General features: G+C 34.9%; 1 protein-coding gene and 1 pseudogene across 2 annotated transcripts; one reads left to right on the forward strand and one right to left on the reverse strand.

Annotated features, from left to right (window-relative positions):
- Nucleotides 1-481: 481 nt before the first annotated feature.
- ATP7A (ATPase copper transporting alpha) lies at nt 482-107,709 on the forward strand. Of its 2 annotated transcripts, XM_016132642.2 has the most exons (23): nt 482-682; nt 44,201-44,341; nt 64,046-64,535; nt 65,321-66,046; nt 71,727-71,933; nt 74,518-74,681; nt 78,678-78,839; nt 81,730-81,806; nt 82,000-82,225; nt 83,605-83,838; nt 85,000-85,091; nt 86,093-86,220; nt 87,229-87,383; nt 87,630-87,764; nt 89,486-89,680; nt 91,228-91,410; nt 93,111-93,327; nt 97,798-97,944; nt 99,182-99,324; nt 100,728-100,931; nt 101,444-101,561; nt 103,092-103,194; nt 103,567-107,709. In XM_016132642.2, the coding sequence occupies exons 2-23, from the start codon at nt 44,222-44,224 to the stop codon at nt 103,841-103,843; spliced, it is 4,503 nt and encodes a 1,500-aa protein (XP_015988128.2). In that variant the 5' UTR covers nt 482-682; nt 44,201-44,221; the 3' UTR covers nt 103,844-107,709. The 2 variants fall into 2 exon arrangements, with proteins under 2 accessions (XP_015988128.2, XP_015988129.2); XM_016132643.2 differs by lacking the exon at nt 87,630-87,764.
- On the reverse strand, nt 22,037-22,298 carry LOC107503847 (annotated as a pseudogene).
- Nucleotides 107,710-142,897: the final 35,188 nt, after the last annotated feature.

A 142,897-nucleotide genomic window follows, 5' to 3' on the forward strand; every position in this document is an offset into this window, starting at 1 on the left:
TATATATCATTTATGAATTAAAAAACTTTCGCTATCACTTCAATGGAGGGATGAGAGCAAGTTCACAGTTCTGGCATTTACACCTGGAGTTAGGCTTACACAGTGTAACAAGTACATTTATTTCATGTTGTAAATGGCTGAACTATGGCGAAGATGATTTACAAGGAGATCTCTGTACTTTTTGGCAGGAGGTTAGGAAACTACAGATGACACAAGTTTGGAGGGAGTTTTTCTGTTTTGTTTCCGTTTTGGTGAGTGGGAGAAGGGGACGCTGCAGCGCCAAAGGAAAGACTTCCTCCCGAGGTTGCGTGTCAGCCAGGGGGCAGTAGGGAGCGGGAAAAGCTTGACTGCAGCCCTCGCGTTCCCTTTCCTGTGACGCGGCCCTCTCTCCGCCTCACCAACCCTGCTTCCGGCCGGGCCAGCACCCGGAAGTGGGGGGAGTGAAAGAGGGAGGAGTAAAGGCGGTCCGCTCAGCGGCGGGGGTGGAGGAAGGGAAGCAGCAGAGGGAGGGATCGCCGCAGCCAATACCGCCACCACTACTACCACCGCTGCAGCCACAGCCACCGCATCCGCCGCTACTATGACTTCTTTCCTTGAGTGAGATTGGAGCCTACGCGCGTGGATTTGTCGCTGCCACGGGCTGCGTAGCTCCGGAGGTTTAACCATAGGACAGAAAAACCAGGTAGGTCCTATATCGGCTTCCGGGTCGTCCCTTTCTTCTGGAGGGGTGTTCTGTATTGTCAGGCTGTACTACTGAGTGTGGCAGGAAGGTCATTTTAACTTGGGGCAGTCTTCGAACTCTCACTTCTTCACAACTCCGGTATTTACCACTCTCTTGTTTTACCTCCCCTTACAGGGAATAGAGATGGGGAGATTAGGTCCTGACCTGTGTTACTTTCTTGTACCCTTTTGGGGTGTCTCGATCATCCATGGCCTATGTTATTATCTAATTTATTGAAGGTGCAAGAAGGTCTGTGCCCCGTATTGGAAGTCATATAGACTGATCACCATTATTAATGAAATAATATTAAAAAATTATCTTGTTTCTTGTCTCGTAGTGGGAGCATAAGCTAAACTGAAACGCTCTTGTTTCCATTTCATTTGGTTTATTCTGCCCATTTCCCAGTAAAGTTACTCACCATCTTTGTCGCAACCTGTGGCATCTTTGTCGCAACCTGTGGCATCTTTGTCGCAACCTGTGGCATCTTTGTCATTTTTTGTTGTGGACAGTGAGGCTGTTTTAAGCACTGACAACTCATCGTTTCACAAGTCAATATTTTTCAACATCTGATCTTTGTTTTAATTACAGCCTCCTGTTCTACAGTAGTATGGCTTTGTATTGAAACTTAATGTGTGCAGAACATTGAATTAGGCGACATCGAGGTTTTGGGGGAGATAGGAGTATAGACAAGAAATAGGCCAGAAAGAGTGCACTCCAGTGAGTTCAGTTCGGTGAGTTCAGTTCGGTTGGTTATAAAGACAATGGGTTCTAGCAGCCCCACTGATTGAATAACTCCACTGCTTATTTCATCCTTTTTAAAGGATATTTTGAACTCAGATTTTATTTTTTATCGTGCAAACTTTCTTGTGTCTACAGTCATGAGATGAGAGGGTTTTGTTTTTGTTTTTGTTTTTGTTTTGGACTGCAGGGTCTCATAATGTAGTGGGTCTCATAATGTAGTAGGAAAGACTGATACACCCTTTTAATCTCAGTAACATTATGTGTTAGAAACAGAAAGTGTTATGAGAGTGCAGGGAAGCAAGCATTTGAGTTAGGTCTTGAAAAATTGATAGATTTTAGCTTTGTAGGGGAGGGAAGACCAGGCAGAAAAAATTAATGCGAACAAAGGTTTGGGACTAGAAAGGTGCAGGGCATCCAACAACAAAGTGTACATCAACATTCCTATTTCTAACAGCCACATCTTCCAAGATTTTACTGGTTAAAAGAAAAAATATATATAGAATATGAAACTGATAAGCTTACAACCATGCCCAACTACCCTCCAGCCAATATAAAAACATAGAGAAGAAATATCTTGAAATGACAAAAACAATGTATGATATTTAATTCTGATGTAAACTCCTCTAAAAGAAAAAAAACGTAAAGCTTGCTATAGGTACTTCTCATTGAGTGTTGTGTCAAAATATAATCTGGAATCATTTTTTTTTAATTCCTGGGAATGAATAACAACATTGTTTAAAGCCAGAAGCTGTTCTAGGTTTTCTCCAAGGAATCTCTGCATTTCATTTTTTCCCTAACCTGATTTCTGTGCTGGTCTTCTTAACCCAATAGAAACTATTTTTTTTTCCTAATCATAGTCTTAGAAAGATCTTGATTTGTGGCCTGTTGGTAGGGTTAGACTAAACACTGATCCCTCTGGAGGATAGGTTAACAGCTCTGATTTCTAGTGCAGAAGGTTGTTTTTCTTTGAAAAATGCATACAGAAGCAGTAAAATTTGTTTGCTGAGACAGTATGGCAGGAAACATTATCACAAGACCTTTAGAATGTGTTTCATTAAATTGCAAGAGCAGGATATTTCTGGTTTCATAAATATGTCCCTAGTTTCTCTAGCACTTAGAAAATTTAAGTGATTTACTTATCTTTGTGGGTTCAGATTTGTGGGATGTTGGTAGATTACATTAGTTTTCACAGATACTTCTTTCCTTGAAGGAAATGACTATAAAATATCCCCATTTTGAGCCAGTTAGTTGGACTTTGTTCCTTGTTTTCTGCTTACATTTAAAATTACACAGCTATGGCTCAAGGATTTAATTTTTTAACGGATTTTTACTTTATTATTCTGTAGTGTAGAAGTCCAGCTTTCCAGACCTATAATTGGAAGTGCATTTTAACCATTTAACGATTGATATAAATGAGTTATTTCACATCTTAGGGGAATTGTTTTAGCCTGGCCATTTATCTTTGTTGACTTTGTAAAACTTAGTGTTTCGTTTTATGCTGTTGTAACTGATGCTGATCCTGCTTGTGCATTTCCCAACCAAAGTAGAGAGGGAGAGAATACTAATGGAATTACTTCCCTTCCCTAGTCCCACCTGAGAGTTTGAGAGCCCTGTATACTTCTTGGAATTGTGAAGAAACTGGTTTCTGCTCTCTTGAAGCTACTACCTGCAACTTGGAGGAGAACATTAAGGAGGCTTCTGTTAAGACCTAAAAAACTGTCAACAGAGATATAAGAAAAGAGAACAAATTCCACAGTGGAAAGCTGTCTAAGAAAAATTCTCTGGTCTATTTAGGATAAATTTGTAGCTGACCTCTACTGTCATGAGGATACTTAAGAGTTGATCCTTGAGCTAATGAAAGCTTATAGAAAGCTTGGTTTTTAAAGAGTTTCAAGTATAATCTCCTTCACTGATCCTTGCACTTGCAATGGTAGGAAAAAAGGAAAGTAATCTTAATTTTTTTGCCGATGATAAAATTATACACTCTAAGAATTCTAATTCAGTTATTAAATTAATTATTATTGATTTAATAGTGTTAAATTAATAATATAAAGTATCATAGTGATTATTAATATTAATGACATTATTAAAACACTAATATTAATATTAAATTAATTGTATAAAAGGAGTTTCATTTCAGCCAATAAATGCTCTCTTATTTTACTGTACCATTTCACTGTTAATTCTAAATATAACTTTTTAGTTCAGATTTATAGCCACAATAACTTGGTATTAATTTCTAATCACAATTGTAAGTCAATTTCTTGTGTCTTAGCAATCAGGTTGGTGTCATATGACCTCAGGTATTGTTCATCTAAAGCAGTGTTTTATCTTTCTCATTTTTTTCTAGCTAGAATTAATTTTAGTCATGTAAACCATTGTAGTCTTCAGATAGTTTTAAAATCTTAAATTCATTGTGTGATGAGGGATAAAGGAATAATTTATTTAGTATAGTGTGTTATTTGACCTTGAATGTCAGGGTATGATTTGGATTGCCTAAGAGTATTCACTGCATTATTACAAAAATAACACAAATTCCTGTTTCTTAACTTCAGGGCAAGTGGTAAGTCATGGGATCCTGAATCATTTACTATTTTTTTTGTTATTGTTGCATATAAATGAAAGAGACCAGAACCATCCTCTGTCTGGTGTGAAAAAAAAAAACTAGTACTTTGTCTATTATTTGCACTTTGGTAAGAGTTGATATATTCTTTCATAGGACCAAATTTTAGTCCTGGACCTAGCAAGTGGCTAAACTGAGATTTAAAACTTGTCAGTCTGGTTTTAGAACCTATGCCATTACTTAACAAAAAAGAACTGTATTTTTTAAAGAACATAGACATTTGAACAAAATTATATCCATTGGAATTAAGTTCCTTGCTTGTCCTAAAGAGAAAAATACTCATTTATCTTCTTTGAAAGTCTGAATGGGCAGATTGACTTGAGGATTAAAAAAGAATTGGTAGCTCAAATTTTTTAAGATAGTTTCAAACTAAATTCAAAAGCAAAGACACATTCTTTTGTTTTTAGTTAATTATTTATGTATATGCTAAAAGACTTATAAAATAGCATTAGTATTATTTTATTTGTATTCTCAGAGTTTTCCTGGAAGAGAAAAGAAATTGTCCATGTGTGTTTTATCATCTTTACAGTAAGCACATCTTTGAACTTGGCTAGACTTTGATATTTATAATAATATGTTTAGAACTTAAACTATACTAAGAGAACATGCAGTGGAAGTTGATAAGCATAAATTAGAACATTGCTGTTACATTTTCAAGACTAATAGATACTATTCAGTTGATATCTTCAAAGCATCTTAACTTCATTGTATTGTGATGTGCTGTTCTAGGGAAGCAGTGTAACATAGGATTAGGAGTAGAGTCTGTGCCGGATAGATTTAGTAGATAGTTTCAGAGCATTTCACCCCAAAGCAGGAAAATATACATTCTTTTCAATTGCACATGAAACATTTTCCAGGATAGACCATATGTTACGACACAAAACAAATATCAATAAATTTAAGAATATTGAAATCATGTCAACCATCTTCTCCGACTACAATGGTATGAAACTAGAAATCAACTACAAGAAAAAAAACTGGAAAATACACAAACACATGGAGGCTAAATAACATGCTGCTAAACAGTGAATGAGTTAACAATGAGATCGAAGAAGAAATCAAAAGATACTTAGAGACAAATGAAAATGAAAACACAACTCAAAATCTATGGGGCACAATGAAAGCTGTTCTAAGAGGGAAATTTATAGCAAGACAGGCCTACCTCAAGACACAAGAAAAAGCTCAAATAAACAATCTAAACTTATGCTTAAGAGAACTAGAAAAAGAACAGCAAACAAAGCCCAAAGTGAGTAGAAGGAAGGAAATAATAAAGATCAGAGTGGAAATAAACAAAATAGAGGCTAGAAAAACAATACAAAAGATCAATGAAACCAAGACCTGGTTCTTTGAAAGGATAAACAAAATTGATAAACCCTTAACCAGACTCATCAAGGAAAAAAGAATGAGGAAAAAAAGAACGAGGACTTAAATAGAAATGAAAGAGAAATACAAAGAATGAGAAAATACTACGAGCAATTAATTACATGCCAACAAACTGGATAATCTGGAAGAAAAGGATACATTCTTAGAAATATACAATCTCCCAAGACTAAGTCAAGAAGAAACAAAATCTGAACTGATCTATTACCACCAATGAAATTGAAGCAATAATCAAAAAACTCCTGAAACACAAAAATCCTAGACCAATTGGCTTCATAGACAAGTTTTACTAAACATTCAAAGAAGAATTAACCCCTGTTCTCAAACTACTTCAAAAAAATTCAAGCAGAGGGAAGGCTCCCTAATTTCTTTTATGAAGCCACCATTACCTTGATTCCAAAACCAGACAAAGACATTACAAAAAAAGAAAACTATAGACCAGTATCTCTTATGAACATTGATGGAAAAATCCTTAACAAATTATTAGCAAGCCTAATTCAGCAGTACATTAAAAATATCATACACCACGATCAAGTTGGATTTATTCCTGGGATGCAAGGTTGGTACAATATCCATAAATCGATTAATGTGATACACCACATTAACAACCTGAAATATAAAAATTATACGATCATATCAATAGATGCAGTAAAAGTGTTCGACAAAATCCAGCATTCATTTATGATAAAAAGTCTCAGCAAAATGGGAACAGAGGGAACATACCTCAATATAATAAAGGCTATATAGACAGACCTACAGTTAACGTCATACTCAATGGGTAAAGGCTAAAAGTGTTTTCCTTAAGATCAGGAACAAGACGACAAGGATGCTCACTTTTACTACTCCTGTTCAGCATTGTATTGGAAGTCCTAGCCATAGCAATCAGAGAAGAGAAATAAAGTGTATCTGAATTGGAAAGGAGGAAGTAAAACTCTTGTTATTTGCTGATGACATGATACTGTACTTAGAGAACCCGAAAGAGTCCACCAAAAACACTGTTAGGACTGATCAATGAATTCAGCAAAGTAGCAGGATACAAAATTAATATTCAGAAGTTGGTGGCATTTTTATACACCAATGATGAACTTTCAGAAAGAGGAATTAAGAAAACCATCCAATTTACAATTGCATCAAAAACAGTAAAGTATCTGGGAATCAAATTAACCAAGGAGATAAAAGACCTGTTCTCAGAAAATTGTAAGTCATCAAAAAAAGACATTGAAGAAGATAAATGAAAGCATATACCATGCTCATGGACAGGAAGAATCAACATCATTAAAATGGCCATACTGCCCAAAGCAATCTATAGGGTCATTGCAATCCATATCAAAATGCCAATGACATTTCACAGAGAGCTAGAACAGATAATCCTAAAATTTACATTGAACCATAAAAGACCCCAAATAGCCATGGCAATCTTGATAAAGAAGATCAAAGTTGGAGGTATCACACTACCTGATGTCAAACCATACAACAAGGCTACAGTAATCAAAACAGCATGGTACTGGCATAAAAAGATACATTGATCAATGGAACAGAATAGAGAGCACAGAAATAAATCCACACCTATACGCTCACTTAATATTACAAGGGAGGTAAGAATACACAATGGGGTAAAGACAGTCTCTTTAATAAATGGTGTTGGGAAAATTGGACAGATATATGCAAAAAACTGAAACTGGACCACCTTCTTACACCATATACAAAAGTGGACTCAAAATGAATTAAAGACTTAAATGTGAGACCTGAAACCATAAAACATCTAGAAGAAAACATAGGCAGTTAACTCTCTCTGATATCTCGATTATAGTTTCTTTTAGGACATAGCTCCCTGGGCAACGGAAACAAAAGAAAAAATAAGTGGACTACATCAAACTAAAAAGCTTTTGTACAGCCAAAGGAACCATTGACAAAACAAAAAGACAACCAACTGAATGGGAGAAGCTATTTGCTTGTGATACCTCTGATAAGGGGTTAATATCCAACATTTATAAAGAACTCATACAACTCAACAACAAAAAAAATTTAAAAATGAGCAGAAGACCTGAACAGATACTTCTCCAAAGAGGAAATACAAATGGTCAACAGACATATGAAAAGATGCTCAAGGTTACTAATCATCAGAGAAATGCACATTGAAACACAATGAGCTATCACCTCACACCTGTCAGAATGGCTATCATCAATAAATCAAAGAACAACAAATGTTGGTGAGGATGCAGAGAAAAGAGAACCCTCATATATTGTTGGTAGAATTGCAAATTGTACAGTGTCTATGGAAAACAGTCTGGAGGCTCCTCAAAAAATTAAAAAGGGTATACCTTTTGACCCAGCAATTGCACTTCTGGGTATTTATCCAAGGAAAACTGAAACAATAACTCATTAAGATCTCTATTTCCCTATGTTCATGGCAGCACAATTCGCAGTAGCCAGGATATGGAAGCAACCTAAATGCCCATCAATGGATGATTGGATAAAGAAGTCATGAGTCATACATACAATGAAATATTACTCAGCCATTAATAAAATGAAATCCTACCATTTGCAATGACAAGGATGGACCTAGAGGTTATTATTCTGAGTGAAATATGTCAGACAGAGGAAGGTAAATACCATATGATTTCACTTATATGTGGAATCTAAGGAACAAAAAGAACAAGTTTATCAAAAAGAGACTCACAAATATAGAGGGCAATCTGATAATGGCCAGAGAGGAGAGGGGTTGGGGAACTTTCTCCCCAGGGGAGAAAGCACTGAGGGGTTAAAGAAATAGAAATTAGTAGTTGATAGATGGTCACGGGGATAGGGAGCATGGCACAGGGAATGTAGTCTGCAGTAATGTAATGGCGATGTGTAAAGCAAGAGGAGAGAAAGAGTAATGAGAGGAATCATTTCATAAACTATATAAATGTCTAAGTACTGTGTACTTGAACCTAATAATAAAATAGAATTAAAATTAAAGTAAAAAAGAGTGGAGTCTCTGGCACCAGACTGCCTGGGTTGGAATCTCACCCAGTTCCTCTGCTTATGACCGGGATGACTCTAGGCAGATTTTTTTCCCCCCTGTCTTTAATTCTCCCTCACCCCCACTTCTACCCCTGAGCCATGGATGTTGCCATTTACCCTTAGAACTGGATCTCCGAAGGCGGGGCGTCCATTCCCACATGCCCGTGGCATTCACCTGGCACCTGGCGCACCTGGGGCCTGGCGCACCCAGGGAGTCTAGGCAGTTTTCTTACTTCTGGTGCCTTAGTTACTTCCAATTTCTAAAATGGGAGCAATAATAGTACCTACCTCATAGGATTGTCAATGAGTTAATACATGTAAATCACTAAAAGCAGTGCCTGGCCGGTCGTAAACACACAATTTAGTTACTATTATTCTTTTAAACTATTATTTACTGTAAAAGTAGTTTGTTTTAACAACTGGTATAAAAATTTTTAAATTATAGCTTTGCTGTACTATAAACTTAGTAGAATACAGGAGCAATATATTAATTAATCAGTACCTGCAAGCAATATTTAATTTCTATATTACACCATAGAAAATGGAAAACTCAGATTGAGAAGGCACAGTAGCCTATAGTACACCTACAGTATGCTAACATGGTATCTCAAAACTCGTTATGATAGCCATCAAGTCATATCACCCTGATATACTCATTCCACTTCTCTACCAGTCTGGGTGTGTAATTTTTGAACCACAGACCCTGGGCCATTGAGATTTTCTAGATTATTTTTCTCATTACTAAATGCTGAACCATACTTCTACTAAATGATTTTTTTATTCCCTTCTTTTGTTTTAGTAAATCTAAATATATCTATAGCAAGAAATTGAGTTAGTGATTTTATTTTTTTTCCTTTTTTTAAAAAATTAAGTTCATTGGGGTAACATTAGTTAATACAATTACATGATTTTCAGGTGTACATTATCATTTGACATCTATATATTCTGTTGTGTGTTTACCACCCAAAGTTCAGTTTCCTTCAGCTACTATATATTTGATCCCCTTTACCCACTTTACCCTCCCCCCAAACCCTATATTTGACCCAGAATGATTTCTAAAATATAAAATCTAGGCAATGGAAAAGGCTTCATTCATGTCTAACTGACTCTACAAAATATTTACATTCTTACCAAGTTATGTAAATTAAATTTTATAATAAATTATATCAGCATTCCAATTAATAAATGTTTATTGTCTGCTTGTTGTAGATTTAGTATTTATGTAGGCCCTGTGTGATTTACAAAGACTCATAAGGCATATGCTCCAATGTCAAGCCAGATAAAGAAGTCTAATGCCAAATAATTACAGAGAAATTAGGTACTAAACTATGATGTTTATTCTAAGGATATTCAGAATTCAAAAAGATAGTAGGTGTTAGTATTTGACATGTTTTACAGAGGAGGTAGGAATTGGGTTCATTTACTCACTCAACAGTTGTTTGAGAGTGGCTACCATGTACAAATTACGGGGGATGTCATAGTGAACACAACAGGTATGGTCTTGCTTTTTTGGAGTTTAAAAATGAATGATGTGATGTGATTTAAATATGTGGAAGAGAGCATTCTCAGTGAGGGTATCAGTTTAAAATCAGAAAGAAATGGCAAGAATGGACTGTATGACAATGAGTGCAATAGCCTGATTGTAGTAGAGATTTTATGTTGGGGAGAAGTATTAAAAGTGATAGATGTGAGCCATCTTTTGAATGCTTCGAACACCTATTTAAGTCTGTGAGAAGTGAGGTGAACCAGTCTCGTGGGACTGAGTCCTTAATCTCTTGGTAGGTAGTGTCAAAATTGAGTTAAATTGTAGGACACTCAGCTGGTCACAGAGAATTGCTTGATGGGTGAAAATCCCCCAGATATGGGGTCAGAAAAGTTTTAAGTATGGTATTAGTATGAGAGTAAAGGAGAAGCACAGGAGGGAAGACTGGATTTTTCCAATACAGTTATCTTTTGAATGCTTTGAATAGCTATTTAATCTGTGCTAAATTCCTTTGGATACCCTATTTTGGAGAGGGTTAGGAGCATGGGCTTTGGAGTCTTACTGTCTCAATTTGATTCCATCTCCACTCTGATTTGTTTCCTGAATTTAGAATTTTGTATTAAGTTTTTTTTAGTGACACAACTATGTAGGCAATAAATGATATTCGCATGGAGCAGCTGGGGTCAGTAACCCTGGTAGTACCAGGTAACACTGGAGACCTATGAAGTGCCAGTAGGAATTCCAAGTAGAAGGAGGTTAGGCAAGGAAAGAAATACATTCTGTGATGGTTGGTAGAATGCCATCAGAAATGTCTTTAAGCAAAACAGAGTACATTTGTCTAACCTTTGTTTGCACTTTTGTTTTTGTAAGAATAGTGTGTTTCCTTTGTACAAAGATGAGGAAGAAAAACTTAACTGTAGATATTTGATTTGGCCATTTGTACACTGCCAGTGGTCATCGTTTTAGGTTCTGTTCTACGTTTGAAGCATCTGGTCAGTTTTAGATTATCTTCTATATTGGAAGCATCTGGCTAGACCATTTGTGTCCTAGTTTTGTGTGATATCTAAACACAATTTGGTCAGCAGCTTATGTAGTAAATTTTGTTTGTAATCTCTGTTAGTGTTCTCTCAACTTGGCTTAGGGCATGAGTGGATTGCCAAATGAATACCTGTTATGACCTGCATAATTCATAATTCTCTCTTGTTACCTTTGGACTTAATGTAAGTATGATCATACTCTAAGAAGGTTTAACAGTATTATCCTTGCACTTTCTCTACTTTTTTTTCCCCACCAGACAAGTAGAAATAATCACACAAGGCCATCTTTGTCTCTTCCCAATCCTTTTTATGGTGATCTCCAACCTTATATGGAGGAGCTTCTTTGTTTATATATATATATATATATATATATATATATATATATATATACACACACACACACACACACACACACACACACACGTATATATGTATATATACATATATACATATATACATGTGTATACACGTATATACATACATATATATACATATATACACACACACACATATCTGTACACATGTATATATATATGTATATATATACATATATATGTATATTTTATTTTTCAGTTACAATTGGCATACAATACTGGAGAAGCTTCTTTTAATCTGAGTTGGAATCAGGGCAGATACAGACATTGTAGTCCCTGAGAAGTAGTTGCTGTCTGTACTGTTCTCCCCTTCACTCTAGGAATGTTAGTTAAGACCCGTGGCAGAAAGGGGGTGTAGCAGAGAGGAGAAGACATTACTGGGAACCAGTTCAGAGCTCCCGAGGTGATGTTTCTAGATCTACCAGTATATCTTGATTTTCAAGTTGGAGACTCCCACTTTATTTCATCCAAGGCTGTTGTCTTACACAACTCAGGGGGCAATAGTCACATTATTAGTCTGTAAAAGTTAAGACATGAAGTTATGCAATATGGCTTCCCTGAAACCTTCCCAAACTACTTCTATTTTTAGCCCCAATTTTCCACTTAATACCTGCTGCGTATAGCAGTGTGGTAGCCCCAAGTTCATCACTTGAATCTCACTTCCCACCTCAAAGCTCTCCTGTAATCCAACAGAAGAAATTACAATCTTTGAGGATTTTAAGGAGTAACATCTATTTTCTTACTCTTAAGTATAATCATCGGTAAAATGATGATGATACCTGCCCTGTCTAACTCATAGGTTGCGATGAGTATCGAGTGAAATAATGTATGTGAAAGCACTTTGTAAATTATAGAGTACTATGTAAATGTATGATAATATTCTTTCTTGATGTGTTGTAATGGAAAAAGTACTGAATTTGAATCAGGAGCCTTGCATTTTAGTCTAATTCTACTATTAACTGTGACTTTGGACAAATCACTTTGTGTTTTGGGGCCTTTGTTTCCTTATCTATAAAAGGAAACTAATAATGCCACTCCTCTCTACCCAGAAACCCAAGAGTTTTTTTCCTCACCTTGCATTCAATCACTCACCAAATCTGTTTAGTTCTTGATATTTCTCAAATGTCTTCCCTCCTTTCTATCTCCATTCAGTCCCTAATCATTTCTCTTCTGGGCAGTGCCTTTTTTTTTAATTGTGGTTATACACACACACACACACACACACACCACACACACACACATATTTTTTTACCAGTTTAACCATTTTAAGTGTACAATTCAGTGACATTAAGTACATTCACAATTTCCAGAACTTTTTCATCATCCCAAGCAGAAACTCTGTAACCATTAAACAGTAGCTTCTCATTCTCCCTTCTCCTACCCCTGGTGACCTCTATTCTCTATGACTTTACCTCTTCTAGGTACTTCTTATAATTGGAATCATGCAATATTTCTCCTTTTGTATCTGGCAATTTCACCTCATTATAGCATAATGTCTTTAGGGTTCATCCATGATGAAGTATATGAGAATTTCATTACTTTTTATGGCTGAATAATGTTCAATTATTGGACAATAGACTTTTAGCTGGTCTTTTTGAATCTGGTCTTGCCCCTTTCAAATTTAACTTCGTGAAATGGCCTTACTTACCTTTCTAACCTCATTGTATTTTCCACTCATGCTGTATTCCCAGTCATACCAAAAGCACTCCTTTAAATGTGCCACACTGTTTGATACCTCTATAACTTCATGACCCATTTGTTTGGAATTTCTGTTTCTTCTGGAGAACTACACAACCTTCATGACCCAGTTTACCTAACAATAGTAGATTGGTTAAATTATGGTGTAGTCATGTAATGGACTTATATAGCCTTTTTAAATTACAGCATTTATATTAGTGGTTAAAAGCACAGATTCTAGAGTGGACTTAAGTGACTTAATATCTATTATGTCACTTACTAGCTGTGTGACCTTGGGAAATTTCCTTACCCTCTCTGTATCAATTTCATCATCTGTAAAATGGTTATGAAAGTTAAAATAGCAAAAAGTATTAGGTATTATTATATGTTACTATTTACTGACATAGAAGAATGTTCAGTATAGGGCTGAATAAAAAGTGAGCTATGAAACAATATCATTCCATTTTATTAAAAATTTTTATACACCATACACAATAACCTCTTAAACTTACACATACACACAGACATACATACACACACACACACACACACACACAAATACACACAAATATATATACCCCTACCTCAAAATTTTAACATCGGTTATCTCTTGGTGGTGGACATACTTGTTGTTTATTTTTATATGTGCTTATCTGTATTTTCTTCTTTTCTCCAGTTGATTTTTTTCTTTCATTTTAAAGGAAAAAAAAGACATGAAGTATCTCTTCTGTGAATTCTTGGCTGAATTCCCTTCATTTTTTAGTTCACCATAGTTTACCATGCATCCCTGAGCCCCTTGGAAGCAGAGCCTATGCCATATTAATTCACCTTTGTATCCCCAAGCAGGGTCTAGCACAGAACATAAAAGATAATAGGTACTTAGCCATATTAATAAGATGAAGAGGAGGTGGAATTATGTGCCAAGCACTTTACATATGATATCTCATGTATTCCTTTTAGCAGGCTCATGAATATTTTTCAGATGAGGAAACTGAGCATCAGAGTAATCAGACAATTTGCTGAAAGTCACACAGCTAGTAAGTGACAAAATTTGAATTCAAGTCTAACTTTGTCGGATGCCAAAAATGTTCTCTTTAATTAATGAATTGCCTAATGAGTATACCTGCTGTCTCCAATGAAATAATTTATGGAAGACTCCTTTGTAAACAGAAATGTGCTCTATGAATATAGGATATGTTACTGTTATTTCTTTGCTATATTCCTACCCACACCCTTGATTCTGATTGGGCAAACCTGCTTTTCTGCTCCCGTGCAGAACATTTTCTCTGTCTCAACTGGAATTTTAGTTCTTTTTATATTGCCCAGGTTCTACCCGCTCTTTAGGAACTTGGCTCATTCTTATGATATGAAGCTTTTCAGATTAAACCAGCCATTTCCATCAAACTCAGTATTATGTACACATGTTGAGGAGACTGATTTGCAAGTATCTGGCTAGGTATAATTTGTTTCACACAAAATTATGGCAATATTACCTTTGAACATAGATACTTACACTTTTCCTAATTTCACCTATTTACCTTTCTCTGTGCTATATCCCACTTTAACTCTGTACATAGTCATACCTGTTTCAAAAGGGAGTGTTGTCAGAATTAGTTTTTTGCTGGAAGATGTTAATGAGTTTAGTCTGTCTTGTTTGTGTGTGTGTGTGCGTGCATGCGTGTGGGTGTGTGTTCATGTGTATTCAAAAGTAGAGAAAAAAAGGTGTCTAAGGCAAGAGAAGAGGCACTTGAATAATTGATTTCAAAGACCCAACAGCGTATACTAAACCAAAATTTAAAATATAGCTTAACTCCGCACAGGTTTTTCAGAATTAAAAAGACGAACCCCTTTTAAAGTAAACTGATGGAAGGGAAACATCCACTTTGAAAATTGCACGTATCAAATGGGAGGAAAAACACATTTTTCACTCTACCAGAACCAATTTTTTAACTATTTCAGCCTATTTTAGAATCTTAGTTCTGTGAGATGACAAAGTTCGCCTTATTGCTTCCTAAGAAAGTATAGAGCCACAGAACTGAGGAATGAATTCTGAAAAAAAAAAATCTTCCTGCAAATCATAATGACTTTTCATTTTAAATTCCAATAGTAGTAAACATTATTGATAGCTCTTTGTCTTAATTTCTGTTCAACAAATGAGCACTGAATTTAAATTAATATTTTCCCCAGCAGTTCAAGATTTGATATAGCCATCAGTATTATGGCTTCTGCTTGCTTGTGATAACAAAGCACTTGAAACTTACCAGTTTAAAAATGCAGAATGATGTAGGCCTTCTCTGAATTCATTCTGTTTCATCCGTAGAAAAGGACCTGACTAAACAGTTGTCCTTGACAATTTTGAATTGCTAGTTCCTTTTAAATGAGCTCCCACACACTTCTAGTACATAATTTTTCATCCTTATCTGTCCTGATAGTGATTCAACTTTGAACGGGAGAGAATGGTATCAGATTTTTACCTTTATTAACCAAAGTCTATAAAACAGGACATTGAAGGAATTGAGGGGTTGGGTGTGGATGGGAGTATGGATCTGGACTATATTTATGGAATGTTTGCTTATTTCATTCTGAAATTTGCTTTTTGGACCTTGGTTTGATTAAAAAGAAAATTAATGAAAAATACAGATGTCAGGAAAAGTCAAAGTAGTCTGAAAAATAGATGTATATTAAGTTAAGTTTTAGGTTTCAGTCATACCATGTGAATATTTCAACTATAAAAATTAAGATGAAATAGTTTGTCTAATGTGTTAACTGCTTTTTTAAAATACTGGCAAGATTCATTATATTCTTACCTGATAGGGGCGATACCTTTGCATAATCAGCAAGATGAGTCACCAAGATATTTCCTCCAACACAAGTCACATGGTAGTGTGATAGGGTTGGTGGTATAAATCTACCTGATACCTTTTGGTTTGACTGATTAAATAGTGTCAATGAATCAAAAATTATAGACTTCATCACTGTAGGAGGTACTTGATCCCTTGAATCATTAGCTATACCCCTAGCACTCCATGATTTTCTCAATGCAGTCGTTAATTAAGAGAAAGGATAATCCAGAAAAGATAGCTCAGCAAACCTTTATCAATACTCAATACCTTTGTCCTCCTGATAGGAGGGTCTGTAATATCCAGGCTTTCAAACACATCATACATATTTTCATTATACCACTTATCAATGGAGGCTGCACTTGGAAACCTACTCCTTTGGACATTTGTAATATTCTGTTCATAAAGTGTCTCTGTGGTTTCAACTCTAGATCCCTTTTTGCCTTTATTTTATCTCTAGACTCTTTTGTCTCAAAATTTTATGGTGTTGGAGAACCAAGAAAAGCCTTGACTCACTCTATACATTTGTAGAAAATAATAGGGGTCTTTTTTCCATCTCCATAAAGTGATCTCAACAAATGCCTCTAGAGTTACAGATATACAATCTAGACTGTTTGGAGTTTAATAGGCTCGTCAATATTGAGTAGAGAAGTTTTAGGTGAACTCCTGGGAACCCCATGAAATTGAGCTTACAGTGTGGCCCATGGTCTTTTGTGATCTGTAGTACCTTTTATTGAGCATCATTGAAGAATGTGGTATTTTGCAGAAGTACATTTTGCAAATAACTGATATCTTCTCTTTCAATTTTAGTCATTCAGAGATCTTAAAGGTAACCTGGAACAATCTTATCGAATGCATGAATCCTCTGAAAGTATCCTTGAAATACACTTACTTTTTCTAAAATAAAAATACTTTTTCTTATTAGAAAATTAGTAAATGGTCAATGTAAAAACAAAATCCAGGCAATATTTAGATATCTCTCCTTACTGGGCTTTGTTTCATCTTTGTAATATTTATCACTACTTGAATTTATACATTTATTTGTTTGTTTATTTTCTATCTCTCTCATGAGAATGTAAGCCCTGTGAGAGTAGGGACTGTGTCTACATTCTTCACTGCTGTATTGCCAACAGCTGAAATAGTACTTGAAACATAGTAGGACTTTAACAAATATTTGTAAAAATTATCCTAAATGCTACCATCCAGGGATTAGCTACTGTTAAGATTATGGTATAAATTTTTCCAAAAATTTTTCTCTTATAAATACATTGTGTATAATGTATGATATATAAAATGTTTTTATAAAAACAGGATTATAGTCAACAGTTAGGCTTTCTAGCTTCTCTCTCCCCCCCCCTTTTTACTTAACTCATCATTGACATTTTTTGGTGTCATTAAGTATACAACTATTTGTTTTTAATATATGATAATTTATTCGGCCAATTCTATATTGATGTTTAGGTTGGTTCTAGTTTTTTAGTCATATAAACAATGTTGTGATAAGTATCCTTAGCCATTTATCTTAGCATAGTTGTTGGTGCTTTTCCCCTGTTCGGATATATTCTTAGAAGTGAAATTTCTGAGTTAAAGGGCATACATGTTTTAGGCTTATGATAAATATTGCCAAATTGTGTTTTAGAAACCCTGTAGGGTTGGTTTCAGTTTATACTCCTTATTAGCACTGGATCAGAATTCATTCATGCAAAACTATATTTTTATTAATGACATTTTAGAAAAGATCTGGTAAAATGCATCATTCCATTCAGTACTTTATTGCTTTCCTAAGCAGAATACCAGTACCTGATTTGATTATAACTCATATGAAAGACCTGCCTGTCCTAGAATTGAGGACAGGGAACACTTACCTCTACCACTGCCTCCATGGGGCAGGGAAGTCTTTTCCAGAGCTGGGAATGTGAACAGAAGATATGTGTCCCTTGGCATCTTGATTTCCTATTCCAAATTCACTCTACATTTCCCCGTAAGAGATGGTGCTAAAGTACTATTAATATATCGTCAAGCTGCATTATTGTCTAAATAAACTTCTGAAGGCCAGTCTGTGAACCCAGCCATCATGTATAATGTTCTTTCTATGAGAAAACATGTTTCATCTTCAAAATCTACCAGGAAACAGCTGTTCAAGGAACCCATTTTTATTTTTATTTTTTAATTTTTTGTCTTTACTGAAATATAATAGACAATTAGTTGCTTGTATTTACATCGTACAATTCAATGAGTTTTTTTTCAATTATAGATGGCATACAATAATATACTAGTTTCAGCTGTATAGCTTAGTGATCAGAGATCCACTCCACGTAGCTTGCAAAGTGATCACCCCTTTTCCCCCTTACATATTTATGACAACATTATTCACTATCTTCCCCATGGTACAGTCTACATCTCCATGTTTGTTGGGCAGCTATCCATTTGTACCTCTTAATCCCTTTGCCTTTTTTGTCCCCCTAATCTCCTTCCCATCTAGTATCCCTCTAAATATTCTCTGTATTTATGAGTTTATTTCCACTTTTTTTGTTGTTGTTGTTGATTTTCTTTAGATTCCACATGTACGTGAAATCATTTCTTATTAAGTCTATTACTGAGTATTTAAAGTAATTTTTTTCAGAGAGTTGTGGAGGTGCTATATGAATGGGCCTTTTTACCATTATGTTTTCTAGATGATGATTGTTAATGTTTAAGCAATTGATTTTCATATATTTAACTGCCAACCTTATTAAACTCTCTAATACCTCTATAGTAATTCAACCTTAATAAACTCTGTTCTTAGAGTAGATATTTAAGAAAAACAAGTATATCATTTAATACACATAAATTTTCTGTAAATTATGTAAATTAATAAAAACATCTGCTTAATTTACTTGCTTTTTTCATTAGATCCATATAACAACCCTATGAATGTAGGTAAAGTAGCTATTCATTCCCATGTTATTTAGGACTATGTCAAAGTACTGTTTCTATCTTTCCTGCATTAGACTCCTCAGATGTATTTGTTAAAAATGCAGATTTCTGGACATCACTTTTCTCCTAATTAATCTCTTTGGGTGTAGGGCCTGGGAATCTGGAGTTTTAAAATTCTTCCCTAGATAATTCTTAAGTACATTGACATTTGGAAACCATTGGAGTGAAAACTGAGGCCCTGAGAGCAATTAACTTTTCCAAATTCATATAGGCGATTCATTCTTGACCCCAGGTTTCCTGACTCCAGGTCTAGTGCTCACCACAGATCTGTCTCTTATGTTTCTCTCCGTATGATTCCTAAAATAATAATAACATTTTCATTTCTATCTCTAGAATATAATTCAGGAATAAATTCTTCTCACTTTTTTTCTGGTTGCCTTTGAGTTGATAGAAGAACTAACATCACATGCTACATAATCTCAGTAAAATATCTTTATGTTACACACCTTAAAGGTTACATGAATAAATTACTATGTTACTTGGACTAAAGTAACAATGTATGAATTGATCATCTTTCCAGGTGATATAAAGAAGTCTCAGCTGGTAGACTTCAGCGTGTATTAGCCCAAGTGTCTCTTTCTTAAGCTGCTCTCTCACCTGTTGTCTACCTAAACAGGCCACTGCTCAAGTCTTCCAGTGGAAGGACTTAGCTTTGTGGACAGTCATGTCATTCCTGATAGTGGGCCAATTATTTTTTACTTCATAAATCTTTTTTCACCTTTATTTTAGATGACTGATTTATCTCACTACTGTTTAATATCAACTTACCATGAGAACTCTTTATTTATTTTATGTTTATATGCCAGAGTCCCTGTAGGTATATGCACAAAATCGACCAGAATTACAAAATAAAATCATAGAGCTAAATGGTAGCACAAATGTAATTTGCCACATTATTTCAGTAGGTCAACGCCGAAATGATAAGTTATCAGTCACAAGGATATGTTATTTTCAGTGCAACTTCAAAAACTGGGAAGATTTTTTGTCCAGTGGTTATGGCACAACACTGCCTTCATATGAGAGATTTATTTGCTGATCTTTATTAAGACCAGTATTCATATTCTATATTGTTATATTTTAAGGCTACCATTTATATTTTTTCAAAAGTACAGATATAGATTTAATTCTGACTTTTACTGTTCATCAAAAGGTATAATTTAAAATAAATTTATTGGTATAGTAAAATAGACTGGAGTTACAAGTGTTTTTCTTTTAGTTTTATGAGATATAATTGACATATAGCACTGTATAAGTTTAAGGTATACAGTATAATGACTTGACTTACATATATTGTGAAATGATTACCACACTGTTTAGTTAACATCTATCACTATATATGTGTGTATATATATATACACACACACATACAAAAAATATATATCTATACAAAAAACATACATATACACATGTATGTGTGTATACACACACACACACAGTTTTCCTTGTGATAAAAACTTTAAGGATTTACTTACTATCTTAGCAACTTTCAAATATAACACACAGCAGTGTTAACTATTGTCATCATGTTGTAAATTATATCCCCAGTAGTTATTTATCTTATAGGTAGAAGTTTGTACTTTTTGAACATCTTCATCCAATTCCTCCATCTTCCCCAACACTCTTCCTCTGGTAACCACAACTCTGATCTTTTTTTCTATGAGTTTTATTTTAAAAAATGCGTATACAATTTTTGTCTTTTTCTGTCTAACATTTCATTTAGCATAATACCCTCAATATTCATCCACTGTTGTCACAAATGGCAGAATTTACTTCCTTTTTATGGCTGAATAGTATTACATCATGTATGTATAAATATCTAAATACGTATTATATATATATATATATTTTTTTCCCCCATTTATCTGTTGATGGGCACTTAGGTTGTTTCTGTGTCTTGGCTATTGTAACTAATGCTGCAGTGAACATGGTAGTGCAGATATCTCTTCAACACAGTTATTTCATTTTCTTTGGTTACATACCCAGAAGTTGATTTGCTAGATCATATGGTAGTTCTAATTTTATCTTTTTGGGAAACCTCCATGCTATTTCCAGAGTTACTTCCTAGTTTACATTTCCACCAGTAGTGCACAAGGGTTCCTTTTCTTTCACATCTTCATCAGCACATTTATTATCTTGTCTTTTTGATATGGGTTACAGTCTTTTAACCTCAATATCTGTTGACGGATAGTTCTAACCCATAAGATCATTATATATGTTCATATATGTTAAAACTTGTTTCCATTAGATTTTCCACTTAAATCATAGACATATTTGTCAAAAAAGATGAGGTAATCAAACTTATATTTGCCCGTATTGATAAGAAAATACTTTTAATTTGTAGATCCCTTGAAGACATGGCCTGTTTCTTCCCACATCCTCCAATTTAACACTTGTATAGAGTAAAAAGTAAATGCTGACTGAATCAGCTTTATTATAAAAGCATAAATATTAGCTATTAAATTTGTCAGCATCCAGGAGCCTTCAAAATGGTTGTCATTTAGAGTATCCTCTCATTACCCCCTACAGAAAAATGGATTAGTATGCAAGAGAAGAAAAGTCAGTGGTTAAGAAACATATGAAAAGATCATTAACCTCATTAATAATCTAAGAAACATATAAAGAATTGATTTTTTTACCTGCCATATTGCTAAACATTAAAAAGAATACTTGGGTCTACAAATATCTGATTGAGTCCTTGCTTTCAATTATTTTAGATATATACCTGGAAGTAGAATTGCTGGATCATATAGTAATTATATGTTTAATTTTTTGAGCAACTGCCTTTCTTTTTCACAGTGAGTGCAACATTTTACATTTCCACCACCAATGCACAAAGGTTCCCGTTTCTCCACATCCTCACCAACATTTGGTATTTTCTACTTTTTAAAAATTATAGTTGTCCTATTAGGTGTGAGGTGGTGTCACCTTGTGGTTTCGATTTACATTTCCTTAATAGCTGGTGATGTTGAATATCTTCCCATGTATTTGTTGGCCCTTTATATATCTTCTTTGCCCATTTCTTTTTCTTTTCTTTTTCTTTTTCTTTTTTACACTTTTCCAACAAGTATTTATTATTAGTTAAGCCATGATTCAGGATCCCAGGGCTGGATGTACCCAGGTCTCCCTTCAACTCCTTGGGGGAAGGATGGCGGACAGAGGAGAGGTGGGTGGAGCCAGTTCAGATTTTCCCAGGAAATGTGCCTTCTTCCCAGTGGTTGTCCTATGCTGACATTCAGGATATGGGGCAGAGGGACTTATACACATGCCAATACCATTCACGTATGGAGATACCTTCCTTTTACCAGTTTTTGCCTTCTCACAGTGGTGGAAGTCCAGGTAGTTCTGCCAGTAGTTGCTGGTCTGGTTCTGGAGTTGGGGAAGCAGCTGTCAAAAGGGGCAGTCTGGTAGGTCTTCATTTTGATTTCGATGTCTTCTGCCATTTTTCTGACTCTTAAAGATGCCCCTGAAGCAGCTTACAGCTCAGTGTGACCTTCAGCCATCCTTTGCCCATTTTTCTTTATATATAGATTTTTAAATTTTATATTAGTTTCAGATATACAGTACAATTGTTAGACATTTATATAGTTTATGAAGAGATGCCCCTGATTACTCTAGCACCCATCTGGCTCTACGCATACTTTGCCAATTTTTCAACTGTATTTTTTGTTGGTGAGTTATATGATTTTTTTCTATATTCTGTATATCAATCCCTTATTAGATAAGTGCTTTGCAAATAATTCTCCCATCCTTTGCTTTGTCTTTTCACTCTCTTGTGTTCTTTGATGCACAAAAGTTTTCATTTTGAAAAAGTCTAATTTATCTATTTTTGTTGTTACTTGTACTTTTGATATTATATCCAAGAAATCATTACCAAATCCAATGTCATGAAACATTTACCTTTGTTTTCACTCTTAAATTTAGATCTTTAATTCATTTTGAGTTCCCTCTTCTATTTTTTGGGAAGAGTTTGTGAAAGATGTGTGTTAGTTCTTCTTTAAGTGTTTGATAGAATTTATAATGAAGCTGTGTGTAATTCTGTTCAAAACACTTTCTAAATTCCTTTTTTATTTCTTCTTTGACACATGGGTTATTTAGTAGTTAGTTTCCCAGTATTGAAGGTTATCCAGAGATCTTTCTGGCTTTTTTTTTAAATTTCTAATTTAATTCCATTGTGGTTAGAGAACATACTTTGTTTGACTTGCATCCTTTTGAATTTAGTGAGACTTATTCTGCGGTTCAGAATTTGGTCTGTCTTGGCTAACATTCCATCTGCACTTGAGAAGAAAGTGTATTCTACTGATGTTACTGGACAATTCTGTGAATTTCAATCTAGTGAAAGTAGTCAATAGTATTGATCAAATCCACTCTGTCCTCGCTGGCTTTCTCCATACTTGTTTTAGCAATTGTTGAGAAAAGGGTATTTAGGTGTTTGACTATTCTTATTTTTTAATTTGTTTATGTGGTGTATCACATTAATCGATGTACATATATTGAACCATTCCTGTGCCTCTGGGATGAAGCCCACTTGATCATGATGTATAATCTTTTTAATATGTCGTTGTAATCGGTTCACTAGTATCTTATTTAGGATTTTTGCACCTGTGTTCATGAGAGATATTGGTTTGTAGTTTTCTTTTTTTGTGTTATCTTTATTAGGTTTTGGTATCAGGGTAATATTGATCTCATAAAATGAATTAGGATGTATTGCCTCCTCTTTGATTTTTTGGAAGGGTTTGAGGAGAGAAGGTATTAAATCTCCTTTGAATGTTTGGTAGAATTCACTGGTGAAGCCATCTGGTCCTGGACTTTTATTTTTGGTAGGTTTTTGGTGATTGTTTCAGTTTCCACACTGCTGATCAGTCTATTTAGATTTTCCAGTTCTTTTGTTTTGTTTGTTTTGTTTTGTTTTGTTTTAGGTGGCTAATGCTTTAATTCAGAACATATATAAAACATTTTAGTACAAAATGAGTACATCTTTTTCCCCCTAGTTTGATTGAAATATAAACGACAATTAGTTGCTCATATTTACATTGTACAATTCAATTAGTTTTTTTCATTTATAGTTGGCATACAGTAATATATTTTCAGTTGAACAGCATAGTGATTAGGGATCAATGTAACTCACAAAGTGGTCATCCCACTAAATCAAGTACCTCTCTAACCCCCTTACATGTTTTTTACATCATTGACTATTTTTCTTGTTCTACACTTTATATCTTCATGACTATTTTGTATCTATCCATTTATATTTAATCCCTTTGCCCTTTTTAACACCTCCCCAACACCTCTCCTGTATAGTAGCCCTCAAAATATTCTCTATATCTGTGAGTTTGTTTCTGTTTTTGTTGTGGTTGTTTATTTTATTCTTTAGATTCCACATGTATGTGAAATCATGCGATATTTGTCTTTCTCTACCTGACTCATTTCATTCAATGCAATACCCTCTAGGTCCATCAAGGCAATATCTTTTTCCATCTCCTTCCTTTTAGTCTGTGTGTGTCTTTTAATGTGAAGTGAGTCTCTTGTAGGCAGCATATGTAGGGGTCTTGTTTTCTTATCCATTCAGCCACTCTATCTTTTGATTGGAACAATTAATTCTTTTCCATTTGAGGTACTTGTTGATAGGAATGTAGTTATTACCATTCCTTATTCCTGTTTTCGGTACATGGTTTTATCGTCTTAAAGGAGTCCCTCCAACATTTCCTGTAATACTGGCTTGGTGATGATAAATTCCTTTAGCTTATTTTTGTCTGGGAAGCTCTTTATCTGTCCTTCAACTTTAAATGATAGCTTTGCTGGATAAAGTGTTCTCGTTTGTAGATCCTGAGTCTCCATCACTTTGAATATTTTGTGCCAAGCCCTTCTGTCCTGCATAGTTTCTTTTGAGAAATCAGCTTCCAGTCTTATGGGTGCTTTTTGTAGGCTACTAATTGCTTTTCTCTTGCTGCTTTTCAGATTCACTCTTTGTATTTAACCTCTGGCATTTTAATTGTGGTGTGTCTTGGTGTGGGCCTCTTTGGGTTCCTGGTTTTTGGGACTCTCTTTGCTTCTTAAGGTTGTATGCATATTTCCTTCACCAGGTTAGGGAAGTTTTCCATCATTATTTCTTCAAATATATATTCAACTTCTTGTACTCCCTCTTCATATACTCCTATGACATGGATATTTTTACCTTTAATAGTGTCCCATAGGCTCCTTAAATTATTATTATAGTCTTAGCTTATTTTTTCTTGCCATTCTGATTTTATGTCCTTGGCTTCCCATGCTCTATATAGGTTGTTTGATCCTCTTCTTTATTCACTCTGTTTATTCCATTTAATATACTTCTCATCTCAGATCATGTTTTCTTCATTTTTGACTGGTTCCCTTTTATAATTTCCATATCCATTTTTATGTTTTTTTATCTCTTTGTTAAAGTTCTCATTGAATTCATCTACACTTCCCCTAAGTTCATTGAGCATCTTTACAACCAGTGTTGTGAACTCTGCATCTGTTAGATTGCTTGACTCCGTTATTCCTGGATCTCTGTTCTGTTCTCTCAGATGGTTTCTGCTTCTTTGTCTTTCTATTTTGGCTGCCTTTCTGTGTCTGTTTCTATGTACTAAGTAAAGCTCTTAAGTCTCCTGATCTCATGAGTGCGGATTTGTGTAGTAGGTGTCCAGTGGCACAGTCCTGAGAGGGGTTCAGCTGCAGGCCAAGTTTAGCCCCAGGCTGTGTCCCTCCAGGGCCACCTGTTAAGATGCAGCAAGCAATCCACAGATGCTGTGCTTATAGCTGCCTCAAAAGGCAATACCAGAAACTGAGGCCAGCTTCCACCAGTGTGAATCAAGGCACTGCTCAGCAAGGGACACTTGACTAAGTGAGGACACAGCTGGATGTGGCTTGGGTGGGGCTGTGAGTTGGGGGAGGCTGAGTTTCAGGGCATCTTCTGGGCAGAGTGACCGTTGTTATCCAGTTTGATGAGGTCTCTGCTGTGGTGGCTCTGAGTCTACCTATTGGGAGGGAGGAGGGCTCAACAGAGGAACAATGGATACCACCAGCACTTCTGCACATAGCAAGTCTCTCTTTGCCCCTTACTCGGACAAGTCAGTGTCCCCTTGTAAGTCTCTGGTGCTCCTTGTGCAGCCAAACCAGCGCTGGTACACATAGTGAGCAGGTCCATCACCATTAAAGTCCAGTCATTGACATGGCCCCTTTAAGAGGCAGCTGCAGCTGCCGGCTGCCGCTGACACAGCCTCTGTCCTACTCCATGCTTGGGAGCAGGCAGTCTCACGTCCTCGCCCTGTCCCACCCTCTGCTGTTGCAGGGTGCTTTCTTAGTTCTCTTTCTATTTGTATGGCTTGTTCATCTAGATCCAAGGCAATTTTCCTTGCTATTTGCTCCTTGTCACAACTTTGATTTGGTTGCCAGAGGGATGCCCAGAGCCTCTATCACCTACGCCATTTTTCCCCCCTTTTCACCATTCTTTATGTATGATTTTGATACATGTTTTTTCTTCTTAAAGAATTCCCTCCAACATTTCCTGTAATACTGGTTTGGTGTTGATGAATTCCTTTAGTTTATTTTTGTCTGGATAGCTCTTTATCTGTCCTTCAACTCTGAATGATAGCTTTGCTGGATACATACAGTATTCTTACTTGTAGGTCCTGAGTTTTCATCACTTTGAATATTTTGTGCCAAGCCCTTCTGTCCTGCATGGTTGTTTTTTTGTTTTTGTTTTTTGGGTTTGTTTTGTTTTGTTTTTGAGAAATCAGCTGCTAGTCTTACGGGTGCCCCCTGCTTTTCTCTTGCTTCTTTTAAGATTCTCTTTTTGTATTTAACCTTTGGCATTTTGATTATGATGTGTCTTGGTGTGGCCTCTTTAGGTTTATCTTTGTTATGTCTTCCTTATTAATTGTCCCCTTTGTTATTATGAAATGCCCATTTTTTTAATCTGTACTCTAATCCTCCCTCTAAAATTTACTTAGATATTAATATAGTCAGTTTTCTTTTGAATAGTTAACATAGTATATCAATTTGTCTCACTAATTATGATGATAATTTGTATTGTTGTTTAAAAGATTTTTTTTTTGCCATAAAGTCAATTAAGAAGCATTTATACTTATTTATTAGTACATGTTAATTATTTGTAGGGTGGTACTTGAAATTACATAAATATTCATCAAACTTTTTTTCCCACTATTTTTAGTGTCTAAAAGTGATTTCTTCCTCAGTCAGTTATTACTATGGTACTTGCCAAATGATGATTTTCAAACTTCATTATTCTGTCTACACTTAGTAATTGGCATTCTACTGTTAGGTAGAGCTTTTCTTTTTGACATGTTTGTGAACATATTGAATTAAAATATGTGATACCACTAACAAAGTGTAGGAAGGGTGTGGTACACAGACAGAATAGTGACTCTATAAAAACATCTGTGTCTGTATCTTTAGAACTTGTGAATACCTTACAAGGTTAAAGGGAACTTGCAGATATGATTAAGTTAAGGATCTTGAGATGGAAGCATCACCCTGGATAATCCAGGTCTTTATAAGTAAAAGGTCTTTATAAGTAAAAGAAGGTGTCAGGAGAATCAGAGAAAGATGAATTGGGAGTAATTCAACTGGGGGCTGGAGGCTATAATTTAGGGAATACAGGCAGCTGAATCAAATCAGAGGTGGATTCTCCCCTAGAGCCTCCAGAAAGAACGTAACCCTGCCAACACCTTGCTTATTTTTACTTTTTCCTTGACTACAAGATGAAAACTTTTAGTTTCTCTTTTTTCCTGTGTATTGGAAGTTAGTTCTAACGATTTGACTAGAAGACGTGGTTCCATAGTGTAGCAGTTAGCACGTCTGCTTTATACACAGAAGATCTTGAGTTCGCACCCCAGTGGAGCCATGGTCCATGGTCTATGGCCATGCCGCCCTGAACAAGCCTGATGTCTGATCTTGGAAGCTAAGCAGTTACGGGCCTGGTTAGTACTTGGATGGGAGACCACCTAGGAAGACCAGGTGCTTTTGGCATAAATAATAATAAATAATAAAATAAAAATAAAGATTAGATACATGTTAAAGATTTTTTAGTGTAAATACTTCATAGGTGGTACATAGGAGACACATAATTCTTAGTTGTCCCACTAGTTGTGATATTAATATTGATCACTGACTCAAAGTGGACTTCGCTCCATTCACATCACTTCACTCAGTGATGCCCACTTTGGACTACTGACCTCCTAGCATTTGTATTTGTTGAAAATTGTTACAACAGCAATAGGAAACCAGTAATGAGGGATGGGGTATGTTAAATGAAGTTAACATATTTTAAAATTTTTACATTATTTAGGCAGAGGTGAAAGTTCTAATTTAAGTTATACTATAATAATTCAAGGAGACATATTGTGATCTCTAGGGTACTAAAATAATAATTTTTTAAAACTATCAAGCTATTACATGGAAAAAGGGAATGAATAAAATATTTGGTTAAAATAAAGCAAGAAAGGGGAAAAAAGGGTCTATTTGTCACTTGGGACAAATAGAAAACAACAATGTGATAAATATAAACACCAAAATATCATTAAATTAAATTAAATTAATTAAATGTGAATGGATCAAATATTACAGTTCAGAGCAGAGCTTGTAAAGATTTTTAAAAAAACCCTAAATGCTACTCAAGAAATAATATGCAACTATATGCTATTCATAGAAAGGTTAAGAATAAAAGGATGAAAAAATACTTTGTGCAAATACTATCCAAAAGGTAACTGGTGTGACCATACTGTCAGCAGAGTCGAGATTTTTCTGGAGAGAAGAAAAACACTTCATAATGATTAAAAATATTAATTCAACAGATAGATGTAATATTCATAACTTTCTATGTACCTACTAGCATAGTTTAAAAATATATGAAACAAAAATTGGTAGAATTAAAAGGAGAACTAGGTACATAACCATGGTAGGAGACTTTAATACACCTCTTAATAATTGATATAACAACCTTTGCACAAGGAAAACTCAAGGCCTAAATAGCTTCTCTGGTGAATTCTTCCAGTTTGTAAAGAAATAATACCAATATAACACCAAACTTTTCTAGAGAACTGAAAAAAAGTGAATAGTTCCAGCTCTTTTTCCTGAGATTTCGTGCAGTTTTATTTGTCTTAAATGTTTTATAAGTTATTTCATTCTTGTGTGGGAGGCATTTATTATAAATGCTTAGGTAAGGACAAATATTTGAATAAGTAACTTTAAACATTTTTTTATTCAACTATAGTTGGCATACAGTATTGTATTAGTTTCAAGTATATACCTTATGAAGTTATCACCACCACACTAATTCTAATAACTATCTGTCAGCAAGCAAAGTTATTACAATATTACTGACAATATTCTCTGTGTTGTACACTACATCTCTGTTATTAATTTTATAACTGGAAATTTGTGCCTTTTATTCTCCTTCACCTTTTTTACCCTCTTCCACTCGCTTTTCTTCTGGCAAGCATGAGATTGTTCTGTTTCTGTGAGTCTGTTTTTGTTTTGTGTTCTTTTTTTTTTTTTTCAGATTCCATGTATAAGTGAATTCGTATGGTATTTGTTTTTCTCCGTCTTTCTTATTTCACTTAGCCTAATACCCTGTTGATCCATGTTACTGCAAATGGAAAGATTTCATGTTTTTTTTTTCTTACTGCTGAGTAATATTCCATTTATCTTTATCCATTCTATCAATGGATATCTAGTTTGTTTCCACATCTTGGCTATTGTAAATAATGCTGCAGTGAACATAGGTTTAAATCAGTGTTTTTGTTTTCTTGTAAATACCCAGAAGTGGAATTGCTAGGTCGTATGGTAGTTCAATTTTTTTTTTTATAAATAAGTAACTTCTAATGATCAGTTCCTCTTGCTATTACCTTCCAAAACACATATAACAAATAGGTTGTTCAGGGTGAAAGAATAATATGTTCTTAGATTCTAGATATTACCCACATTATCTTTACTGATCAGTCTATTTTGTCGTAATAATTATGACTAGTATTGCTTCTTTATTATTTGTCTATTCAGTTACAGTGCTGAAAGCACAATATTGTACCCTTTAATATACTCTACCCCTTAAGTATATATATGCTTACTATCTTTAGGAAAAGTTTAGGGAACTATATTTAAATCTAAATGCTAGGTTTCTAAAGAACTGGTATAAATGAAATTCACAACATTTCCTTTTTTATATTTACTCTAAAAATAAGCACATGATGAGCAAAGAACATTTACTAATGACCAGTTGTTACACCTTCTTAACCTGATCCCTTTGAACCCAATCCAAATTATTGTACTAACCTATTAAGCTAATGAGTCATAAAATAGAACTGAAAGCAATAATACTTCACATTTAATGTATGTATTATAACCAGTTCTTGCTAGAAAATGAATATAGGGGAAATTGTCAAGAAAGATTAAAAGAATATATTGTAAATTAAATAAAATAACAATGAAATGACTGAAAATGAAGGGTTATGGCTTCCCATGTACTTCGTATTTTATTTTTATTCTCCAAGTCTTCATTTACCTTAGTGATATGTAACAAAGAAGTGTTACCACTTCACACTGATTAGGAAGCTATTATTTAAAAAAAAAAACAAAGTAGTAAATGTTTGGCCAGGATGTAGAGAAATTGGAACCCTTGTGTGTTGCTGGTGGGAATGTAAAATGGTACAGTTACTGTGGAAAACTGTATAGTGGTTCTTAAAAAAATTAAACAGAATTACCACATGCTCCAGCAATTCTAATTCTGAGTATGTACCCAAAAGAATTGAAGGCAGGGACTTAAAAAGATATTTGTATAACAGTCTTCATAGCAGTATTCACAATAGCCCAAAGGTGGAAACAACCCAAATGTCTATTGGCAGATGATTAGATAAACAAAATATTGTATATACATACAATACATTTTAGCCTTAAAAAGGAATGAAATTCTTACATGTGATACAACATGGGTAAACCTTTAAAGATATTACACTAAGTGTAATTGAAGTAAGTCAAACAGAGAAAGACAAATACTATATGATCTCACTTATATGTGAAATCTAAAGAACAAAACAAACAAACAAAACAAAGACAATCTCATAGATACAGAGAACAAACTGATTCTTGCCAGATGGGAGGCCGGTTTGGGGCTGGGTGAAAAAGGTAAAGGGATTCACAAGTATAAATTGGTAGTTACAAAACAGGCATGGGCATGTAAAGGGAATATAGTCAATGATATTGTAATAGCTATGTATAGACTAATCGGCAGGGGGGAAATAGTTCATAAATAATATAAATGTCTACCTACTATGCTGTTCACCTGAAACCAACATAAAATAATATCAAATGTCAACTGTAATTGAGAAATAAAAATAATTTTAAAAAAGATATAAGCTAAGTGATGTAAGCCAAACAAAAGGGGACAAATATTGTATGATTCTGCTTCTATGTAGCATCTAGAGTAGTTAGATTCATAGAGACAGAAAGTAGAATGGTGGTTACCAGTGGCTGGGGAAAAGATGTATGGGGAGTTATTGTTTAATGGGTACAGTTTCAGCTTAGGAAGATAAGCAAGTTCTGGAGATGGATGGTGGTGATGGTTGCACAACAATGTGAATGTATTTAATGCCACTAAATTTTACACTTAAAATGGCTAAAAAGATAAATTTGATGTTATATGTATTTTACCACAATGAAATAAAACTTTAAAAAAGTGTCTGCCTTTCTCAGGAAATAGCAGTTTTACTATAGCTCATAGATATTTTTAGAGAGAGAACAAATGTCACATAAAATTGTGTGTGAGGAAAATCATCTCTGATTTTCACTGAGGATTCTGAATGACAACGACTTACAAAAATAGCAGTATAACATTGTGGGTATAGCCATTATAATAAGCCATTGAATTTCATGGCTTTATTGGACAAACGTGGGAAATTCAGTGATGAGAAGAAGATTCTTCAAAATCTAGATTTCAGTGATGTCCTTGTTAAGGATGCACATTCTCAATCCTATCTTATTAAACTATTTATAAAAATTGGCTTGCGATGGGTTTTAGTCAAGGCTGAAAGTGTAAATTACTAGGACCCTTTTAAAACAAAATAGAATCATTTTTTCCTCTTTGTTGTATGGTGTATTCCAGAGTCTTCCCTCATAGAAAATGGAAACATAGTAGAAAACTTTCTAACCAGTGGTTTTCTAATTGCAGAAGAAAACCATAAAAACTATATGTAGCTTATTTATTTTTTAAAAACCTAGAACATATTTTTATTCATTTTCTAATGTTTATATATAGGGCCAAAGCTCTTTCTTTGCATATGGATTCTCTGGAATTCTTCCTTTTTTTTCTTAAATAAACCACATCTGTATTGCTTCATTTCATTTCCAGATTTTTAATTTCTAGTTTGGTTTCATGTTAGTAGAGAACAGATCTTTTACATTTTTATGATTTCCCCCCAGTCTTTTAAAGTGGTTTCATGTATAGCTATTTCAGTAGTTTATCGCTCACTTTTGTTGAGTGTTCTAAAAGCATTCACCTTTGTTTTCACAGACAGAATAACTCTCTTTTATACTTGTATTTCATCAGTTTATATATTCATTAAATATATTACACAAAATTTAATTAAATCGCATGATTATAGGAAGTTCAGTGGGTTTAAACAGGCTTGGGAGCAAACACAGCTATGCCAAGTATGCCAACACACTGCTGGTGGGACAAGGAGTGCATGTAAACATACAGTGGGCATCTGAATATTTTAGTGATAGAATGGAGACCATCGGTTAATCCATTGGAGGTTGGTTAAGAGAACTTTTGCAGAGTGAAAATTTGCTTTTTCTTAATATATCCTGAACATTTTTGCTCTCTGTAAATGGAGAGCTACATCATTGTTTTTAATGGCCACATGGTATTTATTATACATGTATTAGGCCAAGTTCTTGCTTGCAAACAACAAAAAGCAAATTCTGACTCACTTAACTAGACAAGGATTTTATTGGTAGGCTATTAAGATTGCTTATAGAGTCAACACAGAAGATGATCAACTAGACTTGGAAAGTGGGTGGGAACCCAGTGAGGCTTAAGCAAGCCAAGGTTACCTTGTGGGAACAGTCTGGTGAGGACCTCTTCAGAGGAACCGGCTTTCTCAGGACTTTTGCCTCCACCACTTTTGACATCTTGACTCTGCTGCTGCAACTGCCCTGAATTTTCTGTCACTATCACCATGTATTTGTGTCACTTCCTCACCACTCAAAACCTTGGGCAGAAGCATTTGCCTAGCTGGATCTAGAATCACTTAGCATCTCAGCTTCAAGGATGAAGGGTAAGGGAATATTCCCTATTCCCACTTTGGCTTCGGTAGGGGGGACAGGGTCTTACTGCCTATTACCAAGACATTCTCTTGCAGGAGGGGGTTTCCTTGACTTAGTATGTGTGTTTGGATACTGGGTAGCTGGAAATAACTATCTATAAAAATGTGGATATACTAGAGTTTATTTAACTAATGCCCTTTTGTAGAAATTTAGGTCGTTTTCTATTTTGTTCTGTTTTAGCTACATGGTAATGGACACATTTTATTAACTTAGTAGGGGGAAAATGTTTTATCTTAATTGTTTTAATTGATAAATGTAAGTTTTCATGTGTTTATCGGTATTTTGAATTTCTTATTTTGTCAGTTGTGTGACATATATATTACTATATCTTTTTTTTGAGATATAATTTACATGTCATAAGATTCACCTTATTGAAGTACATAATTCAGTGGTTTTTAGTATATTCACAGACTTCTGGAACCATCACCACTATCTAATTCTAGAACATTCCATCACCCCCGAAAGAAACTCAGTGCATATATGTTTTTGTAGTTTGTTTATATGGTATATTTTGTCACATGAAATTTTAAAATTTTATATAATTAAACTTTAAAATTTTTTCCTTTATGGTTTTTGCTTTTGGCTTATGTTACAAAGGGCCTTCCCCACCCCAAGTTTTAATGTTGCTGTTGTTAATTAATATTCACTTTTATGTCTTTGTGGCATTTTCTATTTTCTTTTTACATTTCAGTCTTTAACTAAGTTGGAATTAGATTTGATATAAGATGGGATATAAAAGTGTTCTCAAATAGTTATCATATCATACCAATACCACTTATTGATTTCCCCATTGATTGGAAATGTCGCCCTTATTATATACTAAGCTCATATATATACACATATGTCTGTTTCTGCGATTTTCTATTCTGTTGCAAGGATCTGTCTATTCTGACATCAGTATAAGACTTTTTAATAGTTAATACTTTTAAAGACACGTGAATATATAATATGGTAATTAGCATTAATATCCTTTTAGTAATTTTTTAAATAAAATTAATGACATTTAAAAAGTTTAGTCAAACTGAGTTGTCATTTTTAGCCCTACTAATCTTTTATCATTTATTTTATAATTTGTTCTTAGTTATAGCAAATATAAAATAAGTGCTTTTCCACCTTACTCTATATAAGAGTTAAATACGAACAGTCGTTTTTAGATTTCATAGATACTTAAAGTTTTTTTCATCAGTGGTTTGAAGCACTATTTTGTTTTAGAACTAAAATTGTAGGATAGATTTTTCCTTATGAAGAAAGCTATAGTATTACAAAGAGTCTGTGGTTTACCTATAGATTGTATCTGACAAGCTTGACTCAAATGATTGTTTTGATGCAGGGGAAAAAAAGCATTCTAAGTACCAATCTTCTTAGAATTTAAGATAGACAACTGCGCTACGACGATATTTAACTCATAATATGATTGGAAAGTAGCTGACACATTTTAATGTCAAGTAGTTGAATCCTACTTCTCTCTACTTTCTAGAGATAACTATGGCTTTGTCTGAGGCAGGAAAAGTTGCATCCATACTAAAAAACATGTTTTTCCCCCCTCTAACCTATTATTGTCATGGCAACAGATATTCTTCAGCCCCTGGTAGAAAGGCACCTAATAACTAGAGGACTATTTCTCAGTTTCTGAGGAACTTGTCTCTACTTGTGTTTATTGCAGAGTACCAGTATTTTTCAAGCATTTTCCCTATCCCTACCTTTGGCTGGTTTTATTTTTATGCCTTTTGAAAACACTGCCTTATTAAGTTAATCCCTTTGAGACCATTGTTAGCTTTGGGCTCCAGCCTGAATTGGCTGTATGAGCATGAGTAAGCCTCCTTAATTTTAAAAGGAGTTTACTACCTTATTTATATTGCAGGTTAGTCACAAAATTCATGTATATGAAAGTTTTGTCAACTATGGAATTTTATAGGAATCTGAAATACCTGTATTGTTATCACAAGAAAGGAGGCGATTAGCCCAGGAGTCACAAAAATGGCCAGCAAAACACATTGGCCTTTCTTAATTTTAATGTTCTGTTCTTTTACCTTAATGTTTCTTCTTTATTTTACGAATATGTCTTAAGTACTGGCTCCTAATCTTTTGGGAATGATCAAATGTAAAGAACAATTATATTTTAAAACATATACTTGTCTACTCCAGCTGTTTCATCTGAAATCTTAGCCCTCTGTTTATATGATGACAGTTGTCTGATAAAAGAGATTAGGCACTCAGTTTTTTGAAAACAGGTTAAGGAATAAGATCAATTTTCATTTTAAAGGATTACATAATTTAAACAAAAGAGGTGCATTATATAAAATAATAGAGAAACTAATGCTTACTCCTTTTGTTTTTACTTTAGAGTGGTAGTAGTTTTAAATTAACACAAACAGGTAAGAAATAATTAAATTGATTTGTAAATATTATATAGATACCCTGAATGCAAAACTAGTTCAGTGTTCATCTCATAGCTCGAAATCATCAGTTTTCTTAACAAACAGGTGTTTTTATAGCCCCGGTAAAGTAGACTGGGTGATGTTGACTGTTTATGTGTTGGAGTTTATCATTGGTCTCACTTATTGAATTGTTTCAATTTTGGTAACTTTTCTCAATTTCTGCACATTCCTTATATATTTTCTTCTTCTTTATTGCCCCCTAAAATAGGCTGGTTTAAAAATTTTTTTTCTTCAGATTTATCAAGGTATAATTGATAGATAAAAATTATATATATTTAAGGCATACATGTTTTTATATACATGTACATTATGAAATGATTACCACAGTTAAGCTAATTAACATATTCATCACCTCAAATATTTACTTTTTTTTTGGTTAGGAATGATTAAGATCTCTCAGCAAATTTCAAGTATATAATACAGTATTATTGACTATAGTCAAGCATGCCATATGTTAGGTCTCCAGAGTTTCTTCATCCTGCATAACTGAAACTTTGTACCTTTTGAATAACATGTCCCCATTTCCCCCACCACTCAGCTTCTAGTCTCTGCTTCTAAGAGTTTGATTTTTTAGATTCCACATATAAGTGAGATCATGCATTTTTGTCTTTTTGTGTCTTTTCTGTTTCACTTAGCATAATGTGCTCCACGTTTAGTCATTTGTTTTCCTTTTAAAATTCTTACAATGAAATAATTTAGGCCTACAAAGAGTATAGGGAACCCTATAACATAGGTGTGTATCCACTACCCAGCTTAAGAAGGCAAATATTACTTATATATTTGAAGTTTCCCTTTGTGCTCTAATTTCATTCCTTTTTTCCTCCTCAAACTCCTGAATTTGGAGTTCATCATTTCTATGCACATTTTTATATTTTTACTAACACTACTGTATATGTGTTCATAGAAAAACAATTATGGTATTCTTTTAGACCTTTGTATCCTTCTGAAACATTTTTTTTTATTTTCTCAACTATGTTGAGAAAATGTATCCAGGTTGCTACTTGTAGCTCTAATTCAGAGTTTCTCAATCTTTGTTCAGTTAATGTGGAGCTGATAATTATTTGTTGCAAGGAGTTTTTTCTGTCTATTGTAGGATGTTTACAGGTATCCCTGGCGTCTACCCACTATATGCCAGTAGCACTTCTCCCTCCTCCCCAATTGCGATAACCAAAAATGTTTCCAGACATTGCCAAATGTCCCTTTGGTGATGAAATCTCCACATTCTCCCAGTGAGAACCACTATTTTAGTTCATTCTTTTAAACTACTGTATCATGCTCCACTGTATATTTACTACCACCTATTTTGTTTTCCATTTTCTGGTTGATAGACATTTAGGCTATTTCCAAAGTTTTAACTATTAGAAACACTGTTGCAATGAGCATTCTTATTCATGTTTCCTTGTACCGGTGTGAGATTTTCTTTAGGATAATAAATATGCCTACTAGTAAAATTGTTGAGGTCTAGTATATGCATGTCTTTGACTCTACCAGATATTGCCATGCAGATTTCACAATGGTTGTATTGATTTACACTCTCACCAACAGAATAAGGGAGATCCTATTGTTTCACTTTCTCACCAACACTTGGTATTATCAGATTTTGAAAATTTTGTCTATTTTATGGGTATAAATGATATTCATTGTGGTTTTAACTTCCATTTCCTTGATTATCATAGTGATCAAAAATTATCTGGGTAGAACTGCATCCAAAACTTACATTTTACTGTATAAATTATTAAGAATTCAGAAACTTTTTCTAAATTATGAGAACTAATTATTTTAGGGGGATTTAAAAATAATGTTTGAACTTTTGTGATCAGCTTTATGAAGTGTTTTTAAGTAGTCAGACTTTATACATGTCATGTTTGTACTCAACTTTTGCAGTTTCTGTTTTCAAACCAGAGATGACAATCTAGTTATAATACTGTTCTTCCTCTTAGGAAATGTTATTACTGATGGTGATTACCATCTGTGTTTAGGGAGTGACTCAAATACTTTAGAAGTTATTTCCCTCAGTGTTGTTGGATGCTCTTGTTCTCAGAGTCGCTTCGTTACTAATAGCTGCATGCCAGATTTGTTTCTTTGATATTATGATCTCCCAGAAGCCTACATTTTTTCCACACCATATGAAATCATTTATGCTTTACTCTATTTTCTGAGTCATTTTTCTAAATGCAATGGGAGGTTAAAAAAAGTTCTTGACTTTATACCTATATTTGAAACATTTAAAATTTGCAAGATGGCTATAACATATATTACAAAATCAATTATATACACATACACACATATACACATTATATATATATATATATATATATATTAGAGTAGTAAGAGGGAGATGGAATTCCTCTGAGGTTTAGTGTGTAAGGTCTAATTTAAGCAGAGTTTAGAAGAAAAAACACAAGTGAATTATGAAGACAGAAGGAAAAATATATTAGTCATAGATGATTTGACATGCTTAAATTAGGATGTAGTCGGAAATGTGGCTATATTAATGTAATGACAGTGTGGTTCCTTAGAGACCATAATTTTTTTTACCTTATTGAATAAAGCCTGCCTGAAATCATTAAAAACAAAAATTAAACAAAATTGATTCTTTTATATTAACTAGATTTTAAGTATCTTTATATCAAATAGGTAATAATTGAACACTAATTTCATACAAAGAATCAGTGGACATAACTGAATTGTTAACTGTTGCATTTGGAATAGCCTTAGCTGTAACTTTAAAAATAAATAACAGAAATAGACCAATAATTGTGAACTTATTTTAGGTTAACTCATATTATAAATTATAATTGTTCTATAAATATTGTTAGTTGAAATTAAGACTGACAATGGTGGGCCTAAGGATGATTTTTTTCAGCTTTTCTAAGATTTTATCATTTAAAAAATGAATATAGGTGGAAAACAGTATGGAGGTACTTCAAAAAATTAAAATTATAACTACCATATGATCTAGCACTTCCAATTTTGGGCAGTTATCAAAAGAAAATGAAATCAGTATTTCTAAAACATGCACCCTCATATTCATTGCCAATACATGGAAACAACCTAAGTGTCCATTGAAGGGTGAATGGCCATAAAAAAGAAAGAAATCCTGCTACTTGTGACAACATGGATGGACCTCGAGGGCCTTATGCTAAGTGAAATAAGAGAAAGACAAATAGTATATGAGCTCACTTATTTGTGGAATCTAAAAAAAACTGAACTCATAGACACAGAGACCAAATTGGTGGGTTGCCAGAGGAGGGGTGCTGGGATGGGCAAAATGGGTGAAGGTGGTCAAAATCTATTAACTTCTAGTTATAAATAAGTCCTGGAGTTATAATGTACAACATGGTGACTATAGTTAACAATACTGTATTTTATATTTGAAAGTTGCTATGAGAGTAGATCTTAGAAGTTCTCATCACAATAAAAATTTTGTTAACTCTGTATGGTGAAGGATGTTAATTAAACATATGGTGCTAATTATCTTCCAGTATATACATATATCAAAACATTATGTTGTACACCTAAGACAAACTATTAAATGTCAATTAAATCTCAATTTAAAAAAATGAATACTGGCAACAAAAGAAAAAATACAGCAGACTTTATCAAAATTAGAAACTTTGGGACATCAAAGGACTCTAATCAAGGGAATAGAAAGATAACCCACAGATGGGAGAAAATATTTGGAAATCATATATCACATAAGAGACTCATATGTAGAATATGTAAAGAAATCCTACAGCTCAACCAAAAACCCCAAAAGCTGTATTGAAAAATGGGTATAAAGGACTTGCATAGACATTCTTAAAAATATATATATATAGACACACACACACACACATATACATACATACATACATACATACATACATACATACAAATAGCCAATAAACACATGAAAAATATGTACGACATCAGTTAATCAGTGAAATGCAAATCAAAACTACAGTGAGATACCACTTAACATATAAGATGGCTAGAATTAAAATATCAGATAATGACAAGTGTTGGTGAGGAGCTAGAGAAATTGGAACCTTCATATGCTACTAGCAAGAATGTAAAATGGTGTAGCAGCTTTGGAAAACAGTGTGGCAGTTCCTCAATTAAAGGTAGAGTTATCGTATGACCCAGGAAATCCACTCTTAAGTATAACCCAAGAAAAATGAAAACACAAAAATTTGTATATTAATTTTTATAGCAGAATTATTCTTAGTAGCCAAAAGGTGGGAACACAGAACTGCCGTCTTCCAGTAATTCGCCAAAATGATCACGAAGGGAAAGAGGTACCCACTATATGTTCTCTAGGCCTTTTAGAAAACATGGAATTGTTCCTTTGGCCACATACATGCAAATCTACAAGAAAGGTGATGATGTAGACATCAGGGGGAATGGGCACTGTTCAAAAAGGAGTGCCCCACAAATGTTATCATGGTACAACTCTAAGAGTCTACAATGTTATCCAGCATGTGATTAAAATTGTTGTAAATAAACAAGTTAAGGACAAGTTTCTTGCCAAGAGAATTAATGTACATATTGAGCATATTAAGCATTCTAAGAACTGAGATAGTTTCCTGAAACATGTGAAGAAAAATGGTTGAAAAAAGGAGGAAGCTAAAGAGAAAAGTACCTGGGTTCAACTGAAGCACCAGCCTGCTCCAGCCAGAGAAACACTTTGTGAGAACCAATGGAAAGGAGCCCGAGCTACTGGAACCCATGAATTTATGGCATAACAGGTGTACAGAAATAAAAGCCTCTGACATATAATGAAAAAATATATGCTTAAAACTAGTTTGAAAATATATTATCCCCTAACGAACTTCTGTTATTTTAGATATTTGGAAATTATATTGGTGGTCCATTTGTTCAAAACTCCTCAGAAACCAGTTGAAGAAGAGAGAAGAATTCACTAATCATTTTGCTTTGTTAGGAATAGAAAGTATGATTCAGTAGCAGTTTTTGTTTGTTTCTCTGAGCTTAGCAAAGCTAAGATGATGTAGTAGTCATTTTTATACCACTGGAAGAAATTAATTGCAAAGAAGTGTTTTGGTTTACATAGTTTTTAATAAATTTTATTTATTTTGAATTGGCTTTATATTCACATAATTCAAATTGCAAAAGTTCCCCCCACCCCCACCCACCTACCCTCTGTCACTCCTAGGAGGTAACCGATATTACCATTTTATTAAGAAATGACTTTTGGGAGAAAATAGTGTAAACCATAGTATTTGTGAAAACACTTTTGAGAGTTGTAGTTGGATATTGTGAATTTTTACAAATGAATCTTTAAAAAAGATTTTGTTATCTTTAATTTTTTATTATGAACACACAACAGGATCTTTTTTAAAATTATTTATGATGACTTTGGTTATCGAAATCTAATAAGTTTCATCTGTACACTTTAACAGTAAGCTATATATATTTACACTGTGTGTTCACCTCCCATAGTTAGATTTCTTTCTGTCACCACATATTTGACCCCCTTTACCCTGTCTACTTCCCCCTCCCCCAACGCTCTACCCTCTGGTAACCACTAGTTTACAGTCCATGTTGATGAGTCTCTGTCTTGTTCATTTGTTGCTTTTTGGTTTATATCCCACATATAAGTGATATCATGTGATCTTCAACTTTGGCTTATTTTGCTTCACATGATTATCTCAAGGTTCATCCATGTGTTTGCAAATGGCAGTATTTCATCTCTTCTTATGGCTGAGTAATATTCCATTGTATATATGTACCACAGCTTCTTTAGCTAATCATCTATCGCATGACACTTCGGTTGCTTCCATGTCCTGGTCACTGTGAATAATGCTGCTATGAACATCAGTGTGCAAATATCTTTTCGGATATTTTCAAGTCTTTAGGGTAAATACCCAGTAGAGGGTTTGCTGGATCATATATATGGTAGATCAATTCTTAGTCTTTTGTGGAACCTCCATACTGTTTTCCATAGTGTCTGTACCAATTTGCAGTCCCACCAGCAGTGTATGAGCATTCCTTTTTCTCTGCATCCTCTCCATCATTTGTTATTACTTATCCTGTTGATTATAGCCATTCTGACAAGTGTGAGATGATATCTCATTGTGGTTTTGATTTGTATTTCCCTAATAACTAGTGATGTTGAGCATCTTTTCAAATATTTGTTGGCCATTTGTATGTTCTCTAGGGAAAAGTTCAGGTCCTCTACCTATTTTTTGATTGGATCATTTGTTTTTTTGTTGTTATTGAGTTGTATGAGTTCTTTGTATGTTTTGGATATTAGGCCCTTATCAGACATGTTGCTTGCAAATATATTTTCCCCTTCAGATGTTTGTCTCTTTACCTTGTTGAAGGTTTCTTTTGCTGAGCAGAAGCTTTTTAGTTTGATGTAGTTCCATTCATTTATTTTAGCAGGATCTTTATCCAAAGGCAAGGAAACCTCCTTATGAATACTGGATGCATATTATTGGACCTAAAACTTATGTTTTTATTTCTACTTCAGTTCTAGGTGATAATATCTTAATAATAGCTGGTTATTTTCTGCTCCTCTTCCTTTCCTTCATCACTGCTTTAGTTGACAAGTTTTACTCTTAACCACAGCATTCCTCTTCTCCCTCTTACAAAACTTGGTATTTCCTATATAATTTGCAATCTTTGCAAGGTAAATGCAAGTTGTTTGTATCGAGCTAATATACTCTTCCAAATATAATTTTTCTTATAGAATTAAAAATATTCTAATTAACACCCTTTAATTTACCTGGAATAATCTTATGATGCTCTAAGAGAGACACTTAGATATACATTGGGAAGTCTATTTTGTCCTGAATGATTTCTTAAGCCTGATTCTGGTGCCGCTTTTATCATAATCATTTCACACTAGTCTCTAAACCATAGAGTTTTATGGAAATATTTTCTTTATTCCTTTTTTTCTCTCTACTGTTTTGGAAGCTATATATTCTGTTTTCTAGTTTCCTACTAGTTATCCTTAAATTTTAACATGTATTCTTAACAAAATCTAGGGCTTATCTCTTTCTCTCTATACATTCTGAACAAGACCAAGAATCTTAGAATGCCTCAATTATGAACTCCCATCCATATAAGTAATTTCTAGTATTTCGTGTCCACTGTTCTTTTTGTGTGTGCATATGTGTATATGTGTATTTGTGTCCAAATAGATAATACATTCAAGGTACAAAAGCAACTAGATCTTAATTGTTCTCACCACAAAAAATAAATAATTAAGTGATATAATAGAGGTGTTCGTAACAGTGGAAGTCATGTTGCAATATAAAAATGTATCAAACCAACACATTGTATACCTTAAACTATACAATGTCAATTACATCTCCATTTAAACAAAAAGATACAAAAGGTTATACAGTGAAATATTTTTTTCGCACTCTCATCCCCTTACCAGAGAAAACCACTGTTTCCCTGGGATATATTAGATTGATCTATATGAAACTGCCAGTATTCAACTATTTTGATAAACAACAATGACAATGTCCTACAGTTTAAGCTAATGTCAGTGAAAAAAAAATTAAAACATGTTCCTGCCTTTGTGGAATTTCCATTTTAGTGGGAAGTATATTAGTTAATTATTGCAGTATGACAAATTACCCCAAAATTTACAGGCTTGAAACAACAAACATTTATTATCTCATTGTTTCTGTGGGTCATGAATATAGGAGTGGTTTAGCTGGATTGTTCTGGCTTAGGATCTCTGATGAGGTTGTAGTTGATATGTTGGCTGGAACTATGGGCATCTAAAGGCTTAACTGAATCTGAAGGATCAGCTTCCAAGATAGTTCACTCACCTGGCTGTTGGCAGGAGGCCTCAAGTCTTTGCTTGTTGTTGATAGGAGGCCTCAATTTCTTAGTACATGAACCTCTCCATAAGGTTCCTTGAGTGTCCTCATGACATGGCAGATGACTTCCCACAGATGGGGTAATTGAAGAGAGAGGACAAGGAGGAAACCACAATGACTCTTCTCCCCTCCTGTAGCTCCCTTTATCTAGTCTTGGAAGTCACTTCTCATTACACTATATTTTATTTGTTGGAAGCAAGTCTCCAAGTCCAGGTTACACTCAAGGAGAAAGGAGTTAAATTCCACCTCTTGAAGGAGCAACAAAGAATTTATGGACATATTTTAAAACCTTCACAGGAAGACAGATAATAAGCAATAAACATAATAAGTAAATTATGGAGTGTATTAGGGGACAAATTCTATGAAAAAGATAGAGCAGATGTAAGGGGAAACAGTATGTCTGTGAAAAGGGAAATGGGTTGCAATTTTAAACAGAGTGGTCAGTGTAAATCTCCTTAAGAAGGTTAGATTTGAGTAAAGACTTGAAAGAAACAAGGAAGTTAGCTAAGCAGACATCTGGAAGAAAAAAGTCCCAAACCAAGGCAATAGCTAAAGCAAAGGCCCTGAAATGGGCATAAATGAGGTGAGAGAAAAGAATGCTGTCTATATTTTATTAGTAGTATATTTTCAATTGAGCAGGTGAGGGGAAAGTTGAGAAACAATTATTTCCGTGGCTGAAATTAATGAATTCATTCTTCCAAATAGGAATGTAAAGAAGAAATCAGAATGGATCCAAGTATGAGTGTGAATACTGTCACCATCTCTGTTGAAGGGATGACATGTAGTTCCTGTGTTTGGACCATTGAGCAGCAGATTGGAAAACTGAATGGTGTATATCACATTAAAGTAAGTTTCTCTTTGGAAATTAGTGAAGTCAAATGCTGTTGACCAGACTTCTTCTAGGAAATTATTTCTAACACTGAGATAGGCATACTGACACATTTGGCAATAAAGACTATAATACTTCTAACCCAGAAGTTAAATGAGTTTCTTTGGTCCATTAATTTCTCTTTTTATAAAAAGTAAGAAATTATGTATTTTTCATTTTTAAAGCATCTGAAGTTGGAATCTGGACATTATTGTGGTTATATATTTATATATTTATATTTTATAAGAATATAGATGCTGTTCTCAGAGGGTTGTGGGATTTCTTTCTCATAGCATGACAGTTATGTTAAATAATAATGTAATCTTTCTTATTCACATGCATACAAGTTGTAACTAGTTTTCTAAATGTTTTACTCCAATTTTTAATTGTAAAAATAAAATGGACTTTTGTTAGACCATCTTAATACCTTCCTGCTATAATTTGTCTCAGAACCTTAGTGAAAAAGGGTGTTTTATCTGTGTATTCTAATTTTTCTGCAATGAACATAAATTATTATATAATTATTATAAATTAAAAAAAATATTTTTCTTAGCACCTTCTAAACACAGGAACCAAAAGTACCAAATTCAGCACAGGAAATAAAAGTGATACTATCCCCCCTCATATCCCATAAAAAATATTTTTGAATGTTTTCTGTGCTCATTTTTTGACAGGCATAGTATGTTAAAGCTACAAGGGGTCTTCGATATTACTCAAATTGTCTAACTCCCTCATTTTACATATCAGAAAACTGAAGCCTAGATAACGAAGTGACTTACGCTAAATTACACAGCTACCTAAAACCAAAGCAAAACTAGAATTCAAGTTCCATGATTCTAGGGCCAGGATGTTTTCTGGTCACACAGTGTCTACAGATGCATTTGGGTTTGCATATGATTCTCAAATTTGTCATCTCCAGTTTATTCTCTCACATAACTTCTGAAAAAAGCAACCTGGTATTTCATCATAAAGGTGTCTCTTACCACCAAATTGGTGTTGTAACTCTATCACTAGTGTCTAAATTCTCAGAATAATTCCAGTATTTTTAGTATGAGAAATCTTGAATTGTTTTGTCACTTCTTTTTTACTCTTTTTATTTCCATGTTCATAAAATGTCTTTGATTTTAAAGCTTTTGGGGTAAAAAAAAATCCTTTTGATTAATCTTTATATTATGGTCCAGGTTTCTCAACCATAGCACTATTGACATTTTGGGATGGATAATTCTTTATTGTGGGGGAGCTGTTCTGTTCTTTGTAGGATGATTAACAAGCATCCTTGGCCTTTACGCACCAGATGCCAGTAGCTTCTTCCACACGTGACAACTAAAAATGTCTCCAGACATTGCCAAATAACCCCCAGTTGAGAATCGCTGCTATAGTCTCTTCTCAGAGAACCTACTAAATACTCTTGGTTGTTCAGTTAATATTTGCCGATAGCAAATAGATTTATCAAACAGGTTCATGTGCCCCTTTCTCTTCATGTTAGCTTTTTATTTTCATTTTTAATTTAAATTTTTTTCTAATTTTATTTATTTATTTTTGCAAGTGACAGGAATAGTGAGCAGTGGTTCCCAAACCAAAGCATGAGGATCACCTGGAGGGCTTGTTAAAACATAAATTGCTGGGCCCACCCCCAGAATTTCTGTTTTAGTGGTTCTGGATGTGGTCTCAGATTTGGATTTCTAACAAGTACCCGGATAACTCTTAACAGTTCTGGTCCTAAGACCATCATTTGAGAACTACTGTACTGCATGAGATATACTTACACTAAAGATTACTTATTATTTATATGAAATTTAAATTTATATTTTTACATTTTTTCCTGGATTTATTGAAATATAATAGACAATTGGTTGCTTGTGTTTACATTGTACAATTCAATGAGTTTTTCCAATAATAGTTGGCATACAAAAATATATTAGTTTCAGTTGTACAGCATAGTGATTAGAGATCTATATAACTCATAAAGTGATCACCCCACTAAATCTAGTACCCTTCTTCCCTCTTACATATTTATGACAACATTGTTGCCTGTTTTTCTTATGCTACACTTTGTATCTTCATGACTATTTTTATAACTATCCATTTGTATTAACCTCTTTGCCCTTTTTTGCCATCCCCCCAACCCCACTCCTGTCTAGTAGCCCTCAAAATATTCTCTGTATCTATGAGTTTGTTTTCATTTTTGTTGTTGTTTATTTTATTCTTTAGATTCCACGTGTATGTGAAATCATGCAATATTTGTCTTTATCAGACTTATTTCATGCAATGCAATACCCTCTAGGTCCATCAGGGCAATATCTTTTTCCACCCTCTTCATTTTAGTCTCTGTGTGTCTTTTAATCTGAAGTAAGTCTCTTGTAGGCCACATATGTAGGGGTCTCGTTTTCTTATCCATTCAGCCACCCTCTCCTTTGGTTGGAGCACTTAATTCCTTTTCCATTTGAGGTACTTGTTGATAGGAATGTAGTTATTACCATTTTTTATTCATGTTTTTAATACATATTTTTTCTTCTTAAAGAAATCTCTCCAACATTTCCTGTAATACTGGCTTGGTGGTGATAAATTCTTTTAGCTTATTTTTGTCTGGGAAGCTCTGTATCTGTACTTCGACTCTAAATGAAAGTTTTGCTGGTTAAAATATTTTTGATTGTATGGAGATCCTGGGTTTTCATCACTTTGAATATTTTGTGCCAAGCTCTCCTGTCCTGCATAGTTTCTTTTGAGAAATCAGCTGCCGGTCTTATGGGTGCTTCCTTATAGCTAACTAACTGCTTTTCTCTTGCTGCTTTTCCGATTCTCTCCTTGTATTTAACCTTTGGCATTTTAATTATGATGTGTCTTGGTGTGAGCCTCTTTGGGTTCATCTTTTTTGGTACTCTCTCAGCTTCCTAGGGTGGTATGTCTGTTTCCTTCACCAGGTTAGGGAAGTTTTCCATCATGATTTCTTCAAATAGCTTTTCCACTTTTTGTTTTCTCTCTCTTTCAGGTTCCCCTATTGCACGGATATTTTTACATTTAATTGTGTCCCATAGGCTCCTTAAATTATTATTATACTTTTGGCTTCTTTTTTCCTGGCATTCTGATTGAGTGTCCTTGGCTTCCCAATCCTCTATATCAGTGGTTCGATCCTCTTCTTTATCCACTCTGTTGATTCCCTCTAATATACTCTCCATCTCAGATAATGTATTCCTCTTCATTTCTGACTGGTTCTCCTTTATAATTGTCATTTCCATTTTTATGTTTTTTTTATCTCTTTGTTAAAGTTCTCACTGAGTTCATCTATTCTTCCCCTAAGTTCATTGAGCATCTTTATAACCAGTGTTTTGAACTCTGCATCTGTTAAATTGCTTGACTCCATTATTCCTGGGTCTCTGTTCTGTTCTCTCATATGGTTTCTGCTTCTTTGTCTTCCCATTTTGGCTGCCTTTCTGTGTCTGTTTCTATGTACTCAGCAAAGCTCTTAAGTCTTCCGATCTTATTAGCATGACTTTGTGTAGCAGGTCCTGTATTCTTGTTTGCTAAATCTGGTAAACCTACTTTGAAGTCATCCTTTCCCCATCCTTTTAGCCCCTCGTAACCACTGACTTCTTTTTTGTCCTTGTAAGTTTTACTTTTTAAAATCTGTCATGTAAATCATATAGTATATAGTCTTTTGAATCTGGCCTCCTTCACTTAGCATTATGCATTTGAGATCCACCCGTTGGATTATCACTGGTTATTTCCTTTTTATTGCTGAGGGGTATTTCATCATGTGGATGTACCACACTTTATTCACCCATTCACTCATTGAGAGACATTTGGATTGTTTCCATTTTTTGTGATTATGAAAACTAATAATCTAAATGTTCACATACAAGTCTGTGTGGATATATGTTTTAAGTTCTCTTAGGCAGATTTCTAGGATTGGATTTGTTCCATCAAATGGTAAGTGTATGGTTAACTTTTTGAGGCACCGACAAATGATGTACCCCAATGGCTGTACTATTTTACCTTCCTATCAGCAGTGTTTGAGGATTCCACTTTTTTTCACATCCTCTCTGACACTGTATTATCAGTCTTTTTAGTGACATTCTAGCATTCTAGTGGGTGTGTAATGGTATCTCACTAATTCTCAATTCCTTAATGGCTAACGATGCTGAGTATCTTTTCATGTGCTTATTAGGAATTTTTATACCTTCTTTGGTAAAATGTCTGTCAAATGTTTTATCAGATTTTTAGCTTTTTTTTTTCTTTTTCAATTTTGATTGCTCTTTATATATATTTTGGATGTACCTTCTCTTAGAAATGTGTTTTGCCAATATTTTTCCAGTCTGTGCCTTGACTTTTAATTCTCTTAAAAGTGTCTTTCCCAGTTAGGTATACCTAAACAAGGATTCGGGTTCATAATAAGAACTGCCAAATGTGCACTTACTACATTATCGATTGTTCCCTTGGGGGGAAAAAGTCTTTCCTAGAGTGGAACTTTTTACTTTCGATTAATTCAAGTTTATCCACTTTTCCCCCTTATGGATAATGCTTTTGGTGTCATATCTAAGAAATCTTGGCTTTATCCAATGCCCAAATGTTTTTCTTCTATGTCATCCTCTAAAAGTTTTATCATTTTAGGCTTTATATTTAGGTCTATGATCCATTCTGAATTAATGTGTATACACTGTGAGGTATGGACTGAGGTTCCTTTTTTTGCATGTTGATGTCCAGTTTTTCTAAGCAGTTCTATTTGTTGAAAAACCTGTTCTTTCTCTATTGAATTGCCTTTGCATCTTTGCTGAAAATCAATTGGTATATTTAGATATCTGTAAACTCTCTTCTGTTCTTTTGATCTATCTATCCTTTGGCCAATAAATACCACAGTCTTTACTATTGTGGATTTATAATCTTAAAATTAGGCTGTGTGATTTTTCAACTTTATTGTTTTTCAAAATTGTTTTGGCTACTTTAGTTCCTTTACTTTTTATATTTGTTTTAGAATCAGTTTGTAAATTTCTACACAAATATTGGCTGAGATTTTGATTGGGATTATGTTGACCGTAGATTCATTTGGATAGAATTAACATCTTAAGAATACTGAATTTTTCAATCTGCGCGCATGATTTATCTCTCCATTTATTTAGGCATTTCTTCATTTCTTTAATCAGGGATCTATAGTTTTCGGCACGCATATCCTGCATATATTTTGTTAGATTTATATGTAAGTGTTTTACATTTTTTGAATGAAATTAAATGGTAATGTTTTAAAATTTTCAATTTCAATTGTTTGTTATAAGCATATAGAAATGTAGTTTGTTTCTATATGTTGCCTTTGTAGCCAGAACTTTGCTAAAGTGATTTACTCTATTAGCTTTTTTGTAGATTCCTTTGGATTTTCTAGATAAGCAATTATATCTTGGAGCATAAAAATAGTTTTATTTCTTTTCCCTTCTAGTATGTATGTCTTTTATTTTTCTTTATTGAACTGGCTAGATCCTCCAATAAAATTTCGAATGGTGAGAGTAGACATCTTTGTCTTGGTCTTGATTATAGTTGTAAAACATTCAGTCATTCACCATTAACTATTGTATTAGTAGTAGGGTTTTTGTAGATGCCCTGTCAGGTTAAGGACATTTCTTTCTATTCCTAGTTTTCTGAGACTTTTTATTTTTAATTATGAATGAATGTTGAATTTTTCATGTCCTTTTGCTGCATCTGGATATAGTCATGTTATTTTTCTTCTTTAGACTGTTAATATTGTGAATTACATTGATTTTCAAATGTGCCAGCGGTGTAGTCCCAGGATAAGTCCCACTTGGTTAATGAATACTTACTTTTAATGAAAACTTTCAAACATACACAGAGTGGATAGCCTAGTACAAGGAACTTCCCTGTACCTATCACTGAGGAGAATCCTTGCTATTTATTTTCATGACGTTTTCATCATTTGAATTTGATGTGTTTTGCTGATGCTTCTAAGAGTGATCTAGGCCTTCCTGCCTGTTGTATTTTGTTAAGGTAGAGGTCCCTGACTGGTAGATTGGAATTTCCTAGTTTATCTCCATGCCATTTCCAAGCCTTTTTGCTGTCCTCCCTCCACCCTTCCTTGTCTTCAGGATTCTCAGCATTGTTCAGAGTGAAGCTAATTTCACCACTTTCCCATGCTTCATTCAGTTTGATTCTTCACCTATACTCCCCTATTTCTTTCCAACTTGTATTTAAAAGACAAAAGAAATGAACAATTTTGCCTTTTGGTTAAAAGTTTGGGGGTTTCTACTATAATTATAGTAGTATATGGCTGCTTTTCCTTAAATACTATACTGTGAATTGCTGACTCTTAAGTCAATCCCCAGATGTGTCATTTTGACTGAGTTGTGTCCTCGTTTGTGTAGTGATATAGTAATAGATTATTTAAGTATTCAGCATTATTAAGAGAACTTCATATTGGTGGTAGTTCTAATTACTGTAGGGATTCTGTAATTTTGCTTTTATACAATATTGTTACAGTAATGATGGAAAGCTAATGTAACTTTGGGATTTGATTAGCTCGGATCAGTCCTAAAGTGGTTTTCTTATGACTAGTTCAGATGCACATGCAAAAGATAAATTTTTAGACACACTATCCAGAGTAGATGTTAATATTCTAAAAGGAGCTTTGGCTAAGTAGACATCAAATTTAGCTCAAGATTTAAATTCAGGTAGCCAATGGATTCTTCCTAATAATCAGAAGCTCATTATATTTTTAAGTGCAGAATCGCTAAATTGGAACTAGAATATTTTGTGTATCTCCAGATTAGATACTTATGGGAGCTCTGCCTTTTAATTATTCTTAATCTAAACATTAATTTTTACCCATATATTCTTAAGAGCTTTCAAAATGGGTTTGGCTTTTTAGTGAAGTACAGGATTTATACTTCTTGTCTCTACAATATTCTTGTCTGTTATTCAGACTTCTCAAAAGATCTTGAGCAAATTGGCTTCAGTTTACCTTGTATTCATTACAAAAAATTAGCTAATTGTTACATAGTGATTCTTCATGAAGTTTGATACAAAATTTTCTTAATTCAAGAGTCATGTGAAGTGTGGTACCAATATATGGGTAATTCTTTTCCATGTCTGAAACCGTAAGTGATTTTTTTCCATGTCTGAATTGTATATTCATCTTAGCTAGAGAAGACAAAGTATGCTTTGGATCCATTTCACTCTGGATCCACACCATTTTGTATGGTGGGAAAATAGTGTTTCTCTCGTTTGTTGTCTACAAGTACACACTCTGGTCAGCTAAGACCGTAAATGTTGTGGCTAGAAAAGCTTTATCTACATGGTATGATATGCCTTCTGCTATGTTTTGTCCTTAGGCATCCACGTAAATACTTTGATATGAATTTTCCACTTTCACATAGTCCAAAAGTAGGATTTTCTTTTGTATTCACCATCTACCTTCACATAATTCCAGTTTTAAAGGCTCTTCATTGCCTCTCTCCACTCCCTCCACCAGGATGCTGCTTTCTTTAATTTGCTTTGGGGAGAGAGCCAAGTTGGAAAAGCTGAGAAGTGGCAATATTTACTATATTGCAGGTTTTCTCAAATGAATTTATCTTCAAAATATTCAAATGTATAAAAACATTTTGTAATTTTTCATTAGCTCATAACTATCCAAAAATTAGATGAATAGTTTGCAGTTTGTTGATTGAAAAGAGGATGACAAAAGTAACTCTACAACCTTCAGCCCCAAAGTTTTAAAAACAAGTTGGGGGTGGATCCATAGAGTAGTGGTTAGCACATCTGCTTTACACACAGAAGGTCCTGGGCTTGAGCCCCAGTGGAGCCATGGCCCACACACACCCCAGGCACGCCAGGCCCCCCAGGAGACAGCAACATCCGCAGGTCAGGGGTGGAAGTCGGAGTAGTGGGGGGATCAAATAAAATAAAAGTAAAAACAAGTCATTTCAGTGAGTAGTAAGTGTGACACTTATACTTGATTTATCCTCAAATGAAACCAATTAAGGTTTCTCCACTTGATCTAAGATGGCTGGTGCTGGGATCCAGAGTAAAAGTTGAATCTTATTGTCTGTGTTAATTGCAGTAAAGCTATTTTAACCATCTAGAAACTAGTTCACATAATTTTTCTCTAAGTGACTTAAGTGCTTACTCTCTGGCAAACTATTTTAAATTAGTGTTTGTTTTTGCCAACATATCTATGTATAACTAAAGGACTAGATTCTGCTTTGACATTCGCAAGTACATTCCTGTATAGATTTTCAAAAAAAGCCTGTTGCACCCCACTTATACATAAGGCTACTACTCCTACTGCATCTTCTCAGAATTAACCTCTGTTTAATACGGCCTGTTTAAGGTCAGAAAAATGCATTTGAATTGGATCAAGTCATAAAGAAAAAGTAGCAGCGATATAATGTAAAAGCACTTTGTGTTATCAGCTGTGATTTATATGGATCCCAGTGACAGATATTTAAGGCTGTACTTTCCAGGGCACATTCACAATTTGATTGCTAAAAGTAAAAGGAAACACACTGCCTTTTGCAGCTCTGCCTCTCCTCCTTTAGTCAAAAGCCTATCTGATATAAAGTATATTGTTGACCTTTCTTCCTTTAAAAAATATTTTACTGGATGAGTGGAGGATGAAGGAGGTAAAGGGGATCAAACATAAGGTGACGAAAGGGGACTAGACTTCAGATAGTGAGCACACAATAGAGTATACCGCTGTCATTTTATAAAGTTGTATATCTGAAATTTATATAATGTTATTAACCAATATTACCTCAATAAATTTAATAAAAGTATTTTACTAAGTGTTAAGTCTTCTAGGATGAGAGACATATTTATTGTGAAGTTGACCAAGCTTCAGTTTCAGAGCTCCTCACTTATATTGACCCCTTTTGAGACTCTGGAAGGAGTCTTAGCAGCATGTTCACATGATTATGTGTTTTTGCAAAAGTGAAATATTTTAACCACAGTCCTTTAAGTTTATTGTCTGTTTCCACCTTGAAACCCCCTGTTACACTTCCCCTTTATGTTGGGTGGTATTGAATGTGCCTTGGGCATCTTGGAGATCTGACTAAGGGGAGGTTGAGTTGGGAATATGTTTAGTTGGGGGTTAGTAGAATATTTGGCTATATGTGGTTCGTAGTCACTTCTGTGTATAGTTACATTTTGCTGGAAATGCTGGTGTATGAATGGCTTACAATAATACCCCTACCACCCAACAACTCACTCAGTGTCTTGATATATAGGTATAGGGGCCCAGTGTAAAAGTAGAAAATGAATGTTATCGATTCAAAGAGTATTTAAGACTAACCACTGCACAAGTAAACTTTTCTGAAATGCCCTGAAAACTTATAGCTCATATATGAAAGCAGCTCAATAGTTTTTCCAAGTTTGACGACAGCTCTAAAAATTTATCAATATCTAGTTGTGACTTTGAAAGGAACTTTTTTCAATTCTCATTAATAAAAGCAATTTTGACCTATGGAAAAGAAAATTATCTTTCTTTTCTTTATGTTGCAAAGTATTTTTACAAAATTATTGTTGAAGCAGCAGAGTATACAGCTTAAAATATAGGAAAATAAAATATAGAGGTATATCAGGCATTAGTAGTAGATATGTTATTTCATGGATTTTTTTTGTATTTGGTAGCTTTAAAAAATTTGTAACATAATTTTGTTACTCATTTAGAGTATTTACTTTTGTACAGAATTTTGTTATTTATAGTCTTATTTTTCTTAAATAATAAACAAATAAAAACTATTTGTTTCAGAGGCCACGAAAGGTAGATTCACCTCTTTATAGGTATCATATAGAAAATGTCCATGTTCAAACCTAACTTATAGTCAGAATTTAGCTCAACATGTTAATACATAAATATTGGTCATATTTTATTTTATTTTATTTATTTTATTGTATTTTATTTATTTTATTTATCTTTAGATGAGGCAACCTTTGGTTGACCTCACAGATTGCAAGGACCTTGTCAGTTTACAATCCCATATTTTTTTAGTTTTTATGCCTACAGCACTTGGTCTTCCTAGGTGGTCTCCTGGTCACTTTTTAAAGACTGTCAAGTTTTAAAATTTTTGGATCATAGTTACTGAGATTATGTTTACTAAGACTAATGTGCAGTCAATTTAGAAACCAGATTGCAGAGGGCATTGTTTTGACTAAGTCAAGGAGCTCTGATAGTATTTTAAATAAAACTCTGATAAGTAATGTAATTGTGATGTTAAATTGAGTGGGGTTGCTTTATTAAAAAAAAGGTACAAAGGAACAGATTGGAGTTTTAATTAACAACATTCAAGGAGGGTAAACAGTCAAGGAGTCTCTAATTTTAGAATAAGTAGAGTGGATGAATATTTCTCTTTACCGCTTTTCATTTAAATACATTTTGAGAATTTGTCTTAAATCGTAAATCTTGTAAATGAGTGTAATACTCTTGTTTGTCCTGCCAATGTCAAGACTGCAGACTTTAAAGGGATTTAGCTCAACTTTAATTTAATCACCCCAGTGGTCTGTTCTGGGGGAAAATGAAATGGGTGTGTAATGTGAAGTTCTTTCTCTGGGATTGTTTGACCTTTTTGAAAGTGGAAATGTAAAAACAAATTTAATTAGATATAAGTACTGAACAACTTCAAAGGTTAATGCCTTATTAGCAAATTGCTTTGTCCTTGAAACTTAAACTAACTTTTCAAGTGCTTTTTCTTTTTATTCAGATAAAGACTGCAGTCCATTTTCCTGATATAGACTATCCTTTAAAAAACTGACCACCTTAGATGCTCACAGTAACTAAATTCATTCTGTGGATCAATACATTCATTCCTTGTTCCTCTTAAATTTCACTGTTTTTTTTAATTCTTGAAAAACTAGCACATGTACAGAGTAAAATCCCTCTCCTAAGGTAAACCAGTTATCAGTTTGCTATATATGTATCCTTCAAATAGACAATGAATATAAAATGATTTATTTATATATATATATCTATGTGTGTGTGTATATAAATCCCTTTTTATATAAACACTACACGTATTGTTTTGCACCTCGCTTTTTTCACTTAGCAAATATATCTTAGATGTGGATCCATATCAGCATAGAGATCAGTCTCTTTCTTTTTTTTTAAATAGAGATCAATCTTTTTACTTCTATTTGGAATTTTTTCCCCTAGCTTTTACTATGGCAAATGATAGTAGACCAAACATTTCTTTTTTTCAAACACTGTATTAGAGTAATACAGGCTTTTTGCTTAACATAAATTCCTAGTTAATAATCATCCAGCAATGAAAATGTAAAATCATTTATTCAAAGAGGCTTAGGTTTCTGATTTTGTTGAACTTTATCTTAAGGATCAAAAGGGTAAAATCCAAGGTCTAAATCTGGAAGTAGAGGAATGGTGTGAAGAGGGGCTTATTCTAGTTCCTTTTTATAATTTTATAAATTTTTAATAATGAATAATCATACATTAATTGTATAATTTTTAAGTAAATTGAAGATATATTAGCAATGGATATTCTGACAGAGCAATCAGTTTACAGATATTTTAGTTCATGAAAATCAATGCTGCAACTTAAAAAAACTAATAAGGGGGCAAAGTGGCCTAGATGATAGAAGCTTTGTTCATCTCCTTTTGTGACCACATCAAAGTCGTGATAGAAGCACAGAACAAGCAGCAAGCAGAGTCGCCTGGGGTATAAATGAACAGAAGTCCTACAACTAGGGAGAGAACTAAGAAATCACCCTGCAACAGCAGAAGGTAGGAGTGGGAAAAGACATGAGGCTGCCTGGTCCGAGTGGCAGAGTGGGACAGAGTCTACGTCAGCAGCAGCTGCAGATGCTTCTTCTCTTAAAGAGGCCATGTCTGTGACAGGACTTTCATGGTGAAGGACTCGCTCTCTCTGAGCACCAGCACCTGGTCAGCTGCTCCCAGGGCATCAGGGACTTACAGGAGAACACTGAGTTGTTGGAGTGAGGGCTGGAGGTGATGCTATGTCCTGGACAGAAGTGCAGGTATTCATTGTTCCTCTGTTGAGCCTTCCGCCATCCCAATGTGCAGACTTAGCACTGCCATAGCTGAGACATCATCAGACTGGACAAGAGGTTGCTCCGTCCACAGACTCCCTGAAACTGCCTCCTCCAACTTGTAGCCCCACGCAAGTCACATCCAAGTGTATTCTTAGCGAGTCCTGCGCCACTGGCTGAGCAGTGCCAAGACTCACACTGGTGGCAGCGGACCGTGGTTTTTGGTGTGGTCTCTTGAGGCAACTATAAGCAAGCATCTGTGGATTGCTTGCTGCATCTTAACAGGTGGCCCTGGAGGGACACAGCCTGGGGCTAAACTTGGCTTGCAGCCGAACCCCTCTCAGGACTGTGCCCCTGGACACCTACTACACAAAGTCGCACTAATGAGATCAGGAAACTTAAGAACTTTGCTTTGTACATAGAAACAGACACAGAAAGGCAGCCAAAATGGGAAGACAAAGAAGCAGAAACCATATGAGAGAACAGAACAGAGATCCAGGAATAATGGAGCCAAGCAATCTAATAGATGCAGAGTTCAAAACACTGGTTATAAAGATGCTCAATGAACTTAGGGGAAGTGTAGATGAATTCAATGAGAACTTCCACAAAGAGATAAAACATAAAACATAAAAATGGAAATGGCAATTATAAAGGAGAACCAGTCCGAAATGAAGAAAAATACATTATCCAAGATGGAGAGTATATTAGAGGGAATCAACAGAGTGGAGAAAGAAGAGGGTCAAACCACCAATAATATAGAGGATAAGGAAACCAAGGACATCCAATCAGAATGTCAAAGAAAAAGTAACCAAGAATATAATAATAATTTAATGAGCCTATAGGACAGAATTAAGGGTAACAACATCCATGTCATAGGGTACCTGAAGAGGAAGAACAAGAAGTGGAAAAGCTATTTGAAGAAATCATGAGGGAAAACTTCTCTCACCTTGTGAAGGAAATAGACATACAATCTCGGGAAGCTCAGAGAGTCCAAAAAAAGATGAACCCAAAGAGGCTCACACCAAGGCACATCATAATTAAAATGCCAAAAGTTAAATACAAAGAGAGGCTCTTAAAAGTGGCAAGAGAAAGACAGTTACCTACAAGGGAGCACCCATAAGACCGGCAGCTGATTTCTCAAAGGAAACTATACAGGACAGAAGGGCTTGGCACAAAATATTCAAAGTGATGAAATCCCAGGATCTACAACCATGAATACTTTATCCAGCAAAACTTTCATTTAGAGTCGAAGTACAGATACAGAGCTTCCCAGTATTACAGGAAATGTTGAAGGGACTTTTTTAAGAAGAAAAAATATGTATTAAAACATGAATAAAAAATGGTAATAACTACATTCCTATCAACAAGTACCTCAAGTGGAAAAAGAATTAAGTGCTCCAACCAAAGGAGAGGGCGGCTGAATGGAAAAGAAAACAAAACCCCTACATATGCGGCCTACAAGAGACTTACTTCAGATTAAAAGACACACACAGACTAAAATGAAGGGGATGGAAAATGATACTGCCTTGATTGACCTAGTGGTTATTGTGCTGAATGAAATAAGTGGATAGAGAAAGATACCACATGATTTCACATACATGTGGAATCTAAAGAACAAAATCAATAACAACAGCAACAACAAAAATGGAACCAAACACATAGATACAGAGAATGTTTTCAGGGCTACTAGGTGGCGGTGGTGGGGGGTGGGGGTGGGAGTGAGGGAGGTTGAAGGGATGGTGGAAAATGGCAAAGGGATTAAGAAGTACAAATGGATAGTTACAAAACAGTCATGGAGATATGAAGTGTAGCATAAAGAAAATAATCAACAATATTGTGATTAATATGTAAAGGGAAGAGGGTTACTAAATCTAGTGTGGGGTGATCACTTCGTGAGTTATACAGATCTCTAATCACTGTGCTGTACAACTGAAACATATTGTATGCCATCTATAATTAAAAAACCTCATTGAATTATATACTGTAAATATGAGCAACTAATTGTCTATTATATTTCAATAAAGCTTAAAAGAAAAATGGAAAAAACTAACAATCTCTGCATCTTTTTAATTTTAAAATATTTGTTTTATGAATTTTTAGATTGTTTTGGGCTATTGTTTTAATCTCTAATAATTGTAATTTGCTATTTAATATATTTATTTAATAGTTTTAAGTGATAACCTGTATTTAGGTTGGTCAAAAGTGATAAATGTTAGTGGAGTGTGATGTTCCTCTTTTGATATTTTAATTTTCAGTATCCTAGATTGAAGCATCAAAGTAAAGTGTTAACTGAATCACATATACACATTATCTTTTTAACAAACAACAATAGAAATTATGTTGAAATGTATGTAATATAAATGGGATTTCTGTTATCTATTAAAATAGTTTTTAGTTTAGTCAAAAGTATACTATAAGTGGTGAATCAGACATATTAGAAATTCAAAATAATTAATGAATCATTTTACTTTTCTGACTTCAGTTTCTGTAAAATGATAGATAGAATCTTTACAAGCTCTCAAAAACCTCTGATTACCTTTATGTTGAGTTGTCGTGAAAACATCAAAATGTGGGCTTTAAAGCATCTGAAGACTGCCCCCACTGACTGGGCAGGATGCCAACCTGAGTTTATTGCGATGACATATAAATTAATTCCTAGGGGATAAAAAGGAATTTAAATGCTAAAAATTTAGCCAAGGACCTTTCCCAAAATGACTTAAAAATGGGAAGTGTTAGAATGCACTCGTTGTCAATCCTGCTAGAAAAAGCCAAAGAAATATATTCTCTAAGTCGTTTTTAATTTAAACCAGTAGGGGAGTAGATAGGAAATATAGGTAGGAAGAGAAACAAAGAACGAAAATTTGGTTCAAACACTAGAAAAGAAAACACTTTTTAGGTGTTTGTATTTATAAGCCACACATTGCTCCAATCACAGGCATAGAATTTTAGTTATTCAAGGAAATTGAAAATCATCTAGCCTCATGATTTCTAGATGGAAAGAACATGGACTTTGGAATTACATAGACTGCATTTAAATCCTAGCTTTCATTTTCTTCCTCAGTTTCTTGGGCAATATATTCAATTTCCTAGGCTTCATAAATGGAACTGGATTACCTTTTATTAGATGAGAAGGAATACAAAAGAGAAAAATGTATTAATGGCTTCTTAAGTAGTAGTAGTAACACCGTTTTTAGCTTTTATAGAAAGTTAGAACTAAAATGGATTATCTAGTCTAGTCTCTCAAGAAAACTGAAGCCCTTTGAGGTAGGGTGATTTCTCCAAGATTTTAGGTCTCATGTTGCTTGAGAACAGCCAATGCTGTTACAGGAAGTGACCCCCAATGGAGAAAATTAGATGCTCAGACAACTTTGTTAGAGGAAGGAGAATTTACGGATGGCCGAGAGCGTGGGGCATTCAACAGACCCAAAGCACGATCTTCCCTTGGTTAGATTTCTTACAGTTTATATACCCTCGCAGTGTCCATGCAAGGGGCACGTGATTCCTTTGTCTGAGGTTTCACATGTGCTTCATGACTCAGGACTGGAGGGGGAGCTTCTGGCACGGGGCTGTATGGGGGGAGGAATTTCTAGACCACTGGTCTTAGCTATTTACAAGTCATTTTGCCTTGTAGAACCCATGACCTTGGCGTTATCAACACTGTTGTAGGATTTTTGGAGAGACGGGACACTGAGGCTATAAGGAGAAGTAGCACTTTTGATGCCGGCACCTTCTCAGCAGATTCCTATCCAAAAGCTGAGCTCTAATTGTAACATGACAAGCAGTTTTACAGTCTTGTTATTCTTACACAGCTATAGAGATAAGAACATTAGTTGGATAGCAAGCTATGAATCAACAGATGTGAGCTGGAGAGTCCTTGAGGAGGGAGAGGGCAGCCAGGAATGGACTTGAGCCGGTTGAGTTGGCCATTTCTGCAAGCCCTTCCCTTTGCATTTTTTGACATTTTTTCAGATGTCTCCTTTCCTCTCAGTGCAGCCTTTGTATATTTATGCAAATGATACAGAAATCACATATGGATAAAGTATACTATGCCTTAATTTCATGTTTTAGACATTTCAGTAGATAAAGAACAACATTGCATTAACATAATGGATCTTTACAATTTGTGTGTACAGTTGGCAACCCTTTACACCACTATTAATGCTACTGATTTCTTCTCTCCCACTCCTGCCTTCATCCAAGTATAGTGAAATAGTCTTCTACCTAGAGTCCTTCCTATGAACCACATTCATAATTTGTAGATTCTTAAGTTTATTTTCAGAACTATTGATATAATGGGAAAATACTTCCTCTGAAAATAAAAGTAACAGCTTTGGTTTGTAATGAAAGATTCTGAGAAGACAAACTGTTGAAACTTTGCAACAACGTGGGGAATAGGTGGACACGGTTTTCGTTGGCGGGCATTATGTGAAAGGATAGCTGCATAGACCCAGTATAAGACGCCTACCAGCAATTTCCAGCTCTGTGGAAACTCTGCCTGTTTTTGCTCACCATTGTATCCCTAACAGCTAGCACAGTGCCAGGCACATAAGAGGCGCTCAGTAAGTATTTGTTGAATAAATAAATGCTGTTTTAGCTTCTTGCCCAAGGATTTGGTATCCAGAACAGTATTGTGATAATTACTATGTAAATGTCCTCTGAAAAGAAACAAAGGAGCTGCTTGTTTTTCTTTACTTTGAGATGTAAGGCTTGAAAAGTCTCTTTGATATTTCAGAGGAAAGGTTGAGGCCTATTACCCTAAAAGGAAACAGAAGGAACATTTTTGTGTGTGCTATGTGGTTGGCCAATTAAAAACACACAAATACAAGTTACCGAATAAGGAAATGTTTTCCAGTCTGTAGCATGAAAACAACATAGGGGTAATACAACCTTTTCGTATAGTATTTTATGTACATAGATTCTTTGTTTCCTCATGTCTTTTATAAATAGAAGATAGGCTAGAGTAGTAGAAAGTATAGCAGACCATCTAGCGATGAGGTGATTTTTGCTTTTAAAATCAGTTTTAAAAACAATTTCTCATTAGGTATGTTAGTAAATTGACATTTTGGAGGTGAAAAATCAGCTCAAGGGGTGGTGTGATGATGAGGAGGATAAAGGGGGTCAAGTATATGGTGACAGAAAGAGACTAGACTTTGGATAGTGAGCACACAATGTATTGTACAAATGAAGTATTGTAAAGTTGTACACCTGAAACTTTTATAATGTTATTAACCAATGTTACCTCAATATATTTATTTTAAAAAATAAATAAAAATTAAAAAACAGCTCAAAGCAGGTCTTATTTAAGAGATACCAGATACAATGTATTTAAACCTAAAGGGAAAATGATATTAGAATTTAGTAGTTTATCATAAAAAGCATAGTAGTACCTAGAGCAGTACTGTCCAATGGAACTTTCTATGTTGATGGAAATGTTTTATATCTACCTTTTCCTGTATGGCGGCCATTTAACACTTGAGATGTGGCTAATGCAACTGAGTAACTGAATTTTTAAACTTATTTATTTATTTTTTTAGTTTAAAAAATGATCATACAGTAAAATAGACTCCTTTCTGGTGTAAAGTTCTATGATTTTTTTTTAGTCTGTTGAATTTTAGCACATGTGTAGATTTGTTTAAGTACCACCACACTCAGGACAGCACTGTCTCTTCACCTCCCAAAACTCCCTTGTGTTGCCACTTTATAGTCACTTCTCCCCCACCCCTCATCTGTTCTCCATCTTTGCCTTTAGCTTGAATGTTTAAATTTTTTAAAGTAATTTTCTTAATTAGAAAATCATTTGACCTCAGAGGAGTGAGATTAAAGCTTAAAAGGAGAATGTCTTTAAAGATATAAAAACACAAAAGCCTTTATTTTATAGTGGCTATGTTTATATCGCATCACTTTCAAAAGTATCTGTCCAAACTATATGTGTTTTGGCTATTCTGCAGCTTTTTCATGGAAAATGTTATACAGTGTATTCTAAAACAAAATATAAATTATTTTCCCACCTCTTCTGTTTTGGATCATTTATTCTACTGATCCTGTTCCATAACTAAGAGCAGAAGAAATAAAAATATAACATTAAAATAAGTGAAAGATTTAATTATATACCTGTTGTAGGTGATTTAAAGTGTAATTTCCCACTCTGAATTGCTTTATTTTTTGGAGTTGTTTTTATGTTATGGAACAAAGCTTTTCACCAGGAATCAATAATAGTAATACCATACTTTAACTGCCTTTAGGACTTTAATACCCTATTGTCTTTCAAAATCAACAGATCTAAAAATAATTCATTTTTTTTCTCCACTATGACCTCTTAAGTTCCTCCAGTTTCCATCTTTTCTCTGCTATTAGTTAGTGACACCACCATCTATCCACTGGCCTGAGTCAGAAACCTGTAAGTCATCCTAGTAATCTCTTTTACCCTCTATAATCTTACTAGGTCTTGCTCTCCTGAATGTATCTTGGAGCTGTCCCCTTTCTCTTTACCCCCAGTGTTCATGCCTTAATTCAGACCTTCTATTGTCCCACTATTGCCTAGCTGATCTCCTGTTTTCCTGTGTCAATCCACTCCACCCCAACATCATAGTCCATGGTGCCTCCAAAATGATTCTTCTTTAAAATGCAAATATAATCATGTCATTTCCCTGTTTAACTTTTCCATGACTCTCTATTACCTATGTGGACAAACCATTATTGGCATTCAAGAGACCTCATAATAAAGCAGTTGCCTAATTCTCCAGCCTGTCATCTTTTTCTACTTTTGTACTTCTGTTTGTCTGGAATTCCCTGTCTTATATATCCTTACAGATTTCTGTTTATCTTTTAACATTCAGATATTATCTACATTAAGAAGCCTTTTCTGACCCATTTTCCTAGGAACGAATGAGTGTCTGTTTTTTGTTTCTTGGGTTTTTTTGTTTTGTATTCTCTCTTCTAGTGTTACTCCTTATTACTATGTCATGCTCAGCTTTGTATCCTGAGAATCCCAGTTCCTAGCGCATATAATTAGTGCTCAATAAATATTAACTGTTCAGTGTTTACTTTTATATAACTCACTGCTGCAAAGAACTGCTTTCCTATCTGTTTACTCCTCTGATCCTTATAACAACCTTAGAAGATAATAGGCCATATTTTCCCATTTTTCAGATAGTGAAACTCATGAGTGTGGTTGGCTAATAAGTGGAGAATTGACACTGAAACTCAAATCTTCTGACTCCCAACCCAGTGTGTGTGAGTGTGTGTGTGTGTGTGTGTGTGTGTGACTATATCATAAATTCTTGTAAGATATCAGCTGAAGAGATGCATACAGTCATGGTAATAATTCTAGGGTGTGTTTGTCTATGAGCATGTTTCAAATGCCTGATAAGTACCTGAGTTATATACGCCTCTGTATAGCTTTACCATTCCTGTAGGTACACAAAACATTTTGTGTTTCTTTTCAAAAAGAGTAGTAAAGATGAGAACTAATAGAGAAACGTCATTAGATTGAACTATTTGTTTCATTCCTTCTTTTTTTTTTAACCAACCTCCCTCCTCACTGTACCTGGGCTACCTCCTCACCTGCAAACATTGCCTAGCCTGCCTAGCCTGCCTCATTCTTTTTGAATTTGGTACAATGATTGCTGTTTTTAGGTTCTGTGTTGTGTAAGTTAATTAAACTGACTTCTGAAATTTCTTTCCAAAAGGTTTCACTGGAAGAAAAAAATGCAGCAATTATTTATGATTCTAAACTACAGACTCCAAAGACCCTACAGAAAGTTATTGATGACATGGGCTTTGATGCTATTCTCTACAATTCTAGCCCTCTCCCTGTTTTAACCGACACTGTGTTTCTGACTGTTACTGCTTCACTGGCTCCACCATGGGACCACATCCAAAGCACATTACTCAAAACCAAGGGTGTGACAGACATTAAAATTTCCCCTCAGCAAAGAACTGCAGTGGTGACAATAATTCCTTCTTTAGTGAATGCCAATCAGATAATAGAGCTGGTTCCGGATCTCAGTTTAGATACTGGAGCTCTGGAGAAAAAGTCAGGAACCTTTGAAGATTATAGTATGACTCAAGCAGGTGAAGTCATGCTAAAGATGAAAGTGGAAGGGATGACCTGCCATTCATGCACTAGCACCATTGAAGGAAAAATTGGGAAACTGCAAGGTGTTCGGCGAATTAAAGGTGATATATCTTTTGTTATTTTTTTTTGATTGTCTTAAAAGTCTTAATCTTCTGTTTTGGTGTTTTAGCTTTTTGCTTTCTTCTTAAGCATGGGTTTTGAATCCATGGGTCTAGAATGCTTATTGCTTCATGAAGTATGAGATACAGTGTATTCCTAGGATTAATGTCAGTAAAGTTAATGATTATAATTAGAAGTTACATGAGCCTTAGGTACAGAGAATGACCCGGTGATTGCTAGATGGCAGAGGGTAGGGAGTGGATGAAAAAGGTGAAGGAATTAAGAAGTACAAATTGGTAATTACAAAACAGCCACGGAAATGTAAAGTACAGCATAGGGAGTATAGTAAACAATACTGTAATAACCATGTATAGTGCCAGGTGGGAACTAGACTAATCAGGGGATCACTATGTGGTACACCCAAAACTAATATAAAATAATATTGAATGTCATCTCTAATTGAAAAAAAGTTAAATGAGTCTCAAACTAGCATAAAAGGCAGTTGGGGTGATGATTCATGGAGTTCAGGGTTTTTGACACATGCCTGGTGTCTTTAACTCTGATATATTTCTATTTAGGCATGCAGAAACTTGCAGACTATAGATACAGTGCACATGTCTTTTTTTTCAGTCTACAACATTACCATTTTCTGAAAAGAATTATTTTAAGAAAGAATTATGAGAACAGTGGGAAACAGTTGTGTGTAGTATGGATTTGATCTACAGAATGTTTTCTGAAGTAGCCTAAGAATAACAAATAAATAATTATTTTTCTTTTTATTGATTAGTCTCCCTGGACAACCAAGAAGCTACTATTGTTTATCAACCTCATCTTATCACAGTAGAGGAAATAAAAAAGCAGATTGAAGCTGCAGGTTTTCCAGCATTCATCAAAAAACAGCCCAAGTACCTTACATTGGGAGCTATTGATATAGAACGTCTAAGGAATGCACCAGTCAAATCCTCAGAAGGATCCCAACAAAGGAGCCCATCATCTACCAATGATTCCACAATCACTTTTATCATAGATGGCATGCATTGTAAATCATGTGTGTCAAATATTGAAAGTGTTTTATCTACACTCCAATATGTAAGCAGCACAGTAGTTTCTTTAGAGAATAGATCTGCTATAGTAAAGTACAATGCAAGCTCAATCACTCCAGAAACCCTGAGAAAAGCAATAGAGGCTATATCACCAGGGCAATATAGAGTTAGTATTTCAGGTGAGGTTGAGAGTAGCTCAAACTCTCCCTCCAGTTTATCTCTTCAAAAGATTCCTTTGAACATAGTTAGCCAGCCTCTAACTCAAGAAACTGTGATAGACATTGATGGCATGACTTGTAATTCTTGTGTACAGTCTATTGAGGGTGTTATATCAAAAAAGGCAGGTGTAAAGTCCATACGAGTATCCCTTGCAAATGGCAATGGAACTGTTGAGTATGATCCTCTACTAACCTCTCCAGAAACTTTGAGAGATGCAATAGAAGACATGGGATTTGACGCTGCCCTGTCAGGTAATTATCACTTTTTTATTTGATTCCTCTAATGTTCTTTTACCTCCATGTTGCTGATTCTTTTGGCTTTTATCAATAAAAATGAGTAATAGGCACTATAATTCCACTTTTTGGAAATAAATCCTATGGAGGTAGTCAGCGATGTATACAAAGTTGCATAAAGATGTTTGCATAATTATTTATAAGCTAGAAACATTAAATCATGATATATCCGCATGATGAAATAAAGCCATAAAAATTATGGTATAAAGATGCTTAATGCCACAGGAGAGTGTCTGAAATATTTTGTTAAATGAAAAAAAGTAAGCTAAAAGGCTATACATTCAGTATCATCAAAATTTTATAAACACATTTATAAAGATTTATGCCATGTATATGTTATTTATTATATGAATGATTAAAATTCTTGGCAGGATATGAACTAAAATTTTAACAGTAGTTATTTGTGACTGTTAAGATAATGGCGATATTTGTTTCTGTTGTGTTTTTCTATGTATTTTAAGTTTTTGTGTGACAAGGATGTATGTATGTATGTAGTTATGAATATATAATAGGAGAAACAAATGTTATTTTAAAAAGGAAAAATATAGAAGAAATTATAGAATTTTAACCATAGATTTAAATTTAGGTATTTAAATTAAACTGATTGTGGAACTGGCCCAAAGTCTTCCTGTTTCCTGATAGTTCTTACCTTGAACTGAAACCAGAAATGCATATCCAGTGGAATTTGCAAACTTGTTTTCAACTTGAATTGCACGTAGCCTTGAATTAAACTGGAAATGCCTTAACGAATTTTTTTTGCTGTAAATAACAATGGAAAAGTTGTGTAATTAATTTCTAGACAATACCATCATTAACATTTGTTCTTCTGATCATAACGAAGAATATGAAATATCAATACACGCTTTTCAAGCTCACTAAAACTGAGAAGCATAAGAAATTATATTAAACAATGCACAAATTATTATGGTAGATAAGTTAGTGAAAGAGGACCCAGAGACATATTAAACATTCTCATTGTATTCATGGCAAAAGGAAGAAATTATGAAATTTTCACTCTAAAGTCAAGATATAGTTCACTTACCATAAAATTCACCCTTTTGGAATACACAATTCAGTGCTTAGTATGGTCGCATAGTTTTGCAGCCATTACCACTAATTTTAGAATATTTTATCATCCCCAAAAGAAACCCTATACCCATTTCCCCTTCCCCTAAACCTACCTCAGTCCCTTTTGTCTACTGTTCTGTATTATGAATTTGACCATTCTAATTACCATGTAAGTGGAGAATATTTGTCCTTTTGTTTCTAACTTTTTTCACTTAGCATAATGTTTTCAAGGTATGTAAATGTTCATCCATGTTTGTAACATGTATCAGTACTTCATTCCTTTTTATTGCTGAATAGTATTCCATTGTGTGTGTGTGTGTGTGTGTATATATATATCATTTTGTTTCTCCATTCATCAATTGATGGAAATTTAGGTTGTTTCCACTCTTTGGCTATTATGAATAATACTGCTATGAACATTTATGTACAAGTTTCTGCATGAATAATATGTTTTTATTTCTCTTGGGTGGAATTTCTGGGTCATACCATGAATAGGTTTAACATTTTTAGAAACTGCTAAACTTTATTCAGAAGTGGCAGCACCATTTTACATTCCTACCTAGAATTCTCACTTTGATAAAATCTCAAAAGTCCAAGATACTTGTGCTCTAAAAAGATACATATTTCCCTATTAGAAAATGTATGCAGAATACTGAAATGATAAAGAACCTCCAGTACTAAAAGTCTGAACAAAGTATAAGAAATCCATAATTGCAAAAGGAAATAATTATGAAACCAGAAGAAAAATTTAAATTGGAAATGTTAGGCATGAAACTGTATCAGGTAGCCATAAAAAGTGACTAAAATTAGTTTCAGCAAAATTCAGTTGTATCTATCATCATTTACAATTTTTTAAATGTTTGAAATGGCAGTATTTGAAATTATATTAATTTACATTTCACTAATTCATAATATGGAATTATTCCTCAGAGTTTCTGTTAAATTAAAATCCTTTGGCATATATAATGCATTATGTTGTCAATGATGGACACTATATAAATTAGTTTACATCAATATCAGTCAAACAAATTACACTGTGATATTCCTATGCCTCTTACATATAGAAACCCAAATTATATCACATATGGTATAAAACTGAAATATTTTTCACGATCAAATCTGGTATCTTTCACTACCATAAGGAAGGACTTCATAAACTTTCAGATTAGATACAAAAACAGATTTCATTCTATTCACTTTGCCCTATATTTTTGCAACTGAAATTGTGGTTCACAGATCAGTAGCGTCAGCATCACCAAGGAGCTTGTTAGAAATATCGAGTCTCTGGCGCACTATGGACCCATTAAACCAAAGTCTGTATTTTAATTTTAATAAGGTCTCCAGGTGATTCATATGCACATTAAAGTTTGAGGAGCACTGGTCTAAATAATTTGCCTCATTGATCTCTATGAATACAATCTCTGACTTAAATATGTATTCACATTGTTCATGTAAGACAACATTAAGTAACATAATTTAAAATAGCTAACATTTAAGAAGTTTTATATAACAAATGAGAGCAGAGAAAAAGTGGAACTTAACATAGATGACTTCAAAAATGGACACGAGCAATAAGAGACATTTTGATCAGATTAGTAAGTGGAATTCAAGAGTACTTGATAGTTTCTTGCAGCATGTCTATCATTTGCTTAGGCCTCAGGTACCATGAAAGTAACATGTCCAGTGACTTTTAACAATGGCTTTTACTTTAATCTACTATTGTCAAGGGCTCCAAGAATCGATTATTTAACAAATAATAACAAGAAGCCTGTTATGTGCCCTGCATCTTTTAGGACTCATAAACACATTAATAGCCATAATGAATAAGTAAAATAAATAAATAAACCTTGGCATAGTGAATGTCACCATAAAAGAATTGATAGAATTGTGACTACAGTGACTCATATTGTTGGGATAAAAGGTTGACATCAATTTCTCTGTTTCTGCTAGAAATCAACCAGTGTTTAAGATGCCTCCAAAATTGTGGCTACCAATTTTCTGAATGTCACCTTCAGTGCTGATCCAAGCCACTATGACCCAACCCAGAGAGAGATCAGCACATTTCACCTTCATGTCATACTAGTCCTAGACAAGTCGTACATGTTAAGATAGTGAGAAAAATGGGAAGAGGGCATTTTATTATGGCCATCAATCTTTTCATTCTCTTAAAAAGACATGAAGTTAAGTCTTCAGTAACCAATTAAACAAAATACTTGATTAAATTCTTTTCCTTTTTTGTAACTATTTTAATCTTTAATTTCAAACTTATAGAAAAGCTGCAAGAATAGTACAAAGAATTCCTCTTTACCAGTTGCACTCAGATTCTCCAGTTAATATTTTACCACATATGTTTTATCATTCTCTTTCTCTCTTGACATATACACACACACACACACACACACATATATATACACACACACATATGTATATACATACACATATACAAACATACATACATAACTTTCTGAATCATTTGAGAGTAAGTTTCAGACATGATGTTTATAATTGTTTTTAAGCCATTTTCTGATGATGTATTCTTCACATTATTTCAGACACTGAACCTAACAGTTTTGAGGATCAGATTGGAAATCCTTTTTTGAAATTTTTGGAATCTTTTCTGATTGGTACCTCCAGTGCAGGAAAGTTGACCTTCCTTTTTCATTTGTTTAGGCATAAGTATAGTTACTACAGCCTATAGAAAAGTTAATTTAAAGAAACTATGCCTGTTTAATTCATTGTGACTTTTTAACACCTGCATTGGCTCTGTGGAAGATGAAAGCCTTTGCTCTTCTGCTTGCCACGGTCACTGGGGTAAAGATTATAGTTTTGTGGATCTTTGTTGAGAAGTCATGCCAGGATAACTAAAAGAGAGTACCTCTATAACTTATTTTAATTTAATACTGTACTTCTAAAGTGTGAAAGTTGCAGATGGTATTCTGGGTTACCTCTGGTATCTGAAATAACTCATTCTGGAACAAGACCTAAAATAATTAGTAGCATAAACTTTATTTTTTGTCCAAGTTCAAAATTAAGTCTTGATAGTACTTAATGTGAGAATGTAGTAAGATCCTGGCTAGATTAAAATAATGTTTTTTTTTCAAAGCCAAAGCTATTTCTTTGGGCAAACGTACCTCCTTCTTGAGTTCTTTAACATAACACTACTGTTTGGTGAATTTTACCCTCTATGTTCTTAATATGCTTATAACCTAATTGAATAAGTATAGTTTTCCAAAGCGATTTGCTCAAGACCAAAGACTGACTCATTTTAGTATTGGAAGGATTTAGTCCTTTGCTATTCAAAGTGTCCTTGCTGTACCCTGACAGGCAGTTCTGCATTACCTGGGAGCGTGGTGGAAAAGCAGAATCTCAGGCCCTGCCCTACATGTACTGAATCAGAATCTGTATTTTAATAAGATCTCCCATGTGACTTTATGTGCATTAAAATTTTAGAGCTGTTATACTGATTTGAAGAGTCTATATCATTCATTAAGGACATGGTCAGGCTTTTGTTATAGTTTATTCATTGGCATCCTGAAAATTAACTCTGCTATGTAGGGCTTCTTCTGTGCGCTGTCCAAATAGACCTGAACCGTTTTTTGCTCAAGGGGAAGAAAGAACAAATTAGATAGGTTACTGGAAATTTCCACTTCACTTATTTTTCTCCATATCTCTGCAGGAGAGTAGAAAATCTTTTGCTAATTTTTGCAGCTGCAGGGATGTACTAGAGAGAACAATTTCTGCCTTCTTAAGAGGTGATTAATACTGGAATGGATAAACTGAAACAGAATAGCAGATTTTCTGAGACTGGAGAGGAGCTAATGGGATGATAGGTGCTTCCCACTGTTCTACAGTCCATAAACATTCTACGGACAGATTCTCTGAATACTCCTTTGTGCAAAGTGAAGATTACTGCTGACTTACTCCTTGCCTCTTCTTCCATTGTCCACAAAATATTGTAATTTTAAAATTCTATATATTAGTGTTAAAATTCAAACAATACAGAAATGTCTATAGAGGAAATTTGTTCATTTGTCTGTTCCTGCTCTAACCCCATACCCCAAAAGTAGCCATTGTTCATAGTTTGGCATGAAGCCTCCCAGGCTTTCTTATGCATGTTTTCATATATACACACACTCAGAAAATTTAAATAAGATCATACTGCAGTGCTGTTTTGCAAAACGCTTTTTGTTCCACTTACTATCTCATGAATTGCTTTAATGGCAGGATGCAAATTATTAACTGATGATAAAAATTCGGTGTAAAAATGAGCTATCCATTAACAAACTACTCTATACCTAGAGTTTGGGGTGGAAATAATGGCTGGAAGAACTTGTTATGACCAGTTTTGTTTACTCAGTGTGTTCATTTCCTCAGAACTGGGATGGGAGCAATGAAATTGGAAGTTGCTTCCTCCCTAGAAAGTGTAAAAATAACATTGCTGAGGGCTCTAGGTCCAAGCTGGTTTTAAAGGAATGGATTGACAGTGCCTGGAGGGGTGGATTGTGGTGAATGATAAGGATGCAGCGGGAGTATACCTCAAATAAAAAGAATCTTTTTCCCTGTCCACCAGATTCAAATGAGCCATTGGTAGTAATAGCTCAGCCCTCATCAGAAATGCCACTTTTGACCTCAACTAATGAATTTTATACTAAAATAATGACACCAATTCATGACAAGGAGGATGTAAAGACTTCATCTAAGTGTTACATACAGGTCACTGGTATGACTTGTGCTTCCTGTGTAGCAAACATTGAACGGAATTTAAGACGAGAAGAAGGTGAGACACTCTTAAATCCTGTTGTTTTATGTTTTAGTTTGAGGAATTTGTCCTTTTTGTCCTCCTATGTGTTTTGTTACCATGTTTACGATTCTTGCCAAGGCCTCAAAAAGACTATCAGTGATGTACAGGACAACCTTGACTTCCTGACAGCCAATTTTTGTTAGTCTTTTGTTCCCTTAAATATAGTTCCTATCTTGTTTGCTTCAGGCTTACATTTTAATATCAATGAAATTTGCAGGAAAATAGGAGAAGGAAATATATAAGATTATATATAAGATTACTATTCTTTATGGACCTTGGCTGCAATGGGTTTTAAGAAACATAAATTTCCTGTTAAAGTTAGACTCAAAACTAACAGCTAGAATCCATAAATTTCAGTATTACTATACCTAAAGCATGAGACTAAAAATGTTTGCTTAGAATTATATTGTTCTAACAGTTTGTTCATTGATCTTTGCTTTCCATAAAAATGTTCAAAAGTTACTTAATATTGTGAGCAAGTTTTAATCTCAAGTTATAAAATCTTAGAAATTCTATAACATTTTTTTATTCAGTCACACTCAGATGTTTTAGCTTATAAATTTGCAGTCATATTACTAAACTTCACAGTATGGCGTAGTAGGTTTGTTAACCATAGACATATGTGATTATGTTTAATGAGACTTAAAAGATAGGTTTGGTACTTAGGCAGCCCTAGCTACAGGTGTCTTAATGATACATGCTGTTAGTCAAAAGGACTGAATAAGATTAGTATAAGCTTATCCCCACTATTGGGGAAATAACTCAAAGTATATAGAGTAATAATGCAGGCTTGTGGCCAGTAGACTCACCTATATATAAAAGCCAGAAAATTATTATAACAAAATGTACGTTATGTAGAGGGATCTTCAGTTCAATGTTACCTTGTCTGCATTCTCTCATTTTGCATCCTTCATTCCAGCCTCCATTATATATAATTAAAATACAGTCAAGGCTAAAGCTTATAGTACACTTTGATTGATTAAAAAAAGAGGGAAGTTGTAAGTAGATAAAAGCAAAAAGAAGTTTGCAAGGTTTCTGTTTAATCTTAAAACCAACTATTTTTAGGCAATTCAGAAAAACCCAATTAGGAATACCATTGGCCTAGCCAGGGTCATTACATCTTTTTTTTTTAACTGCTCTTTTCACAATTTAGGCCACATTATATTTCTACAAATGAATAGAAAGATTTCTAATTATAGTTGGAAGTAAGAATTTTAAAAATTATCAATTTATATAAGTAGGAAACCTATTTTTCAAACTTAAAAAAATTAGATTTCCCTTCCTATTTCTGTTTGATTATCGACTACATTCTGCTGAAGCAAGATGATTTTTTTCCTGCTTTCTCTATCCCCTTCTCTTATTACTGACACTTTCCCATGATCCTCTGAATTATTTGGTGCCCACAAAGCCCAGAGAAGCACTGTATATAGGAAACTTAGATTATATTTAGGTACTTGTTTTCTTATTAAAAACTATTAGTAAATTAATATTTGGTTATTTTTTTCCTTCTATCAAACCCCAGAGCTGACCTATGGATTATTGATCCCCATTCCCTGTCAGGTAGCCATCAAGGTCCATGGATTCCTAGAAAAAGTTGCCATTTCTGCTTTGTGGAATTCGTTTTCTGCCTGGCAGTGATAGCAATAGCTGGCTTAGAGAAGTGGGAGTTGTTAACAAAAAGGCTTGCACCAGAGAAGAGCATGACTGCCATAAAATGAACTCCTTTGTTTTGTTAACAAGTTGTAAGGCACTTTTTTATTCTAGATATAAGAGCACTTTAGATTAGTGTGTGCCAGACAGTGAAACTTAGGAATTTTTAGAAATGACTATTGTTTGGTAATATATTTGGTACTTTCTTGGATTCTTTGCTACAACTGCAGTGATTCTAAAGTGCATGAGTTCCCTTCTCTAGGAGTCTGTCTTATTGACTTCTGAAAATGCTTTATATTTTTACATGACAAGGTCTCAAGTGATTGCAATTCATGGGCCTTATTTGGATCCCAATTCAAACAAACTGTTAAACAAACTAATAAACAGTTATAAGACAATTGTGGAAATGTGGATATTACCTGGATATTCGATGATATTGTAGAATTATTTAATTTCAGATATGATAATGGTATTTTTTTCTTTAGAAGGGAAGAGTCTTTATCTTTTAGAGATATGTACTTAAATATTTACATGTGAATTGACATGGTGTTTGGGATTTGCTTCAGAATAATCAGGATAAAGGGCAGGGAGTAAGTGATAGGAATATAGATAAAACAAGATCAGCCCAGTAATATTGATAATTTTTGAAGCTGGTTGATCAGTACATCAAGTTTATTATGTTCTCTCTTTTGTATAATTATAGTTGAAATTTTTCATAATAAAAAGTTTAAGAAATAAGGTCTCCTTTTCAAATAGTTTGGTTTGGGTTCCAGACTATATAAGTTAGGTAATGAACTTCTCCGGATTCACTTTAATCCTTTCGGGATTAAATGAAAAAAAAACTATTATAACATTATTCTTTTTTTATAAGGAATGTTACCTGAATTGTTTTTCTTATCAATACTTCTAGGAATATATTCTGTACTTGTGGCTCTGATGGCTGGAAAGGCAGAAGTAAGATATAATCCTGCTGTTATACAACCCCCAATGATAGCGGAGTTCATACGAGAACTTGGATTTGGAACCACTGTGATAGAAAATGCCAGTGAAGGAGATGGTGTTTTGGAACTTGTTGTAAGTAAGAATTTTTGTGTGATTAATAAAATTTCCAGGAAAAACTTAACAAGGATTCAGAAAAGAGTTCCAAAGATATTTAAGGCTGAGAAAATAAGACAAAAGGAAAATTAAGGAAACTGGAAAATGGAAGGATAAAGTACGACTTAATGGTGGCCTTCAAGCATGGAACGTAAAAGGTAGTCATCTTATCTCTGTTAAGAAGCAAAAAAGAAGAATCAGGTTTGAGTGAATAAGTGAAAATCAACTTTTAAAAATAAAATATGATTCCTACATAGTAGCATGTAAAACGATAAATTTCAGGTGCATTAAAGACTTTAAGTTTTATAAATGAAGTCATAAAACCAGGTATAAGGCATACTGATTTATACTTGATCTTAGCCAAGAGGCCAGGAAGCAATGAGGCATACTGGTTTAAAACAGTCATTTACTCCATCCCAACAAATCAACTTTTATTTATATAACTTAAACAGCTAAAATAAAAAAAAAATTAACCCCATACCAAAATAAATTCCAGTTTGAACAAAAATTTAAATGTAAAATAGAATTCACGAATTTACTAGAAGAAATATTTGGAGCTTTTAAAAAATATTTTATTATAAAATTTATAGACATCAGAAATGTCAAAAGAATTGTACAGCAGACACCCTTATACACACCACCTAGATTCTGCAGTTAACATTTTACTATATTTATCATACATCAGTCTATCAGTCTGTTGTGAAAATAATTTTAGACTCATAATTAAGTTGTGAAAATAGTACAAAGAATTTCCATGTAACCTCTACCCAGGTTTCCCCAATGATATCATATAACCTTTAATTAAAAAAATAATACTAGAGTAGGAAGGGCCTTTCTAAATATCATATAAAACCCATAAGTGAAAAGATTAATAAATTCAAGTACAGAAAATTTTCTTCTGGGGAGAAAAGCACCGTAAACAAGTCCAAAGACAAGTAAAATAATTGTAGTTCATACCATAGATGAATTAATAAGAAAAGAGCCAGCAACCTAAAAGAAAGATGGTAAAGGATAGGAACTGACAGTTCACAGAAAAGCTGAAACAGTACCTCTTTAAACGTGTGAAGATGTTAAACTTCATTTATAATAGGAGAAAAGTACATTTAAACTGTACTAAAATGTCATTATTTCCACTTATTAGATCAGTAAAGATAGAAAAGCAATTTTAATACCATTCACGATCTCTCATATGTTGCATATATTGCTCACGCAATGTCAATCGATGATAGCTCTCAACAGAGGAATTTGACAATGTCTATCAAAAGTAAAACTGTGCATAGCCTTTGCCTCAGAAATTCTACTTGTAGGAAGTTATTCAACAGACATATTTGCATACGTATGAATGACATGTGCAAAGGTGTTCATTGTGTTATTTATAAGAGCAAAAGATCAACACTAAATGTCAGTCATTGAGAACTAGATAAATAAATTATGATATATCCATACTGTGGGATGCTAAGTAGCTATTAAAAAGAATGGGCAGATTTTTATTTTTAAAGGACTTTTAAAAATTAGTAGTTTAATGGAAATATAATTCACATATCATAAAGCTCACTATTTTAAAGTGTACAGTTCAGTGCTTTTTAGTATAAGAGTTGTGCAGCTATCACCACTATTTAATTTCAAAACGTTTTCATCACCCCCAAAAGAAACCCCATACCTATTAGCAGTCACACTCCTTATTTTTGGTATGAATCATCTGAGTCTTTTTTGTTTGTTTGTTTTTCTTGATCAGTCTAGACGAAAGTTGGTCAATTTTGTCAATCTTTTCAAAGAACCAACTTTTGGTTTTGTTGATTTTTTTTTTCTATTCTCCAATTTATTAGTTTTCACTCCAATCTTTATTGTTTCTTTCTGCTTGCTTTAGATTTAGTTTGTTCTTCTTTTTCTAATGTCTTAAAGTGGAAGGTTAAGTTTTTTATTTGAGATCTTATTTTTTAATATTAGCATTTACAACTATAAATTTTCCTCTAGGCACAGCTTTCATTTCAGTTGTTGTACTTTTCAAATCTGGAATTTCCATGGGACCTTTTTAATAGTATCTGTCTCTTTATTGATATCTTCTGTTCAGTGAGATATTATTCTCATGCTTTCCTTTAATTTTTTAGACTTCATTTCCTTTAGTTCAATGAGTATATTTAAAATAGCTGACATAACATCTTTATCTAGTAAGTCTAGTGTCTGAGCCTCCTCAGGGACAGTTTCTACCTATTGTTTTTTTCCTGCATCTGGACCATACTTGTTTCATTGCATTGTCTCACAATTTTTATTGAAAATATAATGTGGCAACTCTGGAAATAAGATCCTTTCCCTCAGCTCAAGGTTTACTGTTGTTGCCATTTGTCATCATTGTTCGTATAGTGACTTTTCTGAACTAATTCCTTAAAGTCTATATTTTTTTTTATTGCGTGCGGCCACTGAAGTCTGCTTCATTAGCTCAGTGGTCAGCTAATGGTTGGACAAATTTTCTTAAATACCTGAAACCGGTAAGTTTCCCAGCCTTTGCTGAAGAGCTCTGTGTAAATGTTGGGTTATACCTTCGGCACTCAACCATGCAGTCATTTTGCCTTAGCCTTCACCTCCTGCTTCTACAGAGCCCGAAGATCAACCTGAGGTGGAAGGTGTTAGTGTTTTCTGAGCATGCATGCAGCCCTGGATATGTGCATAACCCATACATGTGCATGGCCTTTTAGATTCCTAGGAATATGTGGAGCTTTTATGGACATTTTGCTTTCCAGCTTTTCCTTTTAGGCTTTTTGGTTAGCTTATTGTTTGTCCCAATTGTTGTCCATTGGCTCAGGAAGCTGTAAGGGTAAATAATTGCCTCTAATCATTTTTGACAAATTCTCCTAGAGGGAAAAAGTTTTTTGCACTCACAGAGCTCCAGTCAAGGGAAACACAGACATTTTTGCAAGTGGGATAATTCAGGGAACCACAAAACAGGTCAAATAATGACGGTTCTCTGAAAATGAGGCTTTGAAAGAGCGCCAACCCTTTTTTGCCCTCTCTGGTGGCTTCCCTGATATTGTTCTTCAGTGTGATTGTAGGCTGTTGGTCTTCATGGCTACTACCAGTGAGCTGAAAGGGAGGGGATGAAATATGGCAAATTATAATGCTACATAGCTAGCTGTTTTTGTTGGGATTCATCTGATTTTCTTGAATAAATGCTTCCTGGATTGGCGCAAGCTTCTTTTTTTTTAGTTCCAAATTTCTGAAAAAGTTGATTATGACAACTTTTTGCCAATTTTCTTACTGGTTTTATGGAGGAGAGAATTTTCAGAGATCCTTACTTCATCACTGATATGACTGTATTACCGATATGGCTACAAGAGATATTCTTTTTTTTTGTTTCATTTTTTTTTACAGGAGATATTCTTGAATAAAGGGTTCATAATTTGTTGTATATTCTTTGGTCACTCCCCAAGTTCTTTCACTGGTTGATTTTGAAACTTCTGCCCAGGTTTATCATTGCTTTTGGGGGGAAGGATTTGTTATTTCAGGAGTCCTCCCCTCCACTATAGAATTTAATACCCAACTGAACTCTAACCTCACTCAACACAGGGCAAAATACATTTTTAGGCAAAGATAGAACACTTTCATCATCCATTAACCATCACTAAAAGTAATACTAAAGGCTATATGCTTTAGCAGGATGAAAAAAAATTTAGAAGAAACCAAGGCATTGAATACGAGAAAAAATGATTTGTCAAATCCTCTCTCAATGAGTAGTGACAGGAAGAGGGAGATTTCTAATGAGATCCTCTTCTGTTTAACTTGCAGCTGGACCATATCTTTGTTCAATGTGATATAAAACAGCGTTCTAATGGTCATATCCAAAGTGTATTAATTAATAGTGCAAATAAGATCTTGTGTGTTAGTCCCGTTTTACAAGAGTTCTTTTAGTTTAAAGTAGTAGCTCATGTTTAACAGAGGAAAAAGTATATTTCTGAATAACAAAGCTTTTGTCTTTAACAGGTGAGAGGAATGACATGTGCCTCCTGTGTACATAAAATAGAGTCCACCCTCACAAAACACAGAGGAATCTTCTACTGTTCTGTGGCCCTGGCAACGAACAAAGCCCATATTAAATACGATCCAGAAATTATTGGTCCCAGAGATATTATCCATACAATTAAAGTAAGTGCCAAAGCTTTGCATTTTTGTGTTCCTGCTTGTTCAGTTAGCACTCTCTTGAGTCGCTTCTGGTTTGTGTCAGACTGAGACAATGAAAAAATCTGACCCCTTTGGTTACTCTAGACAACATCTGTCTCAAAATTTACTGTAAATGTATTTGCCTTTTAGTAGGGGTGTATTTGTCAGGAAGAGTTAGGCAAAGGCTTATGAGCACTGTTAATCAGGAGCAGACTTAAAGGAGAACCACAATATTCAGAAAATGGAAGTAAAATACATTGGTTATGAGTAAAATTCATGTTAATTACTAAGAAATTGAAGCATCCTGTTAGATGCTTTATTTTTTGTTAGGTCAAAGAAAATGATGTATTTTTAAATTAAAGTAAGAAATTTTAAAGATCAAACCTTTTTCTTTGTGATAAATTCATCTTGTGTTCTTCAGTAAATCTTAAGTGGCAGTACATGTAAAAGTGCTTTAAAAGTTTCAATGTGGTATAGCATTGGCGTTCTAATGATCTAAAGCATGTTAATAGTTCAGATAAGAGCCTATCAGTAAAGAGAATACCATTAACATCTTTGTGAAGCTGCCATTATCAAGTATCTACTATAAGTCAGTTACCAAGATTGCAAAGCTTCGACTCTTAATTTAATTCTTAACCACAGTGCTGTCATCTTCATTTTGGAGGTGAGAAAACTCAGGTTAAGAAAAGTTATTTGCCCAAAGACAAATAGCTAGTAAGTATCATAACTGGAATTTGAGCCTAATCTTTCAGACTCCAAAGCTCATGCCTGCTCTTTTCACTGTACTACACTGCCAACGAATGTTAGATAACTGTATTTTTCTTAGCAGTCGAAAATATAGTAGTGTGTTACTGTCTATGCTTATGAGTCTTACTGAGGTGTGGTTTTCTTTTAATACTTTGTTTCATTGAGGAAAATATTTGTTACCAGAAGGTAGAGGGTATGGGGGGGGCAGGTAGACAGTGTAAAGGGGATCAAATATGTGGTGACAGAAGGAAATCTAACTATGGGAGGCAAACACACATTATAAATATATATATGCCTTACTGTTAAACTGCACAGCTGAAACTTATTGGATTTTGTTAACCAATGTCATTATATATGTATATGTGTGCGTGTGCATTCATGTTCTTTTTTCTTAATTTCTCCTTCTGTGGGTTCCTTATTAGCATAGGAATACAACAGATTTCTGTATTTTAATTTTGTAGCCTGCAACTTTACTGAATTCATTTATTAGTTCTAATAGTTTTTGGTGGTGTCTATAGGGTTTTCTATATATAGTAGTATGTCGTCTTCAGATAGCGACAGTTTTATTTCTTCCTTTCCATATGGATGCCTTTTTTTTTCTTTTTCTTATCTGATTGCTGTGGCTAGGACATCCAATACTATGTTAAAGTGGTGAGAGTGGGCATCCTTGTCTTGTTCCTAATCGTAGAGGAAAAGTTTTCCGCTTTTCACCATTGCATATGATGTTAGCTGTGTGTTTGTCATATATGGCCTTTATTATGTTGAGATATATTTCTTCTATACCTACTTTGTTGAGAGTGTTTATCATAAATAGATGTTGAATTGTGTCAAATGCTTTTCCTGCATCTATTTAAATAATTGTATGATTTTTATCAGTATTTTTGATGTGGCGTATCATGTTTGTGGGTATTGAACCATCCTTGCTTCCCAGGAATAAATCCCTCTTGATCTTGGTGTCTCATCCTGTTACTGTATTGTCAGATTCGCTTTGCTAATATTTGGTTGAGGATTTTTGCATCTTTGTTCATCCAGGAATATTGGCCAGTAGTTTCTTTTTCTTTCTTTTTTTTTTTTTGTAGTATCTTTGGTTTTGGTATCAGGGTAATGCCTCATAGAAATGAGTTTGGAAGTATTCCTTCCTCTTCAATTTTTTGGAATAGTTTGAGAAGGATAAGTGTTAATTCTTCTTTAAATGTTTGGCAGAATTCACATAAGAAGTTGTCTGGTCCTGGATTTTTGTTTGTTGAGAGTGTTTACTACTTAAATTTTGTTGCTGGTAATTAATTGGTCTGTTTCAATTTTTCTGTTTCTTCCTGTTTTCATCTTGAGAAGTTGTATGTTTCTGGAAATTTATCCATTTCTCCTAGGTTCTCTAATTTGTTGGCATGTGATTGTTTGTAGTATTCTCTTATGATCCTTTGTATTTCTGTGATGTCTATTGTAATCTCCCCTCTTTCATTTCTGATTTTATTTGTTTGGGCTTACTTTTTCTCTTGGTGAGTCTGGCTAAAGGTTTATCAATTTTTTTTCTGCTATAACAAGAATAAAGACTGCATATGCAAAGCTTTGAATAATGTATTTAGTATGGTGCTGGTTTTTGTGGCCTATTTTCAGTTTTCTGTACTTGTCTAGGGGATGGATGTCAAAACTAAAATTTTTTAAAAAGTGATTAATAGTACATCAGTACTAGTAGATGATGCTTGTCTAAATGTAAGATTTATAATTTTACCGCTGAAATTTGTCTTCATTAAGTTGTCAAACACTCTGTCAGCCTAGCCAAGTAACAGATTCTGCTTTTTTTCCAAAATTACTTATTGGAGGCTTTAGTTTACTTTTTGATGTAATAAGAAACTCTACTGAGGATAACTGCACTTGAGTTAAATAATCAGTTTGAGAACAGTAGAATAGACACTAACTAGAGTTGAAGAAATATTCATTTCTTTGATGACAGATTAGAAAGAAAGGTAATTAAGAAAGGAAGTACATCTTCAACTTTGTATTCCCCAGAGTGACTTGCATTCAGTAATTAAACTCAGTTGTTTTTAATGACAATACCATGGCTTAGATTTTCTCTACATAATATTTATACATTCAGTGAAATAATTGTTTTCTCATGAATTTCCTTTAGAGCTTAGGTTTTGAAGCATCTTTGGTCAAGAAGGATCGGTCAGCAAGCCACCTAGACCATAAACGAGAAATAAGACAGTAAGTACTTTTGGAGTGTCAGTAAAAACAGATTTTGACTCTTCATTACAAATTTAACATCCTCTTAGCATGTAAGTTTTTACAATACCATTCTTTATACTAAGTGGAGTGGTCACAATTTGTATTTCCCTATAGTACATAGAATCTTTAACCATTAGGTACTTACTAAAATGATTTTTCTTTTCTACATAAGATGGAGACAGTCCTTCCTTGTGAGCCTGTTTTTCTGTATTCCTGTAATGGGGCTGATGATATATATGATGGTTATGGACCATCACCTTGCACCTCTTCACCATAATCAGAACATGAGTCAAGAAGAAATGGTCAACGTTCATTCTTCTATGTTCCTGGAGCGCCAGATACTGCCAGGGTTGTCCATTATGAATTTGTTGTCCTTTGTATTGTGTGTACCTGTACAGGCAAGTGAAATGTTAACAATTTAAAAGCAGATATTAGCCAGAAGTTTGATCATTTTATGTTGGATGCTTTACAAAAATAATCTTAAACTTAGTGGTTAGTTAAAATAGGTAATAAATTCTAATTAACCTCTAAGTATATTGTTTAATGACAAAGCAGAGAATAAGAATTCAATTCATATTCAGATATGAATTTGGTGTTCATATCTGCTATTGTATATAACTATATTTAAAATTATTTCTGAAAGTAAAATTATAACAATAAAATATATTTTACTTATATTTAATATTTTAAAATGAATTATATTTATGCTAATTACATTAAATATATTTTAATATGTATTACATAAAATAATTATGATAATTATTTTATTATTATTATTATTGTTATTATTATTTCTCCCTGGCAATTAAATTCATTATTTTCTGTATGTTTTCAACCCTTATTTTGAGAAAAACTTACTGTGGATCACATCTATCTATTAAAAGGCAATAATGATTTTTTTAAAATCTTGGTATGTTTCTCTATGCTAATGAAATGTAAGCTTCTAAATTATGTTTACCAACGAATGCAGCCAACAGATCCAATAGTTTGTGATCTGCCATTTAGGTTGTATTTTGGAAAGGGGGAGATGAGTGTTTTTAATTTTTATTAATTTTTCAATTACAGTTGACATTCAATATTATATTAGTTTCAGGTGTACAGCATAATAGTTAGACATTTATATAATTTATGAACTGATCTCCTAAATAAGTCTAGTACCCATATAGCAACCAACATATAGTTATTACAATATTATTGACTGTATTCCCCATGCTATAATTTACATCCTTGTGACTATTTTGTAACTGCCAATTTGTACTTCTTAATCCCTTCACCTTTTTCACCCAGCCCCACAAACCCTCTCCAATCTGGCAACCATCCTTTTTTTTACTCTGTTTCTGTTTTGTTTCTTCATTTATTTTGATTTTTAGATTTTACAAATAAGTGAGATCATGTGGTATTTGTCTTTCTCTGTCTTATTTTACTTAGTAAGATGAGTTTTATATTAAAAAAATCCTTGTCAAAAGAATATAATTCTTTTCTTAGTTCTTGTTTTAGCTAGCATCAAAGAGAAAATCTAAGAACCATCTGACTTTATATTATGGAATATCCATTGGCTCATAAAGGACAACTACCAATGGCTTATACAGCAATTTGAATCCTTGCACACACATATCTGCTAAAGTACAAACTATTGTTTCAGCTTAAAATCTCTCCTTGTGTTTATGGATTACATAAGAGCCAAAGGAAGTTAACATTGATACTATATCTTAGTTATTGAGGTATATATGTGAATTTCAGCATTTTTTAAGACAGTGGTTATGTTTCTATTTTACAGTTTTTCGGAGGCTGGTACTTCTACATTCAAGCCTACAAAGCACTGAAGCATAAAACTGCAAATATGGACGTACTAATTGTGCTGGCCACCACCATTGCATTTGCCTACTCTTTGGTTATTCTTCTGGTTGCAATGTATGAGCGAGCCAAAGTGAACCCTATTACTTTCTTTGACACACCTCCTATGCTATTTGTGTTTATTGCACTAGGCCGGTGGCTGGAACATATAGCAAAGGTAAACTAAGAAAAGGTGACAGTTGTTAAAATCTTGGATGGATAAATGACCATAACATTTTCTAGACCAATTATTGGAAATATATATTGATTTTGTAGTTAATCATTTACTGAAAGAAGTATTAATTTTCGTTTGGCAATAATTTAAGTTAAATATTTCTTTAGATTTACCAAATTTGTGGAATTAATACTGTAGATAGTACAGTAGATCCACATTTAAGAGAGAGACATTTGAGAAGTACTTATTTTAATCATTTTTATATCACATTATTAATGGAACAGTTGATGTAACCATATGATTTAAAATGATGATGGAAAAAAATCACCCATAATCTCATGCTATAATGGAAATCACTTTCTAATCCTTTTCCACATACTTTTATATTTTACAGAGTGGAAAACATAGTATACATTACACCTTGTACCATTAACACTATAAAGATTTTTCCCCCAGTTTTGCACTTTAGATAATTATTGGGTATTTCTGAATAATATTCTGTCAAATCAGTGTGCTATAATTTACTAAACCATTCCAGTTTTGTTCTCAAATTGTTTCCAATTTTTAATTTTAGATAACCCTGTATTAAACATATTCATGGTCATTTAAATTGAATCATCAGTATCTTAAGATAAATTACAAAGCATATGATTAAAGGGCATAAATCTTTCTGTGGCTCATGCTACAAGTTGTAACAATTTTTGCCAGCAGGGGTATGTTAGTGAAGTAGTTTTACTACAACTTTGTCATCATTGACTCCTATCTAAATTCTTGCTAAGTTAATAGGTGTGAAATGGTATCATAGAATTGCTTTATTTTGTATTTCTTTCATTAATAGCAGGGATAAACATTTTTCCACACATTGGGCATTATATTTCTTCTTAAATGAATTGCCAGTTCATGTCCTTTCCTCACGTACTTATGGGTTCCCGATGTATTTCTTATTAATTAATATTATTTATAAGTTATACCTAATAATACATTTGTATTTTGTGTACTTCATATTTTTGAAGTGAAACATTTTTTGATTTGAACTAATTAATATTCCTAAAGCTGTCTTTTGGGCAAATGTTAAAGATTATATCTTTAGTTTAGGTAAGATCTGAGCTTTTCTTTTCTCTTAGCGTTGTTATATATATATATATATTTTTTTTTTTTTTATAGGGCAAAACATCAGAGGCTCTTGCCAAGCTAATTTCACTACAAGCAACAGAAGCAACTATTGTAACTCTTGACTCTGATAATATCCTCTTGAGGTATTTATCTTCATTCTTCCCTCTTTTCTTTTTTAACTCCTTATGAAAATATCAAATATACACAGAAGTAGAAAAATATAATGAACCCACATAATTCATCTCCCAGATTTAACAATTATTCACATTTTGCCACACTTGACTTCATCTGTACATTCTGTCTTCCTGTTGTTGCAGTAGTATTTTAAAGTAAATTCCAGTCATATCATTTTACTGCTAAATAGTCCTATAGTATGTCTGAAAAAAGGATGTATTCTTATATAACTGTAACACCATGTTGCATCTAACAAAATGAACAATAATAACTCCTTAATATCATCTAATATGCAGTCCATATTCACATTTCTTGTCTCCGAAATGTTTTAAGTTTCATTCTTTGAAATGGAATTCAAACAAGGTCCATGTGTCATTAGATTTGACTGAATGTTTCTTTTAATCTAGAACAGCTTCTCTCTCTCTATTCTCCCTCCTTCCTTTCACCCTCTTCCACCCCCTGATACAATTGACTTGTTAAAGAAACCTTCATCAATTGTCCTGTAGTATATCTCACAGTCTTAATTTGTCTCTTTGCTTCCTATGGTGTCATTTAACTTGTTCTATAACTCCTATGTTACCTGTACACTGGAAGTTAGAGTTAAGGTGTTGAGTAGCTTTCATTCTTTTGTATTTCTCATTTTTATACTCATAAAATTATTTAGGCAATTTTGCACAATAAATAAGATATTTAATTAAATAAAACCCACTACATTATTTTCTAATGCTTTCATTTGTTTGTTCAATGACTATTCAGCAAATATTTAGAGTGCCTACTTTGTGCTAAGTAGTGAGCTGTTCCCCAACAGTGAAAAGGACTGACATTGCAGTTCCTAGTTTAAATGTTGATTCTAGCTTCCATTGGTAGCAATTATGGAGCCAAAAGCTTGATATAAACTAAAAAGTTTGCATGGAAATATCAAGGTACGAAGAATATTGGCATAATGCTTTTTATTTTAACTCATATTCAGTGAAGAACAAGTGGATGTGGAACTTGTACAACGTGGTGACATCATTAAAGTGGTTCCAGGAGGCAAATTTCCAGTGGATGGTCGTGTTATTGAAGGACATTCTATGGTAGATGAGTCTCTCATCACAGGTATGTTCTTTCAGAGGACCATGACATGAAAGTTAAGTGAATTGAAAGTGTTAATGAAAAATAGGCATGAAAAACAAAGAGCTTTTTGTAGAAACTATGGAAGGAATAAATAATGAGCAAAGAGAATATGAGTTCTCTTTAAGACTATTAAATCAATTTCTGCAGATTTACTTCGTGGTTTTAGTTATGCTAGTGAAGGCTCTTTTCACTGAGGATTGTTAATTACTACAATGTATAACCAAAGAAAATTGTCTCATTCTACTGTAGAGCCCAGTAGACTTTGGCAGTTTTAGCTGACCAAATACCTATTTTGTTTTTCTGCCCTAAAGACTGTTCTAATCTGCACTGGGGTAGGGCTCCAGGTTTTCCACATCAGCATCTGTTCTAGGAAAGTAGACCTGGAGTAGTTTCAGAGATTCTAGATAACTAAGGCCAATCTGGTGCAGAACCAAAATAACGCCTTTCCAACTTCAACCCTCAGGACAGTGGCAGAAGAGGTGCAGCTTATGGACCATGTGGAAATAATTTAGGATTATTTCTTAATAGGGATGCTATTGCCAGTTTGTTTGGGACAATTCTTAGTTCTCAGGGACTTAAACATTGTAGTACATTTAGTATCCTTGACTCTGGCTCACTAAATTGGAGTAGCAGCACCCCATGCCCTAACAGTAATTATTACAAACAAGAACTCCTTCCTATAGTTCTAAATGCTCTTTGGGAATAGGCTGAGAATCAAAAATCTAAGACTAGAGTAGAGCCCCAAAAGTATCTGCCAATAAGAGGTAGCATATTAGGTTTTTCTAGTTTAAGATATGTGTGTGTGGGTTTGGCCTAGAACTGACATAAAGAAAAAGGGAGAGCAATTTTCATGTGGGCATTTGTCCAGATTCTATTTCATGAAGTAAGACTCTTCTTTCTAGATATTTTTTTAAACAATTAACTAATGCTGGCATGTTTCAAGATAGTGTTAACTTATGCTCCCTAAATCTATCTTTATTTCTTATACAGGGGAGGCAATGCCTGTGGCTAAGAAATCTGGCAGCACAGTGATTGCTGGTTCCATTAACCAGAATGGGTCACTACTTATCCGTGCAACCCACGTAGGAGCAGACACAACCCTTTCTCAAATTGTCAAACTTGTGGAGGAGGCACAAACATCAAAGGTAACAACTTTCTAAGAAAAACAAAGTATTTTTCTTTAAAGCAAACTCAGTATAACTCTTAATCTAGTTTTTATATTTTCCTTTGATTATTCTGTTTGTATTAATATGGAGTATATTAAAATATTTGTGCTCAGTATCAAAATACTCTATTCGTCAAAAAAGGAGACGTTGAAATATATATGTGTGTGTGTGTGTGTGTGTGTGCGCGCGCGTGCATGTATATATAATTATTTTTTTAAATTCTAGGCTCCTATTCAGCAGTTTGCAGACAAACTCAGTGGCTACTTTGTTCCTTTTATTGTTATTATTTCCATTGTTACCCTCTTGGTTTGGATTATAATTGGATTTCTGAATTTTCAAGTTGTGGAAACATACTTTCCTGTAAGTGACTTGTAACAATTCTTTACCATGTGTAAAACAGTTTGTGAATTTTTTTGCCTAAGTAATTAGTTGGAAAATAACCTTAATAATTACTAGTATCTTTAAGGAACTGGAGTGGGGAGGTGATACAAATAACATTTTCATTTCTGTAAATATAAAAGATTTTCTTCTGGAAATATTTTTTTCATTATAACTTGTGATTTTCCCAAAACAAGGACTGAACTTTTACATTTTAGACCTAGTGTCATTCCCAGCATGATTTTGCTTTCACAAAGGACTGTATGATACATTGAGGAAAAACTTTGGGATCTCAGCTCTACCACATAACATTGCTGTGATCTTGGGTCAACTTAATTTCTCTCTGAGCTTCAGTTTCCTCATTTATAAAGTGAGATTTAAATAATCACATCCTGCATAACTTGTAGTTGTTGTGAAAGTTAAATAAGATGATATATTAGACATGCTCTGTAATTTATTAAATAGTTTATAAATATAAGATACTATTAGTGCCTGCTTTTCTCTAGTTCTTTGATGGTCTCTAAAATACGGTGTCATAAAGTGGTAAAGGAGACCTGGACTGTGCCTCTTTTAGAAATATAATCTTTAAGTCACCTAACTTCTCTTAGCCTCAGTTTGTGATCTGTAATATAGTGATTATAATACCTAAATTGCAGGCTTGGAATTAGTGTAGGTGAAAACATACACATATGACATATAAGAAAGCATAAGCTTAGATGTCTGTGAAAGTCCCTTTCAACTCTTTATCTATATAGATACATAACTCTTAGATGAACACTTAGTTTAAGTATTTGAGAACTTAGTATGAACCTAGCACTGTGAAACCATTATTACTCAAAAAGTCTTACATCGTTGTGCTTCTTTATTTTAAAAAATACTGTCTGCCCACTGTTTTATGCTATTTGTCCCTTCAATTAAAGAACAGCTAGACTTATGACAGCTCAGCTATGTATCTATCCCATGCTATGGTCATTAGTATAATATTTTAAAAAGTTTCTTTAAATAATTCATATTGGTTAAGTATACACTGAACAAGAGGATTGCTGGAAGATATTTTGGAATATGTATCATGAGTTCAGGTGGTCTTAGGAGATTTCCCCTAATACAATCAATCATATTTACTCACACAAGCAAATGTTCCATGTCATTAACAGCTACATTACCAGATATACTCAGTTCACATTGCTATGCTGAAAAGAATTTTATTGAAATGTGATTAAACTCCCTTTGGATGCCGGACAACTTTTTTTTATTGTCTTGAGAGAATAGTATGAAAGGCAGATTTATGGTCTCCGTATACAGAGAGTCAGAATTCTTTTTGTTTAAGATTAAATTTGTGGAGAATTAGGCCCCATGTTTGTGGTTATTTTTGAAAGTCTCTGATAAATCCAGTTATTCTCAATACAGGACAAAAAAAAGATGACTTTTATGTTTTCTTATATTCACTCCATAGTTTATAACTCTGATTAGTAAAATTAAAATCTTGATTTTAGGACTGTAACTTGTTTACCAGTTATGTCACAATTTCTTATATTCACAAAAGAGAAGTTTTCTTACTAGTAACTGAAACATATATGTTAGTAGCTAAGTAGGATAATGTATGACTTCAGAATCGAGGTTTTATTTCTGTAGGGTTCAGCTTTGTTTCGTTTGTTACATATAGCTATAAATCAATGACCAAAATTCATGCCTTTCTTCTAAAGGGGTACAACAGAAGTATCTCCCGAACAGAAACGATAATACGCTTTGCTTTCCAAGCCTCTATCACAGTTCTGTGCATTGCATGCCCTTGTTCACTGGGACTGGCCACTCCAACTGCTGTCATGGTGGGTACAGGAGTAGGCGCTCAAAATGGCATACTAATCAAAGGTGGCGAGCCCCTGGAGATGGCTCATAAGGTAAGATAGTCTCCAGAACTAAGAATTGTTCCAAACAAACTGGCAATAGCACCCGTATTGAGAAACAGAGTCCTAAATAATTTCCATCTGGTCCATAATCTGAGCCTGTTCTGGCACTGTCCTGAGGATTGAGGTGGGAAGGGTGTTATTTTGATTCTGCTCCAGATTGGCCTTAGTTATCTAAGATCTCTGAAACTACTCCAGGCCTACTCTCTTAGAGCAGATGCTGATGTGGAAAATCTAGAATCCTGTTCCAGCTCAGACTAGAAAAGTCTTTAGGGTAGGAAGACAGAAGAGGTATTTGCCTGTCTTTCAGACTTGTAACCTATTTGTGTGTGACTCCATGTTTATGTTCTTCACTGTGAGATAGTGCTTGTGTTTACATTGCAGTTTCTTTGCCTTTCTGCCACTAGCTGATAGTTTGCAACTATGACTTTAGGAATATAATCCTATCCCTAATCTCTCCCATATTAAGATTTTCATAACAATTTCAATCAATGCTACTTGACTTTACCTAAAACTATGCTTCTTCTGGTATGTTCTTATGAGAATACAAACTATATACAGATGCATATAGCAAATACAGAACACAGTTTAGAACAGACTTGGAACCTCATCTAGCCAGGGAATACAGGCTATTAGTTTTTATAGTGTTTTTTGATTTTGATATAGTTTCAAATTTAAAAGTTGCGAGAAAAGTATAGAACTCCCGTATACCCTTTACTGCAGATATCAGCCTCCTTTTTGAAGGACATTCTCTTGTATAACCACAATGCAAAGATCAAAATCAAGAAATTAATATAGTACTGTCATCTAATCTATAGTCCATATTCCAGTTTCCTCAGTTATCTCCATAATATCCTTTATAGCTATTTTTTCTCTTGTCCAGAGTCATGCTTTGTATTTAGTTGCCACATCTCTTTTCATCTCGGTTCCTCAAGCTATTCATTTTTTCAGGTTCGTATTCTGAGTTTACTATGAGGTGACTGTGTTCTCTAATTCCAGACTCTTCCTTTTTCCTTTCTGGGCCGCATTTCCCTCATTGATTCCCAGAGCTGTCTCTTACGCCAAGCATCTCATATAGACTCAGGAAAGTCAAAGCAACCCAGCAGGTCTTATCTGGTGCACACTCAAACTTAATTACTTACCTTTCTCTTATAATCATCTGCCCAGATTTCCCCTACGGATCTATAACTTATTAGTGATGAAAGCCTTTGTCTTTCTTTGGAGGCACTAGAGGCATCTCTTAATTACCTATTAACAGTCAGCTCTTAACAATTAGTTCTAGTCGTTTAATATGTATCCACAGTAGATTGAACATGTTCAAGAGGGGGCTATTTGGTATAACTAATTAAGAGTATTTCTTCCCTTCTCCTTTCTTTTTGTTTTCCCAAAGACCATTTTTTATGTCAAATTAAGGCAAAGATCAGTTTATTAAGAAACAAAGTAGTAATGTTTATCAAAGTTAACCTTTTTCTCATTTCTGGAAAGGTGATATTAAGGATTATCAAGTCATACAGGTACATTGTATTTTGATTTTCTTACAGGTAAAAGTAGTGGTATTTGATAAGACTGGAACCATTACCCATGGAACCCCAGTAGTGAATCAAGTAAAGGTTCTGGTGGAAAGTAACAGAGTATCACGCAATAAGATCCTGGCCATTGTTGGAACTGCTGAAAGTAACAGTGAACACCCTATAGGAGCAGCCGTAACCAAATACTGCAAGCAGGTACAAATTTTTCCCTTGTTTCTTAATGTAGTCATCTCCTATAGGAATTACTCAGACCAAAACCAAACTAGTGTTTGACTATGATTTATGTATATAGTTGGTATGAGGCTAGAGAGACTTATATTTTCTTGGTTTGTTTTATAATATGTCTTAGATTCTTCATACAGAAGAGTATAAAGATGAAAACAGAAATTGATTATAATCCTACTCAGATAACCGCTGTTGACTCAAAAGTTAAGATACAAGTAATACATATTTATGTAAGGAAAATTCAGATAGTTCAGAGAATTACATAAGGGAAAAGGAAAGCCTCATTCCATGCCCGGTCCATAATTCCTCTCTCCAAAGTTTAACAAGCATTAACCTGCTAACAGTGTTTTTAAATAACAGCTTTATTGAAATACAGTTCACATACTATAAGTTTACCCTTGTATAAAGTGTACAACTCAGTAATTTGTAGTATATTCACAAGTGTGCACCCTCTTAACCATTTTTAATGTATGTACCAAAACATGTGCATTTATTATCTTTTAAACTTTCCATAAGAAGGCCACCAGTCTTTGGTATCTTGTTTTTTTTTTACTTTGAAATGATTTTTTCATATCAGGGTATAGAGATCTGCCTTGTTGTTTTTAATGGCTATGTTGCAGTCCATTGTACAACTGGTTTTGGGCTCTTATATTAAGCGTACAGTTAACATCCATGTCAGCTTTTGCAAGTTATCTCTGTGTTAAATGCCTATCAATGCAATTGCTAGATCAAAGGATACATGCACTTAAATTTTGATGAATATTACCAATGCCCACATGACAAATATTACCAACATGCATACGAAAGGTTATACCAGTGTATACTTTCACCAGAAGTTATGACTGCCCATTTTCCCACATTCTTACCAACAGTTATTTTTCCCAGTTTAATAAGTAAAACAAAATATTTACTCACTGGTGGTTTGCCCTGCACTTTCTTAATTATGAATAAGGTTAAGTATCTTTTTATATGTGTATTAGCCATTAGAATTTATTTTTCTATAATCTCTCTGCTTGTATTTTTTGCCTGTGTTCCCATAGAATTATTTACCTTTTTCTCATTGATTTGTATAAGTTCTTTGTAAATTAGCTTACATAATTTTATAGTTAAAATGTCATTGATATTGCCATTTCTTTATTTGTTCTTTCCTTTTTACCTATTAACTGTTTTTGACCTGGCTTCTTTATACCCACATGGAGCATCAGAGAAGATGAAGACATAAAGAGCCATAATTCCTTTGCTTACTAAGGATACAGAATTATACTAGAGAGGCACTCTGGTAACTAAAGGCCCTGTTCTTTGTTACCCTTTGCCCTATACTGAATAGAAAATCTGACTTGACAATAGAATTAAATATTTCACTTGTAATTCTTTACTGGAAAGGGCAGAGAATATTGATGAACCTTCCAAGTTTTCTTTCCCTGTGCTTGGTATAAATTTTAGAGGGTAGGATTAAAGCTAAGGATTCTGAGGTTCTCCTGTAACTTTGAATATTATACTCAATGCTCTGTTCCTTTGTCTTTATTTAAAATCCACTGTCAAACAGGCAATGATAAGTGACAGTTTTATTCTAAACATTTATAATTAATTAGCAGTAATCTTTGGTTTTGCTAATGATGACCTTGTATTATTAGAACAGCAGAGGAAATCCTTCTGTTTCTATTTGTTAGGAGCTGGACACTGATACCTTGGGTACCTGCATAGATTTCCAGGTTGTGCCAGGCTGTGGTATTAGCTGTAAAGTCACCAATATTGAAGGCTTGCTGCGTAAGAATAACTGGAAGATAGAGGAAAATAATATTAAAAAGGCATCCCTGGTTCAAATTGACGCAAGTAATGAACAGTCATCAACTTCATCTTCCATGATTATTAATGCCCAACTCTCAAGTAAGCTAATTTTTTTTTTGTAGTACCAGTTATGGGACAGTTATTATCAAATGTCTAACCTTACAATCCTGAACTGTCATATAAGAAACAAAAAATGGTATCATGCTTTCATTTTTTCAGATCAATTTTAATATAGGCCTCTGACCACTTCACTGAAGTTACTTGAGAACATTTCCAACTGTGTGCCTTGATTCTGTGATAGGGTGATGAAGTCCAGCCTTAGCTGATCTTCCATCTTATTTCAGTTATCTTTTTATTTCTCACCACAGCTACTCCAGACCTTTTTTGTCTTTTATAAGATCATGTGACATTCCCCCTGGTTCCCTAAGCAAATTATATGGCTTATTTTTTACATAGAAAATTAAGGCTCCTAGAAATGTGTTCTTTCAATTTTTTTTTTGGTCCAAATTTAGTCCTTTTTCAGGGGAAGAAGTACCTCTCATCTTATCTAAAGAATCCCCTCATATTTGCTCTGGGTCCCACCTTCTCTTGATTCTTCAGTCACCTCAGTCTCTGTTTTATCCCCGTGATTCTTTATTTTCCATCTCTCTTTGTGTAGTAGCTATTCCTAAACATAAACATTTCTTTCATCAAAACCACTGTGTTCTCATCTACAATTTGTCCTATCTTTTTCCCCCCTTTATACCCAAGCTTCTAGAAAGTAGTGTAGGCTTGCTGAATTCACTTATTCACTGCAGTCTGGCTTCTGCCCCATCCATACTACTGAAACTATTCTTTCTAAGTCCGCTGATGGCCTTATTCACTACCCTCTCTAGTGATGACTTCTCAGTCTTCAGCCTGCATGATTTCACTAAGGCATTTGACAATGCTGACCTAAAACTCTTTTCTTCCTTTATTTCATAATCTTGCTTTCTCTAGATTCTCCTCTAAACCTACCTGATTGTCCTTTCTAACCCTCCTATGATTCTTCTTTTCTTCTGTTCTCACATGTTGGGTATCTTCAAGGTTTTGTTCTTTGCTGTTTTCTCATTTTTCATACTCTCTCTGTAAAATCAAATTCATGCATATTGTTTATTCTACCATCTGTGGTCTTCCACTGTCACTCCAAAATCCATATCTCTAACCAAGGCCTGTTTTCCGGAGTTTCTTGTTGATCTACCCATCCACCCCAAAACATGATATACCCACTTATGTGTTCCAGCACCCCCACCCATTTGTATCACTTTTTGACTAATACCTTTTATTATGGTGGCTTATAACCTATTTTTGAATCATGAACCTTTGGAGAAATGTGATGAAAACTATGCCCACTCCTCAGAAAATTTCTGTTTGGGAGGTTCGCATATATCCTAAAGCCCATCCATGGAATTATTAAGGATCCTAGCTTTATTGGCCCTCTGTCTCCTGCAGGACAAAGTCCAGTTTCTTTGGACTTTGTTCAAGATCTGTTCCACATGATATGCCTCCTGCCTCCCTGTATCCATCTTGTCTTTTTCCACTGCCCACCGTCCACTGCCCTATGTATTCTGTGTTCAGTCCATATGGTACTACTTACAGTTCCTCCTTACATCATGTCATTTCATGCTTATTAGATCATTTCATTTACTGTTTTCTCTGGATAATGTCCTTGCCCACAGTGGCATCTACCTCATGGACTTATTTTCATCTTTTAAGACTCAGCTCACATCTCTCTTCAGTGAAGCCTTCACTGATTGACATGCATAGGCATAGATATTTGCTTTCCTTTTTTAATCATAATGGTACTTAGTCTCTGTTATTGTACTAGACACATGACATGAAAATTCTTTGTCGACCTGCCTGATTCTACTAAGCTGTAATTTCTTTATTATTTTTCTGTGAACTTCTAGTATCAAGCACACTGACACACACAGTAATTTTGTTTATTTGACAGCTTTTATTAAGCACTGAACACTAAAGAGCAGTGAACAGAATAGGCAAAGTCACTATCTTATACAACTTACATTCCTGATGGGAGAACACAAGACAGTGAGAAAATAAATTAAAAAATATAGTATGTCTGATGGAGATAGTGCTATGAAGGAAAATAAAGAAGGGTAAGGGGTATAGGGAATGTTGGGAGTAGCAGGTCTTATTTTATATGGGATGATCAGGGTAGTAGGCCTCATTGAGAAGGTGGTATTTGAACAAAAACCTGAGGAGGGGGAGGGAGAAAGTCATCTGAGTATCTGTGATAAGAGCATTCTGGGCAGGAGGAATATTAAGTACAAAAGCCAGGAGTATGCTTGACTAGTTCAAGGAACATCAAGGAGAACAGTGTGGCTGGAGCAGAGGAAATTAGTGGGAAGGAGATAAGAGATGAGGTCAGAGAGGATAGTGCAACACTAGATCGGGTAAAGACACTGAAAGAACTTTGGTTTTTACCCAGAGATAGGAAGCCACTGGAGAGTTTTATGTATGGGATTGACAGAATCTGACTTAACATTTTAAAAGTATTACTCTGGCTGCTCTGGTAAAAATACACTGTTGTTGGGGGTGGGGAGCAAGAGTAGAAGTAGGGAGATGAGTTAATGGGCTGTTCTCATAATCCAGGTGAAAGATAGATTGCTTGGACCAGTGTGGTAGCAGTAGAGGTTATAAGAAGTGGTCAAATTCTGGATGTGTCTTGCAGCTGACCGACAGATTTTCTCAGATTGGCAATGGGGTATGAGAGAAGCAGGAGTCAAGAATTATGCCAAGGTTTGTGGCCTAAGCAATTTAGAAGGGTAGAGTTGCTCTTTAAATAAGGTGGAGAAGACCACAGGAGGAGAAATATCGAGAAAAACTGATCAGGAGTTTAGTTTTTGACATGTAAAGTTTGAGTGCCTATTAGATATTCAAGTGGAGATGTCACATAAATGAAATATCAAGTAGACAGTTGGCTGTACAAGTCTGAAGTTCAAGGAAACTGACTGGGTTGTAGATATAGATTTGGGAGATTCACTTATAGATCTCTGCTGTTCAATATGGTAGCCACTAGTTACATGTGACTTTTAAAATTTAAATTAAATAAAATTAAATTTAATATAAAATTCAGCCCTTCAACCATCCCAACCACGTTTTAGTGCTCAATCACCACATCTTATTAGTGGCTACTGTATTAAACAGAACAGATATAGAACATTTCCATCATCACAAAATTCTTTTGGATGGCGCTGGTATAGATGGTATTGAAAACCATAAGACTGGATAAGATCTCCAAGGAGAAAGAGTAGATAGGAAAAAGGAGTTATAAGGATTGAGCCTTGCAGCACTATAAATTAAGAGGTCTGGGAGATGAGGAAGAATCAGAAAAGAAGACTGAGAGGAAGTGGTAAGTGAAGAAGTTACTCATAAGAATATGGCGTCCTAGAAACCAAGCGAAGAAAGTATTTCAAGGAGTGAGTGATTAACTGTGTAAAATGCTGCTAATAGGGCAAGTTAAAATGAGGACTGAGAATTTCACATTAGGTTTATTAAAGGTCACCGATGTATTGTATAAACAATTCTTTGAAGTAGTAGAGAGAAAGCTTTATTGGAGTGTGTTCACAAGAGATTGGGGAGATACGAATTTGAGACAGCCAATAGATACAGCACTTGCAAGAAGTTTTGTTATGTACAGAAGCAGAGAAATGGGACAGTAGCTAGAAAAGTAAGTGAGATCAAGACAGCTTTTTAATTTTAATTTTAATTTTTTTGAGGTTAGAACATCTATACTAGAGTTAGAAATTTTGATTAGGCAGGAGAGAGGGGAGAATTGTTGGAGAGATATTCTAGAATAGGCAAAGGAGTGGGAGCTGGTGCATAAGTGAAGAGGTTGTCCTTAAATTGGAGCAGGGGCAGTTTATAATAACAGAAGGAAAGCTAGATTAATGTGTAGACAGGCGCAGGTAGTTGGGTAGATGTGGTGATGAGAACTTGTAGAAGTTCTCTTCTGATTGCTTATATTTTCTTTCTAAAGTAGGAAGTCGAGTCACCCACTGGCATGAGCATGGAAGAAGAGATTTAGAAGGAATGGAAAATGAATGGACTAGGGAAATGTAGTAGAATTGCCAGACAGCACTAAGGACCCCCTTAAAGTTAGTGATCACACATTTAAAATAAGACATTAGTATGGTGGCATGTTTACATCCAGCCACATTTAGCTACTGGTACACAATAAATGTTTTTAATTTAATTTAATTGCTATGGAAGGTCAAAGGGAAAAGTCAGAAGGAAAGCTTCACCAAGAAAGTACCACTTGAACTGGTTCATGAAGAACATGATGGATTTTGGTATTTTGAGAGGAAGATTAAGGATGTTCCAGATGGATGCAGCAACATATGCAAAGGCCAGGAGGCATGGAAGAGCAGAGTATGTTCCTTGAAATTTTGGAAATCACTGTTGTTGGTTGTGTTCCACCAAAAATACAATGTAGTGACTATGCAAGTTTAGACAGGAAGAACGTGCCTCGTGGAGTTGTAATAAGTATTAAATGAGCTCACTAAATTCTATTTCTGTACTTTCTTTCAGATGATCTTAATACTCAGCAATACAAAGTCCTCATTGGTAACCGGGAGTGGATGATTAGAAATGGTCTTGTCATCAGTAATGATGTTGATGATTCCATGACTGAACATGAGAGAAAAGGTCGAACTGCTGTATTGGTGGCAGTTGATGGTAAGGTTTCCCATATGTAACTTATGACTCAATATCATGATCTTAGTTATTGTTTTATGTGTATTTTTGACAGACTTCTAAATTATGAGGATTATTCAAAAGCCACCTAAATACAAAGTGAAAATGTTAGCAATACATAATTATTACCAGTTAATTAAAATTCTCTCCCATTTGCCTGGCTTTGTTATTTTCCACCCTAGCCTATGTTTTAAAGCTAATCAAGGTTTTTTTTTTAAAACGAAAAATGATGTAACATTAAAGTAATAAATAGCAAAGTAAAATAATATCCATAATCTCATCACCTAAACACAATGTTAGTTTTAATTGTATATATTCTGGTTTACATACACACACACAAGAATTATAATATTAGTACATATACTACTCCTAAATGAGTGTATTTTATTGTATATAAATTTTACCTCAGTGAAATTGAATAAAAAATAAAAATCTCTTATACAGATACTATTTTATTTTGATTTATTCTATTTAATAATAAATGTTTTCCAATTTTATTTTAATACTGCATAATTTATCAAACTTATACACTGTAATTAATCATTCCCCTGTTGGAAATCTAAGCTATTCCTAATGTTTATTGTAAATAACACTTCAACAAATATCTTTGAGTTTTTAGGTACTTTCTTTTGTTTAATTATTTCTTAAGGTAAATTTCTAGCTTTGAGATTAATTTTTAAACATTTATAATTCTTACTAAATATGAAGGCAGTATCTTACTGCGGCCTTCTTAGGTCTAGGAGGAAGCAGAAAATGCCATTTACTTTTGTTTTAAAAATGAAATAATTACTTGCAATGACTCCTTTCCCCCAGTATAAAATGCCAATTTTGTCTCTATCTACCTCCTTCACCTTAAAGAGAAAAAAGTTTTCAGTTTCATTTGCCTTTAAATTAGCTATTGTTTAGGCTATTGGCCAATACTTCTCTAAGGAAAGAAAAAGTCTTTTAATATCCAATAAGGGCCCTCTTTTCATGTTTTATTAGTACCTTCATTAGAAACCCCTGAAATTTTCACATGAAATTTTCATAACCAAATCTGGAGGTTTGCTGCAGGGTTTATGGTATAAAGTCTGTGTGAGGTCAGAGATATTTTTAGTTAAGCCAAGCCCTAAACAGTTTTACTTCACAGAAGTCATTTGTTTTTGAAATTTTAAGTCAAAATATTATTTTCCTTTCACTGTATTCCAAACTCTCTTATTTTCTGGTGCTTCTATATTAGATGAGCTGTGTGGCTTGATAGCTATTGCTGATACAGTGAAACCTGAAGCAGAACTGGCTGTCCATATTCTGAAATCTATGGGCTTAGAAGTAGTTCTGATGACTGGAGACAACAGTAAAACAGCTAGATCTATTGCTTCTCAGGTAACTAGTGTACTTAGTTACTGGGGCAGGGATATATGGTGACTTCTATTTCTTCATATATATTTTCTTTCTTGCCTTAAGATGCTAAAAAAATTCATATTATCTATTATTTTCATTATCACTGAGTAGCCATATCTGGTTCCTTAAAGAATTAACATGCTATGAAGGAAGGACTTTGGGCTTTGTGTGCTACTGTAATGAGTAAAAAGCTATTTGATTAGTTCAAGAAATGCTTAAGTGACATTGTGCAGCAGTTTCTGTTGATGCTTCTTTTAAAATGGTGCTCATATTTTTCACCAGTGCTGCCAGCCTAAGCCAGGCTTTCATCCTGTTATGCCTAAAATATAGCAGTAGCTCCATGCACTTCCCTCTCTAGTCCATCCTGAACACCACTGCTGGAACCACCTTCTTTATATACCACTTGACTTACCATTTTCTGCTACTGACCCACACATTTGCCTTCAAAACTTTTTTTACTTTGAAATGCTCTTCTATTAAATAACACAAGTTGTGTACCTACTTAGCATCTGGATGTATTCTTTGGCGAAGTGTCTGTTCAGAGCTTTTGCCCATTTTTCTTTAAATTGCATTGTTTTCTTTCTTACTGTTGAAGTTTTGAATTTTTGGATGCAAGTCCTGTATCAGATATGTGTTTTATAAATATTTTTCCCAGGAAAAAAAATAAAATAAAAAATGAAAATAAATAACACAAATAATATATGAATACATCTTGTATAAAAAGTATAGAAGGTTATAAAGTAAAAAAGTTTGTCACCCCAAGCTCCTTGTCTAGTCCTATCCCCCCACTTTTTCATATGCATATATATTTATATTCAAATATATACTTTCAGTATTTTCTACATAAATTGTATCATTTTTGCGCAGAGTGTTTAGCAGTTTGCTTTTTTATATATAATAATACATATGCCTTGGAGCTTTGCCCATATCCGAACATACAAAGTTATTTTATTCTTCCTACATTGCTGTATGGAATTCCATGGTATCATGGTATCATAATTTATTTAACCATTCTTCTAATGATGGGCACCTAAATGCCCAAATTTGTTGTTACAAATAGGGCAGTAATGTCCATCCTTGGACATACCTTTTTGTACATGTACAAGTATGTCCAGAATATAGCTAGATGTCGAATTACCAAGTAAAATGATGTGTGCACTTCGATTGATGCTGCCAAATACCTTCCAAAAAGACAGTACCAGTTTACACATTCACCGATAGGTATAAGGGAGCTCATTTCTCCATATCCTTACTATTACTGGATAGTATCAGTCTTTTAAAACTTGGACATCTGATAGGTGGAACATGATGGCTTATTACTGCTAAATTATTATTTTAGGGACTCAGGAATATTTCTTGAATTGAGTTTATTTTTCCTCATGTAGGTTGGCATTACTAAGGTATTTGCTGAAGTTCTACCTTCTCACAAAGTTGCTAAGGTGAAGCAACTTCAAGAAGAGGGGAAACAGGTAGCAATGATAGGAGATGGAATCAATGACTCCCCAGCTCTGGCAATGGCTAATGTTGGAATTGCCATTGGCACAGGCACAGATGTAGCTATTGAAGCGGCTGATGTGGTTTTGATAAGGGTAAGTCCTGTAGCATAAACTTTGAGGAGTGTGATTGCTCTACATGGTCATAGATAGTGTCATAAAATATATCAAGCATGATGATTCTATCATTAATTCTCTTGCTCCCAGCCAATGAGACTGGGAGAATGTGAGATGAGAGTATGAGGAGTCTTACTAATTACTTCCAGACTTTCTCAGTCCAGTGAGGCAAATGAGAATGACAAACTTCTAAAGTGAAGAATAAAATTTAGAAACATACATATAATAAAATTATCTTCAACAAGTACTTAATGAGGTTATTTTAATAGGATTTAATCCCTGTACCAATATACAACCCTAAAGGTGTTTTCAGAACCCTGAGAAAAATTCCCAAAAAACATCTTCCAAGGCTGACTCAAATATCTGAGATTTGTAGTTAATTCACATATTAACCTAAGGTACATGTCATCTTCAGTATACACAATATCAAATGCAAAAGTTACTGTTTAGTTAGAGTCTCTCACTAATATCACAAATATTTCTGTTCTCAGAATGATCTTCTGGATGTAGTGGCAAGTATTGACTTATCAAGGAAGACAGTCAAGAGGATTCGGATAAATTTTGTCTTTGCTCTAATTTATAATCTGGTTGGAATTCCCATAGCAGCTGGTATGTGATTGTTAACTAGTATTGTTTTTCCTCTGAAGTCATAGAGACCTGTCATGTTGGAAGTTTTAGTTTCTTTTTATTAGTTTAGAACTCAGTTTTTATATGTAGCCTGCTGATGTGCTGAGAGGTAATATTAAAATCAACCATATCATCAACAGTGTTTATTATAGTCCAGAATGTATATGCATTCTGAAAGGTTTATTTTATTTTACTTTATATTTTCCTATAATTGTATATTTTAAAAATTTCAAACCTACAGAGACACGGTAAAAAATGGTACAATGAAAACTTGTATACCCTTCAACTAAATTCATCAACTACTATTATTATTTTTAATTTTATTGAAGCTATTGGGGTGACATTGGTTAATAAAATAATATAGGTTTCAAGTGTACAATTCTAAAATACATCGTCTGTATGTTGCATTGTTTGCTCATCAATTCATATTTTGCCACATTGCTTCATCTCTTTCTCCATATATTCTCACACACACATATATATCTACTTACTTATTTATTTTGTGTTGAAGGTTCAGAACAGACTTACCTTTAATCTCACTACCCAAACACAACAACTATTAACATTTCAGTTTATTTCTTTCTGGTCTTTTTTTACCCTGCATCAGTTTTCGTCTTGTTACATAGTTGTAGATATAGCATACAGAAAATTTTCTACTCTTCACTTAATGTTATAATAGCCAGCAGGCTTTTGTTTAAGTTTGGGGACCAGATATGAGAAAGATATAAAATAAAGTAACATGACCAAGAAAATACACTTCAGAATTATGTAATAAGCATCTAATAATCTCCTGTACTTAGAGGCTTGGTAGGAGTTAGTAATAACATAAAAGAAATAGTTATCACTTTCTTCTTGTTCTCTGGTTTGAGAGCCAAAGAAACACATAAAATGACATGAGAACAATTACAAAGTTGTCGATAAATACACAAATACTGAGAGGACAAAGAGTAAAAGAAGAATCAATCAAAGACCACTTGTTCTAATTCATAGAACAAGCAATTTAAAAAAAATATGTAAGTAATATATGATCACTGTAGAAAAAGTAAAAAAGTACAGATAAATTCATAAAAAATTAAAAGTATAATAAATTTATCTCATTCTCATTATATAAGCAAATATTAAAATGCCCATCAACACCAAATGTGGATGAATTTGTAGCATATGAACTTTCATACCCTATTGGATGAGATTGTGATCTTGTACAGACACTTTGAAGAGCAACTGAGAGATATCCACCTAAAGTTGAAAGTGTACCCATGTTATAACCCAACGGCCTCACCTCTAGGTGTATACCCTAGAGTAATTCTCAAACACATGCACAGGGAAACATACACAAGAAAGTTCACAGGAACATTCCTAGTGAAAAATTGTCAGCCACATAAATCTTCAACAACAGGTGAATAAATTGCTGAATAAATATCAAATGAGAAAATGATTCGTATGTACCTATCAAAACACATTGGTGGTCTCTTTAGTACTATCTGCTGTAACTAATACAAACCTGTTTCCTAGGAGTGTTTATGCCCATTGGTTTGGTTTTGCAGCCTTGGATGGGATCCGCTGCAATGGCTGCTTCATCTGTTTCAGTAGTACTTTCTTCTCTCTTCCTTAAACTGTAAGTATGATGATTTGCTCATATTTGCATTTTATATTCCTTTTATCATCCACAGGCAGTTTTGGTAGGTTTTTTTATTGTTTCGATCAGTGATAATCCCAAACTGTCTTAATAATAAATGTTAGCTATGTAATTATTACCTTATGTAGTCTATGCATAGCAAGCACAAGCACCAAGTAGGGTAAGATCAAGTACATTGGCTCTGAGAGTTAGGATTTCTGATAATGTGACTCCACGTGATCCCTACTTCCCTAGCAGGGACTGCCTTTATACATTTCATACCAGGCAAATCTATTTTCATTTTTTAATGTAACAAGCATCTAGTTCACATTTGGTTATTTCAAACTAGTATACGTTTTTACCTGTGTCCAGTTACAGGAAACCAACTTACGATACTTATGAACTGCATGCCCGAAGCCAGATGGGACAGAAAAGTTCTTCAGAAATCAGCGTTCATGTTGGAATAGATGATATCTCAAGAAATTCTCCTAAACTGGGTTTGCTAGACCGATTTGTTAATTACAGCAGAGCCTCCATAAACTCACTACTGTCTGATAAACGGTCCCTAAACAGTGTTGATACTGGTGAACCTGACAAGCACTCACTGCTGGTGGGAGACTGCAGGGAAGATGACGACACTGCATTGTAACAGGCCACAGAGTGCTGCTAGCTCATTGATATAGCATTCATGATATCACCTTAGCTTTTCAAAATATTGAGAAAGGATTTTGTGCTGGTCTCGTGCTCTTATGTTAAGGATTCTATTTGAATTGCTTTTGTTTAATGGCAAACATACCTTTTTCAGGGCATCAGCTCTGAATGTAGCTTTATTTTAAATGAATTTCCAGTATTTTTTTTTGTTTTCACTAGTAACAGATAAGGTAGGCCTACAATATTTACAAGTCCTACAATAGAAGATTGCCAAATTGCTGCTAACGTGATAGATATTTTTTTATTTGACAAAAAAAAAAGCTCAAGAAAAGGACAATTAAAAATTTGAAGATTTGAGAACATGACCTTGAGGAGATTCTTGAGCCCTCATCCCTGCCAGATTAGGGAACAATGACTTTCAAAGCACTGTATAAAGCATCTAGTTTTAGAAGGAAAACAGTAGAAGCTGTTTTAAAAATAGATGTGCCTTATTACAGGCTCTCTTTCCCCCTTATTCTCTCTGTGTCTTTGTCTTTGCAGTCTTTTTCTTAGATACGTTTTGATTGGTAAAAATAACTGACAATTTTTCTAATACCTTGTTGCTTTCTTTATCTTGTAGTTCAAAAGACCTTAAAGGTCCATAGGGTTCCCTGCTTCCCATCTTTCCATTGTCGTAAAAAGTATCAGATTCTTCCTTAAATGACTCCCCAGCTTGGTGCAAGCTTTCAATTCACTCCCACTGAGTTCAGCTCTAAGTTGTTCTTAGTGTAGACTGTCAGCCTCAGTCCAGAAACTTAAGATTTTGAGCCTCTTCCACAGTTGATTTTTTCAAAGATCAAAGATTTTTTAAATTCATCTTTAACATATACAGGTCATATAAAATTACCTGGATTCACTAAATTTGTCCCTTTTTTTGGAGAGAATATAGAACTTTAGCTGGTATATAGAATTTACTAGATTTTAATTGTCTTTTAGTGTTTTAGATAACCTCTCAAATGATTTTAAAGTTATTACACAAAGCTGCTTTTACCAAAAATAAAATAAATTTTAATACAGAACTGAGAATTTCCCCAGGTTGTGATACCTTTCAGCAAATTTAGATTTTTTTCTCTAGAGTTTACTAGTTATTGTGGTTGGCAAATTCAGGAGTTTGTTCTCATTGCCATATAAATTTAGAAATTCCCTTGTGAGTGCCTGGGAGTTAATGTACTGGTTAGAGATCAGGTACTTGTATCACTATTTAAATTGCCTTAATTGTAAGATGGATTTCAAATGTAGAATATGTAAGTGAAGAGAACTCACAATAAATTTCTAATATTTTGTTCCTATTGCCATATGTAAAGCTGCTAGCACAATGCCTAGCTCATACTCAGTAAATGTTAGTTCTTTGCTTGAGGTCAATAATAAATATTAAAAATAATTTTTATAGGGCAGAGTCTAAAATCAGGTGGGAGTGAGAAATGGGTTTCTTCCCATCCTACTTTTTCTCTTATCTTTTCATATACACACACAAAAAAGTTTACAACATTATTCCATGCTGTCTTTGCAGATTTGGAAACAATCTCATTTTTATCTCAGCTATTTTAAAGAGAGAACAGAAACTTTTGAGGAAGGTGCTATTAATCTAGAAAGGCAAACCCATTTGAATGAAATGTGAATGAGTTTGTATGTCTAGGCTCTTTTTTTAGACCAATGCCTATATCATCTTCTATGTTCCCAGTTTGATTTTTAATATTTGTTTCTTATTTTAATTCCAGTGGCCCACCGTACTGTAACTTGTTTCTTCTCTCTCTCATGCTCGCGCTCGCTCTCTCTTTCTCTCTCTCTAGTACTTGAACATAGCTAGTTGCTACTTTTATTATTATGTGTGTATCTGAGTTTTCCTTTTGGCCCCACATGCCAAGGGACCCATATGTCTTAGGATAGTGAGAAGAGTGGCCTATAGCCTGGGGAAAATCAAGGATATAATTCAGCCCTTACTACCAGAACAGAATATATGCTGTTTAGAAAGAATCCTGCTTTCAATATCTATAGCCATCTTTGGATTCTCTACCACAAGTCTTTTTAGCAATCCTGAACTCCCATTAGCTTCATAGAGCAGCTGTATTCACAGAAGATGACCAAAAATGTTGCTTTTGGTTAGTAACTAGCTTTAAGTAACTAGTTACTAGTGAAAACAAATTTATAAATTTGTGTGTGTATGTGTATATATCTATTCATATATACATAAATACACAATTACATACACACAATTACCGTATAGAAGGAAAACATATTTACAGTAGTCTCCCTTATCTGCAGGGGATACAGACCCCCCAGTGGATGCCTAAAACTGCAGATGGCACTGAACCCTACATGTACTGTGTTTTTTCCTACACATACATACCTTTTCACTTAAAGGAAACATTTTACAGCTTCTCTTTGGCATATCCAAATTGCCAGCATCACTACTCTTGTGCTTTGGGGCCATTATTAAGTAAAACAAGGGTTACTTGAATACAAGCACTTTGATACCTCGACAGTCTAATAACCAAGATGGCTACTAACTAACTAATGGACAGGGAGTGTATACAGCGTGGATATGCCGGACAAAGGGATGATTCATGTCCTAGGTGAGATGGAGCAGGATGGTGTGAGATTTCATCATGATACTCAGAATGGCACAAAATCTAAAACTGATGAATTGTCTATTTCTGGATTTTTCCATTTAATATTTTTGGACTGCGGTTGACCATAGGTAACTGAAAGGGGAAAGTGAAACTCTAGATGAGGGGGGAATACTGTGTATTTGAATTTGTTTTTTGAATATTTGAAGTTCTTTATTTATTGTTCCTTTATCACTCTTCTGTATTCACTCAGCAACCATGCCCTCAGTCTGAAGATAACAAGGATATTTTGATATCCAGTGCTGGTTCAGATTCAATGATAGGGCACCTTTAATCCGAAATATCCAAAGATGCCTTTCGAATTTTAAAAGTTAAAACAGAACTAGAGTATTGTGTTGTAGTCTAAAGAAGTACGGTTATCATTTGTGAAAATAGAAATGTTATTTTTTTCTAGTTTAATATCAATGTTTTAGTGTTATCTCTGATGCCTTGTGAACAAGTAATTTTATATTGTGCTTTAACTTTTTAAAAGTTATTTTTTTCAGATATATTTGTTATTCAGAATGCTTAAATAGCGCTGTAGACATTTCCAAAAATTTAAGCTGCATATCTTTTATGTACACAGCTTAAAATCAAGAATGTATGTTCTTAGAGAATTTTTTCCATTATTTGTGAATCTTACTTTAAAATTATTTTACTTACTATTTATTTTACTCTATTTTGTTATTTTCTTTGGGTGAGGCATCTGGTTACTGGTTGTTTTAGTAAGAATAAAAACATTCCTGGAACCATTCCCTTTGAATTTTTGTTTACTTAGTTCTTACTTTTGAATATTTAAAAGTAGTATTTTACCAAATATAAAAATATAGATTCATGCCAAATTATTAGCTATTTTTACACTAACTTTCTGTGGTCCCTTTGAAAGTTTATCTGGTATGAGTAACATGATAAAGCACACAAGCAAGAATTCTTGTTCTCCAATTAAAAGAGCTTCTGTAATGGCATTGATAATAAATGCCTTTTGTAGCCCAAACCAGGTGTCTCAACCTTGTTTTTAGTTATGGAAATGTTTAACTAAACATTGTCAAACATTGATTGTTTGCTACCCAAAAACAGCAGTGGACGATGTTGTGCAATAATCATCTGCTATAGTCAAGATATTCAGTAGTTTGTTTTTCCATAAGCATGTAATTGATCATAATTTGAAATGCCAAGGATGTGCCTTCAACTTTATAATTATAGTATTGTAAAAAAAAAAGTGTTGCTTGTCAGTGTCTTGTTTGTTAAATCATCCATCTCTTCTACCAACAGTTTCAAACTACCCTGTGTTTTTAGTTTAGTTTGTGTGTGTGTGTATGACTATTAATGATTGGGCTGGATTGGATGCAGCCCCATGCATTCACAAAGAATGGGAGGGAAGAAGCCTATTTTCCTTCAGACTCCAATTGCTGTATCATTTAGTGAGAATGAAAAACAATGAAAGGAATATAACTGTCCTCTTTTCCTTTGTAGTTTCTAATACATTCTTGATAGATTATCTACCTCGAATGAGCTAAATATAGACAAGGTGTTTTTTTTTTGGTTTGGTTTGGTTTTTTTTTTTTGCATTTGGAGAGCCCTATACAGTGTGTTTGAGGAACCCATCCAAAATACATTCTCATCTTAAACACTTTTTTGAGTGGAGGGATGTCGGGAGCCATTTTGAGGCACTGAAGAAGTCACGTAGCTGATAGCCATAGAGCAGCTGCTGAGACTGCTTAAACAATGGTTCTAAGAAGCAGGACGTGGAGTTAAATGTTACTGACCCTGGAGGGGAGGTTTGCCTCCTAAAGAAATCCTTTTAAGATAGTGGAATGTTTTACAGCCCAGAAAAGGATGTTTGTACCCTGAGGGAAGGATATAGAAGAACTTATGTAAATGTCAGCATTCCTATGGTAATGTACATTGTGCTTTGCCATTGTACTCTGTGCTTTGCTATCCTACTCTGCTATTGTATCCAAAAACTTACATAAAGGCTGTGCCCAATAAAGACGGGGCTGCAGCAGTGACTGGATGCCCTCCCAAAGCGCTTTCCTATCTTCTTTTTTCTTAGGCTTCACCTCCCCCCCCCCTTTCAGGTACTGATCGACTTTAGCCGGCTGGCTCCGGCAGAGGGAGAGAGTTTTAAACTTATTTGTAAGGAAACTGATTTTAATTTCCCTCAGAATTCCTATCCCCCTATTCAGGGTAATGATATAGGATTGGAAATGGAAATATATGTGTAAAATCCCCGAGGTGTCCACTTAGCTGGCCAGCCTTCCTTTTCTGTCGGAGTCTTGACTAACCTCCAAGAAGGATGTTGCAGTGATAGCAACATCCCAGGTGAGGTTTCAAAACCTTCCAAATAAAAACAAAACAAAAAAACCCAGAAAACCTACCTATTGGAGAATACTTGATTAGTTAAGGCATTGAAGGTCCTGCTAAAATTCAGGATTGAGAGAGTTAGAGCTGCCTCATTCACAAATTTGACTATGGCCAGCCAGTCCTACTGGCTACCTCTTCATAGGTGTACCCACTAGTTGGAGAAATAAATTGCTAGACAGGCGCTTTAACCAGCTATGCAAAGGAGCCAACACTTAGAAATAAATTACAAGGGAAGAATGAAAGGCAAGGCTCTAGAGGACAAAGTTTAAGGGAAGTCGCTAGTATAAATAGGATCTCATGCAATTTAAGAAATATGAAAACTTCCATACAGCCAGGCCTCTCTCTAGAAAAGTTAAAAAAAGGTTGAGTAGCCTTTTTTATAATGTACTTAAACTACCCTCAAGTGGCCTCCAGCTTGTCGTTGTTAGAACCCTGCCTCCTGCCCCCCATGCCTGTCTATAAACTGAAGCGCACTTATTCAACATTGCTTTACCTCACCCAATTAAAACCTATTTTTTTTTCACTGCAGTTATTATCCACAATAGGAGAAAAGGTGAGATTAACTTCATCCAAAAGTGCCAATTACCTTTAGATCTGGCCAGAAGTATGTGCAGTTATTTAAAGAGTATTTTTTAATCCAAATAACTTTATAACTCTTGAAATGAAAAACATCAGGGCATGTGGAAGAGGTAATTTTGGGACAAGGTGAACCCAGGATTGGCTCTTCTGAGCTCTTCTTGTGGCTTTTTTACCTTTCACTTTTGCATCCACCCTTTCTTTCAAAGCACCACATTCCCATAGTGATGGGAAGAGCACTGATTTCAGAGTCCACTAGACCTATTTGCAAAATCCCAATTCTGCCACTTACCAGCTGAATGACTTAGTTTCCTATTGCTGCTGTAACAAATTACAAACTTAGTGTCTTCAAACAAATTTACTATCTTACAGTTCTGGAGATTAGAAGTCTGCAGTAGGTCTCAGGGCTAAAATCAAGGTATCAGCATGGCTGTATTTCTCATACAGGCTCTAGGGGAAATCTATTTCCTTGTTTTTTTCAGCTTCTAGAGGCTGGCTATGTCCTTGGCTCATGGCCCCTTCTCATATTATTCTAATCTCTTTTTCTATCACATTTTCTACTATTACCTCTGACCCTTCTACCTCCTTATAATGACCCCTGTGATTATATTGGGTCCACTCAGATATTCCAGAATAATTTCTCCATCTTGAGATCCTTAATCACATCTGCAAATTCCCTTTTGCTATGTAAAGTAACATATTCACAGGTTCCAGGGATTAGGATGTAGGCAGCTTTGAAGGGCCCATAATTCTGCCTACCACCGGTGACCATGGGTAAGTTACTTAATGTAAGGGAACCTGTTTCTTTAAGTGTAAAGTGAGAATAATAATACCTATCTTGCAGAATTGTTTTGGAAGTGTTTCCAAAACACCACCACCAACAACAACAACTGGTAAATAATTGCTATTTCATTGCCCTGAGCACATAGGGATAGAAGGACAAACTAGCCATAGCCATTAGGACATGAAAATCAGTTATTGCTCTAGTGCTGCCTGAGTTGCTAATTTCCTATTTTGAGGAGAGCTGCTTTTACCTCTAGAAAGGCCCTGTATGGAGTGATTTAAGGAGCACCAAAATAACAGCCTGCTTACCCCAAATATTCCCTATACCAATCACTATACCAATTTGAGTTCTTTAACTTAGCAATGTTAGCCTTCCCTTTTCCTCCATAATTGTTACTCTTCATATTTGTGCCAGTTCAACTAAAATAACACTCCCACATTGAAACATAGCTGAGTGCATTCTTAAATTTAGGACCATAGCTGTTGGGCAAAGTCCTTGTTTCAAATAGCCACAACGAACCTACCCTCTATTCAAAAGAGATGACTTTATTTCTTAGGTTGAACCACTGGCAGTAACTTTCCTGGCTGATCACATTTCGGCTATATTGTCTTAGACTGGGCTTCAGTAATACCTTTAAACCTTGTTACTCAAAGTGTAGTACCCAGGCTGCCAGCATCGACATCAACCTGGGAGCTTGTGAGAAATGCAGACTATCAGAACCCGCTCTACACTTGTTGAACCAGAACCTACATGTTAACAGAATCTTCAGGGGATTCCTATGTGTATTAAAATATAAGAAGCACTGCCTTAAAACATTTATTCTTACTCTGCTTTGGGATGAGTTGGAAATGCCCACAAATCTGTCAAATATTGCGAATGTTGAGAGAACAGGAGTTCCTGGTTCTTGATACGTTGGCTATGAAGTATGAGAAAGAAGTTAAGGATTACTGCACGATTTTTGGCCTAAGCATTACTAAGAAGGCTGGAGCTGTCATTTACTAAAATAGGGAAGGCAATAGATGGAATGATTTGGTTTAGAAGTCAAGACAAAGAAAGGTCAAAAGTTCAGTTTTAGACATAATTTTGATATATCTATTAGATATCCAAGAGGTTTTGAGTAGGTAACTGGATATATGAAACTCAAATTAAGAGAAAATGTCTAAGCTGAAATTACGAATTTGTGTTTCCAAAAAATTGCAAAATGTTTCTATTTAAGAGATTTTATTTCCCACATGCCCAGATGACATCTCTTGTTACCCTCACAATAGTCCAGGTAATCTGCAGTTTATAGCTAAAGGAAATGAAGTTTCTTGGTTTATAGATGAGGTGGTGACTTTGTACTGTGTCACCTTGGTAAAATGGAACTATATTTCACAGTTTCCTTCCCTGTATAGGTTGGATTGGGATTAACTACAAGACACATTTTCCATGAGATTTAGAAGGCAGAAGTGAAGTCTCAGCCACATATTTTTTACCCTTGGAAAATTGGTGCAGAGCCTTGGGCATGATGGTAGCTTGCTTACGTTACTGCTGATCTCCTGACTGACTTTGTTGGTATGAGGCAGCACATGGACCCTAGGCTCATCTAGCTACTACCAGATCTCCTCTTTCAGCTTCTGTAAGGCTAGGTCCAAGTGCAAGTGTAGTTTTGTGATATAGGGCACCAACTTCTCCTGTAGTCATTCACAGCATTGAGACTAGAGATGTAAGAGACAGACATGGGTTCTGTTTGTCCTCTTGGGTTCCAGTTGTTGTCTTTGTAGATTTCAGTTCCTTGCACAGGTTCTGATTTGTCCTTTTTCTCATGAACCAGCTTTCCTCCCTGACTGCCATTCTGGGTGACATATAGCCACTGCAGACTCAACACTAAATGTAGAGGCAACAACCTGCATAAACTGCTCCATCACTTCCTACAATGTGTAAGTGCTGACTTCTATCGTAAATCCCTTATTCTGTATCACTCAAAGCAGTTCTACTTCTCTGAATGAACTCTAATTGATACAGATGGAGAAAACACAGGCAATAAGAAGTAAAATGATGTAAGGTAACTCAGTGAGTAAAACCAAAAACAGATGTGCCCTGTTCAGAGCGTTTCTACTGGACTAAAAAAAATTAGAATCTGGTAGTAAGAAATAACAATAACGCTAAAGGATATGTTCACCTGAGGCTGCTGATTGCCCCTATTCCACAGGGCCTGAGACCCATTGTCACTATCACAAATAGCTCTAGAACCTGTGTGTGTAGTAACATCTCTCTTAAGCACCCTGAGCTCCAGAGCAACTTGAGGGTTGTAGCTTTTCAGCTGTAGATAAAGTTTGTAAAAGCTGGCATTAAGGAAGAAGTTAATCTAGTCTCCAAAAGAAGACAGAATCCAAGGGTCATTCTATTAAAGCTGCTGTTGGAAGATTTCAATACTTGTATATAACATTTATATAAGTGCATAGATGATTTTTCATTGTTTTTCTTTTTTCAAATAAAGCCACTTGTAATTCACCACTTAGTGATGACTATGGTACCCTCATGGCACATGCCTTTTCAGTTTTTCCTTTGTGTACATACAAAGCTAAACAGAGATGGTTTTTTTTAACCTATGGCTGAGTAATGGGTGAGATGAAAATGAGAAGCAACTAATTTTGCATTCTTTTAAGATTTTTTAAAATAAGAATTGTATGCAGTTAATGTGTACATGATGACTTGATTCACATATGAATAGTGAAATTATTACCAAAACAAACAAACAAACAAAGTTTGACTGCTTGCTGCTTGAAAGCCAATACTCGAGAGACAAGTGTTTGGTGGAGAGGAAAAGTTGCTTTATTCAGGAAGAGGGCAACCTAAGAAGACCCTAGACTAATGTCCAAAGATCATCTCCGAAGTTCCGGACCAAGCAGAGGAGTTTTAAAGAGGAGGAAGGAGAGGGGGAATTCCAGGGAACTGAGAGAGAAGTCCGTGTTTTTTGAGTCAGAGATAACACTTTTTTACATCAGACTCTTGGACACCAGCAGCTGGTCACAGCTACCTTGGAGACATTCATTCCTTCTGCAAAACACACTCATACATTCTCCTCCAGACCCTGAAGTTATCTCCTCCTGCTTGACAAAAAAAGAGCACATCAGCAACACAAAATTATATTGCAAGAACGAAAGGAGTTAAGCAAGAAGAACTGTTAACGTGAACAAAGGCCTAATTAAATTATTTAATTCTAGCTGCCAGAAATACTAGGGGCTTGGCTACAAAATGATTACTACAGGCCAGCTAATTAATATATCTTCTCATCTAATTACCATTTTTTTATGTTCTGGGAGCATCTGAACTGAACCCTCTTAGTAAATTTCCAGTACTCAATACAGTATTAAGTGTAGTGTGGATGAAAAAGGGGTTCTGTGGAAACTAACCTCGCAGGGTGATCTGATCGTAAATTCTTAACTGGGAAGGTCATGGTGGGTAGTCATACCCCAGGCATGTAACTTCTTTAGTAAAAGGTTTATCTTTGCCTTAAATAAACCATGTTCATAGTTTCTGTGCATCTAGTTTAACACACCTTTAAAATGCTCCCTCTCAGACCCCTCCTTCTAAAAGTGACCACCCTCAAGAGAGCACATAATCTTGTTAACTCTCCTGTAATCCAATCTCCACCTTGCTTTCTCCCACCTTCATGTAATTATCCTTACAGTCCCTCTTTAAATACATAAAAGAAACTGCAAACTGTTATTCTTTGAAGCATTTTTTTTCTGTTGAGATCTTGCTTCCAGGCATAATGTCAATTTCATTTTTTTAAAAACATTCTCTACAGGTTTAGACATTCTTAAATTGACACTGGAAAATTTCCCTAAGAAAAATTGGTTAGCATCCAAGCAAGATAGGTACAGATTAAAATTCAATGCCTCTCTCCCATGGCCTTAGGAGCATGTAGGAGTGAGTGGTTGAGATAAGCATAAGGCAAGTCACAGAACCATCCGCCAACTTCTTCTTGGGAAGAAAGGGATCTTTGCTCAAACTATGTTCTTATTCCTTTCATCTCTACACTATTTGGTTAGTAAATGTCCCCAAGAGGATGACTTTCTTATAGACTCTTCTACATGTGTTGCTCGGCTTTCCTGCTTGGTGTTCCAATGTCTCCATCAGCTGAACACTGCAGGGGCTATATGAGAGTGACCTGAAGATGCTACCATATGTCTGTCAACCAAGGACTGCTCCCCAACATTAGACATGCACTTTTAAAAAAGAATTAATTAATTTTATGTGACATTGTAGGCAAGTACTTTTTATCTTGCTAATTCTAGAAGATAGCCAAGGAAATAGTAACTAAATATATTTTTAAAGGTTAGGAACCCATAATTAATCTTATCCCTAGATATGCCACAATGATTAAGTATGTATTAATTAACTGGCAGAATCTTGAAATTATTTAGGCTCTTAATAGGCTCTTAACATATGAATTGACTGCCAACTGCTTAGATGGTTTGGTTGATATTGAGGAAAAAACCAGAGGAGGTTTCTATTATTCAAATGGTTGTCACAGCTAACAGAGATAAGATTAAAACTACTTATATCTTCTTTTGTGTATCTCTAACTTTGTTAAACAGAGTCTGATCTCTGAGGCTACAGAAAATAAGTTCTCCCACAAGTCAGCTCATTTGAAAACTGCTTTTCGCGTCCTCCATGCCCCGCCAGGTCTCCTTTTCAAGTCCAGTGTATCTGGCTCTCCCAAATGTTCATCATATGAGGTGATTACCGTACTCTCTAACGTCCTGCCTGGCTTCTTGTGAACTCTATTTAAAGTGCATTGTATTATGTGGCTCTCAAAACAATTGTGGGATTACCAATGTAAAGAAGAGTGGAAGTATTTGCAGTAGCTTTTGAGGGCAACTATGTTACTGTCTGGTTCACGTTGAGTTTTCAATTAACTAAAAAACTTAAGCATTCTTCATGTCAGTGGTCATTAGGCCAGTTTTCCACAATAATGCACTTCTGAAATTGACATATTGAAACTAAACACACTGTTTATACTTGTATTAAAACATTTATCAAATTTTTATTATTAATTACCTATGGAGGGCAGAGACTAATGTTAAAGAACAAAATGCAACCAAGTTAATTTGAAGATCTAATTGGGTTTTTAAAAGGATTCATGAAACTGGCAGTATCTCATCTAGCAACTAGAAGGGCATTCCAAGGAGTTGTACAAAATGAAGGGGAGAAGGGTGAGGGAAAAGTCAAAATGGCATATATGATAGAGGCTTTGTTTATCTGCTCTTACGACCACATCAAAGTGTTGTAGCCGCCAGCCCCCGAAAGACACACGGACCACCAGAACTCAGTGGGTTATAGGAAACACTCTTTATTCAGCCAGCTTGGTCTGCCAGGGGTATGCAGACCCCAAATTAAGCAGCCCCAAAATGTAGAGGTACAAGGTTTTTAAACCCCAAATCCCATTCTTCATTTTGTCTAAACACAAAGGGCTATCTTTCTTCTATTCACTACTTGTCAACTCACAGGTCAGGTGCGTAAGCAGGGTTACAGAAGCGGAAAGCTTGTTTCGAATGTTATGTTCCTATAATCAAAGGCCTACGTGCCCATAGCAATAATCAAACAGTAATTTCCAGTAAGAGTCAATTTTTCAGCCACCACAAAAGTTGTGATGGAAATATAGAGCAAACAGCAAGCAGAGTCGCCTGGGGTCTAGATGAACAAGCCTTACAACTAGGGAGAGAAATAAGAAAGTACCCTGCAACAGAAGGAGATAAGACTGGGCAAGGACGTGAGGCTGCCCCGTCCCAAGTGGCCAAGTGGGACAGAGGCTACAGCAGCAGCCAGCCAGCAGCTGCAGATTCCTCTTAAAGGGGCTGAGTCTGCGACTGGACTTTCTCAGTGACAGACCTGCTCTCTCTGAGCATCAGCACCCTGTTGGCCTCTCAGGGGGCATAAGGGGCTTACAAAGGATGCTGAATTGTTAGAACATGGGCCAGAGGCGAGGTTTTCTCCCAGGCAGAAGTGCTGGTGGTATCCATTATCCCTCTATTGAGCCTTCCCCTCTCCCAGTGTGCAGACACAGTGCTGCCAAAGCTGAGATGTTAACAAACTGGATAACAGAGGTGGTTCCACCCAGAGGATTCCCTGAAACTCTGCCTCCCCCAAATCGTGGTCTAACCCAAGGCACATTCAGTTGTGTCTTTGGCAAGTCCCGTGCAACTTTCTGAGCAAGCTCCAGGACCCACACTGGTGGCAGCTGACCCCGTTTTCTGGCATGGTTTCTTGAGGCAACTAGAAACACGGCATCTGTAGATTGCTTCCTAAATCTTAACAGGTGGCACCAATCTAAATTTGGCCTGCAGCTGATCCCCTCTCAGGGCTGTGCCTCTGGACACCTACTACACAAAGCCACACTAGTAAAACCAAGAGACTTAGGAGCTTTGCTTAGTACATAGAAACAGACACAGAAAGGCAGCCAAGATGGGAAGAAAATGAAGCAGAATGCATATGAGAGAACAGAACGAAGATCCAGGAATAATGGAGTCAAGCAATCTAATAGATGCAGAGTTCAAAACACTGGTTATAAAGATGTTCAATGAACTTAAGGGAAGGATAGATGAACTCAGTGAGAACTTTAACAAAGAGATAAAAAACATAAAAATGGAAATGGAAATTATAAAAGGAAACCAGTCAGAAATGGAAAATACATTATCTGAGTGAAGAGTATATTAGAGTGAATTAACAGAGTAAATAAAAAGAAAATCAAATCACCAATATAGAGGATGAGAAAGCCAAGGTCACCCAACAGAATGGCAAATAATAATTTAAAGTCTTTGGGACTAAATTAAGTGTAAACATATCTGTGTAATAGGGGTACCTGAAGGAGGAGAGGGAGAACAAGAAGTGGACAAGCTATTTGAAGAAATCGTGATGGAAAACTTCCCTAACCTGGTGAAGGAAATAGACAAACAAACCCAGGAAGCTCAGAGTATCTCAAAAAACAGGAACCAAAAGAGGCCCACACCAAGACACATAATAATTAAAATGCCAGAGGTTAAATACAAAGAGAAAATCTGAAAAGCAGCAAGAGATAAACAGTAGTTACCTACAAGGGAGCATCCATAAGACTGGTAGCTGATTTCTCAAAAGAAACTTTGTGGGACAGAAGGGCTTGGCACAATATATTCGATGTGATGAAAACCCAGGATCTAAAACTAAGAACATTTTACCCAATGATGCTATTATTTATAGTTAGTTGGAGGACAGATAAAGGATTTCCCAGACAAAAAGAAGCTAAAGGAATTCATCAACACCAAGCCAGTATTACAGAAAATATTGGAGGGACTTCTTTAAGAAGAAAAAACATGTATCAAAGTCATAAACAAAAATGGTAATAACTGCATATCTATCAATGACTACCTCAAATGGAAAAGAATTAAGTGCTCCAACCAAAGGGTGGCTGAATGGATAAGAAAACAAGACCCCTACATATACTGCCTATGATAGACTCACTTCAGATTAAAAGACCCACACAGACTAAAAGGAAGGGAATGGAAAAAATATTGCCTCGATGGACCTAGATGGTATTGCTCTGAATGAACTAAGTCAAATAGAGAAAGACAAATACTACATGATTTCACATACATGTGGAATCTAAAAAACAAAGTAAATGCAATAACAATAAAAACAGAAACAAACTCATAGATCCAGAAAATATTTTGAGGGCTGCTATTCATCAGGAGGGAGTTTGGGGAGATGGTGAAAAAGGGTGAAGGGATTAAGAAATACAAATGGATAGTTACAAAATAGTCATGGAGCTATAAAGTGTAGCATAAGGAAAATAGTCAACAGTGTTCTAATAAATATGTAAGGGAAAAGAGGAGTACTAGATTTAGTGAGGTGATCACCTGAACTCTAATCACTATGTTGTGCAACTGAAATTAATATATTATTGAATGCCAACAATAATTGAAAAAAAAACTCATTGAATTGTACAATGTAAATATGAGCGACTAACTGTCCATCATATTTCAATAAAGCTGGGAGCGGGGGGAAAAGAAGGGTGAGACAAGGGAGCTATTAATAGCAAAAGAAATGAAACTGAATTAGGCCAAAAAATTGTTTTTAAGTCAGGACTTTTTTTGTGCAGGAATGAAAAGGATAAAGTTTTATCATGCAGATTGTCTCTTCTTCCTTTTGGAGGGTTTTGGAGAAGGTCTATGTGAAAGATCACCTCATCGATGTTGACCAGAAAATTCCAGACTGGTTGATTAAGATTTTACATTTCTAGTGAAGGTCAAAACAGCAATTACGCCATGGACTTTAGCACAAGTGATGCCATTTTGGGCCTGTGGTTTTCTAACACTGAGTTCTATTCATCTCTAGAATGACTAATACATATCAAATTTGTGGGATGAAAAATTCCAGACTGGAGTTTATCTCAATTAAATTGCATAATTATAGTCTGTCTATTTTTAAATCTTGACTTTGTCATTTAATATATTTACCATGCTTTCCAGTCTTGTGCCAAGCTTTTAGAATCTTAAAACTCACTGATAAAATTGTTTCTTTAAGGAAGACATGAGGACGAAGATTTGTAACAAGCCACTAAGACATTTTCTTTCAGACTGAGACTGCTACATTAACAGATACCTTAACAAGGCGTTAGTGCACCTAACTCCACTAACATATACCCTATATATCTTTCTTGGGCACAAGACTATCAGATGCCTTGTTGAAGTCAAGATTCATGACAAGTATATTAACTTTCTATGGCTACTATACCACATCACCATAATTTCCTGGTCTAAAACAATACAATTTATTATCTCACAGTTCTGTAGGCCAGAAGTCCAACACAGATCTCCCTGGGCTAAACTCAAGGTGTCAGCAAGGCTGCATTTCCTTCTGGAGGCTGTAGGGGAGAATCCATTTCCTTGCTCATTTGGATTGTTGGCCAAATTCAATTCCTTATGTTTGTAGGACTGAGGTCATCATTTCCTTGCTGCGTATCAGATAATGACCATTTTAGCTTCTAGAGGCCAGTTACATTAATTGGCTCATGGTCTCCTTTCTCCATCTTCAGAGCCATAAATGGTCAAGTCCTATTCATGCTTCAAATCTATCCTGCCTCTTAATGTCATATCTCTCCAATTGCAGCCAGGAAGGGTTTCCCACTTTTAAGGGCTCATGTGATTTCATTGGACCCATATGGATAATGAAAGATAATCTCCCTATTTTATTTTATTTTATTTTATTTTATTTTTATTTTTATTTTACTTTATAGTTATCAAAGATTTATTTCCAAGAATACATTTCGTTCAAATAAATGTACAGCATGTTCTTTCAATCATTCAGCTATCACTTTTTATGTTGTATAATATATTCCACAGCAAATCTCCCTATTTTAAAGTCAACTGATTAGCAATCCTAATTTTATCTGCAAAGTCTCTTTTGCCACGTAAAGTAAAATATTCACCAGGGATATCTTATCTACTGCCGGAGCCAGCCGGCTAAAGTCGAACAGCACCTGAAAGAGGGGGGTGAAGCCTAAGGAAAAAAAAGAAGACAGGAAATCTCTTCGGGAGGGCATACAGTCACTGCTGCAGCCCCGAGTTTATTTAGCACAGCATATTTATACCCTACAGAGTGCTTAAGAAGCAAAGATCTCTAAGTATACAAACAATCACTGCTAATTACTCAGGAAACTTTGTAGCTATCTTATCATACTCTTTCCCATGATCAAAGAACATTCAGTTTATCTCCCCCAAAGCCAGGTGCACCTCCTCCCGAGCCAGCAGACTACACAGCTTGCCAACTCTGCAACACTCCCAGCTTTACTGGCAGTTAATCTTGCCTCAAAACAGCTCCCAACAATCTACCACACAAAAGTTTTCCAAGCTTTAGGCATTCGAGGACCATCATCATTTTTTCATATTTGCATAACACATGTACTATTAATTACATATTTTTTTCTTTAAATCAGATTTTTAAATTTCAATACTTATTTTCATCAGATTTTTCCTAAATTCATTTCACCTCCTTATTTCCATGGTAAGTTCATTCATTTTAGTAGAAAAGATAGAAGTAAAATACAAATTTGGTAGATCTCCTTTTTCTCTATTATTGGCAACGGTCTCTATCCTTCCTTTCTCTGGTAGCTCAGATTATAGAGTAAAAAGCCTTTTATTTGTTTTCTTTTCTTAACCAGTTTTGCAAGTCACAACTATAGACATACCCTGGATAATGACATTTTGGTCAATGACAGACTGCATATATTATGGTAGTTCCATAAGTTTACAATGCAGCTGAAAAATTCCTATCGCCTAGTGACAAAATAGCTGTTATAATATTCTAGGGCAACACATTATTCACATGCTTGTGGTAATGCTGATGTAAACAAACCCACTGTGCTGCCAGTCATATATAAATATAGCACATACATGGGTGATTCATGCCACTTCATGATAAATTGATTTTCAGGCTTAGGCAAGAAGCAACATTGTCAATGTTGTACCTAACAGTTCTGTATTCACAAAGAGTAAGTCTGTATGGCCTTGGATGTATCACTTAATCCCTCTGTGCTTCAACATCCCCATTTCTCAAGAAAAGAATCCAGGGTAGTTAGTATTAAAGATATATTTTTAGGAAAAACATTCACAGAATTTATGATTATAAGATTTAGAAACAGCTTTTATTTTAAGTTTTTTGTAGAGGAAACTGAACCAATGAGCAAAGCTAGTAGAAAAACAGTCTGAATTTCAGAACACAAAACTGTGGTCTTACTTCTTGTACTATTATACATGCTTTGAAAGAAGTGACAACATCAGTTGCTTTAACAAATAAAAAAATATATATTTATATTCAGTAGATTTCATTTACCAAAAAACGTGTATTGAAATTCATTTAAAAAATTGTAGCTTACATATGACCCCTGTAAATATGTTTGTATCTACTTGAATAGGTGATAAACATTACTTTAAGAAAACTAAACACATGGAAATTTAGATTTACAAAAATATTAAATAGGCTATTTTAAAAACCCAAATTATAATAGACTCCATAAAAATACTCATTAAGTTTGTTTTACTACATATGAAAATTGGAGCCCAAACTTCTTGCTGTGAGAAAGCACTGCTGCCAATAATGTTCTCTTCCTTGATCTGGGTGGTAGTTACATACGTATGTTCACTTGAGGATAATTTATTGGTTTGTGTATTTTTCTTAGTGTATGTTATACTTCAATAAAAAGAGAAAAAATGTATAGTACACACAATTATGTACAGTGAATATACTTGATAATAAACAACTCTGTCACTGGTTTATGTATTATATTATAGTTTTTATTTTATTGTTATTTTAGAATGTACTCTTTCTACTTATAAAAAAAAGTTTGAGAAGATGGCAGACTAGGTAAAAGCAGGATTCATCTCCTCCTAGGACTGCATCAAAATTACAATGAAATTATAAAATAATCAACAGGGAGAATCACCTTAAGTCCAGCTGATCATAACACCTACATCTAATAATATAAAGGAGCCACATCGAAGCCGATCCAGCATAGCCTACAACCATCAGCGGATCGCTTTGTAAGTCTTGGTAGCCCTGGGCAATTAAAAGCAGTGGCTGACCTTGGCCTACAGGGGAGTCCCTCCCAAAGGGCCACAAAACCAATGTATCTGAAGACTGGGACCAGTCCACATTAGAGCAACTCCTGACTATTTCCAGTAATGATACACACAAAAGGTAGTTTCAACAAGTACACAAGCCTGTGAGGGCAAATCCCACTCAGTGGGGTCTGCCCCACACAAGAACTCTTATCCTGAGGGTGCAGACAATTCTCACAATTAGTCAGCCTGAACATTAATCCCGCCCACTGATCTACTAACAACAGTAAAGGCTTGGCAACAACAGAAGATCACACACAACCCACACAAAGGTCACATCCAGAGCTCCTGGCACAAGGTATCGGGGAGAGTACACTACTGGGCCACATAGGACACTTTTCACATTAGGCCATCTGGCCAAGGAAGAGAGATTAAACAAATATTCCTGACACATAGAAACAGACACAGAGAGGCTAATAAAATGAGAAGACAAAGAAACATGCCACAAATGAAACAACAAGAGAAAACTGCAGAAAATAAGTTAAATGAAATGGAGACAAGCAACCTACCAGAGACAGAGTTCGGAATAACAGTTATAAGGATGCTTAATGAACTTATGGGGAGAATGGATGAGCACAATGAGAACCTCAACAGAGAAATAGTAAGCATTAAAAAGGACACAGAAACCATAAAAAAGAACCAGACAGAAATGAGGAATACAATAACTGAAAGAGACCTCTGGGACAACACGAAGAGTAAAAATATCCAAATCATAGGAGTACCTGAAGAGGAAGAGAGTGAGCAAGGAATCGAGACTCTATTTGAAGAAATAATGACAGAAAACTTCCCTAACCTGGCAAAAGAATTAGACACATAAGTTCAGGAAGCACAAAGAGTCTCAAACAAGAGGAATACACCAAAATATATCATAATTAAAATGCTAAAGGTCAAAGGCAAAGAATCTTAAAAGCAACAAGAGAAAGGAAGCTGGTTACTTACACAGGTACTCCCATAAGAATGTCTGCTGACTACCACAAACAGCCTACCCAGCAAGGCTTTCAATTAAAATTGAAGGTGAGATAAAGAGCTTCCCAGACAGGAAAAAGTTTAAGGAATTTATCACCAATAAGCCAGTATTAGAAAAAATGTTAAAGGGACTTCTTTAAAAGAGAGGAGTAAAAAAGAAAATAGAAATAACGAATATGAATAATAAAATAGCAGTAAGTATGTACCTATCGGTAATCACTTTAAATGTACAAAAACTAAATGCTCCAATCAAAAGACATAGGGTAGCTGAATGGATAAGAAAACAAGACCCATCATATGCTGTCTACAAGAGACTCCCTTCAGATCAAATGACACTCATAGACTGAAAGTAAAGGGATGGAAAAAGACATTTCATGAAAATGGAAATGAAAAAAAGAAAAAGCCAGGGAAGCTGTACTTATATCAGATAAAATAGACTTTAAAACAAAGGCTATGGTATGAGACAAAGAAGTGCATTACATAATGATAAAGGGATCGATAAAGCAAGAGGACATAACCCTAGTAAACATATATGCACCCAACATAGGAGCACCTACATATATAAAACAATAATAGACTAACATAAAAGGAGAGATCAATATTAATACACTCAGATTAGGAGACTTTAACACCACATTGACACCAAGGGACAGATCTTCCAGACAAAGAATCAACAAAGAAACAGTGGGCCTAAAAGACACATTAGGCCAGATGGATTTAATAGATATTTTCATAGCATTTAATCTCAAGTCAACAAAATATACATTCTTCTCAAGTGCACATGGAACATTTTCAAGGATAGACCACATGTTAGGACACAAAACAAATATCAATAAATTTAAGAATATTGAAATCATATCAATTGTCTTCTCTGATCACAATGGTTTGAAACTAGAAATCAACTACAAAAAAAACCTAGAAAATACACGAACACATGGAGGCTAAATAATATGCTACTATATGATGAATAGGTTATTAATGAAATCAAGGAAGAAATCAAAAGATACCTAGAGACAAATGAAAATGAAAACATGACTCAAAATCTATGGGACCCACTGAAAGCAGTTCTAAGAGAGAAATTTATAGCAAGACAGGCCTACCTCAAGAAACAAGAGAAAGCTCAAATAAACAATCTAACTTTAAACTTAAAAGAATTAGTAAAAGAACAGCAACCAAAGCCCAAAATAAATAGAAGGAAATAATAAAGATCAGTACAAAAATAAATGAAATAGAGTCTAGAAAAACAGTACAAAAATTAATGAAACCAGTAGCTGGTTCTTTGAAAGGATAAACAAAATTGACAGACCCTTAGCCAGACTCATCTAGGAAAAAAGAGAGAGGACTCAAATAAATAAAATCAGAAAAGAAAGAGGAGAAATAACCACAGACTCCACAGAAATACAATGGATCATAAGAAAATTCTACGAGCAATTATACGCCAACAAATTAGACAATCTGGAAGAAATGGACGCATTCCTAGACACATACAATCTCCCAGAACTGAGTCAAGAAGAAATAGAAAATCTAAACTGAAATAGAATCAGCAATCAAAAACCTCCTAAAAAACAAAAGTCCTGGACCAGATGGCTTCATAGGCGAATTTTACCAAACATTCAAAGAAAAATTATCACCTATTCATCTCAAACTATTCCAAAAAATTCAAGAAGAGGGAAGGCTCCCTAACTCCTCTTATGAGGCCACCATTACCTTAATTCCAAAACCAGGCAAAAACATTACAAAAAAAGAAAAATATAGGCCGATATGAACATTGATGCAGAAAACCTCAACAAAATATTAGCAAACCGAATTTAGCAATACATTAAAAATGTCATAGACCATGATCAAGTTGGATTTATTCCTGGGATGCAAGATTGGTTCAATATCCACAAATTAATTAATGTGATACACCACATTAACAAATGGAAAGATAAAAACTATATAATCACATCAACAGATGCAGAAAAAGTTTTAACAAAAGCCAGCATCCATTTATGATAAAAACTCTCAGCACAGTGGGAACAGAGGGAACATACCTCAACATAATAAAGACCATATATGACGGACCTACAGCTAACATCATACTCAATGGGGAAAGGCTAAAAACATTTTCCTTAAGATCAGGAACAAGACAAGGACGCCCACTTCCACCACTCATTATTTGCCAATGACATGATACTATATAGAGAGAACCCTAAAGATTCCACCAAAAAACTATTAGAACTGATCAATGGATTCAGTAAAGTAGCAGGGTACAAAATAAATATTCAGAAGTCAGTGCCATTTTTATACACCAATGATGAACTTTCAGAAGGAGAAATTAAGAGAACAATCTCATTTACAACTGTGTCCAAAACTACAAAACTACAAAATACCTGGGAATCAAATTAACCCAAAAGGTAGAAGACCTGTTTTCAGAAAATTATGTAATTGAAAAAAGAAATTGGAGAAGATACTAATAAATGGAAACATATACCCTGTTCATAGGTAGGAAGAATCAACATTGTTAAAATGGCCATACTACCCAAAGCAATCTATAGATTCAGTGCGATTCCTATCAAAACACCAATGGCATTTTTCAGAGAACTAGAACAAATAATGCTAAAATTTCTATGGAACCATAAAAGACTCCAAATAGCCACAGCAATCTTGAGAAAGAAGAACAAAATTAGAGGTATCGCACTACATGATATCAAACTATACTACAAGTCTACAGTAATCAAAACAGCATGGTACTGGCATAAAAACAGATACATTGATGAATGGAACAGAATAAAGAGCCCAGAAATAAATCCACACCTATATGCTCACTTAATATATGACAAAGGAGGTAAGAATATACAATGAGATAAAGACAGTCTCTTTAATAAATGGTGTTGGGAAAATTGGACAGAAACATGCAAAAAAAAAAAAAAAGCCAGACCATCTTCTTACATCCTGTACAAAAATAAACTCGAAATGGAATAAAGATTTAAATGTAAGACCCAAAACCATAAAAATTTCCTAAGAAAACATAGGCGATAAACTCTCTGATATTACTAACAGGAATTTCTTTTCAGATATATCTCCTTGGGCAAGGGAAACAAAAGAAAAAGTAAACAAACGGGACTACATTAAACTAAAAAGTTTTTGTACAGCAAAGGAAACCATCAACAAAACAAAAAGTCAACCTACTATTTGGGAGAAGATAGTCGCTAATGATACATCCGATAAGGGGTTAATATCCAAAATTTATAAAGAACTTATACAACTCAACAACAACAAAACAAACAATTCAATTAAAAAAATGGGAAGAAGATCTGAACAGATACTTCTCCACAGAGGAAACACAGATGGCTAACAGACATATGAAAAATGCTCAAGGTTGCTAATCATCAGAGAAATGCAAATTAGAACCACAATGAGATGTCAGAATGGTTATCATCAATAGATCAAAAAACAGCAAGTGTTGGTATGGATGTGGAGAAAAGGAAAGCCTCATACATTGGTGGGATTGCAAATTGGTACAGCCGCTATGGAAAACAATATGGAGGTTTTTCAAAATTTAAAAATGAACATACCTTTTGACCCAGCAGTTGCACTTCTGGGCATATATCCAAAGAAAAGCAAAACAATAATTCGTAAAAGATCTATGCACTCAAATATTCATGGCAGCACAATTTACAATAGCCAAGATATGGAAGCAACCTAAATGCCCATCAACGGACAATTGAATAAAGAAATTATGGTTCATATATATAATAAAATATTACTCAGCCATTAAAAAAATGAAATCTTACCATTTGCAACAACAGGGATGAACCTAGAGGTTATTATGCTGAGTAAAATAAGTCAGAGAAAGATAAATATCATATGATTTCACTTATATGCGGTGTCTAAGGAATAAAAAGAACAAATTAATCAAAAACAGACTCACAAATATAGAGGAAAATTTGGTGATGGCCAGAGAGGAGGGGGATGGAGAGCTGGGAGAAAAAGGTGAAGGGTTAAAGAAGTACAAATTAGTAGTTTATAGTTGGGCATGGGGATGGGGAGCATGGCAGAGGGAATGCAGTTAGCATTAATATGATGGCTAAGTACTGTATACTTCAAACTCATTTAAATAAATAAATTTATTTTAAAAAATGTTTACTGTAAAATGGCGTGCCATGTTATGCCAGTAGCAGCCTCATACATCTCTTGTTTATTGTCTCTTGTTTGCATCATTTTCTATTGTGCTTCATCTAGTTTCGTTCATCATGACCCCTAAGCATACAAGTTCATTGCTAATGTTGCCAATAAGAGGCCACATGATTGACCTAGAAACAAAGTTAAAAGTGATTAAGGACTATGAAGTTGGAAAATCAGTGATGATTATTGTTCACTAATCAGGCATGTCCCATTCCACCATAGCTACCATCCTGAAGAACAAGAACAGAGTGATGGAATCTGTTTAAGGATTTGCTTCCCTGAAGATATCGAGACTAACAAAAATGTGAGAAGAATGTATATCAGACATGGGGAAACTCCTAATGACCTGGATTGAAGAACAGATACAGCATGGCAATTGCACCATGACAATTGCAGCCAAATCAAAAAATTTGTGATGTTGAAAGAAGAGGCTGGACCCAACTACAATGCTGAATTTACTACTAGCTCTGGGTGGTTTAAAAGATTCCAGAATCCTCATTTATTACCTAATGTGAAAGTGAGTGGTGAGTCTGAGAATGCTGAAGTGAAGGTAGCTGAAGAATTTCTGGAAACTCTAGATAAGTTGATTGTGGAGAAAAATTACTTACCAGAGCAAATATTCAATATGTATTAAATCGCTCTATTTTGGAAATGGATGCCTGATAGGACTTTCATCCATTAGGAGGCCAAGCCAATGCCAAGTTTCAAGGCTTTAAGGACAGGATAACAGTCTTGCTTGGGGACAATGTTGCAGACTACAAATTGAAACCCTTTGTTATCTGGCACAGTGAGAATCTCCAGGACTTCAAGCATATAAATAAACACACGCTGCCAGTGTTCTACAGGAGTAATAAGAAACCATGAATGTCCCAGCTCCTCTTCCAATATGCTCTTCTAAATTGCTACGCCAGTGAAATGGAGAATAATAAATCTTTGGAGAATAATATATCTTTCAAGATTTTTCTTGTGGTTGATAATGCTCCCAGATATCCCCCTTTTACTGGTGATCTTCATCCTAGTATAAAAGTGGTACTTCTCCCTCCAAATATCATTTTTTTGATCCAACCAATGGAACAAGGAGTTGTAGCAGCTTTCAAGGCTGCTACCTGAGGAGGACCTTAGCCCAGTCTATTACTCCAAATGAGGAAGACATTGAGAAGACACTGATGCAATTCTAGAAGAATTACAACCATTTCTGCATTAAGAACCTTGCTTGGGCTTGGGGTAATGATAACAAGGAGAGTATGAATGGCATCTGGAAGAAGACATGTGAGAGGTTGGTCTATGACATCAAAGGATTTGCCAAGAATGAAGAGATTGCAAAAATCAACAAGGCTGTGGTCGAGGATAACATTGAGGGGCTTCCTAGCATAGTTCCTGAGGAATTGACTAATGAGGAGTTATTGGAACTGAAACAAGAAAGCACAGCTGAAGAAGAGGCAAGAGAAAAGAAATTGCAGAAGAAAAAGAAGAGGAACACCCCTCTCAAGAAAATTCACGGTGAAGGGTTTAAGAGAGGCTTTTGCAGATCTCAACAAGTTCACTGAAAAGTTTGAAAACATGGACCCCAACACTAAAAGATTTTCATTAATAGAGAGGAATGGCTATGGTGTGTTATATGCTCACGAGCAAATCTATCATGAAATAAAGAAACAAACTGAGCAAACCACCATGGATATATTTATGAAAAGAGTGACATCTCCTCAAGAAAAGCCTCACACAGGTTTTTCAGGAGGTATTCCATAAGAAGGCATTGTCATCACAGGAGATAACAGCTCCGCATGTGTTATTGACCCTGAAGACCTTCCAGTGGTACAAGATATGGAGGTGGAAGACAGTGATATTGAGCCTCGCCCTGTGTAGGCCTAGGTTAATGTGTGTGTTTGTGTCTTAGTTTTTAACAAAATGTTTAAAAAGTAAAAAAAAATTAAAAATTAAAAATAGATAAAAGATTATAGAATAAAAATAAAAAGAAAGAAAACATTTTTGTGCAACTGTACGATGTGTTTGTGTTTTAAGCTAAGTGTTATTACAAAGGAGGGGAAAAGTTAAAATTTTTATTTAAATGTATTAAGTAAAAAGTTACAATAAGTTAATTTATTATTGAAGAAAGAAAAAAATTTTAATAAATTTAGTGTAGCCTAAATATATAGTGTTTATAAAGTCTACAGTGGCATACAGTAATGTCCTAGAGTAATGTCCTAGGATTTCGCATTCACTCACCACTCACTCACTGACTAACCCAGAGAAACTTCTAGTCCTGCAAGGTCCCTTAATGGTAAGTTCCCTACATAGGTTACCATTTTTTACCTTTTATGTCGTATTTTAGTGTAACTTTTCTATGTTTAGATACATAAATACTTACCATTGTGTTATAGTTGCCTATAGTATTCAGTACAGAAACATGCTGTAACAGGTTCATAGCCTAGGAACAATAGGCTGTACCACACAGCTAAATCTACCACCTAGGTTTGTGTAAATGCACTCTATGATGTTCATGCAATGACAAAATCACCTAATGATGCATTTCTGAGAACATATCTCTGTTATTAAGCAATGCATGACTGTAATTCTGAACTTTAGCTTTCTGGCACATTTTATATGTCTCTGCGCCACACTGGGCCATATGTCACCACAGATTACATGTCGCTTCTGAGTTTCTTTTCTCATTTATTTTTACCGAGTTCAGAGACTTACCTATGCAATCATTTTAGTTTCTGAAGATATTACCTACATTGTTTCTCTTCATAAGGGTAACATTTTTTTCCTCAAATAATCCTTTATTTTTTATTTTGAAATTAATTAATTAATTAATTGTATGATTATATTGGTTAATGAAATCTAATAAGTTTCTTCTGTACATTTTAACAGTAAGACATATACACATACATACATATATAGAGAGAGATCTATCTATCTACATATATAGATAGATAGATATATATTTACATTGTGTGTTCACCTCCCATAGTTAGATTTCTTTTTGTCACCACATATTCGACCCTCTTTACCCCATCTACTTCCCCCCTCCACCCACCCCTTATCCTCTGGTAACCACAAGTCCGTAGTCCAAGTCCATGAGTCTCTGTTTGTTTGTCCTCTTCATTTGTTGCTTTTAGGTTTATATCCCACATATAAGTGATATCATGTGATTTTCAACGTTTTCTGTCTGGATTATTTCACTCAGCATGATTATCTCAAGGTCCATCCAGGCTGTCGCAAATGGCAGTATTTCACCTCTTCTTATGGATAAATAATATTCCCTTGTGTGTGTGTGTATATATACCACCGCTACTTTAGCCAGTCATCTATTGTAAGACACTTCGGTTGCTTCCATGTCCTGGCCACTGTGAATAATGCTGCTATGAACATCGGTGTGCAAATATGTTTTCAGATATGGGGTTTCAAGTCTTTGGGGGTAAATACCCAATAGAGGGATTGCTAGATCATATGGTAGATCAATTCTTAGTTTTTTGAGAAAAATACATACTGTTTTCCATAGCGGATGTAGCAATTTGCTGTCCCACTAGCAGTGTATGAGGGTTCCTTTTTCTCTGCATCCTCTCCAGCATTTGAAATTACTTGTTCTGTTGATAATAGCTATTCTAACAGGTGTGAGATGGTATCTCATTGTGCTTTTGATTTGCATTTCCCTAATAGCTAGCGATATAGAGCATCTTTTCATATATTTGTTGGCCATTTCTATGTCTTCTAGGGAGAAGTGTCTGTTCAGGTCTTCTGCCAAGTTTTTGAATAGATTGTTTGTTTTTTCATTGTTATTGAGTCGTATGAGTTCTTTGTATATTTTGAATATTAGGCCCTTATCAGAGGTGTTGTGTGCAAATATATTTTCTCATTTGGATGGTTGTTTCTTTACCTTATTGATGGTTTCTTTCGCTGAGCAGAAGCTTTTTAGTTTGATGTAGTCCCATTCATTTATTTTAGCTTTTACTTCCCTTGCCTTCGAGGTCAAATTCATAAAATCCTCTTTAAGTCCAAGGTCCTTGAGTTTAATTCCTATGTTTTCTTCTATTCACGTTATTTATTCCGGTTTTATATTCAGGTCCTTAATCTATTTTGAGTTACTTTTGGTTTGTGGTGATAGACAACAGTCTAGTTTCATTCTTTTGCAGGTGGCCTTCCAATTTTCCCAGCACCATTTATTGAAGAGGCTTTCCTTTCTCCACTGTATGTTTTGGATTTTTCTTTGAAAATTATTTCCCCATATAAATATGGGGGATTATTCTTGGACTCTAGATTCTGTTACACTGGTCTGTGTGTATTCCTTTTGCTATACCTTACATCTTTATGACTGCTTGTAACTACTAATTTGTACTTCTTAATACCTTTCCTTTTTCACCCACACCACAAATCCCCTCCCATCTGGCATTCATGAAAATGTTCTCTATATCTATGAGTTCTTTAGATTCCACATTTAAATGAAATAATATGGCATTTGTCTTTCTCTGTCTGACTTAGCACACTTTCTCTGACTCCACTTAGCACAATACCCTTTAGGTCCATCCAATGTTGTTGCAGCTAACAAGATTTCATTCTTTTTGATGGCCAGTGTTTTATTGTATATATGTACCAACTCTTCTACATCCATTTACCTTTTGATAGACACAGAGGTTGCCAACATATCTTGGCTATTGTAAATAATGCTGCAATGAACATATACATTCATATGTCCCTTTGAAGTAGTGTTTTGGGTTTATTTGTTTTATTTTTATGTTTTCTAGCTCCACTTTTAGCATCCTTATAATCCATATTTTGAACCTCGCATCTGGTAGATTGCTTGTCTTCATTTTATTTAGTTCTTTTCTGGAACTTTGTTCTATTCTTTCATTTGGGACATGTTTCTTTGTCTCCCCATTTTGACAGGCTGTCTGTGTTAATTTCTATATATTGGGTAGGGCCACCATGTCTCCCATTCTTAGTAGAGTGGCCTTATCTATTATGTGCCCTCTGGGGCCCAGTGGTGCAGTCTTCCCATGTCACCTGAGCCAGGTGCTTCAAGTGTGTCCCTTAAATGTGTCATGTGTGCCTTATTGTTGTAGTTGAGCTTTAGTTGCTGTTTGCATGTCAGTAGGAGGGATTGACCTTGGGATGATTGGTTGGGAGGACTGGCTGGTAAGGGGCTGATGCTGTGAAGCAGGATTTGCTTTAGCAGGGTTCTGGTGTGTGCCCTGTCTGCCTTTTGTGTGTGTGATCTTTGGATGCAGGCCTGGGTGGTGCTCAGGCTCTGTGGAAGCTTGCCACTGGGTGTGTGGCCCCGGGCCTCCTGGAAGGAGCTCTGCCACAGACCCATTTCACAGGTTTCCTTTACAATCTATTGATCATTTCTTTTGCTATGCAGAAACTTTTTCAGTTTGATGTAGTCCTGCTTGTTGACTTTTTCTTTTATTGCTTTTGCTTTTGTTATAGCCATAAAATCCTTGCAGAGACCTATGTCAAGAAGCTTTTCCCCTGTGTTTTTTAGAGTTTGTGGTTTCAAGTCTTACCCTAAGTGTTCAACATATTTTGTATTAATTTTTGCGAGTGATGTAACATTGTGCTTCAGATTCATTCTGTTTAATGTAATTTTGCAATTTTTCCAGCATAGTTTATCGAATAGACTATCTTTTCTCCATTGAGTAGTCTTGGCTTCCTTGTCAAATATTAGGTAACCATACAAGCAGGGGTTTATTTCTGGGCTTTCAATTCTGTTCCATTGGTCTAAGTGTCTGTTTTTATGCCAGAACCATATTGTTCCTTTTATAGCTTTTATTAAAACATAGTGAACCTGCAATATTATATTAGCTTCAAGTGTACAGCATAATGAGTCGATGTGTATGTATACACACACCTTATGATACGATCACTGCATTGAGTCCCGTAACCATCTGTCACCATACAAAATTATTATGATATTATCGACTATATTATCTATGTTGGGCACTACATCTCTGTGGCTTACTTATTTTATAACTGGAAGTTTGTACCTCTTTTCCTCCTAAACCTTTTTCACTCATCCCCAACCACCCATCTTCATGGCAATCATTAGTTTATTCTCTGTATCTACGAGTATTGTTTTGTTTTGTTGTTTTTTAGGTATCACATATAAGTGAAATCAAAAGGTATTTGTCTTTCTTTGATTCATTCACTTTGCATAATATCCTCTAGATCCATCCATGTTGTAGCAAATAGCAAGAATTCATTTTTTATGACTAATATTCCATTGTGTGTGTATATTACATTCTCTTTAGCCATTCATCTGTAGATGAACACCTTAGATATTGTAAATAATGCTGTAATGATCATAATAGGTGTATATATCTGTTTAAATTGGTGTTTTCCTTTATTTCTGATAAATACCCAGAAGTGGTATTGCTGGGACGTATGGTAGTTCTATTTTTAATTTCTTGGGGAATCTGTACTGTTTTCCATAAAGGCTACACCAATTTACAATTCCACTAATAGTGCATGATGGCTTCCTTTTCTCTACCTCCTTGCCAACTCTTGGTATTTGTTGACTTTTTGATAATATCCATTCTGACAGGTGTGAAGTGATATTGTGATTTTACGTTTCCTGGTGATTGTTGTTATTGAGTATCTTTTTATATATCTTTTGGCCATCTGTATGCCTTCTCCAGAGAAATGTCTCTTCATGTTCTCTGCTCATTTTTTGATTATTTTTAAATGATTTTTTAATGTTATTGAGTTGTATGAATTTCTTATATATTTTGGATATCAACCCCTTTTGGATCATTTACAAATATCTCTCCTATTCAGTAGGTTGTCTTTCTAAAAAATTAATGGAATCATTCACTGAGCAGAAGCTTTTCAGTTTGACCAAGTCCCATTTCTTTATTTTTGCTTTTGCTTACCTTGCTTGAGGGGATCTTATCAAAAAGACGTTTTTGATAAGACTAAGACTGGTACCAATTGTACTGTTTTCTTCTAGGAATTTTATGCATGTTGTTTCAAGTCTTACATTTAAGTCTTTAATCTATTTTGAGTTTGTTTTTATGTATGATGTAAGAGACTGGTCCAGTTTCATTTTTTGCATGCATCTGTTCAGTTTTTCAAATATCATTTGTTGAAGGGACCATCATTTCTCCACTGTATATTGTTACCTACTTTCTCATATAGTCATTGACCATATAAGCAAGGGTTTATTTTGGGGCTTCTCTATTTCATCTATTTATATGTTTGTTTTTGTTCTGGTACCATACTGTTTTGATTATTATAGCTTTATGGTATAGTCTGAAACCAGGGAGTGTGATACCTCCAAATATGTTCTTCTTTCTCAAGATTGCTTTGACTGTTTGTTTTCTTTTGTGGTTCTATATAAATGTTAGGGTTATATTTCCAGTAATGAGAGAAACATCATTGGCATTTTTATAGGGATTACATTAAATCTATAGATTGCTTTGGGTAGTATGGTCATTTTAACAATATTTTTCAAATCCATGAGTACTGTATATCCTTCTATTTATTTATGTCCTCTTCATTTTCTTTTTTCAATGTCATATAGTTTTCAGAGTGTGGGTTTTTCAGCTCCTTTGTTTAATTTCTTCTTACATATTTAATTCTTTTTGGAACTATTGTAAATGGGATTGTTTTGATTTCTCCTTCTGATTGTTTGTTATTAGGGTATAGAAATCTGACATATCTGTATATTGATTTTGTATCCTACTACCTTTATAGTATTATTTAATGATCTTTTTTGTGGTGTCTTTTCTCTTTCATCTCAGATTTTATTTGGAATGTCTTTTGTTCTTGATGAGTTTTGATAGAGCTTGTCACTTTTATTTATCCTATGAGATAACCAGCTTTTAGTTTCATTAATCTTTCCCGTTCCTTTTTAGTCTCAATTTTGTTTATTTCTGCTCTGAACTTTATTTCTTTGTACGTACTTTGAGTTTTGTTTCTAGTTCCATCAAGCATGAAGTTAGATTGTTCATCTGAGATTTTGCTTGCTTCTTGAGGTAAGCCTGTATAACAATACATTTTCCTCTTAAAGCTGTTTTTGCTGCATCTTATAAATTTTGTAACGTTGTATTTTCATTTTCATTTGTTTCAGGGTAATTTTCGATTTCACGCTTGATGACCTCTGTGATCCATTGTTTGTTTAGTTGCATGTTGTTTAATCTCCACGTATATTTGTGTGTTTTTTTTTTCAGTCTTCCTGCTATAGTTGATTTCTTGTTTCAAGCCACTGTGGCCAGAAAATATGCTCAATATAATTTTGGCGTTCTTTAATTTATTGATACTTGTTTTGTGGCCTAATATGTGTCTATCATAGAAAATGTTTCATGTGCATGTGAGAAAAATGTGTAATCTGCAGTTTTGGGATGAGGTGTTCTAAAAATGTCTATTAAGCCAATCTGATCTATTGTGGAATATAAGATCAGTATTTCCTTATTTTCTATTTTCCCTTTTTTTAAAGTTTATTGGGGTAACAATGGTTAATACAATTATATAATTCCAGATGTACATTATAATTTGACATCTGTATACTTTATTGTGTGTTTACCAACCAAAGTCCAGTTTTCTTCAGCTACCATATATTTGACCCCCTATAACTATATACCTCCCCTTCTCTCCTACCCCCTACTCTCTGGTAACCAATAGTCTATAGCTCATGTCCATGAGTCTGTTTGTTTGTCCTGCTCATTGCTTGCTTTTAGGTTTATATTCCACATATAAGTGACATCATGTGATTTTTTTAACTTTTTCTGTCTGGCTTATTTTGCTTAGCATGATTATCTCAAGGTCTGTTAATGTTGTCACAAATGGCAGGATTTCATCTCTACTTATAGCTGAGTAATATTCCATTGTATATATGCACTACAGCTTCTTTAGCCAATCTTCTATCATAGGACACATTGATTGCTTCCATGTTCTGGTCACTGTGAATAAGCTTCTATGAATATTGGTGTGCAGATATCTTTTCAGATATGGGTTTTCAAGTCTTGGGGTAAATACCCAGTAGAGGGATTGCTAGATCATATGTTAGATCAATTCTTAGTTTTCTGAGAAACCTCCGTACTGCTTTTCAAACAAGCTATACTAATTAGCAGTCCCACCAGCAGTGTATGAGAGTTCCTTTTTCTCTGCATCCTCTCCAACATTTGTAATTACTTGTCCTGTTGATTATACCTTTTCTAACAGGTGTGAGATGATATCTCAGTGTGGTTTTGATTTGCATTTCCCTAATAGCTAGTGATGCTGAGCATCTCTTTAAATATTTGTTGGCTATTCATATGTCCTCTAAGGAGATGTGTCTGTTCAGGTCTTATGCCCATTTTTTGATGGGATCATTTTTTTTGTCATTATCAAATTGTATGAGTTCTTTGTATGTTTTGGATATTAGGCCCTTATCAGAGGTGTTGCTTGCAAAGATATTTATCCATTTAGATGGTTCTTTCTTTACCTTGTTAAAGATTTCTTTTGCTGGGCAGAAGCTTTTTAGTTTGATGTAGTCCCATTCATTTGTTTTAGCTTTTACTTCCCTTTCTTTTGAGGTCAAATTCATAAAATCCTCTTTAAGTCCAAGGTCCTTGAGTTTCATTCCTATGTTTTCTTCTATGCATTCTACTGTTTCAGGTCTTATATTCAGGTCCTTAATCCATTTTGAGTTAATCTTGGTGTATGGTGATAGACAACAGTCTCTTTTTGTTCTTTTGCAGGTAGCTTTCCAGTTTTCCCAACACTATTTATTGAAGAGACTTTCCTTTCTCCACTATATGCTCTTGGTTTTTTGTTGAAAATTATTTGCCCATATAAATATGGATTTGCTTCTGGACTCTCTATTCTGTTTCACTGATCCGTGTGTCTGTTTTGCTGCCAATACCATACTGTTTTGATTACTGTCGCTTTGTAGTATAATGTGAAGTCAGACAGAGTGATGCCTCCGGCCTTGTTTTTTTTCTAAGGATGGCTTTGGCAATTTAGGATCTTTTGTGCTTCCATACAAATCTGATGGTTTTTGTTCTATTCTTTAAAAAATGTCAATGGAATATTGATGAGGATTGCATTAAATCTGTATAATGCTTTAGGTGATATGGTCATTTTAACTATATTGATTCTTCCAATCCAAGAACACAGAATAACTTTCCATTTCTTTGTATCTTCTTCTATTTATTTTAATAGGGTCTTGTAGTTTTCATTATATAGGCCCTTCACATGTTACTTTAATTTATTCCTAGGTATTTTATTCTTTTTGTTGCAATTGCAAAAGGAATTATTTTTCCACTTCTTCTGACACTTCATTATTAGAGTATAGAAACGCTATGGATTTTTGAACATTAATTTTATATCCAGAGTCTTTAATGTATTTGCTTATTGTTTGTAGTTGTGTTCCTGTGGAGTCTTTAGGGTTTGTCAATTTCATTAACCTTTTCAAAGAACCAGCTCTTTGTTATATTCATTTTTTCTATTGGTTTTTTTTTTGTTGTTGTTGTTGTTTGTTTTCAATTTCATTTATTTCTGCTCTAATTTTGATTATATTTTTTCTTCTGCTGACTTTAGGCCTCATTTGTTCTTCCTGGTTTAGTTTTTTTAAATGAGGCGTTAGATTTTGTTTTTGGAGATAGGCCTGTAATGATATGAACTTTCCTCTTATGACTGCTTTTGCCATGTCTCAGAAGATTTGATATGTTTTAGTATCATTATAATTCATTTCTATGTATCTCTTGATCTGTTTTTATTTCTTCTCCGACCCAGTTATTCTCCAGTAGTGCATTGTTTAATCTCCATGTATTTGTGGTTCTTCCTGATTTCTTTCTGCAGTTGATCCCTATTTTCAAAGCACTATGATCAGAGAACATGGTTGGTATGATTTCAACCCTCTTGTATTTGTTGAGGCTATCTCTGTGTCCCAGTATGTGATCGATTCTTGAGAATGTTCCATGTGCACTAAAGAACAATGTAAGCAGCTGTTTGGTATGGAAGGCTCTGTAATTGTCAATTATGTCCAGTTAGACTAATGTGTCATTAAAGGATGTTATTTCCTTATTGATTTTCTGTTTTGATGATCCGTCCATATCTAACAGTGGGATATTTAGGTCCCCTACTATGATAGTGTTTTGGTCTGTTTCTCTTTTTAGTTTTGTTTGTTATTGCTTTACATATTTGGAGGCTTCTTGATTAGGAGCATAGATATTAATAAGTGTTATGTCTTCTTCATGCATGATACCTTTTATCATTATGAAGTGTCCCTCAGTATCTTTCTTTACCTTTTTAATATTGAAGTCTATTTTGTCTCATATTAGTACCGCTTCTCCCACTTTTCCCTGAATTACATTCGCTTGAAATATCATTTTTCACCCTTTCATATTTGTCTTTGGAGGTGAGATGTGTCTCCTGGAGGCAGCGTATGGTTGGGTTTTGTTTTTTGATCCATTCTGCAACTCTGTGCCTTTTCATTGGTAATTTCAATCCTTTTACATTTAGGATGATTATTGATATATGAGATCTTTTTATAGCCATTTTATCTTTTGCTTTCTGGTAGCTTGGTGTTTCCATTGCTTCCTTGTCCTTGTGTTTCTGTTTTCTTTATTTTGGGTGGCTTTTGTGGGTTATGCGTCTGGTTCTTCTTGTTTTATGTTATATACTTCAGTTCAGAATCTTTGGTGTGTGGTTACCATTACAAATATGAAAAGGATAGTTATATATATACAGTCATCCATTTTCTTCTGTGTGTGTCTTGTCTCCATTCCCCTTTGCGAATTTGTATCTTTGAATCCTCTCCTTTTCAGTCATTGTTATCTCAGTTTGTCCTCATGTATGCTGAAATTTCATTACTACCTTGCTATAACAATTCTCTTATTATTATTTAAGCTTATAATGCCCTGTTATAATCCTTAGTAAGGATTGCACTCCTCTGCTTCTATTTGCCTGATAATCACTTTACTCTTAATTATGTATTTTTGGGAGTCATTTTGCTTTAGGTGAGCTGACCCTTTTCAGTATTTCCTGCAGTGCAGTCCTCATCATGGAGAATTCTCTAAATTTTTGTATGTTTGGAGAATTCTTTATTTTTCCTTCATATCTAAAGGAGAGCTTAACTGGATACATCATTCTAACCTGGTAGTTCCTGTCACTTAATCATTTAAATATTTTATTCCATTTCTTACTGGCTTGTAAGGTCTGCACTGAGAAGTCTAGGGATAATCTAATGGGTTTTCCTTTATATATTACTGTTTTCTTCTCCCTGGCTGCCCTGAGAATTCTATCTTTGTCATTGATTTTTGATAACTTTAATACAATGTGTCTTGGTGAAGGCCTTTTTTGGGTTGAGATAATTGGGTGTTCTGTTGACTTCTTGAATTCCAAGCTTCATTGCTTAGATTTGGGAAATTCTCATCCACTATTTGTCTGAAAACACTTTCTAGTCCCTGGTCCTTTTCCTCACCTTTGATGATGCCCATTGTTCTTATGTTTCCTCTTCTGATAATATCAGCTAGTTCTTGTATTTCTCTTTCATTAATTTTCATTCTTCGGTTTCTCTCTTCTTCCTTCTGATTTATTTCTAAGTTTATGTCTTCAATATCACTGATCCTTTCCTTCATTTGATTGACTCTATTTCTCAATTTTGCTATTTCATTTTTCAACTCTTGCAGTTTTTTTTAATTCTGGAAGATGTTTTGTTTTGTTTTTTTTTGAGGATTATAATCTCCTTGATCTGCTCATCTAGCTGTTTTTTTCATTTCCTGAAATTGTTGATATGACTCGTTTCAGAACTCACTGAGTTTTTTCAGAAGTACCATCTTGAATTCTCTGTCATTTAAGTCACATATTTCTATGTTTATAAGCTTATTTTCTGGAGATTTTCCCTTTCTTTCTGAGATGCCTTGTCACCTTGGTTTTTTATTGTGTTTAATGGACTGTTTCTGTGTGTGAGCATTAATGGAAGTGTATTCTGCTGTTTTTCCAGAAAGAAGGTTTATTATATAAAGTTATCCCTTAGCCTGCTGCAAAGAAAGGACTTTTCTTTTGGTTTCCAGTAGATGGCGTCTAAGCCTCTTTGATCCTTGCTTTATATAAAACCTAAATAATACCTTGTTAATTTTCTTGTAGATATTTAATCACACTCGGTACTCTCAGTTTCAATCTTTGCCAGTTTTGCTAGTGTTTGCTCAGATTCCCCTGGGGTTCCGTGGTGTTCTGTTTCAGAGGGTATGGGAGAAGGTGCCCTCTGTGTTGGGGTTTTGAAACTGGAGCTGATAAAAATCAGCTGTTGTTTCTCTGTGGTCCCATCCTGGTTCTCTGCTTCCTGCCCTGATGACTGGGCTCTGATGCTGGTGTGTGGGACTCACGGTACTTCAGGGCAGGGCTGTTCAGGGAAGTCGCCGCACTTTCACTCCTCTCCCTCCTCCTGCAGGTAGCTCCAGAAGCTGTGAAAAGCCACTTCTTTATTTCTCCCAGTCCACTGCCCAACATCTGGGTTTCTGACCTGGGGTAGCTCTTTTGCACAGATCCCATGCTCAGACATGCTGGTGTGCAGTTTGGGTGTTTTTTGTTGAGTTTTAGATGTTCAGCTTATTGTTGTTTCAAGGGGAGAGGTCTGAGGATGTCTCTCACTCCACCATGTTTTTATCAGGATAATTTTTGACTTTGTGTTTCAGATGTGGGTTTCTTTTTATCCTTATATTCATTTTCAGTCATATTCCTTTTTCGAGTCCCTGGTTAGGAGAATATACCTATATTTGGCTCTTGCCTAAATTTTAAAATATCTGCTTTCATAATATTAAGGCTACACGTAAAAATGAATTCGATATGCCTTTTTTTTACTTCTGAACTCAAAATAATATGGTCATGTTCTCCCAAGGCTTTTAGCTAATATCATATTGCCAACCAGTTCTTCTCATTTGATCAAAAGCCCAAAATGAATATTTCCCTTATATTTTTGAGAAAAAAGTTATTAGCAGTTTAATACAAACATGTATTATTGTTACAGGCAACCTAAACGCTCATTAACAGATGATTAGATAAAGAAGTTATAGTTCATATATATGATGGAATATTACTCAGCCACTAAAAAAATGAAATTCTACCATTCGCAGTGACGTGGACGGACCTAGAGATTATTATGGTGATTGAAATGGGTAAGACAGAGAAAGATAAATACCATATGATTTCACTTGTATATGGAATCTACAGAACAAATAGAACAAACTAATCAAAAACTGTCCCAGCCCGCGGGACAGTCAACGGAGGTCCTAGTAGGACTGAAGGAGAAGGGGGACAAGAGGCGCAAAGAATGGAGACAAGACAGGCTTTCTGATCAAGTCTCCTTTATTGTAAGTAGGGGGGTTACATATATAGGGGCTCCGGGCAATGTCAGGAACGACATTTATCTTTACAGGTCTGAGTCGTTCCTATATTCAGGCGAGGAGCTTCCTCTGACTTTGGGCAGCCTGGCTCCCAACAGGTCCCCCTTTTTTCTTTTTTCAAAGATCAGGACCTCCACAGCCCTGAGGCAGAAAGACTGTGCCTGTCTTAGGTGCCCTCCTCTAGGTCTGAGCCTTACCCATCACTGGTACATGAAAGTTTTTCAATCATGCCCTGTCTTAGGTTGGTCTCAGCCTGGGAAAGTCTTACCCGTCATTGACTACCAGCCTCTGCCGTCGTGGGGACACCTAGCAGCAGCTATGCTGTCTGCAAGATGTTGGGACCGCTGTTTTATGAGGAGCCTCTTGAGTTCTTTACTCGTCTGAATATCCTTGATCGGCGAGTTCTAGCCGATGGTAATGGGCCTGTATAGATTTAGTCTGCAAGGCATCGACCTGTTGTTTTACAAAGTCAGTTAGCTTCCTGAATGCCCAAGGTCCAAAGGACAGGAGGAGTAACAAGCCTATGAAGGGCCCTAATATGGAGGGTAACAGAGTTGTTAGCCAAGGGGAAGTAGAGAACCAATTCTGGAACCAGCTCTGTTCTTGTTCTCCCTGTTTACGCCTTTTTTCTAAACCCTCTCTGACTTTGGCCATAGAATCTTTGACCACGCCAGAGTGGTCTATATAGAAACAACATTCTTCTTTTAGAGCGGCACAGAGGCCTCCCTGAGGTCTTGGAGAAGCCTCCACTTGCCTGATTTCTTTTTAATGACAAAAATGGGAGTGTTCCAGGGGTAGTTGCTGGGCTCAACATGTCCCGCTGCAAGTTGTTCCTGCACTAACTGCTCAGCAGTGGTTAATTTTTCTGAACTAAGTGGCCACTGATCCACCCAAACAGGCTCATCGTTTTTCCAAGATATTTAGTCTGCATGGGGTGCAGGCTTGTCAGTGACCACTAAGGTAAATTTCCTAAGCCTAGTCGTGGAGGTCTCTGTGTGACTTGAATTGGTTCTTTTATGCCTTGCGCATTTTTTCCTAGACCTTGTCTGGGGAGGAAGCCTTGGTTTAACATTTGGGAAGCGATAACTTCATTAGGACTGAACATTATAAGTCCTAATTGCGACAATAGATCCTGCCCCCATAAGTTAACCGGGAGTCCGGGGATTACATAGGGTCCAACAGTCCCTGAGTTATGTTCTTCATCCTCCCATGTCAGCAGTTTAGCACTTTGTTCAGGGTTTTTACTTTGGCCTATGCCCTGCAGATGGGTGAGGGTGGCTGTGAGAGGTCAGGACTTGGGCCAATCCTCCTTCTTAAGAATTGTAGCATCCGCGCCTGTATCAATGAGGCCCTCAAAACTCTTTCCATCAAGCTTTAATGTTAGCATGGGTTTGTGTGAGGAAATATTTCGAACCCAATCGGTATCTGAGGATCCAAATCGTTCATTTCCCCTGGGCTGATTTTTTACCGAATTATTTTTAGTTTTTAGAGATAGGAGAAGTAACTGGGCAATTCTCTGTCCCTGGTGAATGGTTAAAGGTAAATTTTGTGAGGAGGCCATGATCTTTATTTCTCCAGTAAATTCAT

Source organism: Rousettus aegyptiacus, unplaced genomic scaffold, assembly GCF_014176215.1.
Source record: "Rousettus aegyptiacus isolate mRouAeg1 unplaced genomic scaffold, mRouAeg1.p scaffold_m13_p_9, whole genome shotgun sequence".
Classification (NCBI taxonomy): domain Eukaryota; kingdom Metazoa; phylum Chordata; class Mammalia; order Chiroptera; family Pteropodidae; genus Rousettus; species Rousettus aegyptiacus.

What these genes read in the sequence shown, in the direction of transcription:
- ATP7A (XM_016132642.2), top strand. Translation starts at nt 44,222, where the DNA reads ATGGATCCAAGTATGAGTGTGAATACTGTCACCATCTCTGTTGAAGGG. An exon ending in ATGGTGTATATCACATTAAA is followed by an intron (nt 44,342 to 64,045) that starts GTAAGTTTCTCT and finishes TCTTTCCAAAAG; the next exon opens with GTTTCACTGGAAGAAAAAAA. An exon ending in TATTGTGTGTACCTGTACAG is followed by an intron (nt 82,226 to 83,604) that starts GCAAGTGAAATG and finishes TCTATTTTACAG; the next exon opens with TTTTTCGGAGGCTGGTACTT.